Raw genomic sequence first — 144,179 nt, 5'->3', positions numbered from 1 at the left:
CTGGCACTTCTGGGGATGCAGTGCAGTGAGTGCAGAGAGTGCACTGGCACCACTGAGCTACACTGCAGTGAGTCCAGTAGTTGCACTGGCACCACTGGGGATGCACTGCTGTGAGTCCAGAGACTACACTGGCACCACTGGGGATGCAGTGCAGTAAGTGCAGAGAGTGCATTGGCACCACTGTTGATGCAGTGCAGTGAGTCCAGAGAGTGCACTGGCACCACAGGTGATGCAGTGCAGTGAGTCCAGAGAGTGCACTGGCACCACTGGGGATGCACTGCAGTGAGCTCAGAGAGTGCACTGGCACCACAGGGGATACACTGCAGTGAGTCCAGAGTGTGCACTGTCACCACTGGGGATGCAGCACAGTGACTACAGAGAGTGCACTGGCACCACTGGGGATGCACTGCTGTGAGTCCAGAGAGTGCACTGGCACCAGTGGGGGTGCACTGCAGTGAGTCCAGAGAGTGCACTGGCAGCACTTGGGATGCACTCCAGTGAGTCCAGAGAGTGCACTGGCACCACTGGTGATGCAGTGCAGTGAGTCCAGAGAGTGCACTGGCACCACTGGGGTTGCAGTGCAGTGAGTCCAGAGAGTGCACTGGCAGCACTGGGGATGCACTGCAGTGACTCCAGAGAGTGAACTGGCACCACTGTTGATGCAGTGCTGTGACTCCAGAGAGTGCACTGGCACCACTTGGGATGCAGTGCTGTGAGTCCAGAGAGTGCACTGGCACCACTGGGGATGCACTGTAGTGAGTCCAGAGAGTGCACTGGCAGCACTGGGGATGCACTGCAGTGAGTCCAGAGAGTGCACTGGCACCACTGGGGATGCACTGCAGTGAGTCCAGAGAGTGCACTGGCACCACTGGGGATGAACTGCAGTGACTCGAAAGAGTGCACTGGCACTACTGCGGATGCACTGCAGTGAGTCCGGAGAGTGCCCTGGCACCAATGGTGATACAGTGCAGTGAGTCCAGAGAGTGCAGTGGCACCACTGGGGATGCAGTGCAGTGAGTCCAGAGAGTGCACTGGCACCACTGGGGATGCAATGCAGTGAGTCCAGAGAGTGCAGTGGCACCACTGGGGATGCAGTGCAGTGACTCCAGAGAGTGCACTGGCATCACTGGGGATGCAGTGCAGTGAGTCCAGAGAGTGCACTGGCACTATTGGGGATGCACTGCAGTGAGTCCAGAGAGTGCACTGGCACCACTGGGGATGCACTGCAGTGAGTCCAGAGAGTGCACTGGCACCACTGGGGATGCAGTGCAGTGACTCCAGAGAGTGCGGAGGCACCACTGTTGATGCAGTGCTGTGACTCCAGAGAGTGAACTGGCACCACTGGGGATGCAGTGCAGTGAGTCCAGAGAGTGCACTGGCACCACTGGGGATGCACTGCAGTGACTCGAAAGAGTGCACTGGCACCACTGTGGATGCACTGCCGTGAGTGCAGAGAGTGCCCTGGCACCAATGGTGATGCAGTGCAGTGATTCCAGAGAGTGCACTGGCACCACTGGGGATGCAGTGCAGTGAGTCCAGAGAGTGCACTGGCACCACTGGGGATGCACTGCAGTGACTCGAAAGAGTGCACTGGCACCACTGCGGATGCACTGCCGTGAGTGCAGAGAGTGCCCTGGCACCAATGGTGATGCAGTGCAGTGAGTCCAGAGAGTGCAGTGACACCACTGGGGATGCAGTGCAGTGAGTCCAGAGAGTGCACTGGCACCACTGGGGATGCAATGCAGTGAGTCCAGAGAGTGCACTGGCACCACTGGGGATGAAGTGCAGTGAGTCCAGAGAGTGCACTGGCAGCACTGGGGATGCAGTGCAGTGAGTCCAGAGAGTGCACTGGCACCACTGGGGATGCACTGCAGTGAGTCCAGAGAGTGCACTGGCAGCACTGGGGATGCAGTGCAGTTGAGTCCAGAGAGTGCACTGGCACCTTGGGAATGCAGTGCAGTGAGTCCAGAGAGTGCACTGGCACCACTGGGGATGCAGTGCAGTGAGTCCAGAGAGTGCACTGGCACCAGTGGGGGTGCACTGCAGTGAGTCCAGAGAGTGCACTGGCACCACTGGGGATGCAGTGCAGTGAGTCCAGAGAGTGCACTGGCACCAGTGGGGGTGCACTGCAGTGAGTCCAGAGAGTGCACTGGCACCACTGGGGATGCAGTGCAGTGAGTCCAGAGAGTGCACTGGCACCAGTGGGGGTGCACTGCAGTGAGTCCAGAGAGTGCACTGGCACCACTGGGGATGCAGTGCAGTGAGTCCAGAGAGTGCCCTGGCACCACTGGGGATGCAGTGCAGTGAGTCCAGAGAGTGCACTGGCACCACTGGGGATGAACTGCAGTGACTCGAAAGAGTGCACTGGCACCACTGCGGATGCACTGCAGTGAGTCCGGAGAGTGCCCTGGCACCAATGGTGATGCAGTGCAGTGAGTCCAGAGAGTGCAGTGGCACCACTGGGGATGCAGTGCAGTGAGTCCAGAGAGTGCACTGGCACCACTGGGGATGCACTGCAGTGAGTCCAGAGAGTGCACTGGCACCACTGGGGATGCAGTGCAGTGACTCCAGAGAGTGCAGAGGCACCACTGTTGATGCAGTGCTGTGACTCCAGCGAGTGCACTGGCACCACTGGGGATGCAGTGCTGTGAGTCCAGAGAGTGCACTGGCACCACTGGGGATGCACTGCAGTGAGTCCAGAGAGTGCACTGGCAGCACTGGGGATGCAGTGCAGTGAGTCCAGAGAGTGCACTGGCAACACTGGGGATGCACTGCAGTGAGTCCAGAGAGTGCACTGGCACCACTGGGGATGAACTGCAGTGACTCGAAAGAGTGCACTGGCACCACTGCGGATGCACTGCAGTGAGTCCGGAGAGTGCCCTGGCACCAATGGTGATGCAGTGCAGTGAGTCCAGAGAGTGCACTGGCACCACTGGGGATGCAGTGCAGTGAGTCCAGAGACTTCACAGGCACCACTGGGGATGCAGTGCAGTGAGTCCAGAGAGTGCACTGGCACCACAGGGGATGCAGTGCAGTGAGTGCAGAGAGTGCACTGGCGCAAAAGGGGATGCAGTGCAGTGAGTCCAGAGAGTGCACTGGCACTACTGGGGATGCACTGCAGTGAGTCCAGAGAGTGCACTGGCACCACTGGAGATGCACTGCAGTGAGTCCAGAGAGTGCACTGGCACCACTGGGGATGCAGTGCAGTGACTCCAGAGAGTGCGGAGGCACCACTGTTGATGCAGTGCTGTGACTCCAGAGAGTGCACTGGCACCACTGGGGATGCAGTGCAGTGAGTCCAGAGAGTGCACTGGCACCACTGGGGATGCAGTGCCGTGAGTGCAGAGAGTGCACTGGCACCACTGGTGATGCAGTGCAGTGAGTCCAGAGAGTGCACTGGCACCACTGGCGATGCAGTGCAGTGAGTCCAGAGAGTGCACTGGCACCAGTGGGGGTGCACTGCAGTGAGTCCAGAGAGTGCACTGGCAGCACTTGGGATGCACTCCAGTGAGTCCAGAGAGTGCACTGGCACCACTGGTGATGCAGTGCAGTGAGTCCAGAGAGTGCACTGGCACCACTGGGGTTGCAGTGCAGTGAGTCCAGAGAGTGCACTGGCAGCACTGGGGATGCACTGCAGTGACTCCAGAGAGTGAACTGGCACCACTGTTGATGCAGTGCTGTGACTCCAGAGAGTGCACTGGCACCACTTGGGATGCAGTGCTGTGAGTCCAGAGAGTGCACTGGCACCACTGGGGATGCACTGTAGTGAGTCCAGAGAGTGCACTGGCAGCACTGGGGATGCACTGCAGTGAGTCCAGAGAGTGCACTGGCACCACTGGGGATGCACTGCAGTGAGTCCAGAGAGTGCACTGGCACCACTGGGGATGAACTGCAGTGACTCGAAAGAGTGCACTGGCACTACTGCGGATGCACTGCAGTGAGTCCGGAGAGTGCCCTGGCACCAATGGTGATACAGTGCAGTGAGTCCAGAGAGTGCAGTGGCACCACTGGGGATGCAGTGCAGTGAGTCCAGAGAGTGCACTGGCACCACTGGGGATGCAATGCAGTGAGTCCAGAGAGTGCAGTGGCACCACTGGGGATGCAGTGCAGTGACTCCAGAGAGTGCACTGGCATCACTGGGGATGCAGTGCAGTGAGTCCAGAGAGTGCACTGGCACTATTGGGGATGCACTGCAGTGAGTCCAGAGAGTGCACTGGCACCACTGGGGATGCACTGCAGTGAGTCCAGAGAGTGCACTGGCACCACTGGGGATGCAGTGCAGTGACTCCAGAGAGTGCGGAGGCACCACTGTTGATGCAGTGCTGTGACTCCAGAGAGTGAACTGGCACCACTGGGGATGCAGTGCAGTGAGTCCAGAGAGTGCACTGGCACCACTGGGGATGCACTGCAGTGACTCGAAAGAGTGCACTGGCACCACTGTGGATGCACTGCCGTGAGTGCAGAGAGTGCCCTGGCACCAATGGTGATGCAGTGCAGTGATTCCAGAGAGTGCACTGGCACCACTGGGGATGCAGTGCAGTGAGTCCAGAGAGTGCACTGGCACCACTGGGGATGCACTGCAGTGACTCGAAAGAGTGCACTGGCACCACTGCGGATGCACTGCCGTGAGTGCAGAGAGTGCCCTGGCACCAATGGTGATGCAGTGCAGTGAGTCCAGAGAGTGCAGTGACACCACTGGGGATGCAGTGCAGTGAGTCCAGAGAGTGCACTGGCACCACTGGGGATGCAATGCAGTGAGTCCAGAGAGTGCACTGGCACCACTGGGGATGAAGTGCAGTGAGTCCAGAGAGTGCACTGGCAGCACTGGGGATGCAGTGCAGTGAGTCCAGAGAGTGCACTGGCACCACTGGGGATGCACTGCAGTGAGTCCAGAGAGTGCACTGGCAGCACTGGGGATGCAGTGCAGTTGAGTCCAGAGAGTGCACTGGCACCTTGGGAATGCAGTGCAGTGAGTCCAGAGAGTGCACTGGCACCACTGGGGATGCAGTGCAGTGAGTCCAGAGAGTGCACTGGCACCAGTGGGGGTGCACTGCAGTGAGTCCAGAGAGTGCACTGGCACCACTGGGGATGCAGTGCAGTGAGTCCAGAGAGTGCACTGGCACCAGTGGGGGTGCACTGCAGTGAGTCCAGAGAGTGCACTGGCACCACTGGGGATGCAGTGCAGTGAGTCCAGAGAGTGCACTGGCACCAGTGGGGGTGCACTGCAGTGAGTCCAGAGAGTGCACTGGCACCACTGGGGATGCAGTGCAGTGAGTCCAGAGAGTGCCCTGGCACCACTGGGGATGCAGTGCAGTGAGTCCAGAGAGTGCACTGGCACCACTGGGGATGAACTGCAGTGACTCGAAAGAGTGCACTGGCACCACTGCGGATGCACTGCAGTGAGTCCGGAGAGTGCCCTGGCACCAATGGTGATGCAGTGCAGTGAGTCCAGAGAGTGCAGTGGCACCACTGGGGATGCAGTGCAGTGAGTCCAGAGAGTGCACTGGCACCACTGGGGATGCACTGCAGTGAGTCCAGAGAGTGCACTGGCACCACTGGGGATGCAGTGCAGTGACTCCAGAGAGTGCAGAGGCACCACTGTTGATGCAGTGCTGTGACTCCAGCGAGTGCACTGGCACCACTGGGGATGCAGTGCTGTGAGTCCAGAGAGTGCACTGGCACCACTGGGGATGCACTGCAGTGAGTCCAGAGAGTGCACTGGCAGCACTGGGGATGCAGTGCAGTGAGTCCAGAGAGTGCACTGGCAACACTGGGGATGCACTGCAGTGAGTCCAGAGAGTGCACTGGCACCACTGGGGATGAACTGCAGTGACTCGAAAGAGTGCACTGGCACCACTGCGGATGCACTGCAGTGAGTCCGGAGAGTGCCCTGGCACCAATGGTGATGCAGTGCAGTGAGTCCAGAGAGTGCACTGGCACCACTGGGGATGCAGTGCAGTGAGTCCAGAGACTTCACAGGCACCACTGGGGATGCAGTGCAGTGAGTCCAGAGAGTGCACTGGCACCACAGGGGATGCAGTGCAGTGAGTGCAGAGAGTGCACTGGCGCAAAAGGGGATGCAGTGCAGTGAGTCCAGAGAGTGCACTGGCACTACTGGGGATGCACTGCAGTGAGTCCAGAGAGTGCACTGGCACCACTGGGGATGCACTGCAGTGAGTCCAGAGAGTGCACTGGCACCACTGGGGATGCAGTGCAGTGACTCCAGAGAGTGCGGAGGCACCACTGTTGATGCAGTGCTGTGACTCCAGAGAGTGCACTGGCACCACTGGGGATGCAGTGCAGTGAGTCCAGAGAGTGCACTGGCACCACTGGGGATGCAGTGCCGTGAGTGCAGAGAGTGCACTGGCACCACTGGTGATGCAGTGCAGTGAGTCCAGAGAGTGCACTGGCACCACTGGCGATGCAGTGCAGTGAGTCCAGAGAGTGCACTGGCAGCACTGGGAATGCACTGCAGTGAGTCCAGAGAGTGCTCTGGCACCACTGGGGATGCAGTTCAGTGACTCCAGAGAGTGCACTGGCGCCACTGGGGATACACTGCAGTGACTCCAGAGAGTGCACAGGCACCACTGGGGATGCACTGCAGTGAGTCCAGAGAGTGCACTGGCACCACTGGGGATGCAGTGCAGTGAGTCCAGAGACTGCACTGGCACCAACTGGAGCTGCACTGCAGTGAGCCCAGAGATTGCACTGGCACCACTGGGGATGCACTACAGTGAGTCCAGAGACTACACTGGCACCACTGGGCATGCAGTGCAGTGAGTCCAGAGAGTGCACTGGCTCCACTGTTCATGCAGTGCAGTGAGTCTAAAGAGTGCACTGGCACCACTGGGTATGCAGTGCATGAGTGCGGAATGTGCACTGGCACCACTGGGGATGCAGTGCAGTGAGTCCAGAGAGTGGACTGGCACCAGTGGGGATGGAGTGCAGTGAGTCCAGAGAGTGCACTGGCTCCACTGGGGATGAACTGTAGTGAGTCCAGAGACTGCACAGGCACCACTGGGAATGCAGTGCAGTGACTCCAGAGAGTGCACTGGCACCACTGCAGATGCACTGCAGTGAGTGCAGAGAGTGCACTGGCACCACTGGGGATGCAATGCAGTGAGTCCAGAGAGTGCACTGGCACCACTGGGGATGCACTGCAGTGAGTCCAGAGAGTGCACGGGCACCACTGGGGATGCACTGCAGTGAGTCCAGAGAGTGCACTGACACCACTGGGGATGCAGTGCAGTGATTCCGGAGAGTGCACTGGCACCACTGGGGATGCAGTGCAGTGACTCCAGAGAGTGCACTGGCACCACTGGGGATGCACTGCAGTGAGTCCAGAGAGTGCACTGGCAGCAATGGGGATGCACTGCAGTGAGTCCAGAGAGTGCACTGGCACCACTGGGGATGCACTGCAGTGACTTGAAGGAGTGCACTGGCACCACTGCGGATGCACTGCAGTGAGTCCGGAGAGTGCACTGGCACCACTGGGGATGAAGTGCAGTGACTCCAGAGAGTGCACTGCCACCACTGGGGATGCACTGCAGTGATTCCAGAGAGTGCACTGGCACCACTGGGGATGCAGTGCAGTGAGTCCAGAGAATGCACTGGCACTACTGGGGATGCAGTGCAGTGAGTCCAGAGAGTGTACTGGTACCACTGGGGATGCACTACAGTGAGTCCAGAGAGTGCACTGGCACCACTGGGGATGCAGTGCAGTGACTCCAGAGAGTGCAGAGGCACCACAGTTGATGCAGTGCTGTGACTCCTTAGAGTGCACTGGCACCACTGGGGATGCAGTGCAGTGAGTCCAGAGAGTGCACTGGCACCACTGGGGATGCAGTGCACTGAGTGCAGAGAGTGCACTGGCACCACTGGAGATGCAGTGCAGTGAGTCCAGAGAGTGCACTGGCACCACTGGGGATGCAGTGCAGTGAGTCCAGAGAGTGCACTGGCAGCACTGGGGATGCACTGCAGTGAGTCCAGAGAGTGCTTTGGCACCACTGGGGATGCAGTTCCGTGAGTCCAGAGAGTGCACTGGCACCACTGGGGATACACTGCAGTGACTCCAGAGAGTGCACTGGCACCACTGGGGATGCACTGCAGTGAGTCCAGAGAGTGCACTGGCACCAGTAGGGATGCAGTGCAGTGAGTCCAGAGACTGCACTGGCACCAACTGGAGCTGCACTGCAGTGAGTCCTGAGATTGCACTGGCACCACTGGGGATGCACTACAGTGAGTCCAGAGACTACACTGGCACCAGTGGGGATGCAGTGCAGTGAGTCCAGAGAGTGAACTGGCACCACTGGGGATGCAGTACAGTGAGTCCAAAGAGTGCACTGGCACCACTGGGTATGCAGTGCATGAGTGCAGAGAGTCCAATGGCACCACTGGGGATGCTGTGCAGTGAGTCCAGAGAGTGGACTGGCACCAGTGGGGATGGAGTGCAGTGAGTCCAGAGAGTGCACTGGCACCAGTGGGGATGGAGAGCAGTGAGTCCAGAGAGTGCACTGGCACCACTGGGGATGCAGTGCGGTGAGTCCAGAGAGTGCACTGGCACCACTGGGGTTGCAGTGCAGTGAGTCCAGAGAGTGCACTGGCACCACTTGGGATGCACTGCAGTGAGTCCAGAGAGTGCACTGGCACAACTGGGAATGCAGTGCAGTGACTCAGAGAGTGAACTGGCACCACTGGGGATGCACTGCAATGAGTCCAGATAGTGCACTGGCACCACTGGGGATGCACTGCAGTGAGTGCAGAGAGTGCACTGGCACCAGTGGGGATGCAGTGCAGTGAGTCCAGAGAGTGCACTGGCACCACTGGGGATGCAGCGCAGTGAGTCCACAGAGTGCACTGGCACTACTGGGGATGCAGTGCAGTGAGTCCAGAGAGTGCACTGGCACCACTGCGGATGCACTGCAGTGAGTCCAGAGAGTGCACTGGCACCACTGGGGATGCCGTGCAGTGAGTCCAGAGAGTGCCCTGGCACCACTGTTGATGCAGTGCAGTGAGTGCAGAGAGTGCACTGGCACCACTGGGGATGCACTGCAGTGAGTCCAGAGAGTGCACTGGCACCACAGGTGATGCAGTGCAGTGAGTCCAGAGAGTGCACTGGCAGCACTTGGGATGCACTCCAGTGAGTCCAGAGAGTGCACTGGCACCACTGGGGATGCAGTGCAGTGAGTCCAGAGAGTGCACTGGCAACACTGGGGTTCCAGTGCAGTGAGTCCAGAGAGTGCACTGGCAGCACTGGGGATGCACTGCAGTGACTCCAGAGAGTGCACTGGCACCACTGTTGATGCAGTGCTGTGACTCCAGAGAGTGCACTGGCACCACTTGGGATGCAGTGCTGTGAGTCCAGAGAGTGCACTGGCACCACTGGGGATGCACTGTAGTGAGTCCAGAGAGTGCACTGGCAGCACTGGGGATGCACTGCAGTGAGTCCAGAGAGTGCACTGGCACCACTGGGGATGCACTGCAGTGAGTCCAGAGAGTGCACTGGCACCACTGGGGATGAACTGCAGTGACTCGAAAGAGTGCACTGGCACCACTGCGGATGCACTGCAGTGAGTCCGGAGAGTGCCCTGGCACCAATGGTGATGCAGTGCAGTGAGTCCAGAGAGTGCAGTGGCACCACTGGGGATGCAGTGCAGTGAGTCCAGAGAGTGCACTGGCACCACTGGGGATGCAATGCAGTGAGTCCAGAGAGTGCAGTGGCACCACTGGGGATGCAGTGCAGTGACTCCAGAGAGTGCACTGGCATCACTGGGGATGCAGTGCAGTGAGTCCAGAGAGTGCACTGGCACTATTGGGGATGCACTGCAGTGAGTCCAGAGAGTGCGCTGGCACCACTGGGGATGCACTGCAGTGAGTCCAGAGAGTGCACTGGCACCACTGGGGATGCAGTGCAGTGACTCCAGAGAGTGCGGAGGCACCACTGTTGATGCAGTGCTGTGACTCCAGAGAGTGAACTGGCACCACTGGGGATGCAGTGCAGTGAGTCCAGAGAGTGCACTGGCACCACTGGGGATGCACTGCAGTGACTCGAAAGAGTGCACTGGCACCACTGCGGATGCACTGCCGTGAGTGCAGAGAGTGCCCTGGCACCAATGGTGATGCAGTGCAGTGATTCCAGAGAGTGCACTGGCACCACTGGGGATGCAGTGCAGTGAGTCCAGAGAGTGCACTGGCACCACTGGGGATGCACTGCAGTGACTCGAAAGAGTGCACTGGCACCACTTCGGATGCACTGCCGTGAGTGCAGAGAGTGCCCTGGCACCAATGGTGATGCAGTGCAGTGAGTCCAGAGAGTGCAGTGACACCACTGGGGATGCAGTGCAGTGAGTCCAGAGAGTGCACTGGCACCACTGGGGATGCAATGCAGTGAGTCCAGAGAGTGCACTGGCACCACTGGGGATGCAGTGCAGTGAGTCCAGAGAGTGCACTGGCACCACTGGGGATGCACTGCAGTGAGTCCAGAGAGTGCACTGGCACCACTGGGGATGCAGTGCAGTTGAGTCCAGAGAGTGAACTGGCACCTTGGGGATGCAGTGCAGTGAGTCCAGAGAGTGCACTGGCACCACTGGGGATGCAGTGCAGTGAGTCCAGAGAGTGCACTGGCACCAGTGGGGGTGCACTGCAGTGAGTCCAGAGAGTGCACTGGCACCACTGGGGTTGCAGTGCAGTGAGTCCAGAGAGTGCACTGGCACCACTGGGGATGCAGTGCAGTGAGTGCAGAGAGTGCCCTGGCACCACTGGGGATGCAGTGCAGTGAGTCCAGAGAGTGCACTGGCACCACTGGGGATGCAGTGCAGTGAGTCCAGAGAGTGCACTGGCACCACTGGGGATGCACCCCGGTGAGCCCAGAGATTGCACTGGCACCACTGGGGATGCACTGCAGTGAGGGCAGAGAGTGCACTGGCACCACTGGGGATGCACTGCAGTGAGTCCAGAGAGTGCCCTGGCACCACTGGGGATGCAGTGCAGTGACTCCAGAGAGTGCACTGGCACCACTGGGGATGAACTGCAGTGACTCGAAAGAGTGCACTGGCACCACTGCGGATGCACTGCAGTGAGTCCGGAGAGTGCCCTGGCACCAATGGTGATGCAGTGCAGTGAGTCCAGAGAGTGCAGTGGCACCACTGGGGATGCAGTGCAGTGAGTCCAGAGAGTGCACTGGCACCAGTGGGGATGCACTGCAGTGGGTCCAGAGAGTGCACTGGCACCACTGGGGATGCACTGCAGTGAGTCCATAGAGTGCACTGACACCACTGGGGATCCAATGCAGTGAGTCCAGAGAGTGCAATGGAACCACTGGGGATGCAGTGCAGTGAGTCCAGTGAGTGCACTGGCACTTCTGGGGATGCAGTGCAGTGAGTGCAGAGAGTGCACTGGCACCACTGAGCTACACTGCAGTGAGTCCAGTAGTTGCACTGGCACCACTGGGGATGCACTGCTGTGAGTCCAGAGACTACACTGGCACCACTGGGGATGCAGTGCAGTGACTCCAGAGAGTGCACTGGCACCACTGGGGATGCACTGCAGTGAGTCCAGAGAGTGCACTGGCACCACAGGGGATACACTGCAGTGAGTCCAGAGTGTGCACTGTCACCACTGGGGATGCAGCACAGTGACTACAGAGAGTGCACTGGCACCACTGGGGATGCACTGCTGTGAGTCCAGAGAGTGCACTGGCACCAGTGGGGGTGCACTGCAGTGAGTCCAGAGAGTGCACTGGCAGCACTTGGGATGCACTCCAGTGAGTCCAGAGAGTGCACTGGCACCACTGGTGATGCAGTGCAGTGAGTCCAGAGAGTGCACTGGCACCACTGGGGTTGCAGTGCAGTGAGTCCAGAGAGTGCACTGGCAGCACTGGGGATGCACTGCAGTGACTCCAGAGAGTGAACTGGCACCACTGTTGATGCAGTGCTGTGACTCCAGAGAGTGCACTGGCACCACTTGGGATGCAGTGCTGTGAGTCCAGAGAGTGCACTGGCACCACTGGGGATGCACTGTAGTGAGTCCAGAGAGTGCACTGGCAGCACTGGGGATGCACTGCAGTGAGTCCAGAGAGTGCACTGGCACCACTGGGGATGCACTGCAGTGAGTCCAGAGAGTGCACTGGCACCACTGGGGATGAACTGCAGTGACTCGAAAGAGTGCACTGGCACCACTGGGGATGCACTGCAGTGAGTCCGGAGAGTGCCCTGGCACCAATGGTGATGCAGTGCAGTGAGTCCAGAGAGTGCAGTGGCACCACTGGGGATGCAGTGCAGTGAGTCCAGAGAGTGCACTGGCACCACTGGGGATGCAATGCAGTGAGTCCAGAGAGTGCAGTGGCACCACTGGGGATGCAGGGCAGTGACTCCAGAGAGTGCACTGGCATCACTGGGGATGCAGTGCAGTGAGTCCAGAGAGTGCACTGGCACTATTGGGGATGCACTGCAGTGAGTCCAGAGAGTGCACTGGCACCACTGGGGATGCACTGCAGTGAGTCCAGAGAGTGCACTGGCACCACTGGGGATGCAGTGCAGTGACTCCAGAGAGTGCGGAGGCACCACTGTTGATGCAGTGCTGTGACTCCAGAGAGTGAACTGGCACCACTGGGGATGCAGTGCAGTGAGTCCAGAGAGTGCACTGGCACCACTGGGGATGCACTGCAGTGACTCGAAAGAGTGCACTGGCACCACTGCGGATGCACTGCCGTGAGTGCAGAGAGTGCCCTGGCACCAATGGTGATGCAGTGCAGTGAGTCCAGAGAAAGCAGTGACACCACTGGGGATGCAGTGCAGTGAGTCCAGAGAGTGCACTGGCACCACTGGGGATGCAATGCAGTGAGTCCAGAGAGTGCACTGGCACCACTGGGGATGAAGTGCAGTGAGTCCAGAGAGTGCACTGGCACCACTAGGGATGCAGTGCAGTGAGTCCAGAGAGTGCACTGGCACCACTGGGGATGCACTGCAGTGAGTCCAGAGAGTGCACTGGCACCACTGGGGATGCAGTGCAGTTGAGTCCAGAGAGTGCACTGTCAGCACAGGGGATGCAGTGCAGTGAGTCCAGAGAGTGCACTGGCACCACTGGGGTTGCAGTGCAGTGAGTCCAGAGAGTGCACTGGCACCACTGGGGATGCAGTGCAGTGAGTGCAGAGAGTGCCCTGGCACCACTGGGGATGCAGTGCAGTGAGTCCAGAGAGTGCACTGGCACCACTGGGGATGCACTGCAGTGAGTCCAGAGAGTGCACTGGCACCACTGGGGATGCACCCCGGTGAGCCCAGAGATTGCACTGGCACCACTGGGGATGCACTGCAGTGAGGGCAGAGAGTGCACTGGCACCACTGGGGATGCACTGCAGTGAGTCCAGAGAGTGCCCTGGCACCACTGGGGATGCAGTGCAGTGAGTCCAGACAGTGCACTGGCACCACTGGGGATGCAATGCAGTGAGTCCAGAGAGTGCACTGGCACCACTGGGGATGCAGTGCAGTGAGTCCAGAGAGTGCACTGGCACCACTGGGGATGCACTGCAGTGATTCCGGAGAGTGCACTGGCACCAGTGGGGGTGCACTGCAGTGAGTCCAGAGAGTGCACTGGCAGCACTTGGGATGCACTGCAGTGAGTCCAGAGAGTGCACTGGCACCACTGGGGATGCACTGCAGTGAGTCCAGAGAGTGCACTGGCACCACTGGGGATGCACTGCAGTGAGTCCAGAGAGTGCACTGGCACCACTGGGGATGCAGTGCAGTGACTCCAGAGAGTGCAGAGGCACCACTGTTGATGCAGCGCTGTGACTCCAGCGAGTGCACTGGCACCACAGGGGATGCAGTGCTGTGAGTCCAGAGAGTGCACTGGCACCACTGGGGATGCACTGCAGTGAGTCCAGAGAGTGCACTGGCAGCACTGGGGATGCACTGCAGTGAGTCCAGAGAGTGCACTGGCAACACTGGGGATGCACTGCAGTGAGTCCAGAGAGTGCACTGGCACCACTGGGGATGAACTGCAGTGACTCGAAAGAGTGCACTGGCACCACTGCGGATGCACTGCAGTGAGTCCGGAGAGTGCCCTGGCACCAATGGTGATGCAGTGCAGTGAGTCCAGAGAGTGCACTGGCACCACTGGGGATGCAGTGCAGTGAGTCCAGAGACTTCACAGGCACCACTGGGGATGCAGTGCAGTGAGTCCAGAGAGTGCACTGGCACCACTGGGGATGCAGTGCAGTGAGTCCAGAGAGTGCACTGGCACTACTGGGGATGCACTGCAGTGAGTCCAGAGAGTGCACTGGCACCACTGGGGATGCACTGCAGTGAGTCCAGAGAGTGCACTGGCACCACTGGGGATGCAGTGCAGTGACTCCAGAGAGTGCGGAGGCACCACTGTTGATGCAGTGCTGTGACTCCAGAGAGTGCACTGGCACCACTGGGGATGCAGTGCAGTGAGTCCAGAGAGTGCACTGGCACCACTGGGGATGCAGTGCCGTGAGTGCAGAGAGTGCACTGGCACCACTGGTGATGCAGTGCAGTGAGTCCAGAGAGTGCACTGGCACCACTGGCGATGCAGTGCAGTGAGTCCAGAGAGTGCACTGGCAGCACTGGGAATGCACTGCAGTGAGTCCAGAGAGTGCTCTGGCACCACTGGGGATGCAGTTCAGTGACTCCAGAGAGTGCACTGGCGCCACTGGGGATACACTGCAGTGACTCCAGAGAGTGCACAGGCACCACTGGGGATGCACTGCAGTGAGTCCAGAGAGTGCACTGGCACCACTGGGGATGCAGTGCAGTGAGTCCAGAGACTGCACTGGCACCAACGTGAGCTGCACTGCAGTGAGCCCAGAGATTGCACTGGCACCATTGGGGATGCACTACAGTGAGTCCAGAGACTACACTGGCACCACTGGGGATGCAGTGCAGTGAGTCCAGAGAGTGCACTGGCTCCACTGTTCATGCAGTGCAGTGAGTCTAAAGAGTGCACTGGCACCACTGGGTATGCAGTGCATGAGTGCGGAATGTGCACTGGCACCACTGGGGATGCAGTGCAGTGAGTCCAGAGAGTGGACTGGCACCAGTGGGGATGGAGTGCAGTGAGTCCAGAGAGTGCACTGGCTCCACTGGGGATGAACTGTAGTGAGTCCAGAGACTGCACAGGCACCACTGGGAATGCAGTGCAGTGACTCCAGAGAGTGCACTGGCACCACTGCAGATGCACTGCAGTGAGTGCAGAGAGTGCACTGGCACCACTGGGGATGCAATGCAGTGAGTCCAGAGAGTGCACTGGCACCACTGGGGATGCACTGCAGTGAGTCCAGAGAGTGCACGGGCACCACTGGGGATGCACTGCAGTGAGTCCAGAGAGTGCACTGACACCACTGGGGATGCAGTGCAGTGATTCCGGAGCGTGCACTGGCACCACTGGGGATGCAGTGCAGTGACTCCAGAGAGTGCACTGGCACCACTGGGGATGCACTGCAGTGAGTCCAGAGAGTGCACTGGCAGCACTGGGGATGCACTGCAGTGAGTCCAGAGAGTGCACTGGCACCACTGGGGATGCACTGCAGTGACTTGAAGGAATGCACTGGCACCACTGCGGATGCACTGCAGTGAGTCCGGAGAGTGCACTGGCACCACTGGGGATGAAGTGCAGTGACTCCAGAGAGTGCACAGCCACCACTGGGGATGCACTGCAGTGATTCCAGAGAGTGCACTGGCACCACTGGGGATGCAGTGCAGTGAGTCCAGAGAATGCACTGGCACTACTGGGGATGCAGTGCAGTGAGTCCAGAGAGTGTACTGGTACCACTGGGGATGCACTACAGTGAGTCCAGAGAGTGCACTGGCACCACTGGGGATGCAGTGCAGTGACTCCAGAGAGTGCAGAGGCACCACAGTTGATGCAGTGCTGTGACTCCATAGAGTGCACTGGCACCACTGGGGATGCAGTGCAGTGAGTCCAGAGAGTGCACTGGCACCACTGGGGATGCAGTGCACTGAGTGCAGAGAGTGCACTGGCACCACTGGAGATGCAGTGCAGTGAGTCCAGAGAGTGCACTGGCACCACTGGGGATGCAGTGCAGTGAGTCCAGAGAGTGCACTGGCAGCACTGGGGATGCACTGCAGTGAGTCCAGAGAGTGCTCTGGCACCACTGGGGATGCAGTTCCGTGAGTCCAGAGAGTGCACTGGCACCACTGGGGATACACTGCAGTGACTCCAGAGAGTGCACTGGCACCAATGGGGATGCAGTGCAGTGAGTCCAGAGAGTGCACTGGCACCAGTGGGGATGCAGTGCAGTGAGTCCAGAGACTGCACTGGCACCAACTGGAGCTGCACTGCAGTGAGTCCTGAGATTGCACTGGCACCACTGGGGATGCACTACAGTGAGTCCAGAGACTACACTGGCACCACTGGGGATGCAGTGCAGTGAGTCCAGAGAGTGAACTGGCACCACTGGGGATGCAGTACAGTGAGTCCAAAGAGTGCACTGGCACCACTGGGTATGCAGTGCATGAGTGCAGAGAGTCCAATGGCACCACTGGGGATGCTGTGCAGTGAGTCCAGAGAGTGGACTGGCACCAGTGGGGATGGAGTGCAGTGAGTCCAGAGAGTGCACTGGCACCAGTGGGGATGGAGAGCAGTGAGTCCAGAGAGTGCACTGGCACCACTGGGGATGCAGTGCGGTGAGTCCAGAGAGTGCACTGGCACCACTGGGGTTGCAGTGCAGTGAGTCCAGAGAGTGCACTGGCACCACTGGGGATGCACTGCAGTGAGTCCAGAGAGTGCACTGGCACAACTGGGAATGCAGTGCAGTGACTCAGAGAGTGCACTGGCACCACTGGGGATGCACTGCAATGAGTCCAGATAGTGCACTGGCACCACTGGGGATGCACTGCAGTGAGTGCAGAGAGTGCACTGGCACCACTGGGGATGCAGTGCAGTGAGTCCAGAGAGTGCACTCGCACCACTGGGGATGCAGCGCAGTGAGTCCACAGAGTGCACTGGCACTACTGGGGATGCAGTGCAGTGAGTCCAGAGAGTGCACTGGCACCACTGCGGATGCACTGCAGTGAGTCCAGAGAGTGCACTGGCACCACTGGGGATGCCGTGCAGTGAGTCCAGAGAGTGCCCTGGCACCACTGGGGATGCAGTGCAGTGAGTGCAGAGAGTGCACTGGCACCACTGGGGATGCACTGCAGTGAGTCCAGAGAGTGCACTGGCACCACAGGTGATGCAGTGCAGTGAGTCCAGAGAGTGCACTGGCACCACTGGGGATGCACCCCGGTGAGCCCAGAGATTGCACTGGCACCACTGGGGATGCACTGCAGTGAGTGCAGAGAGTGCACTGGTACCACTGGGGATGCGGTGCAGTGAGTCCAGAGAGTGCACTGGGACCACTGGGGATGCAGTGCAGTGAGTCCAGAGAGTGCCCTGGCACACCTGGGGATGCAGTGCAGTGAGTCCAGAGAGTGCACTGGCACCACTGGGGATGCACTGCAGTGACTCCAGAGAGTGCACTGGCACCACTGGGGATGCAGTGCAGTGAGTCCAGAGAGTGCACTGGCACCACTGGGGATGCACTGCAGTGAGGGCAGAGAGTGCACTGGCACCACTGGGGATGCAGTGCAGTGAGTGCAGAGAGTGCACTGGCACCACTGGGGATGCACTGCAGTGAGGGCAGAGAGTGCACTGGCACCACTGGGGATGCAGTGCAGTGAGTCCAGAGAGTGCACTGGCACCACTGGGGATGCAATGCGATGAGTCCACAGAGTGCACTGGCACCACAGGGGATGCAGTGCAGTGAGTCCAGAGAGTGCACTGACACCACTGGGGATGCAGTGCGGTGAGTTCAGAGAGTGCACTGGCACCACTGCGGATGCACTGCAGTGAGTCCAGAGAGTGCACTGGCACCACAGGTGATGCAGTGCAGTGAGTACAGAGAGTGCACTGGCACCACTGGGGATGCACTGCAGTGATTCCAGAGAGTGCACTGGCACCACTGGGGATGCAGTGCAGTGAGTCCAGAGAGTGCACTGGCACCACTGGGGATGCACTGCAGTGAGTCCAGAGAGTGCACTGGCACCACTGGGGATGCAGTGCAGTGAGTCCAGAGAGTGCACTGGCACCACTGGGGATGCACTGCAGTGACTCGAAAGAGTGCACTGGCACCACTGCGGATGCACTGCAGTGAGTCCGGAGAGTGCCCTGGCACCAATGGTGATGCAGTGCAGTGAGTCCAGAGAGTGCAGTGGCACCACTGGGGATGCAGTGCAGTGAGTCCAGAGAGTGCACTGGCACCACTGGGGATGCAATGCAGTGAGTCCAGAGAGTGCACTGGCACCACTGGGGATGCAGTGCACTGAGTCCAGAGAGTGCACTGGCACCACTGGTGATGCAGTGCAGTGAGTCCAGAGAGTGCACTGGCACCACTGGGGTTGCATTGCAGTGAGTCCAGAGAGTGCACTGGCAGCACTGGGGATGCACTGCAGTGAGTCCAGAGAGTGCTCTGGCACCACTGCGGATGCAGTTCAGTGAGTCCAGAGAGTGCACTGGCACCACTGGGGATACACTGCAGTGACTCCAGAGAGTGCACTGGCACCACTGGGGATGCACTGCAGTGAGTCCAGAGAGTGCACTGGCACCACTGGGGATGAAGTGCAGTGAGTCCAGAGAGTGCACTGGCACCACTGGGGATGCAGTGCAGTGAGTCCAGAGAGTGCACTGGCACCACTGGGGATGCACTGCAGTGAGTCCAGAGAGTGCACTGGCACCACTGGGGATGCACTGCAGTGAGTCCAGAGAGTGCACTGGCAGCACTGGGGATGCAGTGCAGTTGAGTCCAGAGAGTGCACTGGCACCTTGGGGATGCAGTGCAGTGAGTCCAGAGAGTGCACTGGCACCACTGGGGATGCAGTGCAGTGAGTCCAGAGAGTGCACTGGCACCAGTGGGGGTGCACTGCAGTGAGTCCAGAGAGTGCTCTGGCACCACTGGGGATGCAGTGCAGTGAGTGCAGAGAGTGCACTGGCACCACTGGGGATGCAGTGCAGTGAGTCCAGAGAGTGCACTGGCACCTTGGGGATGCAGTGCAGTGAGTCCAGAGAGTGCACTGGCACCACTGGGGATGCAGTGCAGTGACTCCAGAGAGTGCAGAGGCACCACTGTTGATGCAGTGCTGTGACTCCAGAGAGTGCACTGGCACCACTTGGGTTGCAGTGCAGTGAGTGCAGAGAGTGCCCTGGCACCATTGGGGTTGCAGTGCAGTGAGTCCAGAGAGTGCACTGGCAGCACTGGGGATGCACTGCAGTGAGTCCAGAGAGTGCACTGGCACCACTGGGGATGCAGTTCAGTGAGTCCAGAGAGTGCACTGGCACCACTGGGGATGCACTGCAGTGATTCCGGAGAGTGGACTGGCACCAGTGGGGGTGCACTGCAGTGAGTCCAGAGAGTGCACTGGCAGCACTTGGGATGCACTGCAGTGAGTCCAGAGAGTGCACTGGCACCACTGGGGATGCACTGCAGTGAGTCCAGAGAGTGCACTGGCACCACTGGGGATGCAGTGCAGTGAGTCCAGAGAGTGCACTGGCACCACTGGGGATGCAGTGCAGTGACTCCAGAGAGTGCAGAGGCAACACTGTTGATGCAGTGCTGTGACTCCAGAGAGTGCACTGGCACCACTTGGGATGCAGTGCTGTGAGTCCAGAGAGTGCACTGGCACCACTGGGGATGCACTGCAGTGAGTCCAGAGAGTGCACTGGCAGCACTGGGGATGCACTGCAGTGACTCGAAAGAGTGCACTGGCACCACTGCGGATGCACTGCAGTGAGTCCGGAGAGTGCCCTGGCACCAATGGTGATGCAGTGCAGTGAGTCCAGAGAGTGCAGTGGCACCACTGGGGATGCAGTGCAGTGAGTCCAGAGAGTGCACTGGCACCACTGGGGATGCACTGCAGTGATTCCAGAGAGTGCACTGGCACCACTGGGGATGCAGTGCAGTGAGTCCAGAGAGTGCACTGGCACCACTGGGGATGCACTGCAGTGAGTCCAGAGAGTGCACTGGCACCACTGGGGATGCAGTGCAGTGACTCCAGAGAGTGCAGAGGCACCACTGTTGATGCAGTGCTGTGACTCCAGAGAGTGCACTGGCACCACTTGGGATGCAGTGCTGTGAGTCCAGAGAGTGCACTGGCACCACTGGGGATGCACTGCAGTGAGTCCAGAGAGTGCACTGGCAGCACTGGGGATGCACTGCAGTGACTCGAAAGAGTGCACTGGCACCACTGCGGATGCACTGCAGTGAGTCCGGAGAGTGCCCTGGCACCAATGGTGATGCAGTGCAGTGAGTTCAGAGAGTGCAGTGGCACCACTGGGGATGCAGTGCAGTGAGTCCAGAGAGTGCACTGGCACCACTGGGGATGCACTGCAGTGATTCCAGAGAGTGCACTGGCACCACTGGGGATGCAGTGCAGTGAGTCCAGAGAGTGCACTGGCACCACTGGGGATGCACTGCAGTGAGTCCGGAGAGTGCACTGGCACCACTGGGGATGCAGTGCAGTGAGTCCAGAGAGTGCACTGGCACCACTGGGGATGCAATGCAGTGAGTCCAGAGAGTGCACTGGCACCACTGAGGATGCAGTGCAGTGACTCCAGAGAGTGCACTGGCACCACTGGGGATGCAGTGCAGTGAGTCCAGAGAGTGCACTGGCACCACTGGGGATGCAATGCGGTGAGTCCAGAGAGTGCACTGGCACCACTGGGGATGCAGTGCAGTGAGTCCAGAGAGTGCACTGGCACCACTGGGGATGCACTGCAGTGAGGGCAGAGAGTGCACTGGCACCACTGTTGATGCAGTGCAGTGAGTGCAGAGAGTGCACTGGCACCACTGGTGATGCACTGCAGTGAGTCCAGAGAGTGCACTGGCACCACTGGGGATGCAGTGCAGTGACTCCAGAGAGTGCAGAGGCACCACTGTTGATGCAGTGCTGTGACTCCAGAGAGTGCACTGGCACCACTTGGGATGCAGTGCTGTGAGTCCAGAGAGTGCACTGGCACCACTGGGGATGCACTGCAGTGAGTCCAGAGAGTGCACTGGCACCACTGGGGATGCACTGCAGTGACTCGAAAGAGTGCACTGGCACCACTGCGGATGCACTGCAGTGAGTCCGGAGAGTGCCCTGGCACCAATGGTGATGCAGTGCAGTGAGTCCAGAGAGTGCAGTGGCACCACTGGGGATGCAGTGCAGTGAGTCCAGAGAGTGCACTGGCACCACTGGGGATGCACTGCAGTGATTCCAGAGAGTGCACTGGCACCACTGGGGATGCAGTGCAGTGAGTCCAGAGAGTGCACTGGCACCACTGGGGATGCACTGCAGTGAGTCCGGAGAGTGCACTGGCACCACTGGGGATGCAGTGCAGTGAGTCCAGAGAGTGCCCTGGCACCACTGGGGATGCAGTGCAGTGAGTCCAGAGAGTGCACTGGCACCACTGAGGATGCAGTGCAGTGACTCCAGAGAGTGCACTGGCACCACTGGGGATGCAGTGCAGTGAGTCCAGAGAGTGCACTGGCACCACTGGGGATGCAATGCGGTGAGTCCAGAGAGTGCACTGGCACCACTGGGGATGCAGTGCAGTGAGTCCAGAGAGTGCACTGGCACCACTGGGGATGCACTGCAGTGAGGGCAGAGAGTGCACTGGCACCACTGGGGATGCAGTGCAGTGAGTGCAGAGAGTGCACTGGCACCACTGGGGATGCACTGCAGTGAGGGCAGAGAGTGCACTGGCACCACTGGGGATGCAGTGCAGTGAGTCCAGAGAGTGCACTGGCACCACTGGGGATGCAATGCGATGAGTCCACAGAGTGCACTGTCACCACTGGGGATGCAGTGCAGTGAGTCCAGAGAGTGCACTGACACCACTGGGGATGCAGTGCGGTGAGTTCAGAGAGTGCACTGGCACCACTGGGGATGCACTGCAGTGAGTCCAGAGAGTGCACTGGCACCACAGGTGATGCAGTGCAGTGAGTACAGAGAGTGCACTGGCACCACTGGGGATGCACTGCAGTGATTCCAGAGAGTGCACTGGCACCACTGGGGATGCAGTGCAGTGAGTCCAGAGAGTGCCCTGGCACCACTGGGGATGCACTGCAGTGAGTCCAGAGAGTGCACTGGCACCACTGGGGATGCAGTGCAGTGAGTCCAGAGAGTGCACTGGCACCACTGGGGATGCACTGCAGTGACTCGAAAGAGTGCACTGGCACCACTGCGGATGCACTGCAGTGAGTCCGGAGACTGCCCTGGCACCAATGGTGATGCAGTGCAGTGAGTCCAGAGAGTGCAGTGGCACCACTGGGGATGCAGTGCAGTGAGTCCAGAGAGTGCACTGGCACCACTGGGGATGCAATGCAGTGAGTCCAGAGAGTGCACTGGCACCACTGGAGATGCAGTGCACTGAGTCCAGAGAGTGCACTGGCACCACTGGTGATGCAGTGCAGTGAGTCCAGAGAGTGCACTGGCACCACTGGGGTTGCAGTGCAGTGAGTCCAGAGAGTGCACTGGCAGCACTGGGGATGCAGTGCAGTGACTCCAGAGAGTGCACTGGCACCACTGGGGATGCACTGCAGTGAGTCCAGAGAGTGCACGGGCACCACTGGGGATGCACTGCAGTGAGTCCAGAGAGTGCACTGACACCACTGGGGATGCAGTGCAGTGATTCCGGAGAGTGCACTGGCACCACTGGGGATGCAGTGCAGTGAGTCCAGAGAGTGCACTGGCAGCACTGGGGATGCACTGCAGTGAGTCCAGAGAGTGCACTGGCACCACTGGGGATGCACTGCAGTGACTCGAAAGAGTGCACTGGCACCACTGCGGATGCACTGCAGTGAGTCCGGAGAGTGCCCTGGCACCACTGGGGATGCAGTGCAGTGAGTGCAGAGAGTGCACTGGCACCACTGGGGATGCACTGCAGTGAGTCCAGAGAGTGCACTGGCACCACTGGGGATGCAGCGCAGTGAGTCCAGAGAGTGCACTGGCACCAGTGGGGATGCACTGCGGTAAGTCCAGAGAGTGCACTGGCACCACTGCGGATGCACTGCAGTGAGTCCAGAGAGTGCACTGGCACCACTGGGGATGCAGTGCAGTGAGTCCAGAGAGTGCACTGGCACCACTGGGGATGCACTGCAGTGAGTCCAGAGAGTGCACTGGCACCACTGGGGATGCAGCGCAGTGAGTCCAGAGAGTGCACTGGCACCAGTGGGGATGCACTGCGGTAAGTCCAGAGAGTGCACTGGCACCACTGGGGATGCACCCCGGTGAGCCCAGAGATTGCACTGGCACCACTGGGGATGCACTGCAGTGAGTGCAGAGAGTGCACTGGGACCACAGGGGATGCAGTGCAGTGAGTCCAGAGAGTGCCCTGGCACCACTGGGGATGCAGTGCAGTGAGTCCAGAGAGTGCACTGGCACCACTGAGGATGCAGTGCAGTGACTCCAGAGAGTGCACTGGCACCACTGGGGATGCAGTGCAGTGAGTCCAGAGAGTGCACTGGCACCACTGGGGATGCAATGCGGTGAGTCCAGAGAGTGCACTGGCACCACTGGGGATGCAGTGCAGTGAGACCAGAGAGTGCACTGTCACCAGTGGGGATGCACTGCAGTGACTCTAGAGAGTGCACTGGCACCACTGGGGATGCACTGCAGTGAGTCCAGAGAGTGCACTGGCACCACAGGTGATGCAGTGCAGTGAGTACAGAGAGTGCACTGGCACCACAGGGGATGCACTGCAGTGATTCCAGAGAGTGCACTGGCACCACTGGGGATGCAGTGCAGTGAGTCCAGAGAGTGCACTGGCACCTTGGGGATGCACTGCAGTGAGTCCAGAGAGTACACTGGCACCAGTGGGGATGCACTGCAGTGAGTCCAGAGAGTGCACTGGCACCACTGGGGATGCAGTGCAGTGAGTCCAGAGAGTGCACTGGCACCTTGGGGATGCACTGCAGTGAGTCCAGAGAGTACACTGGCACCAGTGGGGATGCAGTGCAGTGAGTCCAGAGAGTGCACTGGCACCACTGGGGTTGCAGTGCAGTGACTCCAGAGAGTGCACTGGCACTTCTGGGGATGCAGTGCAGTGAGTCCAGAGAGTGCAGTGGCACCACTGGGGATGAAGTGCAGTGAGTCCAGAGAGTGCACTGGCACCACTGGGGATGCAATGCAGTGAGTCCAGAGAGTGCACTGGCACCACTGGGGATGCAGTGCAGTGAGTCCAGAGAGTGCACTGGCACCACTGGGGATGCACTGCAGTGATTCCAGAGAGTGCACTGGCACCACTGGGGATGCAGTGCAGGGAGTCCAGAGAGTGCACTGGCACCACTGGGGATGCAGTGCAGTGACTCGAAAGAGTGCACTGGCACCACTGCGGATGCACTGCCGTGAGTGCAGAGAGTGCCCTGGCACCACTGGGGATGCAGTGCAGTGAGTCCAGAGAGTGCAGTGACACCACTGAGCATGCAGTGCAGTGAGTCCAGAGAGTGCACTGGCACCACTGGGGATGCAATGCAGTGAGTCCAGAGAGTACACTGGCACCACTGGGGATGAAGTGCAGTGAGTCCAGAGAGTGCACTGGCACCACTGGGGATGCAGTGCAGTGAGTCCAGAGAGTGCACTGGCACCACTGGGGATGCAGTGCAGTGAGTCCAGAGAGTGCACTGGCACCACTGGGGATGCACTGCAGTGAGTCCAGAGAGTGCACTGGCAGCACTGGGGATGCAGTGCAGTTGAGTCCAGAGAGTGCACTGGCACCACTGGGGTTGCAGTGCAGTGAGTCCAGAGAGTGCACTGGCACCACTGGGGATGCAGTGCAGTGAGTCCAGAGAGTGCACTGGCACCACTGGGGATGCACTGCAGTGAGTCCAGAGAGTGCACTGGCACCACTGGGGATGCACTGCAGTGAGTCCAGAGAGTGCACTGGCACCACTGGGGATGCACCCCGGTGAGCCCAGAGATTGCACTGGCACCACTGGGGATGCACTGCAGTGAGGGCAGAGAGTGCACTGGCACCACTGGGGATGCACTGCAGTGAGTCCAGAGAGTGCCCTGGCACCACTGGGGATGCAGTGCAGTGAGTCCAGAGAGTGCACTGGCACCACTGGGGATGCACTGCAGTGAGTCCAGAGAGTGCACTGGCACCACTGGGGATGCAGTGCAGTGAGTCCAGAGAGTGCACTGGCACCACTGGGGATGCACTGCAGTGATTCCGGAGAGTGCACTGGCACCAGTGGGGGTGCACTGCAGTGAGTCCAGAGAGTGCACTGGCACCACTTGGGAGGCACTCCAGTGAGTCCAGAGAGTGCACTGGCACCACTGGTGATGCAGTGCAGTGAGTCCAGAGAGTGCACTGGCACCACTGGGGATGCAGTGCAGTGAGTCCAGAGAGTGCACTGGCAGCACTGGGGATGCACTGCAGTGACTCCAGAGAGTGCACTGGCACCACTGTTGATGCAGTGCTGTGACTCCAGAGAGTGCACTGGCACCACTTGGGATGCAGTGCTGTGAGTCCAGAGAGTGCACTGGCACCACTGGGGATGCACTGTAGTGAGTCCAGAGAGTGCACTGGCAGCACTGGGGATGCACTGCAGTGAGTGCAGAGAGTGCACTGGCACCACTGGGGATGCACTGCAGTGAGTCCAGAGAGTGCACTGGCACCACTGGGGATGCACTGCAGTGAGTCCGGAGAGTGCCCTGGCACCAATGGTGATGCAGTGCAGTGAGTCCAGAGAGTGCAGTGGCACCACTGGGGATGCAGTGCAGTGAGTCCAGAGAGTGTACTGGCACCAGTGGGGATGCACTGCAGTGGGTCCAGAGAGTGCACTGGCACCACTGGGGATGCACTGCAGTGAGTCCATAGAGTGCACTGACACCACTGGGGATCCAATGCAGTGAGTCCAGAGAGTGCAATGGAACCACTGGGGATGCAGTGCAGTGAGTCCAGTGAGTGCACTGGCACTTCTGGGGATGCAGTGCAGTGAGTGCAGAGAGTGCACTGGCACAACAGGGGATGCACTGCAGTGACTCCAGAAAGTGCACTGGCACCACTGGGGATGCACTACAGTGAGTCCAGAGAGTGCACTGGCACCGCTGGTGATGCAGTGCAGTGAGTCCAGAGAGTGCACTGTCACCACTGGGGATGCACTGCAGTGAGTCCAGAGAGTGTACTGGCACCACAGGGGATGCAGTGCAGTGAGTCCAGAGAGTGCACTGGCACCACTGGGGATGCAGTGCAGTGAGTCCAGAGAGTGCACTGGCACCACTGGGGATGCAGTGCAGTGAGTCCAGAGAGTGCACTGGCACCACTGAGCTACACTGCAGTGAGTCCAGTAGTTGCACTGGCACCACTGGAGATGCACTGCTGTGAGTCCAGAGACTACACTGGCACCACTGGGGATGCAGTGCAGTGAGTGCAGAGAGTGCATTGGCACCACTGTTGATGCAGTGCAGTGAGTCCAGAGAGTGCACTGGCACCACTGGGGATGCAGTGCAGTGAGTCCAGAGAGTGCACTGGCACCACTGGGGATGCACTGCAGTGAGCTCAGAGAGTGCACTGGCACCACAGGGGATACACTGCAGTGAGTCCAGAGTGTGCACTGTCACCACTGGGGATGCAGCACAGTGACTACAGAGAGTGCACTGGCACCACTGGGGATGCACTGCTGTGAGTCCAGAGAGTGCACTGGCACCAGTGGGGGTGCACTGCAGTGTGTCCAGAGAGTGCACTGGCAGCACTTGGGATGCACTCCAGTGAGTCCAGAGAGTGCACTGGCACCACTGGTGATGCAGTGCAGTGAGTCCAGAGAGTGCACTGGCACCACTGGGGTTGCAGTGCAGTGAGTCCAGAGAGTGCACTGGCAGCACTGGGGATGTACTGCAGTGACTCCAGAGAGTGCACTGGCACCACTGTTGATGCAGTGCTGTGACTCCAGAGAGTGCACTGGCACCACTTGGGATGCAGTGCTGTGAGTCCAGAGAGTGCACTGGCACCACTGGGGATGCACTGTAGTGAGTCCAGAGAGTGCACTGGCAGCACTGGGGATGCACTGCAGTGAGTCCAGAGAGTGCACTGGCACCACTGGGGATGCACTGCAGTGAGTCCAGAGAGTGCACTGGCACCACTGGGGATGAACTGCAGTGACTCGAAAGAGTGCACTGGCACCACTGCGGATGCACTGCAGTGAGTCCGGAGAGTGCCCTGGCACCAATGGTGATGCAGTGCAGTGAGTCCAGAGAGTGCAGTGGCACCACTGGGGATGCAGTGCAGTGAGTCCAGAGAGTGCACTGGCACCACTGGGGATGCAATGCAGTGAGTCCAGAGAGTGCAGTGGCACCACTGGGGATGCAGTGCAGTGACTCCAGAGAGTGCACTGGCATCACTGGGGATGCAGTGCAGTGAGTCCAGAGAGTGCACTGGCACTATTGGGGATGCACTGCAGTTAGTCCAGAGAGTGCACTGGCACCACTGGGGATGCACTGCAGTGAGTCCAGAGAGTGCACTGGCACCACTGGGGATGCAGTGCAGTGACTCCAGAGAGTGCGGAGGCACCACTGTTGATGCAGTGCTGTGACTCCAGAGAGTGAACTGGCACCACTGGGGATGCAGTGCAGTGAGTCCAGAGAGTGCACTGGCACCACTGGGGATGCACTGCAGTGACTCGAAAGAGTGCACTGGCACCACTGCGGATGCACTGCCGTGAGTGCAGAGAGTGCCCTGGCACCAATGGTGATGCAGTGCAGTGAGTCCAGAGAGTGCAGTGACACCACTGGGGATGCAGTGCAGTGAGTCCAGAGAGTGCACTGGCACCACTGGGGATGCACTGCAGTGAGTCCAGAGAGTGCACTGGCACCACTGGGGATGCACCCCGGTGAGCCCAGAGATTGCACTGGCACCACTGGGGATGCACTGCAGTGAGGGCAGAGAGTGCACTGGCACCACTGGGGATGCACTGCAGTGAGTCCAGAGAGTGCCCTGGCACCACTGGGGATGCAGTGCAGTGAGTCCAGAGAGTGCACTGGCACCACTGGGGATGCAATGCAGTGAGTCCAGAGAGTGCACTGGCACCACTGGGGATGCAGTGCAGTGAGTCCAGAGAGTGCACTGGCACCACTGGGGATGCACTGCAGTGATTCCGGAGAGTGCACTGGCACCAGTGGGGGTGCACTGCAGTGAGTCCAGAGAGTGCACTGGCAGCACTTGGGATGCACTGCAGTGAGTCCAGAGAGTGCACTGGCACCACTGGGGATGCACTGCAGTGAGTCCAGAGAGTGCACTGGCACCACTGGGGATGCACTGCAGTGAGTCCAGAGAGTGCACTGGCACCACTGGGGATGCAGTGCAGTGACTCCAGAGAGTGCAGAGGCACCACTGTTGATGCAGTGCTGTGATTCCAGCGAGTGCACTGGCACCACTGGGGATGCAGTGCTGTGAGTCCAGAGAGTGCACTGGCACCACTGGGGATGCACTGCAGTGAGTCCAGAGAGTGCACTGGCAGCACTGGGGATGCACTGCAGTGAGTCCAGAGAGTGCACTGGCACCACTGGGGATGCACTGCAGTGAGTCCAGAGAGTGCACTGGCACCACTGGGGATGAACTGCAGTGACTCGAAAGAGTGCACTGGCACCACTGCGGATGCACTGCAGTGAGTCCGGAGAGTGCCCTGGCACCAATGGTGATGCAGTGCAGTGAGTCCAGAGAGTGCACTGGCACCACTGGGGATGCAGTGCAGTGAGTCCAGAGACTTCACAGGCACCACTGGGGATGCAGTGCAGTGAGTCCAGAGAGTGCACTGGCACAAAAGGGTATGCAGTGCAGTGGGTCCAGAGAGTGCACTGGCACTACTGGGGATGCACTGCAGTGAGTCCAGAGAGTGCACTGGCACCACTGGGGATGCACTGCAGTGAGTCCAGAGAGTGCACTGGCACCACTGGGGATGCAGTGCAGTGACTCCAGAGAGTGCGGAGGCACAACTGTTGATGCAGTGCTGTGACTCCAGAGAGTGCACTGGCACCACTGGGGATGCAGTGCAGTGAGTCCAGAGAGTGCACTGGCACCACTGGGGATGCAGTGCCGTGAGTGCAGAGAGTGCACTGGCACCACTGGTGATGCAGTGCAGTGAGTCCAGAGAGTGCACTGGCACCACTGGCGATGCAGTGCAGTGAGTCCAGAGAGTGCACTGGCAGCACTGGGAATGCACTGCAGTGAGTCCAGAGAGTGCTCTGGCACCACTGGGGATGCAGTTCAGTGACTCCAGAGAGTGCACTGGCGCCACTGGGGATACACTGCAGTGACTCCAGAGAGTGCACAGGCACCACTGGGGATGCACTGCAGTGAGTCCAGAGAGTGCACTGGCACCACTGGGGATGCAGTGCAGTGAGTCCAGAGACTGCACTGGCACCAACTGGAGCTGCACTGCAGTGAGCCCAGAGATTGCACTGGCACCACTGGGGATGCACTACAGTGAGTCCAGAGACTACACTGGCACCACTGGGGATGCAGTGCAGTGAGTCCAGAGAGTGCACTGGCTCCACTGTTCATGCAGTGCAGTGAGTCTAAAGAGTGCACTGGCACCACTGGGTATGCAGTGCATGAGTGCGGAATGTGCACTGGCACCACTGGGGATGCAGTGCAGTGAGTCCAGAGAGTGGACTGGCACCAGTGGGGATGGAGTGCAGTGAGTCCAGAGAGTGCACTGGCTCCACTGGGGATGAACTGTAGTGAGTCCAGAGACTGCACAGGCACCACTGGGAATGCAGTGAAGTGAGTCCAGAGAGTGCACTGGCACCACTGGGGATGCACTGCAGTGACTTTAAGGAGTGCACTGGCACCACTGCGGATGCACTGCAGTGAGTCCGGAGAGTGCACTGGCACCACTGGGGATGAAGTGCAGTGACTCCAGAGAGTGCACTGGCACCACTGTGGATGCACTGCAGTGATTCCAGAGAGTGCACTGGCACCACTGGGGATGCAGTGCAGTGAGTCCAGAGAATGCACTGGCACTACTGGGGATGCAGTGCAGTGAGTCCAGAGAGTGTACTGGTACCACTGGGGATGCACTACAGTGAGTCCAGAGAGTGCACTGGCACCACTGGGGATGCAGTGCAGTGACTCGAAAGAGTGCAGAGGCATCACAGTTGATGCAGTGCAGTGAGTCCAGAGAGTGCACTGGCACCACTGGGGATGCAGTGCAGTGAGTCCAGAGAGTGCACTGGCACCACTGGGGATGCAGTGCACTGAGTGCAGAGAGTGCACTGGCACCACTGGAGATGCAGTGCAGTGAGTCCAGAGAGTGCACTGGCACCACTGGGGATGCAGTGCAGTGAGTCCAGAGAGTGCACTGGCACCACTGGGGATGCACTGCAGTGAGTCCAGAGAGTGCTCTGGCACCACTGGGGATGCAGTTCCGTGAGTCCAGAGAGTGCACTGGCACCACTGGGGATACACTGCAGTGACTCCAGAGAGTGCACTGGCACCACTGGGGATGCACTGCAGTGAGTCCAGAGAGTGCACTGGCACCAGTGGGGATGCAGTGCAGTGAGTCCAGAGACTGCACTGGCACCAACTGGAGCTGCACTGCAGTGAGTCCTGAGATTGCACTGGCACCACTGTTGATGCAGTGCTGTGACTCCAGAGAGTGCACTGGCACCACTGGGGATGCAGTGCAGTGAGTCCAGAGAGTGAACTGGCACCACTGGGGATGCAGTACAGTGAGTCCAAAGAGTGCACTGGCACCACTGGGGATGCAGTGCATGAGTGCAGAGAGTCCAATGGCACCACTGGGGATGCTGTGCAGTGAGTCCAGAGAGTGGACTGGCACCAGTGGGGATGGAGTGCAGTGAGTCCAGAGAGTGCACTGGCACCAGTGGGGATGGAGTGCAGTGAGTCCAGAGAGTGCACTGGCACCACTGGGGATGCAGTGCGGTGAGTCCAGAGAGTGCACTGGCACCACTGGGGTTGCAGTGCAGTGAGTCCAGAGAGTGCACTGGCACCACTTGGGATGCACTGCAGTGAGTCCAGAGAGTGCACTGGCACAACTGGGAATGCAGTGCAGTGACTCAGAGAGTGCACTGGCACCACTGGGGATGCACTGCAATGAGTCCAGATAGTGCACTGGCACCACTGGGGATGCACTGCAGTGAGTGCAGAGAGTGCACTGGCACCACTGGGGATGCAGTTCAGTGAGTCCAGAGAGTGCACTGGCACCACTGGGGATGCAGCGCAGTGAGTCCACAGAGTGCACTGGCACTACTGGGGATGCAGTGCTGCGACTCCAGAGAGTGCACTGGCACCACTGCGGATGCACTGCAGTGAGTCCAGAGAGTGCACTGGCACCACTCGGGATGCCGTGCAGTGAGTCCAGAGAGTGCACTGGCACCACTGGGGATGCAGTGCAGTGAGTGCAGAGAGTGCACTGGCACCACTGGGGATGCACTGCAGTGAGTCCAGAGAGTGCACTGGCACCACAGGTGATGCAGTGCAGTGAGTCCAGAGAGTGCACTGGCACCACTGGGGATGCACCCCGGTGAGCCCAGAGATTGCACTGGCACCACTGGGGATGCACTGCAGTGAGTGCAGAAAGTGCACTGGTACCACTGGGGATGCGGTGCAGTGATTCCAGAGAGTGCACTGGGACCACTGGGGATGCAGTGCAGTGAGTCCAGAGAGTGCCCTGGCACCACTGGGGATGCAGTGCAGTGAGTCCAGAGAGTGCACTGGCACCACTGAGGATGCAGTGCAGTGACTCCAGAGAGTGCACTGGCACCACTGGGGATGCAGTGCAGTGAGTCCAGAGAGTGCACTGGCACCACTGGGGATGCAATGCGGTGAGTCCAGAGAGTGCACTGGCACCACTGGGGATGCAGTGCAGTGAGTCCAGAGAGTGCACTGGCACCACTGGGGATGCAGTGCAGTGAGTGCAGAGAGTGCACTGGCACCACTGGGGATGCAGTGCAGTGAGTGCAGAGAGTGCACTGGCACCACTGGGGATGCACTGCAGTGAGGGCAGAGAGTGCACTGGCACCACTGGGGATGCAGTGCAGTGAGTCCAGAGAGTGCACTGGCACCACTGGGGATGCAATGCGATGAGTCCACAGAGTGCACTGGCACCACAGGGGATGCAGTGCAGTGAGTCCAGAGAGTGCACTGACACCACTGGGGATGCAGTGCGGTGAGTTCAGAGAGTGCACTGGCACCACTGCGGATGCAGTGCAGTGAGTCCAGAGAGTGCACTGGCACCACAGGTGATGCAGTGCAGTGAGTACAGAGAGTGCACTGGCACCACTGGGGATGCACTGCAGTGATTCCAGAGAGTGCACTGGCACCACTGGGGATGCAGTGCAGTGAGTCCAGAGAGTGCACTGGCACCACTGGGGATGCACTGCAGTGAGTCCAGAGAGTGCACTGGCACCACTGGGGATGCAGTGCAGTGAGTCCAGAGAGTGCACTGGCACCACTGGGGATGCACTGCAGTGACTCGAAAGAGTGCACTGGCACCACTGCGGATGCACTGCAGTGAGTCCGGAGAGTGCCCTGGCACCAATGGTGATGCAGTGCAGTGAGTCCAGAGAGTGCAGTGGCACCACTGGGGATGCAGTGCAGTGAGTCCAGAGAGTGCACTGGCACCAATGGGGATGCAATGCAGTGAGTCCAGAGAGTGCACTGGCACCACTGGGGATGCAGTTCACTGAGTCCAGAGAGTGCACTGGCACCACTGGTGATGCAGTGCAGTGAGTCCAGAGAGTGCACTGGCACCACTGGGGTTGCAGTGCAGTGAGTCCAGAGAGTGCACTGGCAGCACTGGGGATGCACTGCAGTGAGTCCAGAGAGTGCTCTGGCACCACTGCGGATGCAGTTCAGTGAGTCCAGAGAGTGCACTGGCACCACTGGGGATACACTGCAGTGACTCCAGAGAGTGCACTGGCACCACTGGGGATGCACTGCAGTGAGTCCAGAGAGTGCACTGGCACCACTGGGGATGAAGTGCAGTGAGTCCAGAGAGTGCACTGGCACCACTGGGGATGCAGTGCAGTGAGTCCAGAGAGTGCACTGGCACCACTGGGGATGCACTGCAGTGAGTCCAGAGAGTGCACTGGCACCACTGGGGATGCAGTGCAGTGAGTCCAGAGAGTGCACTGGCAGCACTGGGGATGCAGTGCAGTTGAGTCCAGAGAGTGCACTGGCACCTTGGGGATGCAGTGCAGTGAGTCCAGAGAGTGCACTGGCACCACTGGGGATGCAGTGCAGTGAGTCCAGAGAGTGCACTGGCACCAGTGGGGGTGCACTGCAGTGAGTCCAGAGAGTGCTCTGGCACCACTGGGGTTGCAGTGCAGTGAGTCCAGAGAGTGCACTGGCACCACTGGGGATGCAGTGCAGTGAGTGCAGAGAGTGCCCTGGCACCACTGGGGATGCAGTGCAGTGAGTCCAGAGAGTGCACTGGCACCTTGGGGATGCAGTGCAGTGAGTCCAGAGAGTGCACTGGCACCACTGGGGATGCAGTGCAGTGACTCCAGAGAGTGTAGAGGCACCACTGTTGATGCAGTGCTGTGACTCCAGAGAGTGCACTGGCACCACTTGGGATGCAGTGCAGTGAGTGCAGAGAGTGCCCTGGCACCACTGGGGTTGCAGTGCAGTGAGTCCAGAGAGTGCACTGGCAGCACTGGGGATGCACTGCAGTGAGTCCAGAGAGTGCACTGGCACCACTGGGGATGCAGTTCAGTGAGTCCAGAGAGTGCACTGGCACCACTGGGGATGCACTGCAGTGATTCCGGAGAGTGGACTGGCACCAGTGGGGGTGCACTGCAGTGAGTCCAGAGAGTGCACTGGCAGCACTTGGGATGCACTGCAGTGAGTCCAGAGAGTGCACTGGCACCACTGGGGATGCACTGCAGTGAGTCCAGAGAGTGCACTGGCACCACTGGGGATGCACTGCAGTGAGTCCAGAGAGTGCACTGGCACCACTGGGGATGCAGTGCAGTGACTCCAGAGAGTGCAGAGGCACCACTGTTGATGCAGTGCTGTGACTCCAGAGAGTGCACTGGCACCACTTGGGATGCAGTGCTGTGAGTCCAGAGAGTGCACTGGCACCACTGGGGATGCACTGCAGTGAGTCCAGAGAGTGCACTGGCAGCACTGGGGATGCACTGCAGTGACTCGAAAGAGTGCACTGGCACCACTGGGGATGCACTGCAGTGAGTCCGGAGAGTGCCCTGGCACCAATGGTGATGCAGTGCAGTGAGTCCAGAGAGTGCAGTGGCACCACTGGGGATGCAGTGCAGTGAGTCCAGAGAGTGCACTGGCACCACTGGGGATGCACTGCAGTGATTCCAGAGAGTGCACTGGCACCACTGGGGATGCAGTGCAGTGAGTCCAGAGAGTGCACTGGCACCACTGGGGATGCACTGCAGTGAGTCCAGAGAGTGCACTGGCACCACTGGGGATGCAGTGCAGTGACTCCAGAGAGTGCAGAGGCACCACTGTTGATGCAGTGCTGTGACTCCAGAGAGTGCACTGGCACCACTTGGGATGCAGTGCAGTGAGTCCAGAGAGTGCACTGGCACCACTGGGGATGCACTGCAGTGAGTCCAGAGAGTGCACTGGCAGCACTGGGGATGCACTGCAGTGACTCGAAAGAGTGCACTGGCACCACTGCGGATGCACTGCAGTGAGTCCGGAGAGTGCCCTGGCACCAATGGTGATGCAGTGCAGTGAGTCCAGAGAGTGCAGTGGCACCACTGGGGATGCAGTGCAGTGAGTCCAGAGAGTGCACTGGCACCACTGGGGATGCACTGCAGTGATTCCAGAGAGTGCACTGGCACCACTGGGGATGCAGTGCAGTGAGTCCAGAGAGTGCACTGGCAGCACTGGGGATGCACTGCAGTGAGTCCAGAGAGTGCACTGGCACCACTGGGGATGCAGTGCAGTGAGTCCAGAGAGTGCCCTGGCACCACTGGGGATGCAGTGCAGTGAGTCCAGAGAGTGCACTGGCACCACTGAGGATGCACTGCAGTGACTCCAGAGAGTGCACTGGCACCACTGGGGATGAAGTGCAGTGAGTCCAGAGAGTGCACTGGCACCACTGGGGATGCAATGCGGTGAGTCCAGAGAGTGCACTGGCACCACTGGGGATGCAGTGCAGTGAGTCCAGAGAGTGCACTGGCACCACTGGGGATGCACTACAGTGAGTCCAGAGAGTGCACTGGCACCACTGGGGATGCAGTGCAGTGAGTGCAGAGAGTGCACTGGCACAACAGGGGATGCACTGCAGTGAGGGCAGAGAGTGCACTGGCACCACTGGGGATGCAGTGCAGTGAGTCCAGAGAGTGCACTGGCACCACTGGGGATGCAATGCGATGAGTCCACAGAGTGCACTGGCACCACAGGGGATGCAGTGCAGTGAGTCCAGAGAGTGCACTGACACCACTGGGGATGCAGTGCGGTGAGTTCAGAGAGTGCACTGGCACCACTGGGGATGCACTGCAGTGAGTCCAGAGAGTGCACTGGCACCACAGGTGATGCAGTGCAGTGAGTACAGAGAGTGCACTGGCACCACTGGGGATGCACTGCAGTGATTCCAGAGAGTGCACTGGCACCACGGGGGATGCAGTGCAGTGAGTCCAGAGAGTGCACTGGCACCACTGGGGATGCACTGCAGTGAGTCCAGAGAGTGCACTGGCACCACTGGGGATGCAGTGCAGTGAGTGCAGAGAGTGCACTGGCACCACTGGGGATGCACTGCAGTGACTCGAAAGAGTGCACTGGCACCACTGCGGATGCACTGCAGTGAGTCCGGAGACTGCCCTGGCACCAATGGTGATGCAGTGCAGTGAGTCCAGAGAGTGCAGTGGCACCACTGGGGATGCAGTGCAGTGAGTCCAGAGAGTGCACTGGCACCAATGGGGATGCAATGCAGTGAGTCCAGAGAGTGCACTGGCACCACTGGGGATGCAGTGCACTGAGTCCAGAGAGTGCACTGGCACCACTGGTGATGCAGTGCAGTGAGTCCAGAGAGTGCACTGGCACCACTGGGGATGCAGTTCAGTGAGTCCAGAGAGTGCACTGGCACCACTGGGGATGCACTGCAGTGATTCCGGAGAGTGGACTGGCACCAGTGGGGGTGCACTGCAGTGAGTCCAGAGAGTGCACTGGCAGCACTTGGGATGCACTGCAGTGAGTCCAGAGAGTGCACTGGCACCACTGGGGATGCACTGCAGTGAGTCCAGACAGTGCACTGGCACCACTGGGGATGCACTGCAGTGAGTCCAGAGAGTGCACTGGCACCACTGGGGATGCAGTGCAGTGACTCCAGAGAGTGCAGAGGCACCACTGTTGATGCAGTGCTGTGACTCCAGAGAGTGCACTGGCACCACTTGGGATGCAGTGCTGTGAGTCCAGAGAGTGCACTGGCACCACTGGGGATGCACTGCAGTGAGTCCAGAGAGTGCACTGGCAGCACTGGGGATGCACTGCAGTGACTCGAAAGAGTGCACTGGCACCACTGGGGATGCACTGCAGTGAGTCCGGAGAGTGCCCTGGCACCAATGGTGATGCAGTGCAGTGAGTCCAGAGAGTGCAGTGGCACCACTGGGGATGCAGTGCAGTGAGTCCAGAGAGTGCACTGGCACCACTGGGGATGCACTGCAGTGATTCCAGAGAGTGCACTGGCACCACTGGGGATGCAGTGCAGTGAGTCCAGAGAGTGCACTGGCACCACTGGGGATGCACTGCAGTGAGTCCAGAGAGTGCACTGGCACCACTGGGGATGCAGTGCAGTGACTCCAGAGAGTGCAGAGGCACCACTGTTGATGCAGTGCTGTGACTCCAGAGAGTGCACTGGCACCACTTGGGATGCAGTGCAGTGAGTCCAGAGAGTGCACTGGCACCACTGGGGATGCACTGCAGTGAGTCCAGAGAGTGCACTGGCAGCACTGGGGATGCACTGCAGTGACTCGAAAGAGTGCACTGGCACCACTGCGGATGCACTGCAGTGAGTCCGGAGAGTGCCCTGGCACCAATGGTGATGCAGTGCAGTGAGTCCAGAGAGTGCAGTGGCACCACTGGGGATGCAGTGCAGTGAGTCCAGAGAGTGCACTGGCACCACTGGGGATGCACTGCAGTGATTCCAGAGAGTGCACTGGCACCACTGGGGATGCAGTGCAGTGAGTCCAGAGAGTGCACTGGCAGCACTGGGGATGCACTGCAGTGAGTCCAGAGAGTGCACTGGCACCACTGGGGATGCAGTGCAGTGAGTCCAGAGAGTGCCCTGGCACCACTGGGGATGCAGTGCAGTGAGTCCAGAGAGTGCACTGGCACCACTGAGGATGCACTGCAGTGACTCCAGAGAGTGCACTGGCACCACTGGGGATGAAGTGCAGTGAGTCCAGAGAGTGCACTGGCACCACTGGGGATGCAATGAGGTGAGTCCAGAGAGTGCACTGGCACCACTGGGGATGCAGTGCAGTGAGTCCAGAGAGTGCACTGGCACCACTGGGGATGCACTGCAGTGAGGGCAGAGAGTGCACTGGCACCACTGGGGATGCAGTGCAGTGAGTGCAGAGAGTGCACTGGCACCACTGGGGATGCACTGCAGTGGGGGCAGAGAGTGCACTGGCACCACTGGGGATGCAGTGCAGTGAGTCCAGAGAGTGCACTGGCACCACTGGGGATGCAATGCGATGAGTCCACAGAGTGCACTGGCACCACAGGGGATGCAGTGCAGTGAGTCCAGAGAGTGCACTGACACCACTGGGGATGCAGTGCGGTGAGTTCAGAGAGTGCACTGGCACCACTGGGGATGCACTGCAGTGAGTCCAGAGAGTGCACTGGCACCACAGGTGATGCAGTGCAGTGAGTACAGAGAGTGCACTGGCACCACTGGGGATGCACTGCAGTGATTCCAGAGAGTGCACTGGCACCACGGGGGATGCAGTGCAGTGAGTCCAGAGAGTGCACTGGCACCACTGGGGATGCACTGCAGTGAGTCCAGAGAGTGCACTGGCACCACTGGGGATGCAGTGCAGTGAGTGCAGAGAGTGCACTGGCACCACTGGGGATGCACTGCAGTGACTCGAAAGAGTGCACTGGCACCACTGCGGATGCACTGCAGTGAGTCCGGAGACTGCCCTGGCACCAATGGTGATGCAGTGCAGTGAGTCCAGAGAGTGCAGTGGCACCACTGGGGATGCAGTGCAGTGAGTCCAGAGAGTGCACTGGCACCAATGGGGATGCAATGCAGTGAGTCCAGAGAGTGCACTGGCACCACTGGGGATGCAGTGCAGTGAGTCCAGAGAGTGCACTGGCACCACTGGGGTTGCAGTGCAGTGAGTCCAGAGAGTGCACTGGCAGCACTGGGGATGCACTGCAGTGAGTCCAGAGAGTGCTCTGGCACCACTGCGGATGCAGTTCAGTGAGTCCAGAGAGTGCACTGGCACCACTGGGGATACACTGCAGTGACTCCAGAGAGTGCACTGGCACCACTGGGGATGCACTGCAGTGAGTCCAGAGAGTGCACTGGCACCACTGGGGATGAAGTGCAGTGAGTCCAGAGAGTGCACTGGCACCACTGGGGATGCAGTGCAGTGAGTCCAGAGAGTGCACTGGCACCACTGGGGATGCACTGCAGTGAGTCCAGAGAGTGCACTGGCACCACTGGGGATGCACTGCAGTGAGTCCAGAGAGTGCACTGGCAGCACTGGGGATGCAGTGCAGTTGAGTCCAGAGAGTGCACTGGCACCTTGGGGATGCAGTGCAGTGAGTCCAGAGAGTGCACTGGCACCACTGGGGATGCAGTGCAGTGAGTCCAGAGAGTGCACTGGCACCAGTGGGGGTGCACTGCAGTGAGTGCAGAGAGTGCCCTGGCACCACTGGGGATGCAGTGCAGTGAGTCCAGAGAGTGCACTGGCACCACTGGGGATGCACTGCAGTGAGTCCAGAGAGTGCACTGGCACCACTGGGGATGCAGTGCAGTGACTCCAGAGAGTGCACTGGCACCACTGGGGATGCACTGCAGTGAGTCCGGAGAGTGCCCTGGCACCAATGGTGATGCAGTGCAGTGAGTCCAGAGAGTGCAGTGGCACCACTGGGGATGCAGTGCAGTGAGTCCAGAGAGTGCACTGGCACCACTGGGGATGCACTGCAGTGATTCCAGAGAGTGCACTGGCACCACTGGGGATGCAGTGCAGTGAGTCCAGAGAGTGCACTGGCACCACTGGGGATGCACTGCAGTGAGTCCAGAGAGTGCACTGGCACCACTGGGGATGCACTGCAGTGACTCGAAAGAGTGCACTGGCACCACTGCGGATGCACTGCAGTGAGTCCGGAGAGTGCCCTGGCACCAATGGTGATGCAGTGCAGTGAGTCCAGAGAGTGCAGTGGCACCACTGGGGATGCAGTGCAGTGAGTCCAGAGAGTGCACTGGCACCACTGGGGATGCAATGCAGTGAGTCCAGAGAGTGCACTGGCACCACTGGGGATGCAGTGCAGTGACTCCAGAGAGTGCACTGGCACCACTCGTGATGCAGTGCAGTGAGTCCAGAGAGTGCACTGGCACCACTGGGGTTGCAGTGCAGTGAGTCCAGAGAGTGCACTGGCAGCACTGGGGATGCACTGCAGTGAGTCCAGAGAGTGCTCTGGCACCACTGGGGATGCAGTTCAGTGAGTCCAGAGAGTGCACGGGCACCACTGGGGATACACTGCAGTGACTCCAGAGAGTGCACTGGCACCACTGGGGATGCACTGCAGTGAGTCCAGAGAGTGCACTGGCACCACTGGGGATGAAGTGCAGTGAGTCCAGAGAGTGCACTGGCACCACTGGGGATGCAGTGCAGTGAGTCCAGAGAGTGCACTGGCACCACTGGGGATGCACTGCAGTGAGTCCAGAGAGTGCACTGGCACCACTGGGGATGCACTGCAGTGAGTCCAGAGAGTGCACTGGCACCACTGGGGATGCAGTGCAGTTGACTCCACAGAGTGCACTGGCACCTTGGGGATGCAGTGCAGTGAGTCCAGAGAGTGCACTGGCACCACTGGGGATGCAGTGCAGTGAGTCCAGAGAGTGCACTGGCACCAGTGGGGGTGCACTGCAGTGAGTCCAGAGAGTGCACTGGCACCACTGGGGTTGCAGTGCAGTGAGTCCAGAGAGTGCACTGGCACCACTGGGGATGCAGTGCAGTGAGTGCAGAGAGTGCCCTGGTACCACTGGGGATGCAGTGCAGTGAGGCCAGAGAGTGCACTGGAACCACTGGGGATGCACTGCAGTGAGTCCAGAGAGTGCACTGGCACCACTGGGGATGCACCCCGGTGAGCCCAGAGATTGCACTGGCACCACTGGGGATGCACTGCAGTGAGGGCAGAGAGTGCACTGGCACCACTGGGGATGCACTGCAGTGAGTCCAGAGAGTGCCCTGGCACCACTGGGGATGCAGTGCAGTGAGTCCAGAGAGTGCACTGGCACCACTGGGGATGCAATGCAGTGAGTCCAGAGAGTGCACTGGCACCACTGGGGATGCACTGCAGTGAGTCCAGAGAGTGCACTGGCACCACTGGGGATGCAGTGCAGTGAGTCCAGAGAGTGCACTGGCACCACTGGGGATGCACTGCAGTGACTCGAAAGAGTGCACTGGCACCACTGCGGATGCACTGCAGTGAGTCCGGAGAGTGCCCTGGCACCAATGGTGATGCAGTGCAGTGAGTCCAGAGAGTGCAGTGGCACCACTGGGGATGCAGTGCAGTGAGTCCAGAGAGTGCACTGGCACCACTGGGGATGCAATGCAGTGAGTCCAGAGAGTGCACTGGCACCACTGGGAATGCAGTGCAGTGACTCCAGAGAGTGCACTGGCACCACTCGTGATGCAGTGCAGTGAGTCCAGAGAGTGCACTGGCACCACTGGGGTTGCAGTGCAGTGAGTCCAGAGAGTGCACTGGCAGCACTGGGGATGCACTGCAGTGAGTCCAGAGAGTGCTCTGGCACCACTGGTGATGCAGTGCGGTGAGTCCAGAGAGTGCACGGGCACCACTGGGGATACACTGCAGTGACTCCAGAGAGTGCACTGGCACCACTGGGGATGCACTGCAGTGAGTCCAGAGAGTGCACTGGCACCACTGGGGATGAAGTGCAGTGAGTCCAGAGAGTGCACTGGCACCACTGGGGATGCAGTGCAGTGAGTCCAGAGAGTGCACTGGCACCACTGGGGATGCACTGCAGTGAGTCCAGAGAGTGCACTGGCACCACTGGGGATGCACTGCAGTGAGTCCAGAGAGTGCACTGGCAGCACTGGGGATGCAGTGCAGTTGAGTCCACAGAGTGCACTGGCACCTTGGGGATGCAGTGCAGTGAGTCCAGAGAGTGCACTGGCACCACTGGGGATGCAGTGCAGTGAGTCCAGAGAGTTCACTGGCACCAGTGGGGGTGCACTGCAGTGAGTCCAGAGAGTGCACTGGCACCACTGGGGTTGCAGTGCAGTGAGTCCAGAGAGTGCACTGGCACCACTGGGTATGCAGTGCAGTGAGTGCAGAGAGTGCCCTGGTACCACTGGGGATGCAGTGCAGTGAGGCCAGAGAGTGCACTGGAACCACTGGGGATGCACTGCAGTGAGTCCAGAGAGTGCACTGACACCACTGGGGATGCACCCCGGTGAGCCCAGAGATTGCACTGGCACCACTGGGGATGCACTGCAGTGAGTCCAGAGAGTGCACTGGCACCACTGGGGATGCACTGCAGTGAGTCCAGAGAGTGCCCTGGCACCACTGGGGATGCAGTGCAGTGAGTCCAGAGAGTGCACTGGCACCACTGGGGATGCAATGCAGTGAGTCCAGAGAGTGCACTGGCACCACTGGGGATGCAATGCAGTGAGTCCAGAGAGTGCACTGGCACCACTGGGGATGCACTGCAGTGATTCCGGAGAGTGCACTGGCACCAGTGGGGGTGCACTGCAGTGAGTCCAGAGAGTGCACTGGCAGCACTTGGGATGCACTGCAGTGAGTCCAGAGAGTGCACTGGCACCACTGGGGATGCACTGCAGTGAGTCCAGAGAGTGCACTGGCACCACTGGGGATGCACTGCAGTGAGTCCAGAGAGTGCACTGGCACCACTGGGGTTGCAGTGCAGTGACTCCAGAGAGTGCAGAGGCACCACTGTTGATGCAGTGCTGTGACTCCAGAGAGTGCACTGGCACCACTTGGGATGCAGTGCAGTGAGTCCAGAGAGTGCACTGGCACCACTGGGGATGCAGTGCAGTGAGTCCAGAGAGTGCACTGGCAGCACTGGGGATGCAGTGCAGTGACTCCAGAGAGTGCACTGGCACCACTGGGGATGCACTGCAGTGAGTCCGGAGAGTGCCCTGGCACCAATGGTGATGCAGTGCAGTGAGAGCAGAGAGTGCAGTGGCACCACTGGGGATGCAGTGCAGTGAGTCCAGAGAGTGCACTGGCACCACTGGGGATGCACTGCAGTGATTCCAGAGAGTGCACTGGCACCACTGGGGATGCAGTGCAGTGAGTCCAGAGAGTGCACTGGCACCACTGGGGATGCACTGCAGTGAGTCCAGAGAGTGCACTGGCACCACTGGGGATGCAGTGCAGTGAGTCCAGAGAGTGCACTGGCACCACTGGGGATGCACTGCAGTGACTCGAAAGAGTGCACTGGCACCACTGCGGATGCACTGCAGTGAGTCCGGAGAGTGCCCTGGCACCACTGGGGATGCAGTGCAGTGAGTCCAGAGAGTGCACTGGCACCACTGGGGATGCAATGCAGTGAGTCCAGAGAGTGCACTGGCACCACTGGGGATGCAGTGCACTGAGTCCAGAGAGTGCACTGGCACCACTGGGGATGCAGTGCAGTGACTCCAGAGAGTGCAGAGGCACCACTGTTGATGCAGTGCTGTGACTCCAGAGAGTGCACTGGCACCACTTGGGATGCAGTGCTGTGAGTCCAGAGAGTGCACTGGCACCACTGTTGATGCAGTGCTGTGACTCCAGAGAGTGCCCTGGCACCACTGGGGATGCAGTGCAGTGAGTCCAGAGAGTGCACTGGCACCACTGGGGATGCAATGCAGTGAGTCCAGAGAGTGCACTGGCACCACTGGGGATGCACTGCAGTGAGTCCAGAGAGTGCACTGGCACCACTGGGGATGCAGTGCAGTGAGTCCAGAGAGTGCACTGGCACCACTGGGGATGCACTGCAGTGACTCGAAAGAGTGCACTGGCACCACTGCGGATGCACTGCAGTGAGTCCGGAGAGTGCCCTGGCACCAATGGTGATGCAGTGCAGTGAGTCCAGAGAGTGCAGTGGCACCACTGGGGATGCAGTGCAGTGAGTCCAGAGAGTGCACTGGCACCACTGGGGATGCAGTGCAGTGACTCCAGAGAGTGCACTGGCACCACTCGTGATGCAGTGCAGTGAGTCCAGAGAGTGCACTGGCACCACTGGGGTTGCAGTGCAGTGAGTCCAGAGAGTGCACTGGCAGCACTGGGGATGCACTGCAGTGAGTCCAGAGAGTGCTCTGGCACCACTGGGGATGCAGTTCAGTGAGTCCAGAGAGTGCACGGGCACCACTGGGGATACACTGCAGTGACTCCAGAGAGTGCACTGGCACCACTGGGGATGCACTGCAGTGAGTCCAGAGAGTGCACTGGCACCACTGGGGATGAAGTGCAGTGAGTCCAGAGAGTGCACTGGCACCACTGGGGATGCAGTGCAGTGAGTCCAGAGAGTGCACTGGCACCACTGGGGATGCACTGCAGTGAGTCCAGAGAGTGCACTGGCACCACTGGGGATGCACTGCAGTGAGTCCAGAGAGTGCACTGGCAGCACTGGGGATTCAGTGCAGTTGAGTCCACAGAGTGCACTGGCACCTTGGGGATGCAGTGCAGTGAGTCCAGAGAGTGCACTGGCACCACTGGGGATGCAGTGCAGTGAGTCCAGAGAGTGCACTGGCACCAGTGGGGGTGCACTGCAGTGAGTCCAGAGAGTGCACTGGCACCACTGGGGTTGCAGTGCAGTGAGTCCAGAGAGTGCACTGGCACCACTGGGTATGCAGTGCAGTGAGTCCAGAGAGTGCCCTGGTACCACTGGGGATGCAGTGCAGTGAGGCCAGAGAGTGCACTGGAACCACTGGGGATGCACTGCAGTGAGTCCAGAGAGTGCACTGGCACCACTGGGGATGCACCCCGGTGAGCCCAGAGATTGCACTGGCACCACTGGGGATGCACTGCAGTGAGGGCAGAGAGTGCACTGGCACCACTGGGGATGCACTGCAGTGAGTCCAGAGAGTGCCCTGGCACCACTGGGGATGCAGTGCAGTGAGTCCAGAGAGTGCACTGGCACCACTGGGGATGCAATGCAGTGAGTCCAGAGAGTGCACTGGCACCACTGGGGATGCAATGCAGTGAGTCCAGAGAGTGCACTGGCACCACTGGGGATGCACTGCAGTGATTCCGGAGAGTGCACTGGCACCAGTGGGGGTGCACTGCAGTGAGTCCAGAGAGTGCACTGGCAGCACTTGGGATGCACTGCAGTGAGTCCAGAGAGTGCACTGGCACCACTGGGGATGCACTGCAGTGAGTCCAGAGAGTGCACTGGCACCACTGGGGATGCACTGCAGTGAGTCCAGAGAGTGCACTGGCACCACTGGGGTTGCAGTGCACTGACTCCAGAGAGTGCAGAGGCACCACTGTTGATGCAGTGCTGTGACTCCAGAGAGTGCACTGGCACCACTTGGGATGCAGTGCAGTGAGTCCAGAGAGTGCACTGGCACCACTGGGGATGCAGTGCAGTGAGTCCAGAGAGTGCACTGGCAGCACTGGGGATGCAGTGCAGTGACTCCAGAGAGTGCACTGGCACCACTGGGGATGCACTGCAGTGAGTCCGGAGAGTGCCCTGGCACCAATGGTGATGCAGTGCAGTGAGAGCAGAGAGTGCAGTGGCACCACTGGGGATGCAGTGCAGTGAGTCCAGAGAGTGCACTGGCACCACTGGGGATGCACTGCAGTGATTCCAGAGAGTGCACTGGCACCACTGGGGATGCACTGCAGTGAGTCCAGAGAGTGCACTGGCACCACTGGGGATGCACTGCAGTGAGTCCAGAGAGTGCACTGGCACCACTGGGGATGCAGTGCAGTGAGTCCAGAGAGTGCACTGGCACCACTGGGGATGCACTGCAGTGACTCGAAAGAGTGCACTGGCACCACTGCGGATGCACTGCAGTGAGTCCGGAGAGTGCCCTGGCACCAATGGTGATGCAGTGCAGTGAGTCCAGAGAGTGCACTGGCACCACTGGGGATGCAATGCAGTGAGTCCAGAGAGTGCACTGGCACCACTGGGGATGCAGTGCACTGAGTCCAGAGAGTGCACTGGCACCACTGGGGATGCAGTGCAGTGACTCCAGAGAGTGCAGAGGCACCACTGTTGATGCAGTGCTGTGACTCCAGAGAGTGCACTGGCACCACTTGGGATGCAGTGCTGTGAGTCCAGAGAGTGCACTGGCACCACTGGGGATGCACTGCAGTGAGTCCAGAGAGTGCACTGGCACCACTGCGGATGCACTGCAGTGAGTCCGGAGAGTGCCCTGGCACCAATGGTGATGCAGTGCAGTGAGTCCAGAGAGTGCAGTGGCACCACTGGGGATGCAGTGCAGTGAGTCCAGAGAGTGCACTGGCACCACTGGGGATGCAATGCAGTGAGTCCAGAGAGTGCACTGGCACCACTGGGGATGCAGTGCAGTGACTCCAGAGAGTGCACTGGCACCACTGGGGATGCAGTGCAGTGAGTCCAGAGAGTGCACTGGCACGACTGGGGATGCACTGCAGTGAGTCCAGAGAGTGCACTGGCACCACTGGGGATGCACTGCAGTGAGTCCAGAGAGTGCACTGGCACCACTGGGGATGCAGTGCAGTGACTCCAGAGAGTGCGGAGGCACCACTGTGATGCAGTGCTGTGACTCCAGAGAGTGCACTGGCACCACTGGGGATGCAGTGCAGTGAGTCCAGAGAGTGCAGTGGCACCACTGGGGATGCACTGCAGTGACTCGAAAGAGTGCACTGGCACCACTGCGGATGCACTGCCGTGAGTGCAGAGAGTGCCCTGGCACCAATGGTGATGCAGTGCAGTGAGTCCAGAGAGTGCAGTGACACCACTGGGGATGCAGTGCAGTGAGTCCAGAGAGTGCACTGGCACCACTGGGGATGCACTGCAGTGAGTCCAGAGAGTGCACTGGCACCTTGGGGATGCACTGCAGTGAGTCCAGAGAGTGCTCTGGCACCACTGGGGATGCAGTTCAGTGAGTCCAGGGAGTGCACTGGCACCACTGGGGATACACTGCAGTGACTCCAGAGAGTGCACTGGCACCACTGGGGATGCACTGCAGTGAGTCCAGAGAGTGCACTGGCACCACTGGGGATGCAGTGCAGTGAGTCCAGAGACTGCACTGGCACCAACTGGAGCTGCACTGCAGTGAGTCCAGAGAGTGCACTGGCACCACTGGGAATGCAGTGCAGTGACTCAGAGAGTGCACTGGTACCACTGGGGATGCACTGCAATGAGTCCAGATAGTGCACTGGCACCACTGGGGATGCACTGCAGTGAGTGCAGAGAGTGCACTGGCACCACTGGGGATTCAGTGCGGTGAGTCCAGAGAGTGCACTGGCACCACTTGGGATGCAGCGCAGTGAGTCCACAGAGTGCACTGGCACTACTGGAGATGCAGTGCAGTGAGTCCAGAGAGTGCACTGGCACCACTGCGGATGCACTGCAGTGAGTCCAGAGAGTGCACTGGCACCACTGGGGATGCAGTGCAGTGAGTCCAGAGAGTGCCCTGGCACCACTGGGGATGCAGTGCAGTGAGTGCAGAGAGTGCACTGGCACCACTGGGGATACACTGCAGTGAGTCCAGAGAGTGCACTGGCACCACAGGTGATGCAGTGCAGTGAGTCCAGAGAGTGCACTGGCACCACTGGGGATGCACCCCGGTGAGCCCAGAGATTTTACTGGCACCACTGGGGATGCACTGCAGTGAGTGCATAGAGTGCACTGGCACCACTGGGGATGCAGTGCAGTGAGTCCAGAGAGTGGACTGGGACCACTGGGGATGCAGTGCAGTGAGTCCAGAGAGTGCCCTGGCACCACTGGGGATGCAGTGCAGTGAGTCCAGAGAGTGCACTGGCACCACTGAGGATGCACTGCAGTGACTCCAGAGAGTGCACTGGCACCACTGGGGATGCAGTACAGTGAGTCCAGAGAGTGCACTGGCACCACTGGGGATGCAATGCGGTGAGTCCAGAGAGTGCACTGGCACCACTGGGGATGCAGTGCAGTGAGTCCAGAGAGTGCACTGTCACCAGTGGGGATGCACTGCAGTGACTCTAGAGAGTGCACTGGCACCACTGGGGATGCAGTGCAGTGAGTGCAGAGACTACACTGGCACCACTGGCGATGCAGTGCAGTGAGTCCAAAGAGTGCACTGGCACCACTGGGTATGCAGTGCATGAGTGCAGAGAGTGCACTGGCACCACTGGGGATGCAGTTCAGTGAGTCCAGAGAGTGGACTGGCACCAGTGGGGATGGAGTGCAGTGAGTCCAGAGAGTGCACTGGCACCACTGGGGATGCAGTGCAGTGAGTCCAGAGAGTGCACTGGCAGCACTGGTGATGCACTGCAGTGAGTCCAGAGAGTGCACTGGCACCACTGGGGTTGCACTGCAGTGATTCCAGAGAGTGCACTGGCACCACTTGGGATGCACTGCAGTGAGTCCAGAGAGTGCACTGGCACCACTGGGAATGCAGTGCAGTGACTCAGAGATTGCACTGGCACCACTGGGGATGCACTGCAATGAGTCCAGATAGTGCACTGGCACCACTGGGGATGCACTGCAGTGAGTGCAGAGAGTGCACTGGCACCACTGGGGATTCAGTGCGGTGAGTCCAGAGAGTGCACTGGCACCACTGGGGATGCAGCGCAGTGAGTCCACAGAGTGCACTGGCACTACTGGGGATGCAGTGCAGTGAGTCCAGAGAGTGCACTGGCACCACTGCGGATGCACTGCAGTGAGTCCAGAGAGTGCACTGGCACCACTGGGGATGCAGTGCAGTGAGTCCAGAGAGTGCACTGGCACCACTGGGGATGCAGTGCAGTGAGTGCAGAGAGTGCACTGGCACCACTGGGGATGCACTGCAGTGAGTCCAGAGAGTGCACTGGCACCACAGGTGATGCAGTGCAGTGAGTCCAGAGAGTGCACTGGCACCACTGGGGATGCACCCCGGTGAGCCCAGAGATTTTACTGGCACCACTGGGGATGCACTGCAGTGAGTGCATAGAGTGCACTGGCACCACTGGGGATGCAGTGCAGTGAGTCCAGAGAGTGCACTGGCACCACTGGGGATGCACTGCAGTGACTCGAAAGAGTGCACTGGCACCACTGCGGATGCACTGCAGTGAGTCCGGAGAGTGCCCTGGCACCAATGGTGATGCAGTGCAGTGAGTCCAGAGAGTGCACTGGCACCACTGGGGATGCAATGCAGTGAGTCCAGAGAGTGCACTGGCACCACTGGGGATGCAGTGCACTGAGTCCAGAGAGTGCACTGGCACCACTGGGGATGCAGTGCAGTGACTCCAGAGAGTGCAGAGGCACCACTGTTGATGCAGTGCTGTGACTCCAGAGAGTGCACTGGCACCACTTGGGATGCAGTGCTGTGAGTCCAGAGAGTGCACTGGCACCACTGGGGATGCACTGCAGTGAGTCCAGAGAGTGCACTGGCACCACTGCGGATGCACTGCAGTGAGTCCGGAGAGTGCCCTGGCACCAATGGTGATGCAGTGCAGTGAGTCCAGAGAGTGCAGTGGCACCACTGGGGATGCAGTGCAGTGAGTCCAGAGAGTGCACTGGCACCACTGGGGATGCAATGCAGTGAGTCCAGAGAGTGCACTGGCACCACTGGGGATGCAGTGCAGTGACTCCAGAGAGTGCACTGGCACCACTGGGGATGCAGTGCAGTGAGTCCAGAGAGTGCACTGGCACGACTGGGGATGCACTGCAGTGAGTCCAGAGAGTGCACTGGCACCACTGGGGATGCACTGCAGTGAGTCCAGAGAGTGCACTGGCACCACTGGGGATGCAGTGCAGTGACTCCAGAGAGTGCGGAGGCACCACTGTGATGCAGTGCTGTGACTCCAGAGAGTGCACTGGCACCACTGGGGATGCAGTGCAGTGAGTCCAGAGAGTGCAGTGGCACCACTGGGGATGCACTGCAGTGACTCGAAAGAGTGCACTGGCACCACTGCGGATGCACTGCCGTGAGTGCAGAGAGTGCCCTGGCACCAATGGTGATGCAGTGCAGTGAGTCCAGAGAGTGCAGTGACACCACTGGGGATGCAGTGCAGTGAGTCCAGAGAGTGCACTGGCACCACTGGGGATGCACTGCAGTGAGTCCAGAGAGTGCACTGGCACCTTGGGGATGCACTGCAGTGAGTCCAGAGAGTGCTCTGGCACCACTGGGGATGCAGTTCAGTGAGTCCAGGGAGTGCACTGGCACCACTGGGGATACACTGCAGTGACTCCAGAGAGTGCACTGGCACCACTGGGGATGCACTGCAGTGAGTCCAGAGAGTGCACTGGCACCACTGGGGATGCAGTGCAGTGAGTCCAGAGACTGCACTGGCACCAACTGGAGCTGCACTGCAGTGAGTCCAGAGAGTGCACTGGCACCACTGGGAATGCAGTGCAGTGACTCAGAGAGTGCACTGGTACCACTGGGGATGCACTGCAATGAGTCCAGATAGTGCACTGGCACCACTGGGGATGCACTGCAGTGAGTGCAGAGAGTGCACTGGCACCACTGGGGATTCAGTGCGGTGAGTCCAGAGAGTGCACTGGCACCACTTGGGATGCAGCGCAGTGAGTCCACAGAGTGCACTGGCACTACTGGAGATGCAGTGCAGTGAGTCCAGAGAGTGCACTGGCACCACTGCGGATGCACTGCAGTGAGTCCAGAGAGTGCACTGGCACCACTGGGGATGCAGTGCAGTGAGTCCAGAGAGTGCCCTGGCACCACTGGGGATGCAGTGCAGTGAGTGCAGAGAGTGCACTGGCACCACTGGGGATGCACTGCAGTGAGTCCAGAGAGTGCACTGGCACCACAGGTGATGCAGTGCAGTGAGTCCAGAGAGTGCACTGGCACCACTGGGGATGCACCCCGGTGAGCCCAGAGATTTTACTGGCACCACTGGGGATGCACTGCAGTGAGTGCATAGAGTGCACTGGCACCACTGGGGATGCAGTGCAGTGAGTCCAGAGAGTGGACTGGGACCACTGGGGATGCAGTGCAGTGAGTCCAGAGAGTGCCCTGGCACCACTGGGGATGCAGTGCAGTGAGTCCAGAGAGTGCACTGGCACCACTGAGGATGCACTGCAGTGACTCCAGAGAGTGCACTGGCACCACTGGGGATGCAGTACAGTGAGTCCAGAGAGTGCACTGGCACCACTGGGGATGCAATGCGGTGAGTCCAGAGAGTGCACTGGCACCACTGGGGATGCAGTGCAGTGAGTCCAGAGAGTGCACTGTCACCAGTGGGGATGCACTGCAGTGACTCTAGAGAGTGCACTGGCACCACTGGGGATGCAGTGCAGTGAGTGCAGAGACTACACTGGCACCACTGGCGATGCAGTGCAGTGAGTCCAAAGAGTGCACTGGCACCACTGGGTATGCAGTGCATGAGTGCAGAGAGTGCACTGGCACCACTGGGGATGCAGTTCAGTGAGTCCAGAGAGTGGACTGGCACCAGTGGGGATGGAGTGCAGTGAGTCCAGAGAGTGCACTGGCACCACTGGGGATGCAGTGCAGTGAGTCCAGAGAGTGCACTGGCAGCACTGGTGATGCACTGCAGTGAGTCCAGAGAGTGCACTGGCACCACTGGGGTTGCACTGCAGTGAGTCCAGAGAGTGCACTGGCACCACTTGGGATGCACTGCAGTGAGTCCAGAGAGTGCACTGGCACCACTGGGAATGCAGTGCAGTGACTCAGAGATTGCACTGGCACCACTGGGGATGCACTGCAATGAGTCCAGATAGTGCACTGGCACCACTGGGGATGCACTGCAGTGAGTGCAGAGAGTGCACTGGCACCACTGGGGATTCAGTGCGGTGAGTCCAGAGAGTGCACTGGCACCACTGGGGATGCAGCGCAGTGAGTCCACAGAGTGCACTGGCACTACTGGGGATGCAGTGCAGTGAGTCCAGAGAGTGCACTGGCACCACTGCGGATGCACTGCAGTGAGTCCAGAGAGTGCACTGGCACCACTGGGGATGCAGTGCAGTGAGTCCAGAGAGTGCACTGGCACCACTGGGGATGCAGTGCAGTGAGTGCAGAGAGTGCACTGGCACCACTGGGGATGCACTGCAGTGAGTCCAGAGAGTGCACTGGCACCACAGGTGATGCAGTGCAGTGAGTCCAGAGAGTGCACTGGCACCACTGGGGATGCACCCCGGTGAGCCCAGAGATTTTACTGGCACCACTGGGGATGCACTGCAGTGAGTGCATAGAGTGCACTGGCACCACTGGGGATGCACTGCAGTGAGTCCAGAGAGTGCACTGGCACCACTGGGGATGCAGTGCAGTGAGTCCAGAGAGTGCACTGGCACCACCGGGGATGAACTGTAGTGAGTCCAGAGAGTGCACTGGCACCACTGGGGATGCAGTGCAGTGACTCCAGAGAGTGCACTGGCACCACTGGGGATGCAGTGCAGTGAGTGCAGAGAGTGCACTGGCACCACTGGGGATGCAATGCAGTGAGTCCAGAGAGTGCACTGGCACCACTGGGGATGCACTGCAGTGAGTCCAGAGAGTGCACGGGCACCACTGGGGATGCAGTGCAGTGTGTCCAGAGAGTGCACTGACACCACTGGGGATGCAGTGCAGTGATTCCGGAGAGTGCACTGGCACCACTGGGGATGCAGTGCAGTGAGTCCAGAGAGTGCACTGGCACCACTGGGGATGCAATGCGGTGAGTCCAGAGAGTGCACTGGCACCTCTGGGGATGCAGTGCAGTGAGTCCAGAGAGTGCACTGGCACCACTGGGGATGCACTGCAGTGAGGGCAGAGAGTGCACTGGCACCACTGGGGATGCAGTGCAGTGAGTGCAGAGAGTGCACTGGCACCACTGGGGATGCACTGCAGTGAGGGCAGAGAGTGCACTGGCACCACTGGGGATGCAGTGCAGTGAGTCCAGAGAGTGCACTGGCACCACTGGGGATGCAATGCGATGAGTCCACAGAGTGCACTGGCACCACAGGGGATGCAGTGCAGTGAGTCCAGAGAGTGCACTGACACCACTGGGGATGCAGTGCGGTGAGTTCAGAGAGTGCACTGGCACCACTGGGGATGCACTGCAGTGAGTCCAGAGAGTGCACTGGCACCACAGGTGATGCAGTGCAGTGAGTACAGAGAGTGCACTGGCACCACTGGGGATGCACTGCAGTGATTCAAGAGAGTGCAATGGCACCACTGGGGATGCAGTGCAGTGAGTCCAGAGAGTGCACTGGCACCACTGGGGATGCACTGCAGTGAGTCCAGAGAGTGCACTGGCACCACTGGGGATGCAGTGCAGTGAGTCCAGAGAGTGCACTGGCAGCACTGGGGATGCACTGCAGTGACTCGAAAGAGTGCACTGGCACCACTGCGGATGCACTGCAGTGAGTCCGGAGAGTGCCCTGGCACCAATGGTGATGCAGTGCAGTGAGTCCAGAGAGTGCAGTGGCACCACTGGGGATGCAGTGCAGTGAGTCCAGAGAGTGCACTGGCACCACTGGGGATGCAATGCAGTGAGTCCAGAGAGTGCACTGGCACCACTGGGGATGCAGTGCACTGAGTCCAGAGAGTGCACTGGCACCACTGGTGATGCAGTGCAGTGAGTCCAGAGAGTGCACTGGCACCACTGGGGTTGCAGTGCAGTGAGTCCAGAGAGTGCACTGGCAGCACTGGGGATGCACTGCAGTGAGTCCAGAGAGTGCACTGGCACCACTGGGGATGCAGTTCAGTGAGTCCAGAGAGTGCACTGGCACCACTGGGGATACACTGCAGTGAGTCCAGAGAGTGCACTGGCACCACTGGGGATGCAGTGCAGTGAGTCCAGAGACTGCACTGGCACCAACTGGAGCTGCACTGCAGTGAGTCCTGAGATTGCACTGGCACCACTGGGGATGCACTACAGTGAGTCCAGAGACTACACTGGCACCACTGGGGATGCAGTGCAGTGAGTCCAGAGAGTGCACTGTCACCACTGTTCATGCAGTGCAGTGAGTCCAAAGAGTGCACTGGCACCACTGGGTATGCAGTGCATGAGTCCAGAGAGTGGACTGGCACCACTGTGGATGGAGTGCAGTGAGTCCAGAGAGTGCCCTGGCACCACTGGGGATGCAGTGCAGTGAGTCCAGAGAGTGCACTGGCTCCACCGGGGATGAACTGTAGTGACTCCAGAGAGTGCACTGGCACCACTGGGGATGCAGTGCAGTGACTCCAGGGAGTGCACTGGCACCACTGGGGATGCAGTGCAGTGAGTGCAGAGAGTGCACTGGCACCACTGGGGATGCAATGCAGTGAGTCCAGAGAGTGCACTGGCACCACTGGGGATGCACTGCAGTGAGTCCAGAGAGTGCACGGGCACCACTGGGGATGCACTGCAGTGAGTCCAGAGAGTGCACTGGCACCACTGGGGATGCAGTGCAGTGATTCCGGAGAGTGCACTGGCACCACTGGGGATGCAGTGCAGTGAGTCCAGAGAGTGCACTGGCACCACTGGGGATGCACTGCAGTGAGTCCAGAGAGTGCACTGGCACCACTGGGGATGCACTGCAGTGACTCGAAAGAGTGCACTGGCACCACTGCGGATGCACTGCAGTGAGTCCGGAGAGTGCCCTGGCACCACTGGGGATGCAGTGCAGTGAGTGCAGAGAGTGCACTGGCACCACTGGGGATGCACTGCAGTGAGTCCAGAGAGTGCACTGGCACCACTGGGGATGCAGCGCAGTGAGTCCAGAGAGTGCACTGGCACTACTGGGGATGCACTGCAGTGAGTCCAGAGAGTGCACTGGCAGCACTGGGGATGCAGTGCAGTGAGTACAGAGAGTGCACTGGCACCACTGGGGATGCACTGCAGTGATTCCAGAGAGTGCACTGGCACCACGGGGGATGCAGTGCAGTGAGTCCAGAGAGTGCACTGGCACCACTGGGGATGCACTGCAGTGAGTCCAGAGAGTGCACTGGCACCACTGGGGATGCAGTGCAGTGAGTGCAGAGAGTGCACTGGCACCACTGGGGATGCACTGCAGTGACTCGAAAGAGTGCACTGGCACCACTGCGGATGCACTGCAGTGAGTCCGGAGACTGCCCTGGCACCAATGGTGATGCAGTGCAGTGAGTCCAGAGAGTGCAGTGGCACCACTGGGGATGCAGTGCAGTGAGTCCAGAGAGTGCACTGGCACCAATGGGGATGCAATGCAGTGAGTCCAGAGAGTGCACTGGCACCACTGGGGATGCAGTGCAGTGAGTCCAGAGAGTGCACTGGCACCACTGGGGTTGCAGTGCAGTGAGTCCAGAGAGTGCACTGGCAGCACTGGGGATGCACTGCAGTGAGTCCAGAGAGTGCTCTGGCACCACTGCGGATGCAGTTCAGTGAGTCCAGAGAGTGCACTGGCACCACTGGGGATACACTGCAGTGACTCCAGAGAGTGCACTGGCACCACTGGGGATGCACTGCAGTGAGTCCAGAGAGTGCACTGGCACCACTGGGGATGAAGTGCAGTGAGTCCAGAGAGTGCACTGGCACCACTGGGGATGCAGTGCAGTGAGTCCAGAGAGTGCACTGGCACCACTGGGGATGCACTGCAGTGAGTCCAGAGAGTGCACTGGCACCACTGGGGATGCACTGCAGTGAGTCCAGAGAGTGCACTGGCAGCACTGGGGATGCAGTGCAGTTGAGTCCAGAGAGTGCACTGGCACCTTGGGGATGCAGTGCAGTGAGTCCAGAGAGTGCACTGGCACCACTGGGGATGCAGTGCAGTGAGTCCAGAGAGTGCACTGGCACCAGTGGGGGTGCACTGCAGTGAGTGCAGAGAGTGCCCTGGCACCACTGGGGATGCAGTGCAGTGAGTCCAGAGAGTGCACTGGCACCACTGGGGATGCACTGCAGTGAGTCCAGAGAGTGCACTGGCACCACTGGGGATGCAGTGCAGTGACTCCAGAGAGTGCACTGGCACCACTGGGGATGCACTGCAGTGAGTCCGGAGAGTGCCCTGGCACCAATGGTGATGCAGTGCAGTGAGTCCAGAGAGTGCAGTGGCACCACTGGGGATGCAGTGCAGTGAGTCCAGAGAGTGCACTGGCACCACTGGGGATGCACTGCAGTGATTCCAGAGAGTGCACTGGCACCACTGGGGATGCAGTGCAGTGAGTCCAGAGAGTGCACTGGCACCACTGGGGATGCACTGCAGTGAGTCCAGAGAGTGCACTGGCACCACTGGGGATGCACTGCAGTGACTCGAAAGAGTGCACTGGCACCACTGCGGATGCACTGCAGTGAGTCCGGAGAGTGCCCTGGCACCAATGGTGATGCAGTGCAGTGAGTCCAGAGAGTGCAGTGGCACCACTGGGGATGCAGTGCAGTGAGTCCAGAGAGTGCACTGGCACCACTGGGGATGCAATGCAGTGAGTCCAGAGAGTGCACTGGCACCACTGGGGATGCAGTGCAGTGACTCCAGAGAGTGCACTGGCACCACTCGTGATGCAGTGCAGTGAGTCCAGAGAGTGCACTGGCACCACTGGGGTTGCAGTGCAGTGAGTCCAGAGAGTGCACTGGCAGCACTGGGGATGCACTGCAGTGAGTCCAGAGAGTGCTCTGGCACCACTGGGGATGCAGTGCAGTGAGTCCAGAGAGTGCACGGGCACCACTGGGGATACACTGCAGTGACTCCAGAGAGTGCACTGGCACCACTGGGGATGCACTGCAGTGAGTCCAGAGAGTGCACTGGCACCACTGGGGATGAAGTGCAGTGAGTCCAGAGAGTGCACTGGCACCACTGGGGATGCAGTGCAGTGAGTCCAGAGAGTGCACTGGCACCACTGGGGATGCACTGCAGTGAGTCCAGAGAGTGCACTGGCACCACTGGGGATGCACTGCAGTGAGTCCAGAGAGTGCACTGGCACCACTGGGGATGCAGTGCAGTTGACTCCACAGAGTGCACTGGCACCTTGGGGATGCAGTGCAGTGAGTCCAGAGAGTGCACTGGCACCACTGGGGATGCAGTGCAGTGAGTCCAGAGAGTGCACTGGCACCAGTGGGGGTGCACTGCAGTGAGTCCAGAGAGTGCACTGGCACCACTGGGGTTGCAGTGCAGTGAGTCCAGAGAGTGCACTGGCACCACTGGGGATGCAGTGCAGTGAGTGCAGAGAGTGCCCTGGTACCACTGGGGATGCAGTGCAGTGAGGCCAGAGAGTGCACTGGAACCACTGGGGATGCACTGCAGTGAGTCCAGAGAGTGCACTGGCACCACTGGGGATGCACCCCGGTGAGCCCAGAGATTGCACTGGCACCACTGGGGATGCACTGCAGTGAGGGCAGAGAGTGCACTGGCACCACTGGGGATGCACTGCAGTGAGTCCAGAGAGTGCCCTGGCACCACTGGGGATGCAGTGCAGTGAGTCCAGAGAGTGCACTGGCACCACTGGGGATGCAATGCAGTGAGTCCAGAGAGTGCACTGGCACCACTGGGGATGCACTGCAGTGAGTCCAGAGAGTGCACTGGCACCACTGGGGATGCAGTGCAGTGAGTCCAGAGAGTGCACTGGCACCACTGGGGATGCACTGCAGTGACTCGAAAGAGTGCACTGGCACCACTGCGGATGCACTGCAGTGAGTCCGGAGAGTGCCCTGGCACCAATGGTGATGCAGTGCAGTGAGTCCAGAGAGTGCAGTGGCACCACTGGGGATGCAGTGCAGTGAGTCCAGAGAGTGCACTGGCACCACTGGGGATGCAATGCAGTGAGTCCAGAGAGTGCACTGGCACCACTGGGAATGCAGTGCAGTGACTCCAGAGAGTGCACTGGCACCACTCGTGATGCAGTGCAGTGAGTCCAGAGAGTGCACTGGCACCACTGGGGTTGCAGTGCAGTGAGTCCAGAGAGTGCACTGGCAGCACTGGGGATGCACTGCAGTGAGTCCAGAGAGTGCTCTGGCACCACTGGTGATGCAGTGCGGTGAGTCCAGAGAGTGCACGGGCACCACTGGGGATACACTGCAGTGACTCCAGAGAGTGCACTGGCACCACTGGGGATGCACTGCAGTGAGTCCAGAGAGTGCACTGGCACCACTGGGGATGAAGTGCAGTGACTCCAGAGAGTGCACTGGCACCACTGGGGATGCAGTGCAGTGAGTCCAGAGAGTGCACTGGCACCACTGGGGATGCACTGCAGTGAGTCCAGAGAGTGCACTGGCACCACTGGGGATGCACTGCAGTGAGTCCAGAGAGTGCACTGGCAGCACTGGGGATGCAGTGCAGTTGAGTCCACAGAGTGCACTGGCACCTTGGGGATGCAGTGCAGTGAGTCCAGAGAGTGCACTGGCACCACTGGGGATGCAGTGCAGTGAGTCCAGAGAGTTCACTGGCACCAGTGGGGGTGCACTGCAGTGAGTCCAGAGAGTGCACTGGCACCACTGGGGTTGCAGTGCAGTGAGTCCAGAGAGTGCACTGGCACCACTGGGTATGCAGTGCAGTGAGTGCAGAGAGTGCCCTGGTACCACTGGGGATGCAGTGCAGTGAGGCCAGAGAGTGCACTGGAACCACTGGGGATGCACTGCAGTGAGTCCAGAGAGTGCACTGACACCACTGGGGATGCACCCCGGTGAGCCCAGAGATTGCACTGTCACCACTGGGGATGCACTGCAGTGAGTCCAGAGAGTGCACTGGCACCACTGGGGATGCACTGCAGTGAGTCCAGAGAGTGCCCTGGCACCACTGGGGATGCAGTGCAGTGAGTCCAGAGAGTGCACTGGCACCACTGGGGATGCAATGCAGTGAGTCCAGAGAGTGCACTGGCACCACTGGGGATGCAATGCAGTGAGTCCAGAGAGTGCACTGGCACCACTGGGGATGCACTGCAGTGATTCCGGAGAGTGCACTGGCACCAGTGGGGGTGCACTGCAGTGAGTCCAGAGAGTGCACTGGCAGCACTTGGGATGCACTGCAGTGAGTCCAGAGAGTGCACTGGCACCACTGGGGATGCACTGCAGTGAGTCCAGAGAGTGCACTGGCACCACTGGGGATGCACTGCAGTGAGTCCAGAGAGTGCACTGGCACCACTGGGGTTGCAGTGCAGTGACTCCAGAGAGTGCAGAGGCACCACTGTTGATGCAGTGCTGTGACTCCAGAGAGTGCACTGGCACCACTTGGGATGCAGTGCAGTGAGTCCAGAGAGTGCACTGGCACCACTGGGGATGCAGTGCAGTGAGTCCAGAGAGTGCACTGGCAGCACTGGGGATGCAGTGCAGTGACTCCAGAGAGTGCACTGGCACCACTGGGGATGCACTGCAGTGAGTCCGGAGAGTGCCCTGGCACCAATGGTGATGCAGTGCAGTGAGAGCAGAGAGTGCAGTGGCACCACTGGGGATGCAGTGCAGTGAGTCCAGAGAGTGCACTGGCACCACTGGGGATGCACTGCAGTGATTCCAGAGAGTGCACTGGCACCACTGGGGATGCAGTGCAGTGAGTCCAGAGAGTGCACTGGCACCACTGGGGATGCACTGCAGTGAGTCCAGAGAGTGCACTGGCACCACTGGGGATGCAGTGCAGTGAGTCCAGAGAGTGCACTGGCACCACTGGGGATGCACTGCAGTGACTCGAAAGAGTGCACTGGCACCACTGCGGATGCACTGCAGTGAGTCCGGAGAGTGCCCTGGCACCACTGGGGATGCAGTGCAGTGAGTCCAGAGAGTGCACTGGCACCACTGGGGATGCAATGCAGTGAGTCCAGAGAGTGCACTGGCACCACTGGGGATGCAGTGCACTGAGTCCAGAGAGTGCACTGGCACCACTGGGGATGCAGTGCAGTGACTCCAGAGAGTGCAGAGGCACCACTGTTGATGCAGTGCTGTGACTCCAGAGAGTGCACTGGCACCACTTGGGATGCAGTGCTGTGAGTCCAGAGAGTGCACTGGCACCACTGTTGATGCAGTGCTGTGACTCCAGAGAGTGCCCTGGCACCACTGGGGATGCAGTGCAGTGAGTCCAGAGAGTGCACTGGCACCACTGGGGATGCAATGCAGTGAGTCCAGAGAGTGCACTGGCACCACTGGGGATGCACTGCAGTGAGTCCAGAGAGTGCACTGGCACCACTGGGGATGCAGTGCAGTGAGTCCAGAGAGTGCACTGGCACCACTGGGGATGCACTGCAGTGACTCGAAAGAGTGCACTGGCACCACTGCGGATGCACTGCAGTGAGTCCGGAGAGTGCCCTGGCACCAATGGTGATGCAGTGCAGTGAGTCCAGAGAGTGCAGTGGCACCACTGGGGATGCAGTGCAGTGAGTCCAGAGAGTGCACTGGCACCACTGGGGATGCAGTGCAGTGACTCCAGAGAGTGCACTGGCACCACTCGTGATGCAGTGCAGTGAGTCCAGAGAGTGCACTGGCACCACTGGGGTTGCAGTGCAGTGAGTCCAGAGAGTGCACTGGCAGCACTGGGGATGCACTGCAGTGAGTCCAGAGAGTGCTCTGGCACCACTGGGGATGCAGTTCAGTGAGTCCAGAGAGTGCACGGGCACCACTGGGGATACACTGCAGTGACTCCAGAGAGTGCACTGGCACCACTGGGGATGCACTGCAGTGAGTCCAGAGAGTGCACTGGCACCACTGGGGATGAAGTGCAGTGAGTCCAGAGAGTGCACTGGCACCACTGGGGATGCAGTGCAGTGAGTCCAGAGAGTGCACTGGCACCACTGGGGATGCACTGCAGTGAGTCCAGAGAGTGCACTGGCACCACTGGGGATGCACTGCAGTGAGTCCAGAGAGTGCACTGGCAGCACTGGGGATTCAGTGCAGTTGAGTCCACAGAGTGCACTGGCACCTTGGGGATGCAGTGCAGTGAGTCCAGAGAGTGCACTGGCACCACTGGGGATGCAGTGCAGTGAGTCCAGAGAGTGCACTGGCACCAGTGGGGGTGCACTGCAGTGAGTCCAGAGAGTGCACTGGCACCACTGGGGTTGCAGTGCAGTGAGTCCAGAGAGTGCACTGGCACCACTGGGTATGCAGTGCAGTGAGTCCAGAGAGTGCCCTGGTACCACTGGGGATGCAGTGCAGTGAGGCCAGAGAGTGCACTGGAACCACTGGGGATGCACTGCAGTGAGTCCAGAGAGTGCACTGGCACCACTGGGGATGCACCCCGGTGAGCCCAGAGATTGCACTGGCACCACTGGGGATGCACTGCAGTGAGGGCAGAGAGTGCACTGGCACCACTGGGGATGCACTGCAGTGAGTCCAGAGAGTGCCCTGGCACCACTGGGGATGCAGTGCAGTGAGTCCAGAGAGTGCACTGGCACCACTGGGGATGCAATGCAGTGAGTCCAGAGAGTGCACTGGCACCACTGGGGATGCAATGCAGTGAGTCCAGAGAGTGCACTGGCACCACTGGGGATGCACTGCAGTGATTCCGGAGAGTGCACTGGCACCAGTGGGGGTGCACTGCAGTGAGTCCAGAGAGTGCACTGGCAGCACTTGGGATGCACTGCAGTGAGTCCAGAGAGTGCACTGGCACCACTGGGGATGCACTGCAGTGAGTCCAGAGAGTGCACTGGCACCACTGGGGATGCACTGCAGTGAGTCCAGAGAGTGCACTGGCACCACTGGGGTTGCAGTGCACTGACTCCAGAGAGTGCAGAGGCACCACTGTTGATGCAGTGCTGTGACTCCAGAGAGTGCACTGGCACCACTTGGGATGCAGTGCAGTGAGTCCAGAGAGTGCACTGGCACCACTGGGGATGCAGTGCAGTGAGTCCAGAGAGTGCACTGGCAGCACTGGGGATGCAGTGCAGTGACTCCAGAGAGTGCACTGGCACCACTGGGGATGCACTGCAGTGAGTCCGGAGAGTGCCCTGGCACCAATGGTGATGCAGTGCAGTGAGAGCAGAGAGTGCAGTGGCACCACTGGGGATGCAGTGCAGTGAGTCCAGAGAGTGCACTGGCACCACTGGGGATGCACTGCAGTGATTCCAGAGAGTGCACTGGCACCACTGGGGATGCACTGCAGTGAGTCCAGAGAGTGCACTGGCACCACTGGGGATGCACTGCAGTGAGTCCAGAGAGTGCACTGGCACCACTGGGGATGCAGTGCAGTGAGTCCAGAGAGTGCACTGGCACCACTGGGGATGCACTGCAGTGACTCGAAAGAGTGCACTGGCACCACTGCGGATGCACTGCAGTGAGTCCGGAGAGTGCCCTGGCACCAATGGTGATGCAGTGCAGTGAGTCCAGAGAGTGCACTGGCACCACTGGGGATGCAATGCAGTGAGTCCAGAGAGTGCACTGGCACCACTGGGGATGCAGTGCACTGAGTCCAGAGAGTGCACTGGCACCACTGGGGATGCAGTGCAGTGACTCCAGAGAGTGCAGAGGCACCACTGTTGATGCAGTGCTGTGACTCCAGAGAGTGCACTGGCACCACTTGGGATGCAGTGCTGTGAGTCCAGAGAGTGCACTGGCACCACTGGGGATGCACTGCAGTGAGTCCAGAGAGTGCACTGGCACCACTGCGGATGCACTGCAGTGAGTCCGGAGAGTGCCCTGGCACCAATGGTGATGCAGTGCAGTGAGTCCAGAGAGTGCAGTGGCACCACTGGGGATGCAGTGCAGTGAGTCCAGAGAGTGCACTGGCACCACTGGGGATGCAATGCAGTGAGTCCAGAGAGTGCACTGGCACCACTGGGGATGCAGTGCAGTGACTCCAGAGAGTGCACTGGCACCACTGGGGATGCAGTGCAGTGAGTCCAGAGAGTGCACTGGCACGACTGGGGATGCACTGCAGTGAGTCCAGAGAGTGCACTGGCACCACTGGGGATGCACTGCAGTGAGTCCAGAGAGTGCACTGGCACCACTGGGGATGCAGTGCAGTGACTCCAGAGAGTGCGGAGGCACCACTGTGATGCAGTGCTGTGACTCCAGAGAGTGCACTGGCACCACTGGGGATGCAGTGCAGTGAGTCCAGAGAGTGCAGTGGCACCACTGGGGATGCACTGCAGTGACTCGAAAGAGTGCACTGGCACCACTGCGGATGCACTGCCGTGAGTGCAGAGAGTGCCCTGGCACCAATGGTGATGCAGTGCAGTGAGTCCAGAGAGTGCAGTGACACCACTGGGGATGCAGTGCAGTGAGTCCAGAGAGTGCACTGGCACCACTGGGGATGCACTGCAGTGAGTCCAGAGAGTGCACTGGCACCTTGGGGATGCACTGCAGTGAGTCCAGAGAGTGCTCTGGCACCACTGGGGATGCAGTTCAGTGAGTCCAGGGAGTGCACTGGCACCACTGGGGATACACTGCAGTGACTCCAGAGAGTGCACTGGCACCACTGGGGATGCACTGCAGTGAGTCCAGAGAGTGCACTGGCACCACTGGGGATGCAGTGCAGTGAGTCCAGAGACTGCACTGGCACCAACTGGAGCTGCACTGCAGTGAGTCCAGAGAGTGCACTGGCACCACTGGGAATGCAGTGCAGTGACTCAGAGAGTGCACTGGTACCACTGGGGATGCACTGCAATGAGTCCAGATAGTGCACTGGCACCACTGGGGATGCACTGCAGTGAGTGCAGAGAGTGCACTGGCACCACTGGGGATTCAGTGCGGTGAGTCCAGAGAGTGCACTGGCACCACTTGGGATGCAGCGCAGTGAGTCCACAGAGTGCACTGGCACTACTGGAGATGCAGTGCAGTGAGTCCAGAGAGTGCACTGGCACCACTGCGGATGCACTGCAGTGAGTCCAGAGAGTGCACTGGCACCACTGGGGATGCAGTGCAGTGAGTCCAGAGAGTGCCCTGGCACCACTGGGGATGCAGTGCAGTGAGTGCAGAGAGTGCACTGGCACCACTGGGGATACACTGCAGTGAGTCCAGAGAGTGCACTGGCACCACAGGTGATGCAGTGCAGTGAGTCCAGAGAGTGCACTGGCACCACTGGGGATGCACCCCGGTGAGCCCAGAGATTTTACTGGCACCACTGGGGATGCACTGCAGTGAGTGCATAGAGTGCACTGGCACCACTGGGGATGCAGTGCAGTGAGTCCAGAGAGTGGACTGGGACCACTGGGGATGCAGTGCAGTGAGTCCAGAGAGTGCCCTGGCACCACTGGGGATGCAGTGCAGTGAGTCCAGAGAGTGCACTGGCACCACTGAGGATGCACTGCAGTGACTCCAGAGAGTGCACTGGCACCACTGGGGATGCAGTACAGTGAGTCCAGAGAGTGCACTGGCACCACTGGGGATGCAATGCGGTGAGTCCAGAGAGTGCACTGGCACCACTGGGGATGCAGTGCAGTGAGTCCAGAGAGTGCACTGTCACCAGTGGGGATGCACTGCAGTGACTCTAGAGAGTGCACTGGCACCACTGGGGATGCAGTGCAGTGAGTGCAGAGACTACACTGGCACCACTGGCGATGCAGTGCAGTGAGTCCAAAGAGTGCACTGGCACCACTGGGTATGCAGTGCATGAGTGCAGAGAGTGCACTGGCACCACTGGGGATGCAGTTCAGTGAGTCCAGAGAGTGGACTGGCACCAGTGGGGATGGAGTGCAGTGAGTCCAGAGAGTGCACTGGCACCACTGGGGATGCAGTGCAGTGAGTCCAGAGAGTGCACTGGCAGCACTGGTGATGCACTGCAGTGAGTCCAGAGAGTGCACTGGCACCACTGGGGTTGCACTGCAGTGATTCCAGAGAGTGCACTGGCACCACTTGGGATGCACTGCAGTGAGTCCAGAGAGTGCACTGGCACCACTGGGAATGCAGTGCAGTGACTCAGAGATTGCACTGGCACCACTGGGGATGCACTGCAATGAGTCCAGATAGTGCACTGGCACCACTGGGGATGCACTGCAGTGAGTGCAGAGAGTGCACTGGCACCACTGGGGATTCAGTGCGGTGAGTCCAGAGAGTGCACTGGCACCACTGGGGATGCAGCGCAGTGAGTCCACAGAGTGCACTGGCACTACTGGGGATGCAGTGCAGTGAGTCCAGAGAGTGCACTGGCACCACTGCGGATGCACTGCAGTGAGTCCAGAGAGTGCACTGGCACCACTGGGGATGCAGTGCAGTGAGTCCAGAGAGTGCACTGGCACCACTGGGGATGCAGTGCAGTGAGTGCAGAGAGTGCACTGGCACCACTGGGGATGCACTGCAGTGAGTCCAGAGAGTGCACTGGCACCACAGGTGATGCAGTGCAGTGAGTCCAGAGAGTGCACTGGCACCACTGGGGATGCACCCCGGTGAGCCCAGAGATTTTACTGGCACCACTGGGGATGCACTGCAGTGAGTGCATAGAGTGCACTGGCACCACTGGGGATGCAGTGCAGTGAGTCCAGAGAGTGCACTGGCACCACTGGGGATGCACTGCAGTGACTCGAAAGAGTGCACTGGCACCACTGCGGATGCACTGCAGTGAGTCCGGAGAGTGCCCTGGCACCAATGGTGATGCAGTGCAGTGAGTCCAGAGAGTGCACTGGCACCACTGGGGATGCAATGCAGTGAGTCCAGAGAGTGCACTGGCACCACTGGGGATGCAGTGCACTGAGTCCAGAGAGTGCACTGGCACCACTGGGGATGCAGTGCAGTGACTCCAGAGAGTGCAGAGGCACCACTGTTGATGCAGTGCTGTGACTCCAGAGAGTGCACTGGCACCACTTGGGATGCAGTGCTGTGAGTCCAGAGAGTGCACTGGCACCACTGGGGATGCACTGCAGTGAGTCCAGAGAGTGCACTGGCACCACTGCGGATGCACTGCAGTGAGTCCGGAGAGTGCCCTGGCACCAATGGTGATGCAGTGCAGTGAGTCCAGAGAGTGCAGTGGCACCACTGGGGATGCAGTGCAGTGAGTCCAGAGAGTGCACTGGCACCACTGGGGATGCAATGCAGTGAGTCCAGAGAGTGCACTGGCACCACTGGGGATGCAGTGCAGTGACTCCAGAGAGTGCACTGGCACCACTGGGGATGCAGTGCAGTGAGTCCAGAGAGTGCACTGGCACGACTGGGGATGCACTGCAGTGAGTCCAGAGAGTGCACTGGCACCACTGGGGATGCACTGCAGTGAGTCCAGAGAGTGCACTGGCACCACTGGGGATGCAGTGCAGTGACTCCAGAGAGTGCGGAGGCACCACTGTGATGCAGTGCTGTGACTCCAGAGAGTGCACTGGCACCACTGGGGATGCAGTGCAGTGAGTCCAGAGAGTGCAGTGGCACCACTGGGGATGCACTGCAGTGACTCGAAAGAGTGCACTGGCACCACTGCGGATGCACTGCCGTGAGTGCAGAGAGTGCCCTGGCACCAATGGTGATGCAGTGCAGTGAGTCCAGAGAGTGCAGTGACACCACTGGGGATGCAGTGCAGTGAGTCCAGAGAGTGCACTGGCACCACTGGGGATGCACTGCAGTGAGTCCAGAGAGTGCACTGGCACCTTGGGGATGCACTGCAGTGAGTCCAGAGAGTGCTCTGGCACCACTGGGGATGCAGTTCAGTGAGTCCAGGGAGTGCACTGGCACCACTGGGGATACACTGCAGTGACTCCAGAGAGTGCACTGGCACCACTGGGGATGCACTGCAGTGAGTCCAGAGAGTGCACTGGCACCACTGGGGATGCAGTGCAGTGAGTCCAGAGACTGCACTGGCACCAACTGGAGCTGCACTGCAGTGAGTCCAGAGAGTGCACTGGCACCACTGGGAATGCAGTGCAGTGACTCAGAGAGTGCACTGGTACCACTGGGGATGCACTGCAATGAGTCCAGATAGTGCACTGGCACCACTGGGGATGCACTGCAGTGAGTGCAGAGAGTGCACTGGCACCACTGGGGATTCAGTGCGGTGAGTCCAGAGAGTGCACTGGCACCACTTGGGATGCAGCGCAGTGAGTCCACAGAGTGCACTGGCACTACTGGAGATGCAGTGCAGTGAGTCCAGAGAGTGCACTGGCACCACTGCGGATGCACTGCAGTGAGTCCAGAGAGTGCACTGGCACCACTGGGGATGCAGTGCAGTGAGTCCAGAGAGTGCCCTGGCACCACTGGGGATGCAGTGCAGTGAGTGCAGAGAGTGCACTGGCACCACTGGGGATGCACTGCAGTGAGTCCAGAGAGTGCACTGGCACCACAGGTGATGCAGTGCAGTGAGTCCAGAGAGTGCACTGGCACCACTGGGGATGCACCCCGGTGAGCCCAGAGATTTTACTGGCACCACTGGGGATGCACTGCAGTGAGTGCATAGAGTGCACTGGCACCACTGGGGATGCAGTGCAGTGAGTCCAGAGAGTGGACTGGGACCACTGGGGATGCAGTGCAGTGAGTCCAGAGAGTGCCCTGGCACCACTGGGGATGCAGTGCAGTGAGTCCAGAGAGTGCACTGGCACCACTGAGGATGCACTGCAGTGACTCCAGAGAGTGCACTGGCACCACTGGGGATGCAGTACAGTGAGTCCAGAGAGTGCACTGGCACCACTGGGGATGCAATGCGGTGAGTCCAGAGAGTGCACTGGCACCACTGGGGATGCAGTGCAGTGAGTCCAGAGAGTGCACTGTCACCAGTGGGGATGCACTGCAGTGACTCTAGAGAGTGCACTGGCACCACTGGGGATGCAGTGCAGTGAGTGCAGAGACTACACTGGCACCACTGGCGATGCAGTGCAGTGAGTCCAAAGAGTGCACTGGCACCACTGGGTATGCAGTGCATGAGTGCAGAGAGTGCACTGGCACCACTGGGGATGCAGTTCAGTGAGTCCAGAGAGTGGACTGGCACCAGTGGGGATGGAGTGCAGTGAGTCCAGAGAGTGCACTGGCACCACTGGGGATGCAGTGCAGTGAGTCCAGAGAGTGCACTGGCAGCACTGGTGATGCACTGCAGTGAGTCCAGAGAGTGCACTGGCACCACTGGGGTTGCACTGCAGTGAGTCCAGAGAGTGCACTGGCACCACTTGGGATGCACTGCAGTGAGTCCAGAGAGTGCACTGGCACCACTGGGAATGCAGTGCAGTGACTCAGAGATTGCACTGGCACCACTGGGGATGCACTGCAATGAGTCCAGATAGTGCACTGGCACCACTGGGGATGCACTGCAGTGAGTGCAGAGAGTGCACTGGCACCACTGGGGATTCAGTGCGGTGAGTCCAGAGAGTGCACTGGCACCACTGGGGATGCAGCGCAGTGAGTCCACAGAGTGCACTGGCACTACTGGGGATGCAGTGCAGTGAGTCCAGAGAGTGCACTGGCACCACTGCGGATGCACTGCAGTGAGTCCAGAGAGTGCACTGGCACCACTGGGGATGCAGTGCAGTGAGTCCAGAGAGTGCACTGGCACCACTGGGGATGCAGTGCAGTGAGTGCAGAGAGTGCACTGGCACCACTGGGGATGCACTGCAGTGAGTCCAGAGAGTGCACTGGCACCACAGGTGATGCAGTGCAGTGAGTCCAGAGAGTGCACTGGCACCACTGGGGATGCACCCCGGTGAGCCCAGAGATTTTACTGGCACCACTGGGGATGCACTGCAGTGAGTGCATAGAGTGCACTGGCACCACTGGGGATGCACTGCAGTGAGTCCAGAGAGTGCACTGGCACCACTGGGGATGCAGTGCAGTGAGTCCAGAGAGTGCACTGGCACCACCGGGGATGAACTGTAGTGAGTCCAGAGAGTGCACTGGCACCACTGGGGATGCAGTGCAGTGACTCCAGAGAGTGCACTGGCACCACTGGGGATGCAGTGCAGTGAGTGCAGAGAGTGCACTGGCACCACTGGGTATGCAATGCAGTGAGTCCAGAGAGTGCACTGGCACCACTGGGGATGCACTGCAGTGAGTCCAGAGAGTGCACGGGCACCACTGGGGATGCAGTGCAGTGTGTCCAGAGAGTGCACTGACACCACTGGGGATGCAGTGCAGTGATTCCGGAGAGTGCACTGGCACCACTGGGGATGCAGTGCAGTGAGTCCAGAGAGTGCACTGGCACCACTGGGGATGCAATGCGGTGAGTCCAGAGAGTGCACTGGCACCTCTGGGGATGCAGTGCAGTGAGTCCAGAGAGTGCACTGGCACCACTGGGGATGCACTGCAGTGAGGGCAGAGAGTGCACTGGCACCACTGGGGATGCAGTGCAGTGAGTGCAGAGAGTGCACTGGCACCACTGGGGATGCACTGCAGTGAGGGCAGAGAGTGCACTGGCACCACTGGGGATGCAGTGCAGTGAGTCCAGAGAGTGCACTGGCACCACTGGGGATGCAATGCGATGAGTCCACAGAGTGCACTGGCACCACAGGGGATGCAGTGCAGTGAGTCCAGAGAGTGCACTGACACCACTGGGGATGCAGTGCGGTGAGTTCAGAGAGTGCACTGGCACCACTGGGGATGCACTGCAGTGAGTCCAGAGAGTGCACTGGCACCACAGGTGATGCAGTGCAGTGAGTACAGAGAGTGCACTGGCACCACTGGGGATGCACTGCAGTGATTCAAGAGAGTGCAATGGCACCACTGGGGATGCAGTGCAGTGAGTCCAGAGAGTGCACTGGCACCACTGGGGATGCACTGCAGTGAGTCCAGAGAGTGCACTGGCACCACTGGGGATGCAGTGCAGTGAGTCCAGAGAGTGCACTGGCAGCACTGGGGATGCACTGCAGTGACTCGAAAGAGTGCACTGGCACCACTGCGGATGCACTGCAGTGAGTCCGGAGAGTGCCCTGGCACCAATGGTGATGCAGTGCAGTGAGTCCAGAGAGTGCAGTGGCACCACTGGGGATGCAGTGCAGTGAGTCCAGAGAGTGCACTGGCACCACTGGGGATGCAATGCAGTGAGTCCAGAGAGTGCACTGGCACCACTGGGGATGCAGTGCACTGAGTCCAGAGAGTGCACTGGCACCACTGGTGATGCAGTGCAGTGAGTCCAGAGAGTGCACTGGCACCACTGGGGTTGCAGTGCAGTGAGTCCAGAGAGTGCACTGGCAGCACTGGGGATGCACTGCAGTGAGTCCAGAGAGTGCACTGGCACCACTGGGGATGCAGTTCAGTGAGTCCAGAGAGTGCACTGGCACCACTGGGGATACACTGCAGTGAGTCCAGAGAGTGCACTGGCACCACTGGGGATGCAGTGCAGTGAGTCCAGAGACTGCACTGGCACCAACTGGAGCTGCACTGCAGTGAGTCCTGAGATTGCACTGGCACCACTGGGGATGCACTACAGTGAGTCCAGAGACTACACTGGCACCACTGGGGATGCAGTGCAGTGAGTCCAGAGAGTGCACTGTCACCACTGTTCATGCAGTGCAGTGAGTCCAAAGAGTGCACTGGCACCACTGGGTATGCAGTGCATGAGTCCAGAGAGTGGACTGGCACCACTGTGGATGGAGTGCAGTGAGTCCAGAGAGTGCCCTGGCACCACTGGGGATGCAGTGCAGTGAGTCCAGAGAGTGCACTGGCTCCACCGGGGATGAACTGTAGTGACTCCAGAGAGTGCACTGGCACCACTGGGGATGCAGTGCAGTGACTCCAGGGAGTGCACTGGCACCACTGGGGATGCAGTGCAGTGAGTCCAGAGAGTGCACTGGCACCACTGGGGATGCAGTGCAGTGATTCCGGAGAGTGCACTGGCACCACTGGGGATGCAGTGCAGTGAGTCCAGAGAGTGCACTGGCACCACTGGGGATGCACTGCAGTGAGTCCAGAGAGTGCACTGGCACCACTGGGGATGCACTGCAGTGACTCGAAAGAGTGCACTGGCACCACTGCGGATGCACTGCAGTGAGTCCGGAGAGTGCCCTGGCACCACTGGGGATGCAGTGCAGTGAGTGCAGAGAGTGCACTGGCACCACTGGGGATGCACTGCAGTGAGTCCAGAGAGTGCACTGGCACCACTGGGGATGCAGCGCAGTGAGTCCAGAGAGTGCACTGGCACTACTGGGGATGCACTGCAGTGAGTCCAGAGAGTGCACTGGCAGCACTGGGGATGCAGTGCAGTGAGTCCAGAGAGTGCACTGGCACCACTGGGGATGCAGTGCAGTGAGTGCAGAGAGTGCACTGGCACCACTGGAGATGCAGTGCAGTGAGTCCAGAGAGTGCACTGTCACCACTGGGGATGCAGTGCAGTGAGTCCAGAGAGTGCACTGGCACCACTGGGGATGCACCCCGGTGAGCCCAGAGATTGCACTGGCACCACTGGGGATGCACTGCAGTGAGTGCAGAGAGTGCACTGGCACCACTGGGGATGCACTGCAGTGAGGGCAGAGAGTGCACTGGGACCACAGGGGATGCAGTGCAGTGAGTCCAGAGAGTGCCCTGGCACCACTGGCGATGCACTGCAGTGAGTCCAGAGAGTGCACTGGCACCAGTGGGGATGCAGTGCAGTGAGTCCAGAGAGTGCACTGGCACCACTGGGGATGCAGTGCAGTGAGTCCAGAGAGTGCACTGGCACCACTGGGGATGCACTGCAGTGAGTCCAGAGAGTGCACTGGCACCACTGGGGATGCACTGCAGTGAGTCCAGAGAGTGCACTGGCACCACTGGGGATGCACTGCAGTGACTCGAAAGAGTGCACTGGCACCACTGCGGATGCACTGCAGTGAGTCCGGAGAGTGCCCTGGCACCAATGGTGATGCAGTGCAGTGAGTCCAGAGAGTGCAGTGGCACCACTGGGGATGCAGTGCAGTGAGTCCAGAGAGTGCACTGGCACCACTGGGGATGCAATGCAGTGAGTCCAGAGAGTGCACTGGCACCACTGGGGATGCAGTGCACTGAGTCCAGAGAGTGCACTGGCACCACTGGTGATGCAGTGCAGTGAGTCCAGAGAGTGCACTGGCACCACTGGGGTTGCAGTGCAGTGAGTCCAGAGAGTGCACTGGCAGCACCGGGGATGCACTGCAGTGAGTCCAGAGAGTGCACTGGCACCACTGGGGATGCAGTTCAATGAGTCCAGAGAGTGCACTGGCACCACTGGGAATGCACTGCACTGAGTCCAGAGAGTGCACTGGCACCACTGGGGATGCAGTGCAGTGAGTCCAGAGAGTGCCTTGGCACCACTGGCGATGCAGTGCAGTGAGTCCAGAGAGTGCACTGGCACCACTGGGGATGCAGTACAGTGAGTCCAGAGAGTGCACTGGCACCACTGGGGATGCAGTGCAGTGAGTCCAGAGAGTGCACTGGCACCACTGGGATGCAGTGCAGTGAGTCCAGAGAGTGCACTGGCACCACTGGGGATGCAGTGCAGTGAGTCCAGAGAGTGCACTGGCACCACTGGGGATGCACTGCAGTGAGTCCAGAGAGTGCACTGGCACCACTGGGGATGCACTGCAGTGAGTCCAGAGAGTGCACTGACACCACTGGGGATGCAGTGCAGTGAGTGCAGAGAGTGCACTGGCACCACTGGGGATGCAGTGCAGTGAGTCCAGAGAGTGCACTGGCACCACTGGGGATGCAATGCGATGAGTCCACAGAGTGCACTGGCACCACAGGGGATGCAGTGCAGTGAGTCCAGAGAGTGCACTGGCACCACTGGGGATGCACTGCAGTGAGGGCAGAGAGTGCACTGGCACCACTGGGGATGCAGTGCAGTGAGTGCAGAGAGTGCACTGGCACCACTGGGGATGCACTGCAGTGAGGGCAGAGAGTGCACTGGCACCACTGGGGATGCAGTGCAGTGAGTCCAGAGAGTGCACTGGCACCACTGGGGATGCAATGCGATGAGTCCACAGAGTGCACTGGCACCACAGGGGATGCAGTGCAGTGAGTCCAGAGAGTGCACTGGCACCACTGGGGATGCAGTGCGGTGAGTTCAGAGAGTGCACTGGCACCACTGGGGATGCACTGCAGTGAGTCCAGAGAGTGCACTGGCACCAGTGGGGATGCAGTGCAGTGAGTCCAGAGAGTGCACTGGCAACACTGGGGATGCAGTGCAGTGAGTCCAGAGAGTGCACTGGCACCACTGGGGATGCACTGCAGTGAGTCCAGAGAGTGCACTGGCACCACTGGGGATGCACTGCAGTGAGTCCAGAGAGTGCACTGGCACCACTGGGGATGCACTGCAGTGACTCGAAAGAGTGCACTGGCACCACTGCGGATGCACTGCAGTGAGTCCGGAGAGTGCCCTGGCACCAATGGTGATGCAGTGCAGTGAGTCCAGAGAGTGCAGTGGCACCACTGGGGATGCAGTGCAGTGAGTCCAGAGAGTGCACTGGCACCACTGGGGATGCAATGCAGTGAGTCCAGAGAGTGCACTGGCACCACTGGGGATGCAGTGCACTGAGTCCAGAGAGTGCACTGGCACCACTGGTGATGCAGTGCAGTGAGTCCAGAGAGTGCACTGGCACCACTGGGGTTGCAGTGCAGTGAGTCCAGAGAGTGCACTGGCAGCACCGGGGATGCACTACAGTGAGTCCAGAGAGTGCACTGGCACCACTGGGGATGCAGTTCAATGAGTCCAGAGAGTGCACTGGCACCACTGGGGATACACTGCAGTGAGTCCAGAGAGTGCACTGGCACCACTGGGGATGCAGTGCAGTGAGTGCAGAGACTACACTGGCACCACTGGCGATGCAGTGCAGTGAGTCCAAAGAGTGCACTGGCACCACTGGGTATGCAGTGCATGAGTGCAGAGAGTGCACTGGCACCACTGGGGATGCAGTTCAGTGAGTCCAGAGAGTGGACTGGCACCAGTGGGGATGGAGTGCAGTGAGTCCAGAGAGTGCACTGGCACCACTGGGGATGCAGTGCAGTGAGTCCAGAGAGTGCACTGGCAGCACTGGTGATGCACTGCAGTGAGTCCAGAGAGTGCACTGGCACCACTGGGGTTGCACTGCAGTGAGTCCAGAGAGTGCACTGGCACCACTTGGGATGCACTGCAGTGAGTCCAGAGAGTGCACTGGCACCACTGGGAATGCAGTGCAGTGACTCAGAGATTGCACTGGCACCACTGGGGATGCACTGCAATGAGTCCAGATAGTGCACTGGCACCACTGGGGATGCACTGCAGTGAGTGCAGAGAGTGCACTGGCACCACTGGGGATTCAGTGCGGTGAGTCCAGAGAGTGCACTGGCACCACTGGGGATGCACTGCAGTGGGTCCAGAGAGTGCACTGGCACTACTGGGGATGCAGTGCAGTGAGTCCAGAGAGTGCACTGGCACCACTGCGGATGCACTGCAGTGAGTCCAGAGAGTGCACTGGCACCACTGGGGATGCAGTGCAGTGAGTCCAGAGAGTGCACTGGCACCACTGGGGATGCAGTGCAGTGAGTGCAGAGAGTGCACTGGCACCACTGGGGATGCACTGCAGTGAGTCCAGAGAGTGCACTGGCACCACAGGTGATGCAGTGCAGTGAGTCCAGAGAGTGCACTGGCACCACTGGGGATGCACCCCGGTGAGCCCAGAGATTTTACTGGCACCACTGGGGATGCACTGCAGTGAGTGCATAGAGTGCACTGGCACCACTGGGGATGCACTGCAGTGAGTCCAGAGAGTGCACTGGCACCACTGGGGATGCAGTGCAGTGAGTCCAGAGAGTGCACTGGCACCACCGGGGATGAACTGTAGTGAGTCCAGAGAGTGCACTGGCACCACTGGGGATGCAGTGCAGTGACTCCAGAGAGTGCACTGGCACCACTGGGGATGCAGTGCAGTGAGTGCAGAGAGTGCACTGGCACCACTGGGGATGCAATGCAGTGAGTCCAGAGAGTGCACTGGCACCACTGGGGATGCACTGCAGTGAGTCCAGAGAGTGCACGGGCACCACTGGGGATGCAGTGCAGTGAGTCCAGAGAGTGCACTGACACCACTGGGGATGCAGTGCAGTGATTCCGGAGAGTGCACTGGCACCACTGGGGATGCAGTGCAGTGAGTCCAGAGAGTGCACTGGCACCACTGGGGATGCAATGCGGTGAGTCCAGAGAGTGCACTGGCACCTCTGGGGATGCAGTGCAGTGAGTCCAGAGAGTGCACTGGCACCACTGGGGATGCACTGCAGTGAGGGCAGAGAGTGCACTGGCACCACTGGGGATGCAGTGCAGTGAGTGCAGAGAGTGCACTGGCACCACTGGGGATGCACTGCAGTGAGGGCAGAGAGTGCACTGGCACCACTGGGGATGCAGTGCAGTGAGTCCAGAGAGTGCACTGGCACCACTGGGGATGCAATGCGATGAGTCCACAGAGTGCACTGGCACCACAGGGGATGCAGTGCAGTGAGTCCAGAGAGTGCACTGACACCACTGGGGATGCAGTGCGGTGAGTTCAGAGAGTGCACTGGCACCACTGGGGATGCACTGCAGTGAGTCCAGAGAGTGCACTGGCACCACAGGTGATGCAGTGCAGTGAGTACAGAGAGTGCACTGGCACCACTGGGGATGCACTGCAGTGATTCAAGAGAGTGCAATGGCACCACTGGGGATGCAGTGCAGTGAGTCCAGAGAGTGCACTGGCACCACTGGGGATGCACTGCAGTGAGTCCAGAGAGTGCACTGGCACCACTGGGGATGCAGTGCAGTGAGTCCAGAGAGTGCACTGGCAGCACTGGGGATGCACTGCAGTGACTCGAAAGAGTGCACTGGCACCACTGCGGATGCACTGCAGTGAGTCCGGAGAGTGCCCTGGCACCAATGGTGATGCAGTGCAGTGAGTCCAGAGAGTGCAGTGGCACCACTGGGGATGCAGTGCAGTGAGTCCAGAGAGTGCACTGGCACCACTGGGGATGCAATGCAGTGAGTCCAGAGAGTGCACTGGCACCACTGGGGATGCAGTGCACTGAGTCCAGAGAGTGCACTGGCACCACTGGTGATGCAGTGCAGTGAGTCCAGAGAGTGCACTGGCACCACTGGGGTTGCAGTGCAGTGAGTCCAGAGAGTGCACTGGCAGCACTGGGGATGCACTGCAGTGAGTCCAGAGAGTGCACTGGCACCACTGGGGATGCAGTTCAGTGAGTCCAGAGAGTGCACTGGCACCACTGGGGATACACTGCAGTGAGTCCAGAGAGTGCACTGGCACCACTGGGGATGCAGTGCAGTGAGTCCAGAGACTGCACTGGCACCAACTGGAGCTGCACTGCAGTGAGTCCTGAGATTGCACTGGCACCACTGGGGATGCACTACAGTGAGTCCAGAGACTACACTGGCACCACTGGGGATGCAGTGCAGTGAGTCCAGAGAGTGCACTGTCACCACTGTTCATGCAGTGCAGTGAGTCCAAAGAGTGCACTGGCACCACTGGGTATGCAGTGCATGAGTCCAGAGAGTGGACTGGCACCACTGTGGATGGAGTGCAGTGAGTCCAGAGAGTGCCCTGGCACCACTGGGGATGCAGTGCAGTGAGTCCAGAGAGTGCACTGGCTCCACCGGGGATGAACTGTAGTGACTCCAGAGAGTGCACTGGCACCACTGGGGATGCAGTGCAGTGACTCCAGGGAGTGCACTGGCACCACTGGGGATGCAGTGCAGTGAGTGCAGAGAGTGCACTGGCACCACTGGGGATGCAATGCAGTGAGTCCAGAGAGTGCACTGGCACCACTGGGGATGCACTGCAGTGAGTCCAGAGAGTGCACGGGCACCACTGGGGATGCACTGCAGTGAGTCCAGAGAGTGCACTGGCACCACTGGGGATGCAGTGCAGTGATTCCGGAGAGTGCACTGGCACCACTGGGGATGCAGTGCAGTGAGTCCAGAGAGTGCACTGGCACCACTGGGGATGCACTGCAGTGAGTCCAGAGAGTGCACTGGCACCACTGGGGATGCACTGCAGTGACTCGAAAGAGTGCACTGGCACCACTGCGGATGCACTGCAGTGAGTCCGGAGAGTGCCCTGGCACCACTGGGGATGCAGTGCAGTGAGTGCAGAGAGTGCACTGGCACCACTGGGGATGCACTGCAGTGAGTCCAGAGAGTGCACTGGCACCACTGGGGATGCAGCGCAGTGAGTCCAGAGAGTGCACTGGCACTACTGGGGATGCACTGCAGTGAGTCCAGAGAGTGCACTGGCAGCACTGGGGATGCAGTGCAGTGAGTCCAGAGAGTGCACTGGCACCACTGGGGATGCAGTGCAGTGAGTGCAGAGAGTGCACTGGCACCACTGGAGATGCAGTGCAGTGAGTCCAGAGAGTGCACTGTCACCACTGGGGATGCAGTGCAGTGAGTCCAGAGAGTGCACTGGCACCACTGGGGATGCACCCCGGTGAGCCCAGAGATTGCACTGGCACCACTGGGGATGCACTGCAGTGAGTGCAGAGAGTGCACTGGCACCACTGGGGATGCACTGCAGTGAGGGCAGAGAGTGCACTGGGACCACAGGGGATGCAGTGCAGTGAGTCCAGAGAGTGCCCTGGCACCACTGGCGATGCACTGCAGTGAGTCCAGAGAGTGCACTGGCACCAGTGGGGATGCAGTGCAGTGAGTCCAGAGAGTGCACTGGCACCACTGGGGATGCAGTGCAGTGAGTCCAGAGAGTGCACTGGCACCACTGGGGATGCACTGCAGTGAGTCCAGAGAGTGCACTGGCACCACTGGGGATGCACTGCAGTGAGTCCAGAGAGTGCACTGGCACCACTGGGGATGCACTGCAGTGACTCGAAAGAGTGCACTGGCACCACTGCGGATGCACTGCAGTGAGTCCGGAGAGTGCCCTGGCACCAATGGTGATGCAGTGCAGTGAGTCCAGAGAGTGCAGTGGCACCACTGGGGATGCAGTGCAGTGAGTCCAGAGAGTGCACTGGCACCACTGGGGATGCAATGCAGTGAGTCCAGAGAGTGCACTGGCACCACTGGGGATGCAGTGCACTGAGTCCAGAGAGTGCACTGGCACCACTGGTGATGCAGTGCAGTGAGTCCAGAGAGTGCACTGGCACCACTGGGGTTGCAGTGCAGTGAGTCCAGAGAGTGCACTGGCAGCACCGGGGATGCACTGCAGTGAGTCCAGAGAGTGCACTGGCACCACTGGGGATGCAGTTCAATGAGTCCAGAGAGTGCACTGGCACCACTGGGAATGCACTGCACTGAGTCCAGAGAGTGCACTGGCACCACTGGGGATGCAGTGCAGTGAGTCCAGAGAGTGCCTTGGCACCACTGGCGATGCAGTGCAGTGAGTCCAGAGAGTGCACTGGCACCACTGGGGATGCAGTACAGTGAGTCCAGAGAGTGCACTGGCACCACTGGGGATGCAGTGCAGTGAGTCCAGAGAGTGCACTGGCACCACTGGGATGCAGTGCAGTGAGTCCAGAGAGTGCACTGGCACCACTGGGGATGCAGTGCAGTGAGTCCAGAGAGTGCACTGGCACCACTGGGGATGCACTGCAGTGAGTCCAGAGAGTGCACTGGCACCACTGGGGATGCACTGCAGTGAGTCCAGAGAGTGCACTGACACCACTGGGGATGCAGTGCAGTGAGTGCAGAGAGTGCACTGGCACCACTGGGGATGCAGTGCAGTGAGTCCAGAGAGTGCACTGGCACCACTGGGGATGCAATGCGATGAGTCCACAGAGTGCACTGGCACCACAGGGGATGCAGTGCAGTGAGTCCAGAGAGTGCACTGGCACCACTGGGGATGCACTGCAGTGAGGGCAGAGAGTGCACTGGCACCACTGGGGATGCAGTGCAGTGAGTGCAGAGAGTGCACTGGCACCACTGGGGATGCACTGCAGTGAGGGCAGAGAGTGCACTGGCACCACTGGGGATGCAGTGCAGTGAGTCCAGAGAGTGCACTGGCACCAGTGGGGATGCAATGCGATGAGTCCACAGAGTGCACTGGCACCACAGGGGATGCAGTGCAGTGAGTCCAGAGAGTGCACTGGCACCACTGGGGATGCAGTGCGGTGAGTTCAGAGAGTGCACTGGCACCACTGGGGATGCACTGCAGTGAGTCCAGAGAGTGCACTGGCACCAGTGGGGATGCAGTGCAGTGAGTCCAGAGAGTGCACTGGCACCACTGGGGATGCACTGCAGTGAGTCCAGAGAGTGCACTGGCACCACTGGGGATGCACTGCAGTGAGTCCAGAGAGTGCACTGGCACCACTGGGGATGCACTGCAGTGACTCGAAAGAGTGCACTGGCACCACTGCGGATGCACTGCAGTGAGTCCGGAGAGTGCCCTGGCACCAATGGTGATGCAGTGCAGTGAGTCCAGAGAGTGCAGTGGCACCACTGGGGATGCAGTGCAGTGAGTCCAGAGAGTGCACTGGCACCACTGGGGATGCAATGCAGTGAGTCCAGAGAGTGCACTGGCACCACTGGGGATGCAGTGCACTGAGTCCAGAGAGTGCACTGGCACCACTGGTGATGCAGTGCAGTGAGTCCAGAGAGTGCACTGGCACCACTGGGGTTGCAGTGCAGTGAGTCCAGAGAGTGCACTGGCAGCACCGGGGATGCACTGCAGTGAGTCCAGAGAGTGCACTGGCACCACTGGGGATGCAGTTCAATGAGTCCAGAGAGTGCACTGGCACCACTGGGGATACACTGCAGTGAGTCCAGAGAGTGCACTGGCACCACTGGGGATGCAGTGCAGTGAGTCCAGAGACTGCACTGGCACCAACTGGAGCTGCACTGCAGTGAGTCCTGAGATTACACTGGCACCACTGGGGATGCACTACAGTGAGTCCAGAGACTATACTGGCACCACTGGGGATGCACTGCAGTGAGTCCAGAGAGTGCACTGGCACCACTGTTCATGCAGTGCAGTGAGTCCAAAGAGTGCACTGGCACCACTGGGTATGCAGTGCATGAGTCCAGAGAGTGGACTGGCACCACTGGGGATAGAGTGCAGTGAGTCCAGAGAGTGCCCTGGCACCACTGGGGATGCAGTGCAGTGAGTCCAGAGAGTGCACTGGCTCCACCGGGGATGAACTGTAGTAAGTCCAGAGAGTGCACTGGCACCACTGGGGATGCAGTGCAGTGACTCCAGAGAGTGCACTGGCACCACTGGGGATGCAGTGCAGTGAGTGCAGAGAGTGCACTGGCACCACAGGGGATGCAATGCAGTGAGTCCAGAGAGTGCACTGGCACCACTGGGGATGCACTGCAGTGAGTCCAAAGAGTGCACGGGCACCACTGGGGATGCACTGCAGTGAGTCCAGAGAGTGCACTGACACCACTGGGGATGCAGTGCAGTGATTCCGGAGAGTGCACTGGCACCACTGGGGATGCAGTGCAGTGAGTCCAGAGAGTGCACTGGCACCACCGGGGATGCACTGCAGTGAGTCCAGAGAGTGCACTGGCAGCACTGGGGATGCACTGCAGTGAGTCCAGAGAGTGCACTGGCACCACTGGGGATGCAGTGCAGTGACTCGAAAGAGTGCACTGGCACCACTGCGGATGCACTGCAGTGAGTTCGGAGAGTGCCCTGTCACCACTGGGGATGCAGTGCAGTGAGTGCAGAGAGTGCACTGGCACCACTGGGGATGCACTGCAGTGAGTCCAGAGAGTGCACTGGCACCACTGGGGATGCAGCGCAGTGAGTCCAGAGAGTGCACTGGCACTACTGGGGATGCACTGCAGTGAGTCCAGAGAGTGCACTGGCACCACTGGGGATGCAGTGCAGTGAGTCCAGAGAGTGCACTGGCACCACTGGGGATGCAGTGCAGTGAGTGCAGAGAGTGCACTGGCACCACTGGGGATGCAGTGCAGTGAGTCCAGAGAGTGCACTGGCACCACTGGGGATGCACCCCGGTGAGCCCAGAGATTGCACTGGCACCACTGGGGATGCACTGCAGTGAGTGCAGAGAGTGCACTGGCACCACTGGGGATGCACTGCAGTGAGGGCAGAGAGTGCACTGGGACCACAGGGGATGCAGTGCAGTGAGTCCAGAGAGTGCCCTGGCACCACTGGGGATGCAGTGCAGTGAGTCCAGAGAGTGCACTGGCACCACTGAGGATGCAGTGCAGTGAGTCCAGAGAGTGCACTGGCACCACTGGGGATGCACTGCAGTGAGTCCAGAGAGTGCACTGGCACCACTGGGGATGCACTGCAGTGAGTCCAGAGAGTGCACTGACACCACTGGGGATGCAGTGCAGTGATTCCGGAGAGTGCACTGGCACCACTGGGGATGCACTGCAGTGAGTCCAGAGAGTGCACTGGCACCACTGGGGATGCAATGCGGTGAGTCCAGAGAGTGCACTGGCACCACTGGGGATGCAGTGCAGTGAGTCCAGAGAGTGCACTGGCACCACTGGGGATGCACTGCAGTGAGGGCAGAGAGTGCACTGGCACCACTGGGGATGCAGTGCAGTGAGTGCAGAGAGTGCACTGGCACCACTGGGGATGCACTGCAGTGAGGGCAGAGAGTGCACTGGCACCACTGGGGATGCAGTGCAGTGAGTCCAGAGAGTGCACTGGCACCACTGGGGATGCAATGCGATGAGTCCACAGAGTGCACTGGCACCACAGGGGATGCAGTGCAGTGAGTCCAGAGAGTGCACTGGCACCACTGGGGATGCAGTGCGGTGAGTTCAGAGAGTGCACTGGCACCACTGGGGATGCACTGCAGTGAGTCCAGAGAGTGCACTGGCACCAGTGGGGATGCAGTGCAGTGAGTCCAGAGAGTGCACTGGCACCACTGGGGATGCAGTGCAGTGAGTCCAGAGAGTGCACTGGCACCACTGGGGATGCACTGCAGTGAGTCCAGAGAGTGCACTGGCACCACTGGGGATGCACTGCAGTGAGTCCAGAGAGTGCACTGGCACCACTGGGGATGCACTGCAGTGACTCGAAAGAGTGCACTGGCACCACTGCGGATGCACTGCAGTGAGTCCGGAGAGTGCCCTGGCACCAATGGTGATGCAGTGCAGTGAGTCCAGAGAGTGCAGTGGCACCACTGGGGATGCAGTGCAGTGAGTCCAGAGAGTGCACTGGCACCACTGGGGATGCAATGCAGTGAGTCCAGAGAGTGCACTGGCACCACTGGGGATGCAGTGCACTGAGTCCAGAGAGTGCACTGGCACCACTGGTGATGCAGTGCAGTGAGTCCAGAGAGTGCACTGGCACCACTGGGGTTGCAGTGCAGTGAGTCCAGAGAGTGCACTGGCAGCACCGGGGATGCACTGCAGTGAGTCCAGAGAGTGCACTGGCACCACTGGGGATGCAGTTCAATGAGTCCAGAGAGTGCACTGGCACCACTGGGGATACACTGCAGTGAGTCCAGAGAGTGCACTGGCACCACTGGGGATGCAGTGCAGTGAGTCCAGAGACTGCACTGGCACCAACTGGAGCTGCACTGCAGTGAGTCCTGAGATTACACTGGCACCACTGGGGATGCACTACAGTGAGTCCAGAGACTATACTGGCACCACTGGGGATGCACTGCAGTGAGTCCAGAGAGTGCACTGGCACCACTGTTCATGCAGTGCAGTGAGTCCAAAGAGTGCACTGGCACCACTGGGTATGCAGTGCATGAGTCCAGAGAGTGGACTGGCACCACTGGGGATAGAGTGCAGTGAGTCCAGAGAGTGCCCTGGCACCACTGGGGATGCAGTGCAGTGAGTCCAGAGAGTGCACTGGCTCCACCGGGGATGAACTGTAGTAAGTCCAGAGAGTGCACTGGCACCACTGGGGATGCAGTGCAGTGACTCCAGAGAGTGCACTGGCACCACTGGGGATGCAGTGCAGTGAGTGCAGAGAGTGCACTGGCACCACTGGGGATGCAATGCAGTGAGTCCAGAGAGTGCACTGGCACCACTGGGGATGCACTGCAGTGAGTCCAAAGAGTGCACGGGCACCACTGGGGATGCACTGCAGTGAGTCCAGAGAGTGCACTGACACCACTGGGGATGCAGTGCAGTGATTCCGGAGAGTGCACTGGCACCACTGGGGATGCAGTGCAGTGAGTCCAGAGAGTGCACTGGCACCACCGGGGATGCACTGCAGTGAGTCCAGAGAGTGCACTGGCAGCACTGGGGATGCACTGCAGTGAGTCCAGAGAGTGCACTGGCACCACTGGGGATGCACTGCAGTGACTCGAAAGAGTGCACTGGCACCACTGCGGATGCACTGCAGTGAGTTCGGAGAGTGCCCTGTCACCACTGGGGATGCAGTGCAGTGAGTGCAGAGAGTGCACTGGCACCACTGGGGATGCACTGCAGTGAGTCCAGAGAGTGCACTGGCACCACTGGGGATGCAGCGCAGTGAGTCCAGAGAGTGCACTGGCACTACTGGGGATGCACTGCAGTGAGTCCAGAGAGTGCACTGGCAGCACTGGGGATGCAGTGCAGTGAGTCCAGAGAGTGCACTGGCACCACTGGGGATGCAGTGCAGTGAGTGCAGAGAGTGCACTGGCACCACTGGGGATGCAGTGCAGTGAGTCCAGAGAGTGCACTGGCACCACTGGGGATGCACCCCGGTGAGCCCAGAGATTGCACTGGCACCACTGGGGATGCACTGCAGTGAGTGCAGAGAGTGCACTGGCACCACTGGGGATGCACTGCAGTGAGGGCAGAGAGTGCACTGGGACCACAGGGGATGCAGTGCAGTGAGTCCAGAGAGTGCCCTGGCACCACTGGGGATGCAGTGCAGTGAGTCCAGAGAGTGCACTGGCACCACTGAGGATGCAGTGCAGTGACTCCAGAGAGTGCACTGGCACCACTGGGGATGCAGTGCAGTGAGTCCAGAGAGTGCACTGGCACCACTGGGGATGCAATGCGGTGATTCCAGAGAGTGCACTGGCACCACTGGGGATGCAGTGCAGTAAGACCAGAGAGTGCACTGTCACCAGTGGGAATGCACTGCAGTGACTCTAGAGAGTGCACTGGCACCACTGGGGATGCACTGCAGTGAGGGCAGAGAGTGCACTGGCACCACAGGTGATGCAGTGCAGTGAGTACAGAGAGTGCACTGGCACCACAGGGGATGCACTGCAGTGATTCCAGAGAGTGCACTGGCACCACTGGGGATGCAGTGCAGTGAGTCCAGAGAGTGCACTGGCACCACTGGGGATGCACTGCAGTGAGTCCAGAGAGTGCACTGGCACCACTGGGGATGCAGTGCAGTGAGTCCAGAGAGTGCACTGGCACCTTGGGGATGCACTGCAGTGAGTCCAGAGAGTACACTGGCACCAGTGGGGATGCAGTGCAGTGAGTCCAGAGAGTGCACTGGCACCACTGGGGATGCATTGCAGTGACTCCAGAGAGTGCACTGGCACTTCTGGGGATGCAGTGCAGTGACTCGAGAGAGTGCACTGGCACCACTGGGGATGCACTGCAGTGAGTCCAGAGAGTGCACTGGCACCAGTGGGGATGCACTGCAGTGGGTCCAGAGAGTGCACTGGCACCACTGGGAATGCACTGCACTGAGTCCAGAGAGTGCACTGGCACCACTGGGGATGCAGTGCAGTGAGTCCAGAGACTGCACAGGCACCACTGGTGATGCAGTGCAGTGACTCCAGAGACTGCACTGGCACCACTGCGGATGCACTGCAGTGAGTGCAGAGAGTGCACTGGCACCACTGGGGATGCAATGCAGTGAGTCCAGAGAGTGCACTGGCACCACTGGGGATGCACTGCAGTGAGTCCAGAGAGTGCACGGGCACCACTGGGGATGCACTGCAGTGAGTCCAGAGAGTGCACTGGCACCACTGGGGATGCACTGCAGTGAGTCCAGAGAGTGCACTGGCACCACTGGGTATGCAGTGCAGTGACTCCAGAGAGTGCACTGGCACCACTGGGGATGCACTGCAGTGAGTCCAGAGAGTGCACTGGCAGCACTGGGGATGCACTGCAGTGAGTCCAGAGAGTGCACTGGCACCACTGGGGATGCACTGCAGTGACTTGAAGGAGTGCACTGGCACCACTGCGGATGCACTGCAGTGAGTCCAGAGAGTGCCCTGGCACCACTGGTGATGCAGTGCAGTGAGTCCAGAGAGTGCAGTGGCACCACTGGTGATGCAGTGCAGTGAGTCCAGAGAGTGCACTGGCACCACTGGGGATGCAATGCAGTGAATCCAGAGAGTGCACTGGCACCACTGGGGATGCAGTGCAGTGACTCCAGAGAGTGCACTGGCACCACTGGGGATGCACTGCAGTGATTCCAGAGAGTGCACTGGCACCACTGGGGATGCAGTGCAGTGAGTCCAGAGAATGCACTGGCACTACTGGGGATGCAGTGCAGTGAGTCCAGAGAGTGTACTGGTACCACTGGGGATGCACTACAGTGAGTCCAGAGAGTGCACTGGCACCACTGGGGATGCAGTGCAGTGACTCCAGAGAGTGCAGAGGCACCACTGTTGATGCAGTGCTGTGACTCCAGAGAGTGCACTGGCACCACTGGGGATGCAGTGCAGTGAGTCCAGAGAGTGCACTGGCACCACTGGGGATGCAGTGCAGTGAGTCCAGAGAGTGCACTGGCACCACTGGGGATGCACTGCAGTGAGTCCAGAGAGTGCACTGGCAGCACTGGGGATGCACTGCAGTGAGTCCAGAGAGTGCTCTGGCACCACTGGGGATGCAGTTCAGTGAGTCCAGAGAGTGCACTGGCACCACTGGGGATACACTGCAGTGAGTCCAGAGAGTGCACTGGCACCACTGGGGATGCACTGCAGTGAGTCCAGAGAGTGCACTGGCACCACTGGGGATGCAGTGCAGTGAGTCCAGAGACTGCACTGGCACCAACTGGAGCTGCACTGCAGTGAGTCCTGAGATTGCACTGGCACCACTGGGGATGCACTACAGTGAGTCCAGAGACTACACTGGCACCACTGGGGATGCAGTGCAGTGAGTCCAAAGAGTGCACTGGCACCACTGGGTATGCAGTGCAGTGACTCAGAGAGTGCACTGGCACCACTGGGGATGCACCCCGGTGAGCCCAGAGATTTTACTGGCACCACTGGGGATGCACTGCAGTGAGTGCATAGAGTGCACTGGCACCACAGGGGATGCACTGCAGTGAGTCCAGAGAGTGCCCTGGCACCACTGGGGATGCAGTGCAGTGAGTCCAGAGAGTGCACTGGCTCCACCGGGGATGAACTGTAGTGAGTCCAGAGAGTGCACTGGCACCACTGGGGATGCAGTGCAGTGACTCCAGAGAGTGCACTGGCACCACTGGGGATGCAGTGCAGTGAGTGCAGAGAGTGCACTGGCACCACTGGGGATGCAATGCAGTGAGTCCAGAGAGTGCACTGGCACCACTGGGGATGCACTGCAGTGAGTCCAGAGAGTGCACTGGCACCACTGGGGATGCAGTGCAGTGAGTCCAGAGAGTGCACTGACACCACTGGGGATGCAGTGCAGTGATTCCGGAGAGTGCACTGGCACCACTGGGGATGCAGTGCAGTGAGTCCAGAGAGCGCACTGGCACCACTGGGGATGCAATGCGGTGAGTCCAGAGAGTGCACTGGCACCACTGGGGATGCAGTGCAGTGAGTCCAGAGAGTGCACTGGCACCACTGGGGATGCACTGCAGTGAGGGCAGAGAGTGCACTGGCACCACTGGGGATGCAGTGCAGTGAGTGCAGAGAGTGCACTGGCACCACTGGGGATGCACTGCAGTGAGGGCAGAGAGTGCACTGGCACCACTGGGGATGCAGTGCAGTGAGTCCAGAGAGTGCACTGGCACCACTGGGGATGCAATGAGATGAGTCCACAGAGTGCACTGGCACCACAGGGGATGCAGTGCAGTGAGTCCAGAGAGTGCACTGGCACCACTGGGGATGCAGTGCGGTGAGTTCAGAGAGTGCACTGGCACCACTGGGGATGCACTGCAGTGAGTCCAGAGAGTGCACTGGCACCAGTGGGGATGCAGTGCAGTGAGTCCAGAGAGTGCACTGGCACCACTGGGGATGCACTGCAGTGAGTCCAGAGAGTGCACTGGCACCACTGGGGATGCAGTGCAGTGAGTCCAGAGAGTGCACTGGCACCACTGGGGATGCACTGCAGTGAGTCCAGAGAGTGCACTGGCACCACTGGGGATGCAGTGCAGTGAGTCCAGAGAGTGCACTGGCACCACTGGGGATGCACTGCAGTGACTCGAAAGAGTGCACTGGCACCACTGCGGATGCACTGCAGTGAGTCCGGAGAGTGCCCTGGCACCAATGGTGATGCAGTGCAGTGAGTCCAGAGAGTGCAGTGGCACCACTGGGGATGCAGTGCAGTGAGTCCAGAGAGTGCACTGGCACCACTGGGGATGCAATGCAGTGAGTCCAGAGAGTGCACTGGCACCACTGGGGATGCAGTGCACTGAGTCCAGAGAGTGCACTGGCACCACTGGTGATGCAGTGCAGTGAGTCCAGAGAGTGCACTGGCACCACTGGGGTTGCAGTGCAGTGAGTCCAGAGAGTGCACTGGCAGCACTGGGGATGCACTGCAGTGAGTCCAGAGAGTGCACTGGCACCACTGGGGATGCAGTTCAATGAGTACAGAGAGTGCACTGGCACCACTGGGGATACACTGCAGTGAGTCCAGAGAGTGCACTGGCACCACTGGGGATGCAGTGCAGTGAGTCCAGAGACTGCACTGGCACCAACTGGAGCTGCACTGCAGTGAGTCCTGAGATTGCACTGGCACCACTGGGGATGCACTACAGTGAGTCCAGAGACTACACTGGCACCACTGGGGATGCAGTGCAGTGAGTCCAGAGAGTGCACTGGCACCACTGGGGATGCAGTGCAGTGAGTCCAAAGAGTGCACTGGCACCACTGGGTATGCAGTGCATGAGTCCAGAGAGTGGACTGGCACCACTGGGGATAGAGTGCAGTGAGTCCAGAGAGTGCCCTGGCACCACTGGGGATGCAGTGCAGTGAGTCCAGAGAGTGCACTGGCTCCACCGGGGATGAACTGTAGTGAGTCCAGAGAGTGCACTGGCACCACTGGGGATGCAGTGCAGTGACCCCAGAGAGTGCACTGGCACCACTGGGGATGCAGTGCAGTGAGTGCAGAGAGTGCACTGGCACCACTGGGGATGCAATGCAGTGAGTCCAGAGAGTGCACTGGCACCACTGGGGATGCACTGCAGTGATTCCGGAGAGTGCACGGACACCACTGGGGATGCACTGCAGTGAGTCCAGAGAGTGCACTGACACCACTGGGGATGCAGTGCAGTGATTCCGGAGAGTGCACTGGCACCACTGGGGATGCAGTGCAGTGAGTCCAGAGAGTGCACTGGCACCACTGGGGATGCACTGCAGTGAGTCCAGAGAGTGCACTGGCAGCACTGGGGATGCACTGCAGTGAGTCCAGAGAGTGCACTGGCACCACTGGGGATGCACTGCAGTGACTCGAAAGAGTGCACTGGCACCACTGCGGATGCACTGCAGTGAGTTCGGAGAGTGCCCTGGCACCACTGGGGATGCAGTGCAGTGAGTGCAGAGAGTGCACTGGCACCACTGGGGATGCACTGCAGTGAGTCCAGAGAGTGCACTGGCACCACTGGGGATGCAGCGCAGTGAGTCCAGAGAGTGCACTGGCACTACTGGGGATGCACTGCAGTGAGTCCAGAGAGTGCACTGGCAGCACTGGCGATGCAGTGCAGTGAGTCCAGAGAGTGCACTGGCACCACTGGGGATGCACTGCAGTGAGTGCAGAGAGTGCACTGGCACCACTGGGGATGCAGTGCAGTGAGTCCAGAGAGTGCACTGTCACCACTGGGGATGCAGTGCAGTGAGTCCAGAGAGTGCACTGGCACCACTGGGGATGCACCCCGGTGAGCCCAGAGATTGCACTGGCACCACTGGGGATGCACTGCAGTGAGTGCAGAGAGTGCACTGGCACCACTGGGGATGCACTGCAGTGAGGGCAGAGAGTGCACTGGGACCACAGGGGATGCAGTGCAGTGAGTCCAGAGAGTGCCCTGGCACCACTGGGGATGCAGTGCAGTGAGTCCAGAGAGTGCACTGGCACCACTGAGGATGCAGTGCAGTGACTCCAGAGAGTGCACTGGCACCACTGGGGATGCAGTGCAGTGAGTCCAGAGAGTGCACTGGCACCACTGGGGATGCAATGCAGTAAGACCAGAGAGTGCACTGTCACCAGTGGGGATGCACTGCAGTGACTCTAGAGAGTGCACTGGCACCACTGGGGATGCAGTGCAGTGAGTCCAGAGAGTGCACTGGCACCACAGGTGATGCAGTGCAGTGAGTACAGAGAGTGCACTGGCACCACAGGGGATGCACTGCAGTGATTCCAGAGAGTGCACTGGCACCACTGGGGATGCAGTGCAGTGAGTCCAGAGAGTGCACTGGCACCACTGGGGATGCACTGCAGTGAGTCCAGAGAGTGCACTGGCACTACTGGGGATGCAGTGCAGTGAGTCCAGAGAGTGCACTGGCACCTTGGGGATGCACTGCAGTGAGTCCAGAGAGTACACTGGCACCAGTGGGGATGCAGTGCAGTGAGTCCAGAGAGTGCACTGGCACCACTGGGGATGCAGTGCAGTGAGTCCAGAGACTGCACAGGCACCACTGGTGATGCAGTGCAGTGACTCCAGAGAGTGCACTGGCACCACTGCGGATGCACTGCAGTGAGTGCAGAGAGTGTACTGGCACCACTGGGGATGCAATGCAGTGAGTCCAGAGAGTGCACTGGCACCACTGGGGATGCACTGCAGTGAGTCCAGAGAGTGCACGGGCACCACTGGGGATGCAGTGCAGTGAGTCCAGAGAGTGCACTGGCACCACTGGGGATGCACTGCAGTGAGTCCAGAGAGTGCACTGGCACCACTGGGTATGCAGTGCAGTGACTCCAGAGAGTGCACTGGCACCACTGGGGATGCACTGCAGTGAGTCCAGAGAGTGCACTGGCAGCACTGGGGATGCACTGCAGTGAGTCCAGAGAGTGCACTGGCACCACTGGGGATGCACTGCAGTGACTTGAAGGAGTGCACTGGCACCACTGCGGATGCACTGCAGTGAGTCCAGAGAGTGCCCTGGCACCACTGGTGATGCAGTGCAGTGAGTCCAGAGAGTGCAGTGGCACCACTGGTGATGCAGTGCAGTGAGTCCAGAGAGTGCACTGGCACCACTGGGGATGCAATGCAGTGAATCCAGAGAGTGCACTGGCAGCACTGGGGATGCACTGCAGTGAGTCCAGAGAGTGCACTGGCACCACTGGGGATGCACTGCAGTGACTCGAAAGAGTGCACTGGCACCACTGCGGATGCACTGCAGTGAGTTCGGAGAGTGCCCTGGCACCACTGGGGATGCAGTGCAGTGAGTGCAGAGAGTGCACTGGCACCACTGGGGATGCACTGCAGTGAGTCCAGAGAGTGCACTGGCACCACTGGGGATGCAGCGCAGTGAGTCCAGAGAGTGCACTGGCACTACTGGGGATGCACTGCAGTGAGTCCAGAGAGTGCACTGGCAGCACTGGCGATGCAGTGCAGTGAGTCCAGAGAGTGCACTGGCACCACTGGGGATGCACTGCAGTGAGTGCAGAGAGTGCACTGGCACCACTGGGGATGCAGTGCAGTGAGTCCAGAGAGTGCACTGTCACCACTGGGGATGCAGTGCAGTGAGTCCAGAGAGTGCACTGGCACCACTGGGGATGCAACCCGGTGAGCCCAGAGATTGCACTGGCACCACTGGGGATGCACCCCGGTGAGCCCAGAGATTGCACTGGCACCACTGGGGATGCACTGCAGTGAGGGCAGAGAGTGCACTGGGACCACAGGGGATGCAGTGCAGTGAGTCCAGAGAGTGCCCTGGCACCACTGGGGATGCAGTGCAGTGAGTCCAGAGAGTGCACTGGCACCACTGAGGATGCAGTGCAGTGACTCCAGAGAGTGCACTGGCACCACTGGGGATGCAGTGCAGTGAGTCCAGAGAGTGCACTGGCACCACTGGGGATGCAATGCAGTAAGACCAGAGAGTGCACTGTCACCAGTGGGGATGCACTGCAGTGACTCTAGAGAGTGCACTGGCACCACTGGGGATGCAGTGCAGTGAGTCCAGAGAGTGCACTGGCACCACAGGTGATGCAGTGCAGTGAGTACAGAGAGTGCACTGGCACCACAGGGGATGCACTGCAGTGATTCCAGAGAGTGCACTGGCACCACTGGGGATGCAGTGCAGTGAGTCCAGAGAGTGCACTGGCACCACTGGGGATGCACTGCAGTGAGTCCAGAGAGTGCACTGGCACTACTGGGGATGCAGTGCAGTGAGTCCAGAGAGTGCACTGGCACCTTGGGGATGCACTGCAGTGAGTCCAGAGAGTACACTGGCACCAGTGGGGATGCAGTGCAGTGAGTCCAGAGAGTGCACTGGCACCACTGGGGATGCAGTGCAGTGAGTCCAGAGACTGCACAGGCACCACTGGTGATGCAGTGCAGTGACTCCAGAGAGTGCACTGGCACCACTGCGGATGCACTGCAGTGAGTGCAGAGAGTGTACTGGCACCACTGGGGATGCAATGCAGTGAGTCCAGAGAGTGCACTGGCACCACTGGGGATGCACTGCAGTGAGTCCAGAGAGTGCACGGGCACCACTGGGGATGCAGTGCAGTGAGTCCAGAGAGTGCACTGGCACCACTGGGGATGCACTGCAGTGAGTCCAGAGAGTGCACTGGCACCACTGGGTATGCAGTGCAGTGACTCCAGAGAGTGCACTGGCACCACTGGGGATGCACTGCAGTGAGTCCAGAGAGTGCACTGGCAGCACTGGGGATGCACTGCAGTGAGTCCAGAGAGTGCACTGGCACCACTGGGGATGCACTGCAGTGACTTGAAGGAGTGCACTGGCACCACTGCGGATGCACTGCAGTGAGTCCAGAGAGTGCCCTGGCACCACTGGTGATGCAGTGCAGTGAGTCCAGAGAGTGCAGTGGCACCACTGGTGATGCAGTGCAGTGAGTCCAGAGAGTGCACTGGCACCACTGGGGATGCAATGCAGTGAATCCAGAGAGTGCACTGGCACCACTGGTGATGCAGTGCAGTGACTCCAGAGAGTGCACTGGCACCACTGGGGATGCACTGCAGTGATTCCAGAGAGTGCACTGGCACCACGGGGGATGCAGTGCAGTGAGTCCAGAGAATGCACTGGCACTACTGGGGATGCAGTGCAGTGAGTCCAGAGAGTGTACTGGTACCACTGGGGATGCACTAGAGTGAGTCCAGAGAGTGCACTGGCACCACTGGGGATGCAGTGCAGTGACTCCAGAGAGTGCAGAGGCACCACTGTTGATGCAGTGCTGTGACTCCAGAGAGTGCACTGGCACCACTGTGGATGCACTGCAGTGAGTCCAGAGAGTGCACTGGCACCACTGGGGATGCAGTGCAGTGAGTCCAGAGAGTGCACTGGCACAAAAAGGGGATGCAGTGCAGTGAGTCCAGAGAGTGCACTGGCACCACTGGGGATGCAGTGCAGTGAGTCCAGAGAGTGCACTGGCACCACTGGGGATGCACTGCAGTGAGTCCAGAGAGTGCAGTGGCACCACTGGTGATGCAGTGCACTGAGTCCAGAGAGTACACTGGCACCACTGGGGATGCAGTGCAGTGAGTCCAGAGAGTGCACTATCAGCACTGGGGATGCAGTGCAGTGAGTCCAGAGACTGCACTGGCACCAACTGGAGCTGCACTGCAGTGAGTCCTGAGATTGCACTGGCACCACTGGGGATGCACTACAGTGAGTCCAGAGACTACACTGGCACCACTGGCGATGCAGTGCAGTGAGTCCAAAGAGTGCACTGGCACCACTGGGTATGCAGTGCAGGAGTGCAGAGAGTGCACTGGCACCACTGGGGATGCAGTTCAGTGAGTCCAGAGAGTGGACTGGCACCAGTGGGGATGGAGTGCAGTGAGTCCAGAGAGTGCACTGGCACCACTGGGGATGCAGTGCAGTGAGTCCAGAGAGTGCACTGGCAGCACTGGTGATGCACTGCAGTGAGTCCAGAGAGTGCACTGGCACCACTGGGGTCGCAGTGCAGTGAGTCCAGAGAGTGCACTGTCACCACTTGGGATGCACTGCAGTGAGTCCAGAGAGTGCACTGGCACCACTGGGAATGCAGTGCAGTGACTCAGAGAGTGCACTGGCACCACTGGGGATGAACTGCAATGAGTCCAGATAGTGCACTGGCACCACTGCGGATGCACTGCAGTGAGTGCAGAGAGTGCACTGGCACCACTGGGGATTCAGTGCGGTGAGTCCAGAGAGTGCACTGGCACCACTGGGGATGCAGCGCAGTGAGTCCACAGAGTGCACTGGCACTACTGGGGATGCAGTGCAGTGAGTCCAGAGAGTGCACGGGCACCACTGCGGATGCACTGCAGTGAGTCCAGAGAGTGCACTGGCACCACTGGGGATGCAGTGCAGTGAGTCCAGAGAGTGCACTGGCACCACTGGGGATGCAGTGCAGTGAGTGCAGAGAGTGCACTGGCACCACTGGGGATGCACTGCAGTGAGTCCAGAGAGTGCACTGGCACCACAGGTGATGCAGTGCAGTGAGTCCAGAGAGTGCACTGGCACCACTGGGGATGCACCCCGGTGAGCCCAGAGATTTTACTGGCACCACTGGGGATGCACTGCAGTGAGTGCATAGAGTGCACTGGCACCACTGGGGATGCACTGCAGTGAGTCCAGAGAGTGCACTGGCACCACTGGGGATGCAGTGCAGTGAGTCCAGAGAGTGCACTGGCAGCACTGGGGATGCAGTGCAGTGACTCCAGAGAGTGCAGAGGCACCACTGTTGATGCAGTGCTGTGACTCCAGAGAGTGCACTGGCACCACTGGGGATGCAGTGCAGTGAGTCCAGAGAGTGCACTGGCACCACTGGGGATGCACTGCAGTGAGTCCAGAGAGTGCACTGGCACCACTGGGGATGCACTGCAGTGAGTCCAGAGAGTGCACTGGCAGCACTGGGGATGCACTGCAGTGAGTCCAGAGAGTGCTCTGGCACCACTGGGGATGCAGTTCAGTGAGTCCAGAGAGTGCACTGGCACCACTGGGGATGCAGTGCAGTGAGTCCAGAGAGTGCACTGGCACCACTGGGGATGCACTGCAGTGAGTCCAGAGAGTGCACTGGCACCACTGGGGATGCAGTGCAGTGAGTCCAGAGACTGCACTGGCACCAACTGGAGCTGCACTGCAGTGAGTCCTGAGATTGCACTGGCACCACTGGGGATGCACTACAGTGAGTCCAGAGACTACACTGGCACCACTGGGGATGCAGTGCAGTGAGTCCAAAGAGTGCACTGGCACCACTGGGTATGCAGTGCAGTGACTCAGAGAGTGCACTGGCACCACTGGGGATGCACCCCGGTGAGCCCAGAGATTTTACTGGCACCACTGGGGATGCACTGCAGTGAGTGCATAGAGTGCACTGGCACCACAGGGGATGCACTGCAGTGAGTCCAGAGAGTGCACTGGCACCACTGGGGATGCAGTGCAGTGAGTCCAGAGAGTGCACTGGCTCCACCGGGGATGAACTGTAGTGAGTCCAGAGAGTGCACTGGCACCACTGGGGATGCAGTGCAGTGACTCCAGAGAGTGCACTGGCACCACTGGGGATGCAGTGCAGTGAGTGCAGAGAGTGCACTGGCACCACTGGGGATGCAATGCAGTGAGTCCAGAGAGTGCACTGGCACCACTGGGGATGCACTGCAGTGAGTCCAGAGAGTGCACTGGCACCACTGGGGATGCAGTGCAGTGAGTCCAGAGAGTGCACTGACACCACTGGGGATGCAGTGCAGTGATTCCGGAGAGTGCACTGGCACCACTGGGGATGCAGTGCAGTGAGTCCAGAGAGCGCACTGGCACCACTGGGGATGCAATGCGGTGAGTCCAGAGAGTGCACTGGCACCACTGGGGATGCAGTGCAGTGAGTCCAGAGAGTGCACTGGCACCACTGGGGATGCACTGCAGTGAGGGCAGAGAGTGCACTGGCACCACTGGGGATGCAGTGCAGTGAGTGCAGAGAGTGCACTGGCACCACTGGGGATGCACTGCAGTGAGGGCAGAGAGTGCACTGGCACCACTGGGGATGCAGTGCAGTGAGTCCAGAGAGTGCACTGGCACCACTGGGGATGCAATGAGATGAGTCCACAGAGTGCACTGGCACCACAGGGGATGCAGTGCAGTGAGTCCAGAGAGTGCACTGGCACCACTGGGGATGCAGTGCGGTGAGTTCAGAGAGTGCACTGGCACCACTGGGGATGCACTGCAGTGAGTCCAGAGAGTGCACTGGCACCAGTGGGGATGCAGTGCAGTGAGTCCAGAGAGTGCACTGGCACCACTGGGGATGCACTGCAGTGATTCCAGAGAGTGCACTGGCACCACTGGGGATGCAGTGCAGTGAGTCCAGAGAGTGCACTGGCACCACTGGGGATGCACTGCAGTGAGTCCAGAGAGTGCACTGGCACCACTGGGGATGCAGTGCAGTGAGTCCAGAGAGTGCACTGGCACCACTGGGGATGCACTGCAGTGACTCGAAAGAGTGCACTGGCACCACTGCGGATGCACTGCAGTGAGTCCGGAGAGTGCCCTGGCACCAATGGTGATGCAGTGCAGTGAGTCCAGAGAGTGCAGTGGCACCACTGGGGATGCAGTGCAGTGAGTCCAGAGAGTGCACTGGCACCACTGGGGATGCAATGCAGTGAGTCCAGAGAGTGCACTGGCACCACTGGGGATGCAGTGCACTGAGTCCAGAGAGTGCACTGGCAGCACTGGGGATGCACTGCAGTGAGTCCAGAGAGTGCACTGGCACCACTGGGGATGCAGTTCAATGAGTCCAGAGAGTGCACTGGCACCACTGGGGATACACTGCAGTGAGTCCAGAGAGTGCACTGGCACCACTGGGGATGCAGTGCAGTGAGTCCAGAGACTGCACTGGCACCAACTGGAGCTGCACTGCAGTGAGTCCTGAGATTGCACTGGCACCACTGGGGATGCACTACAGTGAGTCCAGAGACTACACTGGCACCACTGGGGATGCAGTGCAGTGAGTCCAGAGAGTGCACTGGCACCACTGTTCATGCAGTGCAGTGAGTCCAAAGAGTGCACTGGCACCACTGGGTATGCAGTGCATGAGTCCAGAGAGTGGACTGGCACCACTGGGGATAGAGTGCAGTGAGTCCAGAGAGTGCCCTGGCACCACTGGGGATGCAGTGCAGTGAGTCCAGAGAGTGCACTGGCTCCACCGGGGATGAACTGTAGTGAGTCCAGAGAGTGCACTGGCACCACTGGGGATGCAGTGCAGTGACTCCAGAGAGTGCACTGGCACCACTGGGGATGCAGTGCAGTGAGTGCAGAGAGTGCACTGGCACCACTGGGGATGCAATGCAGTGAGTCCAGAGAGTGCACTGGCACCACTGGGGATGCACTGCAGTGAGTCCAAAGAGTGCACGGGCACCACTGGGGATGCACTGCAGTGAGTCCAGAGAGTGCACTGACACCACTGGGGATGCAGTGCAGTGATTCCGGAGAGTGCACTGGCACCACTGGGGATGCAGTGCAGTGAGTCCAGAGAGTGCACTGGCACCACTGGGGATGCACTGCAGTGAGTCCAGAGAGTGCACTGGCAGCACTGGGGATGCACTGCAGTGAGTCCAGAGAGTGCACTGGCACCACTGGGGATGCACTGCAGTGACTCGAAAGAGTGCACTGGCACCACTGCGGATGCACTGCAGTGAGTTCGGAGAGTGCCCTGGCACCACTGGGGATGCAGTGCAGTGAGTGCAGAGAGTGCACTGGCACCACTGGGGATGCACTGCAGTGAGTCCAGAGAGTGCACTGACACCACTGGGGATGCAGTGCAGTGATTCCGGAGAGTGCACTGGCACCACTGGGGATGCAGTGCAGTGAGTCCAGAGAGTGCACTGGCACCACTGGGGATGCACTGCAGTGAGTCCAGAGAGTGCACTGGCAGCACTGGGGATGCACTGCAGTGAGTCCAGAGAGTGCACTGGCACCACTGGGGATGCACTGCAGTGACTCGAAAGAGTGCACTGGCACCACTGCGGATGCACTGCAGTGAGTTCGGAGAGTGCCCTGGCACCACTGGGGATGCAGTGCAGTGAGTGCAGAGAGTGCACTGGCACCACTGGGGATGCACTGCAGTGAGTCCAGAGAGTGCACTGGCACCACTGGGGATGCAGCGCAGTGAGTCCAGAGAGTGCACTGGCACTACTGGGGATGCACTGCAGTGAGTCCAGAGAGTGCACTGGCAGCACTGGCGATGCAGTGCAGTGAGTCCAGAGAGTGCACTGGCACCACTGGGGATGCACTGCAGTGAGTGCAGAGAGTGCACTGGCACCACTGGGGATGCAGTGCAGTGAGTCCAGAGAGTGCACTGTCACCACTGGGGATGCAGTGCAGTGAGTCCAGAGAGTGCACTGGCACCACTGGGGATGCACCCCGGTGAGCCCAGAGATTGCACTGGCACCACTGGGGATGCACTGCAGTGAGTGCAGAGAGTGCACTGGCACCACTGGGGATGCACTGCAGTGAGGGCAGAGAGTGCACTGGGACCACAGGGGATGCAGTGCAGTGAGTCCAGAGAGTGCCCTGGCACCACTGGGGATGCAGTGCAGTGAGTCCAGAGAGTGCACTGGCACCACTGAGGATGCAGTGCAGTGACTCCAGAGAGTGCACTGGCACCACTGGGGATGCAGTGCAGTGAGTCCAGAGAGTGCACTGGCACCACTGGGGATGCAATGCAGTAAGACCAGAGAGTGCACTGTCACCAGTGGGGATGCACTGCAGTGACTCTAGAGAGTGCACTGGCACCACTGGGGATGCAGTGCAGTGAGTCCAGAGAGTGCACTGGCACCACAGGTGATGCAGTGCAGTGAGTACAGAGAGTGCACTGGCACCACAGGGGATGCACTGCAGTGATTCCAGAGAGTGCACTGGCACCACTGGGGATGCAGTGCAGTGAGTCCAGAGAGTGCACTGGAACCACTGGGGATGCACTGCAGTGAGTCCAGAGAGTGCACTGGCACTACTGGGGATGCAGTGCAGTGAGTCCAGAGAGTGCACTGGCACCTTGGGGATGCACTGCAGTGAGTCCAGAGAGTACACTGGCACCAGTGGGGATGCCGTGCAGTGAGTCCAGAGAGTGCACTGGCACCACTGGGGATGCAGTGCAGTGACTCCAGAGAGTGCACTGGCACTTCTGGGGATGCAGTGCAGTGACTCGAGAGAGTGCACTGGCACCACTGGGGATGCACTGCAGTGAGTCCAGAGAGTGCACTGGCACCAGTGGGGATGCACTGCAGTGGGTCCAGAGAGTGCACTGGCACCACTGGGAATGCACTGCACTGAGTCCAGAGAGTGCACTGGCACCACTGGGGATGCAGTGCAGTGAGTCCAGAGACTGCACAGGCACCACTGGTGATGCAGTGCAGTGACTCCAGAGAGTGCACTGGCACCACTGCGGATGCACTGCAGTGAGTGCAGAGAGTGTACTGGCACCACTGGGGATGCAATGCAGTGAGTCCAGAGAGTGCACTGGCACCACTGGGGATGCACTGCAGTGAGTCCAGAGAGTGCACGGGCACCACTGGGGATGCAGTGCAGTGAGTCCAGAGAGTGCACTGGCACACTGGGGATGCACTGCAGTGAGTCCAGAGAGTGCACTGGCACCACTGGGTATGCAGTGCAGTGACTCCAGAGAGTGCACTGGCACTACTGGGGATGCACTGCAGTGAGTCCAGAGAGTGCACTGGCACCACTGGGGATGCAGTGCAGTGAGTCCAGAGAGTGCCCTGGCACCACTGGGGATGCACTGCAGTGACTTGAAGGAGTGCACTGGCACCACTGCGGATGCACTGCAGTGAGTCCAGAGAGTGCCCTGGCACCACTGGTGATGCAGTGCAGTGAGTCCAGAGAGTGCAGTGGCACCACTGGTGATGCAGTGCAGTGAGTCCAGAGAGTGCACTGGCACCACTGGGGATGCAATGCAGTGAATCCAGAGAGTGCACTGGCACCACTGGGGATGCAGTGCAGTGACTCCAGAGAGTGCACTGGCACCACTGGGGATGCACTGCAGTGATTCCAGAGAGTGCACTGGCACCACTGGGGATGCAGTGCAGTGAGTCCAGAGAATGCACTGGCACTACTGGGGATGCAGTGCAGTGAGTCCAGAGAGTGTACTGGTACCACTGGGGATGCACTAGAGTGAGTCCAGAGAGTGCACTGGCACCACTGGGGATGCAGTGCAGTGACTCCAGAGAGTGCAGAGGCACCACTGTTGATGCAGTGCTGTGACTCCAGAGAGTGCACTGGCACCACTGTGGATGCACTGCAGTGAGTCCAGAGAGTGCACTGGCACCACTGGGGATGCAGTGCAGTGAGTCCAGAGAGTGCACTGGCACAAAAAGGGGATGCAGTGCAGTGAGTCCAGAGAGTGCACTGGCACCACTGGGGATGCAGTGCAGTGAGTCCAGAGAGTGCACTGGCACCACTGGGGATGCACTGCAGTGAGTCCAGAGAGTGCAGTGGCACCACTGGTGATGCAGTGCACTGAGTCCAGAGAGTACACTGGCACCACTGGGGATGCAGTGCAGTGAGTCCAGAGAGTGCACTATCAGCACTGGGGATGCAGTGCAGTGAGTCCAGAGACTGCACTGGCACCAACTGGAGCTGCACTGCAGTGAGTCCTGAGATTGCACTGGCACCACTGGGGATGCACTACAGTGAGTCCAGAGACTACACTGGCACCACTGGCGATGCAGTGCAGTGAGTCCAAAGAGTGCACTGGCACCACTGGGTATGCAGTGCAGGAGTGCAGAGAGTGCACTGGCACCACTGGGGATGCAGTTCAGTGAGTCCAGAGAGTGGACTGGCACCAGTGGGGATGGAGTGCAGTGAGTCCAGAGAGTGCACTGGCACCACTGGGGATGCAGTGCAGTGAGTCCAGAGAGTGCACTGGCAGCACTGGTGATGCACTGCAGTGAGTCCAGAGAGTGCACTGGCACCACTGGGGTTGCAGTGCAGTGAGTCCAGAGAGTGCACTGTCACCACTTGGGATGCACTGCAGTGAGTCCAGAGAGTGCACTGGAACCACTGGGAATGCAGTGCAGTGACTCATAGAGTGCACTGGCACCACTGGGGATGCACTGCAATGAGTCCAGATAGTGCACTGGCACCACTGCGGATGCACTGCAGTGAGTGCAGAGAGTGCACTGGCACCACTGGGGATTCAGTGCGGTGAGTCCAGAGAGTGCACTGGCACCACTGGGGATGCAGTGCAGTGAGTGCAGAGAGTGCACTGGCACCACTGGGGATGCACTGCAGTGAGTCCACAGAGTGCACTGGCACTACTGGGGATGCAGTGCAGTGAGTCCAGAGAGTGCACGGGCACCACTGCGGATGCACTGCAGTGAGTCCAGAGAGTGCACTGGCACCACTGGGGATGCAGTGCAGTGAGTCCAGAGAGTGCACTGGCACCACTGGGGATGCAGTGCAGTGAGTGCAGAGAGTGCACTGGCACCACTGGGGATGCACTGCAGTGAGTCCAGAGAGTGCACTGGCACCACAGGTGATGCAGTGCAGTGAGTCCAGAGAGTGCACTGGCACCACTGGGGATGCACCCCGGTGAGCCCAGAGATTTTACTGGCACCACTGGGGATGCACTGCAGTGAGTCCAGAGAGTGCACTGGCACCACTGGGGATGCACTGCAGTGAGTCCAGAGAGTGCACTGGCACCACTGGGGATGCAGTGCAGTGAGTCCAGAGAGTGCACTGGCACCACCGGGGATGAACTGTAGTGAGTCCAGAGAGTGCACTGGCACCACTGGGGATGCAGTGCAGTGACTCCAGAGAGTGCACTGGCACCACTGGGGATGCAGTGCAGTGAGTGCAGAGAGTGCACTGGCACCACTGGGGATGCAATGCAGTGAGTCCAGAGAGTGCACTGGCACCACTGGGGATGCACTGCAGTGAGTCCAGAGAGTGCACGGGCACCACTGGGGATGCACTGCAGTGTGTCCAGAGAGTGCACTGACACCACTGGGGATGCAGTGCAGTGATTCCGGAGAGTGCACTGGCACCACTGGGGATGCAGTGCAGTGAGTCCAGAGAGTGCACTGGCACCACTGGGGATGCAATGCGGTGAGTCCAGAGAGTGCACTGGCACCACTGGGGATGCAGTGCAGTGAGTCCAGAGAGTGCACTGGCACCACTGGGGATGCACTGCAGTGGGGGCAGAGAGTGCACTGGCACCACTGGGGATGCAGTGCAGTGAGTGCAGAGAGTGCACTGGCACCACTGGGGATGCACTGCAGTGAGGGCAGAGAGTGCACTGGCACCACTGGGGATGCAGTGCAGTGAGTCCAGAGAGTGCACTGGCACCACTGGGGATGCAATGCGATGAGTCCACAGAGTGCACTGGCACCACAGGGGATGCAGTGCAGTGAGTCCAGAGAGTGCACTGACACCACTGGGGATGCAGTGCGGTGAGTTCAGAGAGTGCACTGGCACCACTGGGGATGCACTGCAGTGAGTCCAGAGAGTGCACTGGCACCACAGGTGATGCAGTGCAGTGAGTACAGAGAGTGCACTGGCACCACTGGGGATGCACTGCAGTGATTCAAGAGAGTGCCCTGGCACCACTGTTGATGCAGTGCAGTGAGTGCAGAGAGTGCACTGGCACCACTGGGGATGCACTGCAGTGAGTCCAGAGAGTGCACTGGCACCACTGGGGATGCAGTGCAGTGAGTCCAGAGAGTGCACTGGCACCACTGGGGATGCACTGCAGTGACTCGAAAGAGTGCACTGGCACCACTGCGGATGCACTGCAGTGAGTCCGGAGAGTGCCCTGGCACCAATGGTGATGCAGTGCAGTGAGTCCAGAGAGTGCAGTGGCACCACTGGGGATGCAGTGCAGTGAGTCCAGAGAGTGCACTGGCACCACTGGGGATGCAATGCAGTGAGTCCAGAGAGTGCACTGGCACCACTGGGGATGCAGTGCACTGAGTCCAGAGAGTGCACTGGCACCACTGGTGATGCAGTGCAGTGAGTCCAGAGAGTGCACTGGCACCACTGGGGTTGCAGTGCAGTGAGTCCAGAGAGTGCACTGGCAGCACTGGGGATGCACTGCAGTGAGTCCAGAGAGTGCACTGGCACCACTGGGGATGCAGTTCAGTGAGTCCAGAGAGTGCACTGGCACCACTGGGGATACACTGCAGTGAGTCCAGAGAGTGCACTGGCACCACTGGGGATGCAGTGCAGTGAGTCCAGAGACTGCACTGGCACCAACTGGAGCTGCACTGCAGTGAGTCCTGAGATTGCACTGGCACCACTGGGGATGCACTACAGTGAGTCCAGAGACTACACTGGCACCACTGGGGATGCACTGCAGTGAGTCCAGAGAGTGCACTGGCACCACTGTTCATGCAGTGCAGTGAGTCCAAAGAGTGCACTGGCACCACTGGGTATGCAGTGCATGAGTCCAGAGAGTGGACTGGCACCACTGGGGATGGAGTGCAGTGAGTCCAGAGAGTGCCCTGGCACCACTGCGGATGCACTGCAGTGAGTTCGGAGAGTGCCCTGGCACCACTGGGGATGCAGTGCAGTGAGTCCAGAGAGTGCACTGGCACCACTGGGGATGCACTGCAGTGAGTCCAGAGAGTGCACTGGCAGCACTGGGGATGCACTGCAGTGAGTCCAGAGAGTGCACTGGCACCACTGGGGATGCACTGCAGTGACTCGAAAGAGTGCACTGGCACCACTGCGGATGCACTGCAGTGAGTTCGGAGAGTGCCCTGGCACCACTGGGGATGCAGTGCAGTGAGTGCAGAGAGTGCACTGGCACCACTGGGGATGCACTGCAGTGAGTCCAGAGAGTGCACTGGCACCACTGGGGATGCAGCGCAGTGAGTCCAGAGAGTGCACTGGCACTACTGGGGATGCACTGCAGTGAGTCCAGAGAGTGCACTGGCAGCACTGGCGATGCAGTGCAGTGAGTCCAGAGAGTGCACTGGCACCACTGGGGATGCACTGCAGTGAGTGCAGAGAGTGCACTGGCACCACTGGGGATGCAGTGCAGTGAGTCCAGAGAGTGCACTGGCACCACTGGGGATGCAGTGCAGTGAGTCCAGAGAGTGCACTGGCTCCACCGGGGATGAACTGTAGTGAGTCCAGAGAGTGCACTGGCACCACTGGGGATGCAGTGCAGTGACTCCAGAGAGTGCACTGGCACCACTGGGGATGCAGTGCAGTGAGTGCAGAGAGTGCACTGGCACCACTGGGGATGCAATGCAGTGAGTCCAGAGAGTGCACTGGCACCACTGGGGATGCACTGCAGTGAGTCCAGAGAGTGCACTGGCACCACTGGGGATGCAGTGCAGTGAGTCCAGAGAGTGCACTGACACCACTGGGGATGCAGTGCAGTGATTCCGGAGAGTGCACTGGCACCACTGGGGATGCAGTGCAGTGAGTCCAGAGAGCGCACTGGCACCACTGGGGATGCAATGCGGTGAGTCCAGAGAGTGCACTGGCACCACTGGGGATGCAGTGCAGTGAGTCCAGAGAGTGCACTGGCACCACTGGGGATGCACTGCAGTGAGGGCAGAGAGTGCACTGGCACCACTGGGGATGCAGTGCAGTGAGTGCAGAGAGTGCACTGGCACCACTGGGGATGCACTGCAGTGAGGGCAGAGAGTGCACTGGCACCACTGGGGATGCAGTGCAGTGAGTCCAGAGAGTGCACTGGCACCACTGGGGATGCAATGAGATGAGTCCACAGAGTGCACTGGCACCACAGGGGATGCAGTGCAGTGAGTCCAGAGAGTGCACTGGCACCACTGGGGATGCAGTGCGGTGAGTTCAGAGAGTGCACTGGCACCACTGGGGATGCACTGCAGTGAGTCCAGAGAGTGCACTGGCACCAGTGGGGATGCAGTGCAGTGAGTCCAGAGAGTGCACTGGCACCACTGGGGATGCACTGCAGTGATTCCAGAGAGTGCACTGGCACCACTGGGGATGCAGTGCAGTGAGTCCAGAGAGTGCACTGGCACCACTGGGGATGCACTGCAGTGAGTCCAGAGAGTGCACTGGCACCACTGGGGATGCAGTGCAGTGAGTCCAGAGAGTGCACTGGCACCACTGGGGATGCACTGCAGTGACTCGAAAGAGTGCACTGGCACCACTGCGGATGCACTGCAGTGAGTCCGGAGAGTGCCCTGGCACCAATGGTGATGCAGTGCAGTGAGTCCAGAGAGTGCAGTGGCACCACTGGGGATGCAGTGCAGTGAGTCCAGAGAGTGCACTGGCACCACTGGGGATGCAATGCAGTGAGTCCAGAGAGTGCACTGGCACCACTGGGGATGCAGTGCACTGAGTCCAGAGAGTGCACTGGCACCACTGGTGATGCAGTGCAGTGAGTCCAGAGAGTGCACTGGCACCACTGGGGTTGCAGTGCAGTGAGTCCAGAGAGTGCACTGGCAGCACTGGGGATGCACTGCAGTGAGTCCAGAGAGTGCACTGGCACCACTGGGGATGCAGTTCAATGAGTCCAGAGAGTGCACTGGCACCACTGGGGATACACTGCAGTGAGTCCAGAGAGTGCACTGGCACCACTGGGGATGCAGTGCAGTGAGTCCAGAGACTGCACTGGCACCAACTGGAGCTGCACTGCAGTGAGTCCTGAGATTGCACTGGCACCACTGGGGATGCACTACAGTGAGTCCAGAGACTACACTGGCACCACTGGGGATGCAGTGCAGTGAGTCCAGAGAGTGCACTGGCACCACTGTTCATGCAGTGCAGTGAGTCCAAAGAGTGCACTGGCACCACTGGGTATGCAGTGCATGAGTCCAGAGAGTGGACTGGCACCACTGGGGATAGAGTGCAGTGAGTCCAGAGAGTGCCCTGGCACCACTGGGGATGCAGTGCAGTGAGTCCAGAGAGTGCACTGGCTCCACCGGGGATGAACTGTAGTGAGTCCAGAGAGTGCACTGGCACCACTGGGGATGCAGTGCAGTGACTCCAGAGAGTGCACTGGCACCACTGGGGATGCAGTGCAGTGAGTGCAGAGAGTGCACTGGCACCACTGGGGATGCAATGCAGTGAGTCCAGAGAGTGCACTGGCACCACTGGGGATGCACTGCAGTGAGTCCAAAGAGTGCACGGGCACCACTGGGGATGCACTGCAGTGAGTCCAGAGAGTGCACTGACACCACTGGGGATGCAGTGCAGTGATTCCGGAGAGTGCACTGGCACCACTGGGGATGCAGTGCAGTGAGTCCAGAGAGTGCACTGGCACCACTGGGGATGCACTGCAGTGAGTCCAGAGAGTGCACTGGCAGCACTGGGGATGCACTGCAGTGAGTCCAGAGAGTGCACTGGCACCACTGGGGATGCACTGCAGTGACTCGAAAGAGTGCACTGGCACCACTGCGGATGCACTGCAGTGAGTTCGGAGAGTGCCCTGGCACCACTGGGGATGCAGTGCAGTGAGTGCAGAGAGTGCACTGGCACCACTGGGGATGCACTGCAGTGAGTCCAGAGAGTGCACTGACACCACTGGGGATGCAGTGCAGTGATTCCGGAGAGTGCACTGGCACCACTGGGGATGCAGTGCAGTGAGTCCAGAGAGTGCACTGGCACCACTGGGGATGCACTGCAGTGAGTCCAGAGAGTGCACTGGCAGCACTGGGGATGCACTGCAGTGAGTCCAGAGAGTGCACTGGCACCACTGGGGATGCACTGCAGTGACTCGAAAGAGTGCACTGGCACCACTGCGGATGCACTGCAGTGAGTTCGGAGAGTGCCCTGGCACCACTGGGGATGCAGTGCAGTGAGTGCAGAGAGTGCACTGGCACCACTGGGGATGCACTGCAGTGAGTCCAGAGAGTGCACTGGCACCACTGGGGATGCAGCGCAGTGAGTCCAGAGAGTGCACTGGCACTACTGGGGATGCACTGCAGTGAGTCCAGAGAGTGCACTGGCAGCACTGGCGATGCAGTGCAGTGAGTCCAGAGAGTGCACTGGCACCACTGGGGATGCACTGCAGTGAGTGCAGAGAGTGCACTGGCACCACTGGGGATGCAGTGCAGTGAGTCCAGAGAGTGCACTGTCACCACTGGGGATGCAGTGCAGTGAGTCCAGAGAGTGCACTGGCACCACTGGGGATGCACCCCGGTGAGCCCAGAGATTGCACTGGCACCACTGGGGATGCACTGCAGTGAGTGCAGAGAGTGCACTGGCACCACTGGGGATGCACTGCAGTGAGGGCAGAGAGTGCACTGGGACCACAGGGGATGCAGTGCAGTGAGTCCAGAGAGTGCCCTGGCACCACTGGGGATGCAGTGCAGTGAGTCCAGAGAGTGCACTGGCACCACTGAGGATGCAGTGCAGTGACTCCAGAGAGTGCACTGGCACCACTGGGGATGCAGTGCAGTGAGTCCAGAGAGTGCACTGGCACCACTGGGGATGCAATGCAGTAAGACCAGAGAGTGCACTGTCACCAGTGGGGATGCACTGCAGTGACTCTAGAGAGTGCACTGGCACCACTGGGGATGCAGTGCAGTGAGTCCAGAGAGTGCACTGGCACCACAGGTGATGCAGTGCAGTGAGTACAGAGAGTGCACTGGCACCACAGGGGATGCACTGCAGTGATTCCAGAGAGTGCACTGGCACCACTGGGGATGCAGTGCAGTGAGTCCAGAGAGTGCACTGGAACCACTGGGGATGCACTGCAGTGAGTCCAGAGAGTGCACTGGCACTACTGGGGATGCAGTGCAGTGAGTCCAGAGAGTGCACAGGCACCTTGGGGATGCACTGCAGTGAGTCCAGAGAGTACACTGGCACCAGTGGGGATGCCGTGCAGTGAGTCCAGAGAGTGCACTGGCACCACTGGGGATGCAGTGCAGTGACTCCAGAGAGTGCACTGGCACTTCTGGGGATGCAGTGCAGTGACTCGAGAGAGTGCACTGGCACCACTGGGGATGCACTGCAGTGAGTCCAGAGAGTGCACTGGCACCAGTGGGGATGCACTGCAGTGGGTCCAGAGAGTGCACTGGCACCACTGGGAATGCACTGCACTGAGTCCAGAGAGTGCACTGGCACCACTGGGGATGCAGTGCAGTGAGTCCAGAGACTGCACAGGCACCACTGGTGATGCAGTGCAGTGACTCCAGAGAGTGCACTGGCACCACTGCGGATGCACTGCAGTGAGTGCAGAGAGTGTACTGGCACCACTGGGGATGCAATGCAGTGAGTCCAGAGAGTGCACTGGCACCACTGGGGATGCACTGCAGTGAGTCCAGAGAGTGCACGGGCACCACTGGGGATGCAGTGCAGTGAGTCCAGAGAGTGCACTGGCACACTGGGGATGCACTGCAGTGAGTCCAGAGAGTGCACTGGCACCACTGGGTATGCAGTGCAGTGACTCCAGAGAGTGCACTGGCACTACTGGGGATGCACTGCAGTGAGTCCAGAGAGTGCACTGGCACCACTGGGGATGCAGTGCAGTGAGTCCAGAGAGTGCCCTGGCACCACTGGGGATGCACTGCAGTGACTTGAAGGAGTGCACTGGCACCACTGCGGATGCACTGCAGTGAGTCCAGAGAGTGCCCTGGCACCACTGGTGATGCAGTGCAGTGAGTCCAGAGAGTGCAGTGGCACCACTGGTGATGCAGTGCAGTGAGTCCAGAGAGTGCACTGGCACCACTGGGGATGCAATGCAGTGAATCCAGAGAGTGCACTGGCACCACTGGGGATGCAGTGCAGTGACTCCAGAGAGTGCACTGGCACCACTGGGGATGCACTGCAGTGATTCCAGAGAGTGCACTGGCACCACTGGGGATGCAGTGCAGTGAGTCCAGAGAATGCACTGGCACTACTGGGGATGCAGTGCAGTGAGTCCAGAGAGTGTACTGGTACCACTGGGGATGCACTAGAGTGAGTCCAGAGAGTGCACTGGCACCACTGGGGATGCAGTGCAGTGACTCCAGAGAGTGCAGAGGCACCACTGTTGATGCAGTGCTGTGACTCCAGAGAGTGCACTGGCACCACTGTGGATGCACTGCAGTGAGTCCAGAGAGTGCACTGGCACCACTGGGGATGCAGTGCAGTGAGTCCAGAGAGTGCACTGGCACAAAAAGGGGATGCAGTGCAGTGAGTCCAGAGAGTGCACTGGCACCACTGGGGATGCAGTGCAGTGAGTCCAGAGAGTGCACTGGCACCACTGGGGATGCACTGCAGTGAGTCCAGAGAGTGCAGTGGCACCACTGGTGATGCAGTGCACTGAGTCCAGAGAGTACACTGGCACCACTGGGGATGCAGTGCAGTGAGTCCAGAGAGTGCACTATCAGCACTGGGGATGCAGTGCAGTGAGTCCAGAGACTGCACTGGCACCAACTGGAGCTGCACTGCAGTGAGTCCTGAGATTGCACTGGCACCACTGGGGATGCACTACAGTGAGTCCAGAGACTACACTGGCACCACTGGCGATGCAGTGCAGTGAGTCCAAAGAGTGCACTGGCACCACTGGGTATGCAGTGCAGGAGTGCAGAGAGTGCACTGGCACCACTGGGGATGCAGTTCAGTGAGTCCAGAGAGTGGACTGGCACCAGTGGGGATGGAGTGCAGTGAGTCCAGAGAGTGCACTGGCACCACTGGGGATGCAGTGCAGTGAGTCCAGAGAGTGCACTGGCAGCACTGGTGATGCACTGCAGTGAGTCCAGAGAGTGCACTGGCACCACTGGGGTTGCAGTGCAGTGAGTCCAGAGAGTGCACTGTCACCACTTGGGATGCACTGCAGTGAGTCCAGAGAGTGCACTGGCACCACTGGGAATGCAGTGCAGTGACTCATAGAGTGCACTGGCACCACTGGGGATGCACTGCAATGAGTCCAGATAGTGCACTGGCACCACTGCGGATGCACTGCAGTGAGTGCAGAGAGTGCACTGGCACCACTGGGGATTCAGTGCGGTGAGTCCAGAGAGTGCACTGGCACCACTGGGGATGCAGTGCAGTGAGTGCAGAGAGTGCACTGGCACCACTGGGGATGCACTGCAGTGAGTCCACAGAGTGCACTGGCACTACTGGGGATGCAGTGCAGTGAGTCCAGAGAGTGCACGGGCACCACTGCGGATGCACTGCAGTGAGTCCAGAGAGTGCACTGGCACCACTGGGGATGCAGTGCAGTGAGTCCAGAGAGTGCACTGGCACCACTGGGGATGCAGTGCAGTGAGTGCAGAGAGTGCACTGGCACCACAGGGGATGCACTGCAGTGAGTCCAGAGAGTGCACTGGCACCACAGGTGATGCAGTGCAGTGAGTCCAGAGAGTGCACTGGCACCACTGGGGATGCACCCCGGTGAGCCCAGAGATTTTACTGGCACCACTGGGGATGCACTGCAGTGAGTCCAGAGAGTGCACTGGCACCACTGGGGATGCACTGCAGTGAGTCCAGAGAGTGCACTGGCACCACTGGGGATGCAGTGCAGTGAGTCCAGAGAGTGCACTGGCACCACCGGGGATGAACTGTAGTGAGTCCAGAGAGTGCACTGGCACCACTGGGGATGCAGTGCAGTGACTCCAGAGAGTGCACTGGCACCACTGGGGATGCAGTGCAGTGAGTGCAGAGAGTGCACTGGCACCACTGGGGATGCAATGCAGTGAGTCCAGAGAGTGCACTGGCACCACTGGGGATGCACTGCAGTGAGTCCAGAGAGTGCACGGGCACCACTGGGGATGCACTGCAGTGTGTCCAGAGAGTGCACTGACACCACTGGGGATGCAGTGCAGTGATTCCGGAGAGTGCACTGGCACCACTGGGGATGCAGTGCAGTGAGTCCAGAGAGTGCACTGGCACCACTGGGGATGCAATGCGGTGAGTCCAGAGAGTGCACTGGCACCACTGGGGATGCAGTGCAGTGAGTCCAGAGAGTGCACTGGCACCACTGGGGATGCACTGCAGTGGGGGCAGAGAGTGCACTGGCACCACTGGGGATGCAGTGCAGTGAGTGCAGAGAGTGCACTGGCACCACTGGGGATGCACTGCAGTGAGGGCAGAGAGTGCACTGGCACCACTGGGGATGCAGTGCAGTGAGTCCAGAGAGTGCACTGGCACCACTGGGGATGCAATGCGATGAGTCCACAGAGTGCACTGGCACCACAGGGGATGCAGTGCAGTGAGTCCAGAGAGTGCACTGACACCACTGGGGATGCAGTGCGGTGAGTTCAGAGAGTGCACTGGCACCACTGGGGATGCACTGCAGTGAGTCCAGAGAGTGCACTGGCACCACAGGTGATGCAGTGCAGTGAGTACAGAGAGTGCACTGGCACCACTGGGGATGCACTGCAGTGATTCAAGAGAGTGCCCTGGCACCACTGTTGATGCAGTGCAGTGAGTGCAGAGAGTGCACTGGCACCACTGGGGATGCACTGCAGTGAGTCCAGAGAGTGCACTGGCACCACTGGGGATGCAGTGCAGTGAGTCCAGAGAGTGCACTGGCACCACTGGGGATGCACTGCAGTGACTCGAAAGAGTGCACTGGCACCACTGCGGATGCACTGCAGTGAGTCCGGAGAGTGCCCTGGCACCAATGGTGATGCAGTGCAGTGAGTCCAGAGAGTGCAGTGGCACCACTGGGGATGCAGTGCAGTGAGTCCAGAGAGTGCACTGGCACCACTGGGGATGCAATGCAGTGAGTCCAGAGAGTGCACTGGCACCACTGGGGATGCAGTGCACTGAGTCCAGAGAGTGCACTGGCACCACTGGTGATGCAGTGCAGTGAGTCCAGAGAGTGCACTGGCACCACTGGGGTTGCAGTGCAGTGAGTCCAGAGAGTGCACTGGCAGCACTGGGGATGCACTGCAGTGAGTCCAGAGAGTGCACTGGCACCACTGGGGATGCAGTTCAGTGAGTCCAGAGAGTGCACTGGCACCACTGGGGATACACTGCAGTGAGTCCAGAGAGTGCACTGGCACCACTGGGGATGCAGTGCAGTGAGTCCAGAGACTGCACTGGCACCAACTGGAGCTGCACTGCAGTGAGTCCTGAGATTGCACTGGCACCACTGGGGATGCACTACAGTGAGTCCAGAGACTACACTGGCACCACTGGGGATGCACTGCAGTGAGTCCAGAGAGTGCACTGGCACCACTGTTCATGCAGTGCAGTGAGTCCAAAGAGTGCACTGGCACCACTGGGTATGCAGTGCATGAGTCCAGAGAGTGGACTGGCACCACTGGGGATGGAGTGCAGTGAGTCCAGAGAGTGCCCTGGCACCACTGCGGATGCACTGCAGTGAGTTCGGAGAGTGCCCTGGCACCACTGGGGATGCAGTGCAGTGAGTGCAGAGAGTGCACTGGCACCACTGGGGATGCACTGCAGTGAGTCCAGAGAGTGCACTGACACCACTGGGGATGCAGTGCAGTGATTCCGGAGAGTGCACTGGCACCACTGGGGATGCAGTGCAGTGAGTCCAGAGAGTGCACTGGCACCACTGGGGATGCACTGCAGTGAGTCCAGAGAGTGCACTGGCAGCACTGGGGATGCACTGCAGTGAGTCCAGAGAGTGCACTGGCACCACTGGGGATGCACTGCAGTGACTCGAAAGAGTGCACTGGCACCACTGCGGATGCACTGCAGTGAGTTCGGAGAGTGCCCTGGCACCACTGGGGATGCAGTGCAGTGAGTGCAGAGAGTGCACTGGCACCACTGGGGATGCACTGCAGTGAGTCCAGAGAGTGCACTGGCACCACTGGGGATGCAGCGCAGTGAGTCCAGAGAGTGCACTGGCACTACTGGGGATGCACTGCAGTGAGTCCAGAGAGTGCACTGGCAGCACTGGCGATGCAGTGCAGTGAGTCCAGAGAGTGCACTGGCACCACTGGGGATGCACTGCAGTGAGTGCAGAGAGTGCACTGGCACCACTGGGGATGCAGTGCAGTGAGTCCAGAGAGTGCACTGGCACCACTGGGGATGCAGTGCAGTGAGTCCAGAGAGTGCACTGGCTCCACCGGGGATGAACTGTAGTGAGTCCAGAGAGTGCACTGGCACCACTGGGGATGCAGTGCAGTGACTCCAGAGAGTGCACTGGCACCACTGGGGATGCAGTGCAGTGAGTGCAGAGAGTGCACTGGCACCACTGGGGATGCAATGCAGTGAGTCCAGAGAGTGCACTGGCACCACTGGGGATGCACTGCAGTGAGTCCAGAGAGTGCACTGGCACCACTGGGGATGCAGTGCAGTGAGTCCAGAGAGTGCACTGACACCACTGGGGATGCAGTGCAGTGATTCCGGAGAGTGCACTGGCACCACTGGGGATGCAGTGCAGTGAGTCCAGAGAGCGCACTGGCACCACTGGGGATGCAATGCGGTGAGTCCAGAGAGTGCACTGGCACCACTGGGGATGCAGTGCAGTGAGTGCAGAGAGTGCACTGGCACCACTGGGGATGCACTGCAGTGAGGGCAGAGAGTGCACTGGCACCACTGGGGATGCAGTGCAGTGAGTGCAGAGAGTGCACTGGCACCACTGGGGATGCACTGCAGTGAGGGCAGAGAGTGCACTGGCACCACTGGGGATGCAGTGCAGTGAGTCCAGAGAGTGCACTGGCACCACTGGGGATGCAATGAGATGAGTCCACAGAGTGCACTGGCACCACAGGGGATGCAGTGCAGTGAGTCCAGAGAGTGCACTGGCACCACTGGGGATGCAGTGCGGTGAGTTCAGAGAGTGCACTGGCACCACTGGGGATGCACTGCAGTGAGTCCAGAGAGTGCACTGGCACCAGTGGGGATGCAGTGCAGTGAGTCCAGAGAGTGCACTGGCACCACTGGGGATGCACTGCAGTGATTCCAGAGAGTGCACTGGCACCACTGGGGATGCAGTGCAGTGAGTCCAGAGAGTGCACTGGCACCACTGGGGATGCACTGCAGTGAGTCCAGAGAGTGCACTGGCACCACTGGGGATGCAGTGCAGTGAGTCCAGAGAGTGCACTGGCACCACTGGGGATGCACTGCAGTGACTCGAAAGAGTGCACTGGCACCACTGCGGATGCACTGCAGTGAGTCCGGAGAGTGCCCTGGCACCAATGGTGATGCAGTGCAGTGAGTCCAGAGAGTGCAGTGGCACCACTGGGGATGCAGTGCAGTGAGTCCAGAGAGTGCACTGGCACCACTGGGGATGCAATGCAGTGAGTCCAGAGAGTGCACTGGCACCACTGGGGATGCAGTGCACTGAGTCCAGAGAGTGCACTGGCACCACTGGTGATGCAGTGCAGTGAGTCCAGAGAGTGCACTGGCACCACTGGGGTTGCAGTGCAGTGAGTCCAGAGAGTGCACTGGCAGCACTGGGGATGCACTGCAGTGAGTCCAGAGAGTGCACTGGCACCACTGGGGATGCAGTTCAATGAGTCCAGAGAGTGCACTGGCACCACTGGGGATACACTGCAGTGAGTCCAGAGAGTGCACTGGCACCACTGGGGATGCAGTGCAGTGAGTCCAGAGACTGCACTGGCACCAACTGGAGCTGCACTGCAGTGAGTCCTGAGATTGCACTGGCACCACTGGGGATGCACTACAGTGAGTCCAGAGACTACACTGGCACCACTGGGGATGCAGTGCAGTGAGTCCAGAGAGTGCACTGGCACCACTGTTCATGCAGTGCAGTGAGTCCAAAGAGTGCACTGGCACCACTGGGTATGCAGTGCATGAGTCCAGAGAGTGGACTGGCACCACTGGGGATAGAGTGCAGTGAGTCCAGAGAGTGCCCTGGCACCACTGGGGATGCAGTGCAGTGAGTCCAGAGAGTGCACTGGCTCCACCGGGGATGAACTGTAGTGAGTCCAGAGAGTGCACTGGCACCACTGGGGATGCAGTGCAGTGACTCCAGAGAGTGCACTGGCACCACTGGGGATGCAGTGCAGTGAGTGCAGAGAGTGCACTGGCACCACTGGGGATGCAATGCAGTGAGTCCAGAGAGTGCACTGGCACCACTGGGGATGCACTGCAGTGAGTCCAAAGAGTGCACGGGCACCACTGGGGATGCACTGCAGTGAGTCCAGAGAGTGCACTGACACCACTGGGGATGCAGTGCAGTGATTCCGGAGAGTGCACTGGCACCACTGGGGATGCAGTGCAGTGAGTCCAGAGAGTGCACTGGCACCACTGGGGATGCACTGCAGTGAGTCCAGAGAGTGCACTGGCAGCACTGGGGATGCACTGCAGTGAGTCCAGAGAGTGCACTGGCACCACTGGGGATGCACTGCAGTGACTCGAAAGAGTGCACTGGCACCACTGCGGATGCACTGCAGTGAGTTCGGAGAGTGCCCTGGCACCACTGGGGATGCAGTGCAGTGAGTGCAGAGAGTGCACTGGCACCACTGGGGATGCACTGCAGTGAGTCCAGAGAGTGCACTGACACCACTGGGGATGCAGTGCAGTGATTCCGGAGAGTGCACTGGCACCACTGGGGATGCAGTGCAGTGAGTCCAGAGAGTGCACTGGCACCACTGGGGATGCACTGCAGTGAGTCCAGAGAGTGCACTGGCAGCACTGGGGATGCACTGCAGTGAGTCCAGAGAGTGCACTGGCACCACTGGGGATGCACTGCAGTGACTCGAAAGAGTGCACTGGCACCACTGCGGATGCACTGCAGTGAGTTCGGAGAGTGCCCTGGCACCACTGGGGATGCAGTGCAGTGAGTGCAGAGAGTGCACTGGCACCACTGGGGATGCACTGCAGTGAGTCCAGAGAGTGCACTGGCACCACTGGGGATGCAGCGCAGTGAGTCCAGAGAGTGCACTGGCACTACTGGGGATGCACTGCAGTGAGTCCAGAGAGTGCACTGGCAGCACTGGCGATGCAGTGCAGTGAGTCCAGAGAGTGCACTGGCACCACTGGGGATGCACTGCAGTGAGTGCAGAGAGTGCACTGGCACCACTGGGGATGCAGTGCAGTGAGTCCAGAGAGTGCACTGTCACCACTGGGGATGCAGTGCAGTGAGTCCAGAGAGTGCACTGGCACCACTGGGGATGCACCCCGGTGAGCCCAGAGATTGCACTGGCACCACTGGGGATGCACTGCAGTGAGTGCAGAGAGTGCACTGGCACCACTGGGGATGCACTGCAGTGAGGGCAGAGAGTGCACTGGGACCACAGGGGATGCAGTACAGTGAGTCCAGAGAGTGCCCTGGCACCACTGGGGATGCAGTGCAGTGAGTCCAGAGAGTGCACTGGCACCACTGAGGATGCAGTGCAGTGACTCCAGAGAGTGCACTGGCACCACTGGGGATGCAGTGCAGTGAGTCCAGAGAGTGCACTGGCACCACTGGGGATGCAATGCAGTAAGACCAGAGAGTGCACTGTCACCAGTGGGGATGCACTGCAGTGACTCTAGAGAGTGCACTGGCACCACTGGGGATGCAGTGCAGTGAGTCCAGAGAGTGCACTGGCACCACAGGTGATGCAGTGCAGTGAGTACAGAGAGTGCACTGGCACCACAGGGGATGCACTGCAGTGATTCCAGAGAGTGCACTGGCACCACTGGGGATGCAGTGCAGTGAGTCCAGAGAGTGCACTGGAACCACTGGGGATGCACTGCAGTGAGTCCAGAGAGTGCACTGGCACTACTGGGGATGCAGTGCAGTGAGTCCAGAGAGTGCACTGGCACCTTGGGGATGCACTGCAGTGAGTCCAGAGAGTACACTGGCACCAGTGGGGATGCCGTGCAGTGAGTCCAGAGAGTGCACTGGCACCACTGGGGATGCAGTGCAGTGACTCCAGAGAGTGCACTGGCACTTCTGGGGATGCAGTGCAGTGACTCGAGAGAGTGCACTGGCACCACTGGGGATGCACTGCAGTGAGTCCAGAGAGTGCACTGGCACCAGTGGGGATGCACTGCAGTGGGTCCAGAGAGTGCACTGGCACCACTGGGAATGCACTGCACTGAGTCCAGAGAGTGCACTGGCACCACTGGGGATGCAGTGCAGTGAGTCCAGAGACTGCACAGGCACCACTGGTGATGCAGTGCAGTGACTCCAGAGAGTGCACTGGCACCACTGCGGATGCACTGCAGTGAGTGCAGAGAGTGTACTGGCACCACTGGGGATGCAATGCAGTGAGTCCAGAGAGTGCACTGGCACCACTGGGGATGCACTGCAGTGAGTCCAGAGAGTGCACGGGCACCACTGGGGATGCAGTGCAGTGAGTCCAGAGAGTGCACTGGCACACTGGGGATGCACTGCAGTGAGTCCAGAGAGTGCACTGGCACCACTGGGTATGCAGTGCAGTGACTCCAGAGAGTGCACTGGCACTACTGGGGATGCACTGCAGTGAGTCCAGAGAGTGCACTGGCACCACTGGGGATGCAGTGCAGTGAGTCCAGAGAGTGCCCTGGCACCACTGGGGATGCACTGCAGTGACTTGAAGGAGTGCACTGGCACCACTGCGGATGCACTGCAGTGAGTCCAGAGAGTGCCCTGGCACCACTGGTGATGCAGTGCAGTGAGTCCAGAGAGTGCAGTGGCACCACTGGTGATGCAGTGCAGTGAGTCCAGAGAGTGCACTGGCACCACTGGGGATGCAATGCAGTGAATCCAGAGAGTGCACTGGCACCACTGGGGATGCAGTGCAGTGACTCCAGAGAGTGCACTGGCACCACTGGGGATGCACTGCAGTGATTCCAGAGAGTGCACTGGCACCACTGGGGATGCAGTGCAGTGAGTCCAGAGAATGCACTGGCACTACTGGGGATGCAGTGCAGTGAGTCCAGAGAGTGTACTGGTACCACTGGGGATGCACTAGAGTGAGTCCAGAGAGTGCACTGGCACCACTGGGGATGCAGTGCAGTGACTCCAGAGAGTGCAGAGGCACCACTGTTGATGCAGTGCTGTGACTCCAGAGAGTGCACTGGCACCACTGTGGATGCACTGCAGTGAGTCCAGAGAGTGCACTGGCACCACTGGGGATGCAGTGCAGTGAGTCCAGAGAGTGCACTGGCACAAAAAGGGGATGCAGTGCAGTGAGTCCAGAGAGTGCACTGGCACCACTGGGGATGCAGTGCAGTGAGTCCAGAGAGTGCACTGGCACCACTGGGGATGCACTGCAGTGAGTCCAGAGAGTGCAGTGGCACCACTGGTGATGCAGTGCACTGAGTCCAGAGAGTACACTGGCACCACTGGGGATGCAGTGCAGTGAGTCCAGAGAGTGCACTATCAGCACTGGGGATGCAGTGCAGTGAGTCCAGAGACTGCACTGGCACCAACTGGAGCTGCACTGCAGTGAGTCCTGAGATTGCACTGGCACCACTGGGGATGCACTACAGTGAGTCCAGAGACTACACTGGCACCACTGGCGATGCAGTGCAGTGAGTCCAAAGAGTGCACTGGCACCACTGGGTATGCAGTGCAGGAGTGCAGAGAGTGCACTGGCACCACTGGGGATGCAGTTCAGTGAGTCCAGAGAGTGGACTGGCACCAGTGGGGATGGAGTGCAGTGAGTCCAGAGAGTGCACTGGCACCACTGGGGATGCAGTGCAGTGAGTCCAGAGAGTGCACTGGCAGCACTGGTGATGCACTGCAGTGAGTCCAGAGAGTGCACTGGCACCACTGGGGTTGCAGTGCAGTGAGTCCAGAGAGTGCACTGTCACCACTTGGGATGCACTGCAGTGAGTCCAGAGAGTGCACTGGCACCACTGGGAATGCAGTGCAGTGACTCATAGAGTGCACTGGCACCACTGGGGATGCACTGCAATGAGTCCAGATAGTGCACTGGCACCACTGCGGATGCACTGCAGTGAGTGCAGAGAGTGCACTGGCACCACTGGGGATTCAGTGCGGTGAGTCCAGAGAGTGCACTGGCACCACTGGGGATGCAGTGCAGTGAGTGCAGAGAGTGCACTGGCACCACTGGGGATGCACTGCAGTGAGTCCACAGAGTGCACTGGCACTACTGGGGATGCAGTGCAGTGAGTCCAGAGAGTGCACGGGCACCACTGCGGATGCACTGCAGTGAGTCCAGAGAGTGCACTGGCACCACTGGGGATGCAGTGCAGTGAGTCCAGAGAGTGCACTGGCACCACTGGGGATGCAGTGCAGTGAGTGCAGAGAGTGCACTGGCACCACAGGGGATGCACTGCAGTGAGTCCAGAGAGTGCACTGGCACCACAGGTGATGCAGTGCAGTGAGTCCAGAGAGTGCACTGGCACCACTGGGGATGCACCCCGGTGAGCCCAGAGATTTTACTGGCACCACTGGGGATGCACTGCAGTGAGTCCAGAGAGTGCACTGGCACCACTGGGGATGCACTGCAGTGAGTCCAGAGAGTGCACTGGCACCACTGGGGATGCAGTGCAGTGAGTCCAGAGAGTGCACTGGCACCACCGGGGATGAACTGTAGTGAGTCCAGAGAGTGCACTGGCACCACTGGGGATGCAGTGCAGTGACTCCAGAGAGTGCACTGGCACCACTGGGGATGCAGTGCAGTGAGTGCAGAGAGTGCACTGGCACCACTGGGGATGCAATGCAGTGAGTCCAGAGAGTGCACTGGCACCACTGGGGATGCACTGCAGTGAGTCCAGAGAGTGCACGGGCACCACTGGGGATGCACTGCAGTGTGTCCAGAGAGTGCACTGACACCACTGGGGATGCAGTGCAGTGATTCCGGAGAGTGCACTGGCACCACTGGGGATGCAGTGCAGTGAGTCCAGAGAGTGCACTGGCACCACTGGGGATGCAATGCGGTGAGTCCAGAGAGTGCACTGGCACCACTGGGGATGCAGTGCAGTGAGTCCAGAGAGTGCACTGGCACCACTGGGGATGCACTGCAGTGGGGGCAGAGAGTGCACTGGCACCACTGGGGATGCAGTGCAGTGAGTGCAGAGAGTGCACTGGCACCACTGGGGATGCACTGCAGTGAGGGCAGAGAGTGCACTGGCACCACTGGGGATGCAGTGCAGTGAGTCCAGAGAGTGCACTGGCACCACTGGGGATGCAATGCGATGAGTCCACAGAGTGCACTGGCACCACAGGGGATGCAGTGCAGTGAGTCCAGAGAGTGCACTGACACCACTGGGGATGCAGTGCGGTGAGTTCAGAGAGTGCACTGGCACCACTGGGGATGCACTGCAGTGAGTCCAGAGAGTGCACTGGCACCACAGGTGATGCAGTGCAGTGAGTACAGAGAGTGCACTGGCACCACTGGGGATGCACTGCAGTGATTCAAGAGAGTGCCCTGGCACCACTGTTGATGCAGTGCAGTGAGTGCAGAGAGTGCACTGGCACCACTGGGGATGCACTGCAATGAGTCCAGAGAGTGCACTGGCACCACTGGGGATGCAGTGCAGTGAGTCCAGAGAGTGCACTGGCACCACTGGGGATGCACTGCAGTGACTCGAAAGAGTGCACTGGCACCACTGCGGATGCACTGCAGTGAGTCCGGAGAGTGCCCTGGCACCAATGGTGATGCAGTGCAGTGAGTCCAGAGAGTGCAGTGGCACCACTGGGGATGCAGTGCAGTGAGTCCAGAGAGTGCACTGGCACCACTGGGGATGCAATGCAGTGAGTCCAGAGAGTGCACTGGCACCACTGGGGATGCAGTGCACTGAGTCCAGAGAGTGCACTGGCACCACTGGTGATGCAGTGCAGTGAGTCCAGAGAGTGCACTGGCACCACTGGGGTTGCAGTGCAGTGAGTCCAGAGAGTGCACTGGCAGCACTGGGGATGCACTGCAGTGAGTCCAGAGAGTGCACTGGCACCACTGGGGATGCAGTTCAGTGAGTCCAGAGAGTGCACTGGCACCACTGGGGATACACTGCAGTTAGTCCAGAGAGTGCACTGGCACCACTGGGGATGCAGTGCAGTGAGTCCAGAGACTGCACTGGCACCAACTGGAGCTGCACTGCAGTGAGTCCTGAGATTGCACTGGCACCACTGGGGATGCACTACAGTGAGTCCAGAGACTACACTGGCACCACTGGGGATGCACTGCAGTGAGTCCAGAGAGTGCACTGGCACCACTGTTCATGCAGTGCAGTGAGTCCAAAGAGTGCACTGGCACCACTGGGTATGCAGTGCATGAGTCCAGAGAGTGGACTGGCACCACTGGGGATGGAGTGCAGTGAGTCCAGAGAGTGCCCTGGCACCACTGCGGATGCACTGCAGTGAGTTCGGAGAGTGCCCTGGCACCACTGGGGATGCAGTGCAGTGAGTGCAGAGAGTGCACTGGCACCACTGGGGATGCACTGCAGTGAGTCCAGAGAGTGCACTGACACCACTGGGGATGCAGTGCAGTGATTCCGGAGAGTGCACTGGCACCACTGGGGATGCAGTGCAGTGAGTCCAGAGAGTGCACTGGCACCACTGGGGATGCACTGCAGTGAGTCCAGAGAGTGCACTGGCAGCACTGGGGATGCACTGCAGTGAGTCCAGAGAGTGCACTGGCACCACTGGGGATGCACTGCAGTGACTCGAAAGAGTGCACTGGCACCACTGCGGATGCACTGCAGTGAGTTCGGAGAGTGCCCTGGCACCACTGGGGATGCAGTGCAGTGAGTGCAGAGAGTGCACTGGCACCACTGGGGATGCACTGCAGTGAGTCCAGAGAGTGCACTGGCACCACTGGGGATGCAGCGCAGTGAGTCCAGAGAGTGCACTGGCACTACTGGGGATGCACTGCAGTGAGTCCAGAGAGTGCACTGGCACCACTGGGGATGCAGTGCAGTGAGTCCAGAGAGTGCACTGGCACCACTGGGGATGCACTGCAGTGAGTGCAGAGAGTGCACTGGCACCACTGGGGATGCAGTGCAGTGAGTCCAGAGAGTGCACTGTCACCACTGGGGATGCAGTGCAGTGAGTCCAGAGAGTGCACTGGCACCACTGGGGATGCACCCCGGTGAGCCCAGAGATTGCACTGGCACCACTGGGGATGCACTGCAGTGAGTGCAGAGAGTGCACTGGCACCACTGGGGATGCACTGCAGTGAGGGCAGAGAGTGCACTGGGACCACAGGGGATGCAGTGCAGTGAGTCCAGAGAGTGCCCTGGCACCACTGGGGATGCAGTGCAGTGAGTCCAGAGAGTGCACTGGCACCACTGAGGATGCAGTGCAGTGACTCCAGAGAGTGCACTGGCACCACTGGGGATGCAGTGCAGTGAGTCCAGAGAGTGCACTGGCACCACTGGGGATGCAATGCAGTAAGACCAGAGAGTGCACTGTCACCAGTGGGGATGCACTGCAGTGACTCTAGAGAGTGCACTGGCACCACTGGGGATGCAGTGCAGTGAGTCCAGAGAGTGCACTGGCACCACAGGTGATGCAGTGCAGTGAGTACAGAGAGTGCACTGGCACCACAGGGGATGCACTGCAGTGATTCCAGAGAGTGCACTGGCACCACTGGGGATGCAGTGCAGTGAGTCCAGAGAGTGCACTGGCACCACTGGGGATGCACTGCAGTGAGTCCAGAGAGTGCACTGGCACTACTGGGGATGCAGTGCAGTGAGTCCAGAGAGTGCACTGGCACCTTGGGGATGCACTGCAGTGAGTCCAGAGAGTACACTGGCACCAGTGGGGATGCAGTGCAGTGAGTCCAGAGAGTGCACTGGCACCACTGGGGATGCAGTGCAGTGACTCCAGAGAGTGCACTGGCACTTCTGGGGATGCAGTGCAGTGACTCGAGAGAGTGCACTGGCACCACTGGGGATGCACTGCAGTGAGTCCAGAGAGTGCACTGGCACCAGTGGGGATGCACTGCAGTGGGTCCAGAGAGTGCACTGGCACCACTGGGAATGCACTGCACTGAGTCCAGAGAGTGCACTGGCACCACTGGGGATGCAGTGCAGTGAGTCCAGAGACTGCACAGGCACCACTGGTGATGCAGTGCAGTGACTCCAGAGAGTGCACTGGCACCACTGCGGATGCACTGCAGTGAGTGCAGAGAGTGTACTGGCACCACTGGGGATGCAATGCAGTGAGTCCAGAGAGTGCACTGGCACCACTGGGGATGCACTGCAGTGAGTCCAGAGAGTGCACGGGCACCACTGGGGATGCAGTGCAGTGAGTCCAGAGAGTGCACTGGCACCACTGGGGATGCACTGCAGTGAGTCCAGAGAGTGCACTGGCACCACTGGGTATGCAGTGCAGTGACTCCAGAGAGTGCACTGGCACTACTGGGGATGCACTGCAGTGAGTCCAGAGAGTGCACTGGCACCACTGGGGATGCAGTGCAGTGAGTCCAGAGAGTGCCCTGGCACCACTGGGGATGCACTGCAGTGACTTGAAGGAGTGCACTGGCACCACTGCGGATGCACTGCAGTGAGTCCAGAGAGTGCCCTGGCACCACTGGTGATGCAGTGCAGTGAGTCCAGAGAGTGCAGTGGCACCACTGGTGATGCAGTGCAGTGAGTCCAGAGAGTGCACTGGCACCACTGGGGATGCAATGCAGTGAATCCAGAGAGTGCACTGGCACCACTGGGGATGCAGTGCAGTGACTCCAGAGAGTGCACTGGCACCACTGGGGATGCACTGCAGTGATTCCAGAGAGTGCACTGGCACCACTGGGGATGCAGTGCAGTGAGTCCAGAGAATGCACTGGCACTACTGGGGATGCAGTGCAGTGAGTCCAGAGAGTGTACTGGTACCACTGGGGATGCACTAGAGTGAGTCCAGAGAGTGCACTGGCACCACTGGGGATGCAGTGCAGTGACTCCAGAGAGTGCAGAGGCACCACTGTTGATGCAGTGCTGTGACTCCAGAGAGTGCACTGGCACCACTGGGGATGCACTGCAGTGAGTCCAGAGAGTGCACTGGCACCACTGGGGATGCAGTGCAGTGAGTCCAGAGAGTGCACTGGCACAAAAAGGGGATGCAGTGCAGTGAGTCCAGAGAGTGCACTGGCACCACTGGGGATGCAGTGCAGTGAGTCCAGAGAGTGCACTGGCACCACTGGGGATGCACTGCAGTGAGTCCAGAGAGTGCAGTGGCACCACTGGTGATGCAGTGCACTGAGTCCAGAGAGTACACTGGCACCACTGGGGATGCAGTGCAGTGAGTCCAGAGAGTGCACTATCAGCACTGGGGATGCAGTGCAGTGAGTCCAGAGACTGCACTGGCACCAACTGGAGCTGCACTGCAGTGAGTCCTGAGATTGCACTGGCACCACTGGGGATGCACTACAGTGAGTCCAGAGACTACACTGGCACCACTGGCGATGCAGTGCAGTGAGTCCAAAGAGTGCACTGGCACCACTGGGTATGCAGTGCAGGAGTGCAGAGAGTGCACTGGCACCACTGGGGATGCAGTTCAGTGAGTCCAGAGAGTGGACTGGCACCAGTGGGGATGGAGTGCAGTGAGTCCAGAGAGTGCACTGGCACCACTGGGGATGCAGTGCAGTGAGTCCAGAGAGTGCACTGGCAGCACTGGTGATGCACTGCAGTGAGTCCAGAGAGTGCACTGGCACCACTGGGGTTGCAGTGCAGTGAGTCCAGAGAGTGCACTGTCACCACTTGGGATGCACTGCAGTGAGTCCAGAGAGTGCACTGGCACCACTGGGAATGCAGTGCAGTGACTCAGAGAGTGCACTGGCACCACTGGGGATGCACTGCAATGAGTCCAGATAGTGCACTGGCACCACTGCGGATGCACTGCAGTGAGTGCAGAGAGTGCACTGGCACCACTGGGGATTCAGTGCGGTGAATCCAGAGAGTGCACTGGCACCACTGGGGATGCAGTGCAGTGAGTGCAGAGAGTGCACTGGCACCACTGGGGATGCACTGCAGTGAGTCCACAGAGTGCACTGGCACTACTGGGGATGCAGTGCAGTGAGTCCAGAGAGTGCACGGGCACCACTGCGGATGCACTGCAGTGAGTCCAGAGAGTGCACTGGCACCACTGGGGATGCAGTGCAGTGAGTCCAGAGAGTGCACTGGCACCACTGGGGATGCAGTGCAGTGAGTGCAGAGAGTGCACTGGCACCACTGGGGATGCACTGCAGTGAGTCCAGAGAGTGCACTGGCACCACAGGTGATGCAGTGCAGTGAGTCCAGAGAGTGCACTGGCACCACTGGGGATGCACCCCGGTGAGCCCAGAGATTTTACTGGCACCACTGGGGATGCACTGCAGTGAGTGCATAGAGTGCACTGGCACCACTGGGGATGCACTGCAGTGAGTCCAGAGAGTGCACTGGCACCACTGGGGATGCAGTGCAGTGAGTCCAGAGAGTGCACTGGCACCACCGGGGATGAACTGTAGTGAGTCCAGAGAGTGCACTGGCACCACTGGGGATGCAGTGCAGTGACTCCAGAGAGTGCACTGGCACCACTGGGGATGCAGTGCAGTGAGTGCAGAGAGTGCACTGGCACCACTGGGGATGCAATGCAGTGAGTTCAGAGAGTGCACTGGCACCACTGGGGATGCACTGCAGTGAGTCCAGAGAGTGCACGGGCACCACTGGGGATGCACTGCAGTGTGTCCAGAGAGTGCACTGACACCACTGGGGATGCAGTGCAGTGATTCCGGAGAGTGCACTGGCACCACTGGGGATGCAGTGCAGTGAGTCCAGAGAGTGCACTGGCACCACTGGGGATGCAATGCGGTGAGTCCAGAGAGTGCACTGGCACCACTGGGGATGCAGTGCAGTGAGTCCAGAGAGTGCACTGGCACCACTGGGGATGCACTGCAGTGGGGGCAGAGAGTGCACTGGCACCACTGGGGATGCAGTGCAGTGAGTGCAGAGAGTGCACTGGCACCACTGGGGATGCACTGCAGTGAGGGCAGAGAGTGCACTGGCACCACTGGGGATGCAGTGCAGTGAGTCCAGAGAGTGCACTGGCACCACTGGGGATGCAATGCGATGAGTCCACAGAGTGCACTGGCACCACAGGGGATGCAGTGCAGTGAGTCCAGAGAGTGCACTGACACCAATGGGGATGCAGTGCGGTGAGTTCAGAGAGTGCACTGGCACCACTGGGGATGCACTGCAGTGAGTCCAGAGAGTGCACTGGCACCACAGGTGATGCAGTGCAGTGAGTACAGAGAGTGCACTGGCACCACTGGGGATGCACTGCAGTGATTCAAGAGAGTGCCCTGGCACCACTGTTGATGCAGTGCAGTGAGTGCAGAGAGTGCACTGGCACCACTGGGGATGCACTGCAGTGAGTCCAGAGAGTGCACTGGCACCACTGGGGATGCAGTGCAGTGAGTCCAGAGAGTGCACTGGCACCACTGGGGATGCACTGCAGTGACTCGAAAGAGTGCACTGGCACCACTGCGGATGCACTGCAGTGAGTCCGGAGAGTGCCCTGGCACCAATGGTGATGCAGTGCAGTGAGTCCAGAGAGTGCAGTGGCACCACTGGGGATGCAGTGCAGTGAGTCCAGAGAGTGCACTGGCACCACTGGGGATGCAATGCAGTGAGTCCAGAGAGTGCACTGGCACCACTGGGGATGCAGTGCACTGAGTCCAGAGAGTGCACTGGCACCACTGGTGATGCAGTGCAGTGAGTCCAGAGAGTGCACTGGCACCACTGGGGTTGCAGTGCAGTGAGTCCAGAGAGTGCACTGGCAGCACTGGGGATGCACTGCAGTGAGTCCAGAGAGTGCACTGGCACCACTGGGGATGCAGTTCAGTGAGTCCAGAGAGTGCACTGGCACCACTGGGGATACACTGCAGTGAGTCCAGAGAGTGCACTGGCACCACTGGGGATGCAGTGCAGTGAGTCCAGAGACTGCACTGGCACCAACTGGAGCTGCACTGCAGTGAGTCCTGAGATTGCACTGGCACCACTGGGGATGCACTACAGTGAGTCCAGAGACTACACTGGCACCACTGGGGATGCACTGCAGTGAGTCCAGAGAGTGCACTGGCACCACTGTTCATGCAGTGCAGTGAGTCCAAAGAGTGCACTGGCACCACTGGGGATGCAGTGCATGAGTCCAGAGAGTGGACTGGCACCACTGGGGATGGAGTGCAGTGAGTCCAGAGAGTGCCCTGGCACCACTGGGGATGCAGTGCAGTGAGTCCAGAGAGTGCACTGGCTCCACCGGGGATGAACTGTAGTGAGTCCAGAGAGTGCACTGGCACCACTGGGGATGCAGTGCAGTGACTCCAGGGAGTGCACTGGCACCACTGGGGATGCAGTGCAGTGAGTGCAGAGAGTGCACTGGCACCACTGGGGATGCAATGCAGTGAGTCCAGAGAGTGCACTGGCACCACTGGGGATGCACTGCAGTGAGTCCAGAGAGTGCACGGGCACCACTGGGGATGCACTGCAGTGAGTCCAGAGAGTGCACTGGCACCGCTGGTGATGCAGTGCAGTGATTCCGGAGAGTGCACTGGCACCACTGGGGATGCAGTGCAGTGAGTCCAGAGAGTGCACTGGCACCACTGGGGATGCACTGCAGTGAGTCCAGAGAGTGCACTGGCAGCACTGGGGATGCACTGCAGTGAGTGCAGAGAGTGCACTGGCACCACTGGGGATGCACTGCAGTGACTCGAAAGAGTGCACTGGCACCACTGCGGATGCACTGCAGTGAGTCCGGAGAGTGCCCTGGCACCACTGGGGATGCAGTGCAGTGAGTGCAGAGAGTGCACTGGCACCACTGGGGATGCACTGCAGTGAGTCCAGAGAGTGCACTGGCACCACTGGGGATGCAGCGCAGTGAGTCCAGAGAGTGCACTGGCACTACTGGGGATGCACTGCAGTGAGTCCAGAGAGTGCACTGGCAGCACTGGGGATGCAGTGCAGTGAGTCCAGAGAGTGCACTGGCACCACTGGGGATGCAGTGCAGTGAGTGCAGAGAGTGCACTGGCACCACTGGGGATGCAGTGCAGTGAGTCCAGAGAGTGCACTGTCACCACTGGGGATGCAGTGCAGTGAGTCCAGAGAGTGCACTGGCACCACTGGGGATGCACTGCAGTGAGTCCAGAGAGTGCACTGGCACCACTGGGGATGCACTGCAGTGACTCGAAAGAGTGCACTGGCACCACTGCGGATGCACTGCAGTGAGTTCGGAGAGTGCCCTGGCACCACTGGGGATGCAGTGCAGTGAGTGCAGAGAGTGCACTGGCACCACTGGGGATGCACTGCAGTGAGTCCAGAGAGTGCACTGGCACCACTGGGGATGCAGCGCAGTGAGTCCAGAGAGTGCACTGGCACTACTGGGGATGCACTGCAGTGAGTCCAGAGAGTGCACTGGCAGCACTGGCGATGCAGTGCAGTGAGTCCAGAGAGTGCACTGGCACCACTGGGGATGCACTGCAGTGAGTGCAGAGAGTGCACTGGCACCACTGGGGATGCAGTGCAGTGAGTCCAGAGAGTGCACTGTCACCACTGGGGATGCAGTGCAGTGAGTCCAGAGAGTGCACTGGCACCACTGGGGATGCACCCCGGTGAACCCAGAGATTGCACTGGCACCACTGGGGATGCACTGCAGTGAGTGCAGAGAGTGCACTGGCACCACTGGGGATGCACTGCAGTGAGGGCAGAGAGTGCACTGGGACCACAGGGGATGCAGTGCAGTGAGTCCAGAGAGTGCCCTGGCACCACTGGGGATGCAGTGCAGTGAGTCCAGAGAGTGCACTGGCACCACTGAGGATGCAGTGCAGTGACTCCAGAGAGTGCACTGGCACCACTGGGGATGCAGTGCAGTGAGTCCAGAGAGTGCACTGGCACCACTGGGGATGCAATGCAGTAAGACCAGAGAGTGCACTGTCACCAGTGGGGATGCACTGCAGTGACTCTAGAGAGTGCACTGGCACCACTGGGGATGCAGTGCAGTGAGTCCAGAGAGTGCACTGGCACCACAGGTGATGCAGTGCAGTGAGTACAGAGAGTGCACTGGCACCACTGGGGTTGCACTGCAGTGATTCCAGAGAGTGCACTGGCACCACTGGGGATGCAGTGCAGTGAGTCCAGAGAGTGCACTGGCACCACTGGGGATGCACTGCAGTGAGTCCAGAGAGTGCACTGGCACTACTGGGGATGCAGTGCAGTGAGTCCAGAGAGTGCACTGGCACCTTGGGGATGCACTGCAGTGAGTCCAGAGAGTACACTGGCACCAGTGGGGATGCAGTGCAGTGAGTCCAGAGAGTGCACTGGCACCACTGGGGATGCAGTGCAGTGAGTCCAGAGAGTGCACTGGCACTTCTGGGGATGCAGTGCAGTGACTCGAGAGAGTGCACTGGCACCACTGGGGATGCACTGCAGTGAGTCCAGAGAGTGCACTGGCACCAGTGGGGATGCACTGCAGTGGGTCCAGAGAGTGCACTGGCACCACTGGGAATGCACTGCACTGAGTCCAGAGAGTGCACTGGCACCACTGGGGATGCAGTGCAGTGAGTCCAGAGACTGCACAGGCACCACTGGTGATGCAGTGCAGTGACTCCAGAGAGTGCACTGGCACCACTGCGGATGCACTGCAGTGAGTGCAGAGAGTGCACTGGCACCACTGGGGATGCAATGCAGTGAGTCCAGAGAGTGCACTGGCACCACTGGGGATGCACTGCAGTGAGTCCAGAGAGTGCACGGGCACCACTGGGGATGCACTGCAGTGAGTCCAGAGAGTGCACTGGCACCACTGGGGATGCACTGCAGTGAGTCCAGAGAGTGCACTGGCACCACTCGGTATGCAGTGCAGTGACTCCAGAGAGTGCACTGGCACCACTGGGGATGCACTGCAGTGAGTCCAGAGAGTGCACTGGCAGCACTGGGGATGCACTGCAGTGAGTCCAGAGAGTGCCCTGGCACCACTGGGGATGCACTGCAGTGACTTGAAGGAGTGCACTGGCACCACTGCGGATGCACTGCAGTGAGTCCAGAGAGTGCCCTGGCACCACTGGTGATGCAGTGCAGTGAGTCCAGAGAGTGCAGTGGCACCACTGGTGATGCAGTGCAGTGAGTCCAGAGAGTGCACTGGCACCACTGGGGATGCAATGCAGTGAATCCAGAGAGTGCACTGGCACCACTGGGGATGCAGTGCAGTGACTCCAGAGAGTGCACTGGCACCACTGGGGATGCACTGCAGTGATTCCAGAGAGTGCACTGGCACCACTGGGGATGCAGTGCAGTGAGTCCAGAGAATGCACTGGCACTACTGGGGATGCAGTGCAGTGAGTCCAGAGAGTGTACTGGTACCACTGGGGATGCACTAGAGTGAGTCCAGAGAGTGCACTGGCACCACTGGGGATGCAGTGCAGTGACTCCAGAGAGTGCAGAGGCACCACTGTTGATGCAGTGCTGTGACTCCAGAGAGTGCACTGGCACCACTGGGGATGCAGTGCAGTGAGTCCAGAGAGTGCACTGGCACCACTGGGGATGCAGTGCAGTGAGTCCAGAGAGTGCACTGGCACCACTGGGGATGCACTGCAGTGAGTCCAGAGAGTGCACTGGCAGCACTGGGGATGCACTGCAGTGAGTCCAGAGAGTGCTCTGGCACCACTGGGGATGCAGTTCAGTGAGTCCAGAGAGTGCACTGGCACCACTGGGGATACACTGCAGTGACTCCAGAGAGTGCACTGGCACCACTGGGGATGCAGTGCAGTGAGTCCAGAGAGTGCACTGGCACCACTGGGGATGCAGTGCAGTGAGTCCAGAGACTGCACTGGCACCAACTGGAGCTGCACTGCAGTGAGTCCTGAGATTGCACTGGCACCACTGGGGATGCACTACAGTGAGTCCAGAGACTACACTGGCACCACTGGCGATGCAGTGCAGTGAGTCCAAAGAGTGCACTGGCACCACTGGGTATGCAGTGCATGAGTGCAGAGAGTGCACTGGCACCACTGGGGATGCAGTTCAGTGAGTCCAGAGAGTGGACTGGCACCAGTGGGGATGGAGTGCAGTGAGTCCAGAGAGTGCACTGGCACCACTGGGGATGCAGTGCAGTGAGTCCAGAGAGTGCACTGGCAGCACTGGTGATGCACTGCAGTGAGTCCAGAGAGTGCACTGGCACCACTGGGGTTGCAGTGCAGTGAGTCCAGAGAGTGCACTGGCACCACTTGGGATGCACTGCAGTGAGTCCAGAGAGTGCACTGGCACCACTGGGAATGCAGTGCAGTGACTCAGAGAGTGCACTGGCACCACTGGGGATGCACTGCAATGAGTCCAGATAGTGCACTGGCACCACTGGGGATGCACTGCAGTGAGTGCAGAGAGTGCACTGGCACCACTGGGGATTCAGTGCGGTGAGTCCAGAGAGTGCACTGGCACCACTGGGGATGCAGCGCAGTGAGTCCACAGAGTGCACTGGCACTACTGGGGATGCAGTGCAGTGAGTCCAGAGAGTGCACTGGCACCACTGCGGATGCACTGCAGTGAGTCCAGAGAGTGCACTGGCACCACTGGGGATGCAGTGCAGTGAGTCCAGAGAGTGCACTGGCACCACTGGGGATGCAGTGCAGTGAGTGCAGAGAGTGCACTGGCACCACTGGGGATGCACTGCAGTGAGTCCAGAGAGTGCACTGGCACCACAGGTGATGCAGTGCAGTGAGTCCAGAGAGTGCACTGGCACCACTGGGGATGCACCCCGGTGAGCCCAGAGATTTTACTGGCACCACTGGGGATGCACTGCAGTGAGTGCATAGAGTGCACTGGCACCACTGGGGATGCACTGCAGTGAGTCCAGAGAGTACACTGGCACCACTGGGGATGCAGTGCACTGAGTCCAGAGAGTGCACTGGCACCACCGGGGATGAACTGTAGTGAGTCCAGAGAGTGCACTGGCACCACTGGGGATGCAGTGCAGTGACTCCAGAGAGTGCACTGGCACCACTGGGGATGCAGTGCAGTGAGTGCAGAGAGTGCACTGGCACCACTGGGGATGCAATGCAGTGAGTCCAGAGAGTGCACTGGCACCACTGGGGATGCACTGCAGTGAGTCCAGAGAGTGCACGGGCACCACTGGGGATGCACTGCAGTGTGTCCAGAGAGTGCACTGACACCACTGGGGATGCAGTGCAGTGATTCCGGAGAGTGCACTGGCACCACTGGGGATGCAGTGCAGTGAGTCCAGAGAGTGCACTGGCACCACTGGGGATGCAATGCGGTCAGTCCAGAGAGTGCACTGGCACCACTGGGGATGCAGTGCAGTGAGTCCAGAGAGTGCACTGGCACCACTGGGGATGCACTGCAGTGAGGGCAGAGAGTGCACTGGCACCACTGGGGATGCAGTGCAGTGAGTGCAGAGAGTGCACTGGCACCACTGGGGATGCACTGCAGTGAGGGCAGAGAGTGCACTGGCACCACTGGGGATGCAGTGCATTGAGTCCAGAGAGTGCACTGGCACCACTGGGGATGCAATGCGATGAGTCCACAGAGTGCACTGGCACCACAGGGGATGCAGTGCAGTGAGTCCAGAGAGTGCACTGACACCACTGGGGATGCAGTGCGGTGAGTTCAGAGAGTGCACTGGCACCACTGGGGATGCACTGCAGTGAGTCCAGAGAGTGCACTGGCACCACAGGTGATGCAGTGCAGTGAGTACAGAGAGTGCACTGGCACCACTGGGGATGCACTGCAGTGATTCAAGAGAGTGCACTGGCACCACTGGGGATGCAGTGCAGTGAGTCCAGAGAGTGCACTGGCACCACTGGGGATGCACTGCAGTGAGTCCAGAGAGTGCACTGGCACCACTGGGGATGCAGTGCAGTGAGTCCAGAGAGTGCACTGGCACCACTGGGGATGCACTGCAGTGACTCGAAAGAGTGCACTGGCACCACTGCGGATGCACTGTTGTGAGTCCGGAGAGTGCCCTGGCACCAATGGTGATGCAGTGCAGTGAGTCCAGAGAGTGCAGTGGCACCACTGGGGATGCAGTGCAGTGAGTCCAGAGAGTGCACTGGCACCACTGGGGATGCAATGCAGTGAGTCCAGAGAGTGCACTGGCACCACTGGGGATGCAGTGCACTGAGTGCAGAGAGTGCACTGGCTCCACCGGGGATGAACTGTAGTGAGTCCAGAGAGTGCACTGGCACCACTGGGGATGCAGTGCAGTGACTCCAGGGAGTGCACTGGCACCACTGGGGATGCAGTGCAGTGAGTGCAGAGAGTGCACTGGCACCACTGGGGATGCAATGCAGTGAGTCCAGAGAGTGCACTGGCACCACTGGGGATGCACTGCAGTGAGTCCAGAGAGTGCACGGGCACCACTGGGGATGCACTGCAGTGAGTCCAGAGAGTGCACTGACACCACTGGGGATGCACTGCAGTGAGTCCAGAGAGTGCACTGGCACCACTGGGGATGCACTGCAGTGACTCGAAAGAGTGCACTGGCACCACTGCGGATGCACTGCAGTGAGTCCGGAGAGTGCCCTGGCACCACTGGGGATGCAGTGCAGTGAGTGCAGAGAGTGCACTGGCACCACTGGGGATGCACTGCAGTGAGTCCAGAGAGTGCACTGGCACCACTGGGGATGCAGCGCAGTGAGTCCAGAGAGTGCACTGGCACTACTGGGGATGCACTGCAGTGAGTCCAGAGAGTGCACTGGCACCACTGGGGATGCAGTGCAGTGAGTCCAGAGAGTGCACTGGCACCACTGGGGATGCAGTGCAGTGAGTGCAGAGAGTGCACTGGCACCACTGGGGATGCAGTGCAGTGAGTCCAGAGAGTGCACTGTCACCACTGGGGATGCAGTGCAGTGAGTCCAGAGAGTGCACTGGCACCACTGGGGATGCACCCCGGTGAGCCCAGAGATTGCACTGGCACCACTGGGGATGCACTGCAGTGAGTGCAGAGAGTGCACTGGCACCACTGGGGATGCACTGCAGTGAGTCCAGAGAGTGCACTGGCACCACTGGGGATGCACTGCAGTGAGTCCAGAGAGTGCACTGGCACCACTGGGGATGCAATGCGGTGAGTCCAGAGAGTGCACTGGCACCACTGGGGATGCAGTGCAGTAAGACCAGAGAGTGCACTGTCACCAGTGGGGATGCACTGCAGTGACTCTAGAGAGTGCACTGGCACCACAGGTGATGCAGTGCAGTGAGTACAGAGAGTGCACTGGCACCACAGGGGATGCACTGCAGTGATTCCAGAGAGTGCACTGGCACCACTGGGGATGCAGTGCAGTGAGTCCAGAGAGTGCACTGGCACCACTGGGGATGCACTGCAGTGAGTCCAGAGAGTGCACTGGCACCACTGGGGATGCAGTGCAGTGAGTCCAGAGAGTGCACTGGCACCTTGGGGATGCACTGCAGTGAGTCCAGAGAGTACACTGGCACCAGTGGGGATGCAGTGCAGTGAGTCCAGAGAGTGCACTGGCACCACTGGGGATGCAGTGCAGTGACTCCAGAGAGTGCACTGGCACTTCTGGGGATGCAGTGCAGTGACTCGAGAGAGTGCACTGGCACCACTGGGGATGCACTGCAGTGAGTCCAGAGAGTGCACTGGCACCAGTGGGGATGCACTGCAGTGGGTCCAGAGAGTGCACTGGCACCACTGGGAATGCACTGCACTGAGTCCAGAGAGTGCACTGGCACCACTGGGGATGCAGTGCAGTGAGTCCAGAGAGTGCCTTGGCACCACTGGCGATGCAGTGCAGTGAGTCCAGAGAGTGCACTGGCACCACTGGGGATGCAGTACAGTGAGTCCAGAGAGTGCACTGGCACCACTGGGGATGCAGTGCAGTGAGTCCAGAGAGTGCACTGGCACCACTGGGATGCACTGCAGTGAGTCCAGAGAGTGCACTGGCACCACTGGGGATGCAGTGCAGTGAGTCCAGAGAGTGCACTGGCACCACTGGGGATGCACTGCAGTGAGTCCAGAGAGTGCACTGGCACCACTGGGGATGCACTGCAGTGAGTCCAGAGAGTGCACTGACACCACTGGGGATGCAGTGCAGTGATTCCGGAGAGTGCACTGGCACCACTGGGGATGCACTGCAGTGAGTCCAGAGAGTGCACTGGCACCACTGGGGATGCAATGCGGTGAGTCCAGAGAGTGCACTGGCACCACTGGGGATGCAGTGCAGTGAGTTCAGAGAGTGCACTGGCACCACTGGGGATGCACTGCAGTGAGGGCAGAGAGTGCACTGGCACCACTGGGGATGCAGTGCAGTGAGTCCAGAGAGTGCACTGGCACCACTGGGGATGCAATGCGATGAGTCCACAGAGTGCACTGGCACCACAGGGGATGCAGTGCAGTGAGTCCAGAGAGTGCACTGGCACCACTGGGGATGCAGTGCGGTGAGTTCAGAGAGTGCACTGGCACCACTGGGGATGCACTGCAGTGAGTCCAGAGAGTGCACTGGCACCAGTGGGGATGCAGTGCAGTGAGTCCAGAGAGTGCACTGGCACCACTGGGGATGCACTGCAGTGATTCCAGAGAGTGCACTGGCACCACTGGGGATGCAGTGCAGTGAGTCCAGAGAGTGCACTGGCACCACTGGGGATGCACTGCAGTGAGTCCAGAGAGTGCACTGGCACCACTGGGGATGCAGTGCAGTGAGTCCAGAGAGTGCACTGGCACCACTGGGGATGCACTGCAGTGACTCGAAAGAGTGCACTGGCACCACTGCGGATGCACTGCAGTGAGTCCGGAGAGTGCCCTGGCACCAATGGTGATGCAGTGCAGTGAGTCCAGAGAGTGCAGTGGCACCACTGGGGATGCAGTGCAGTGAGTCCAGAGAGTGCACTGGCACCACTGGGGATGCAATGCAGTGAGTCCAGAGAGTGCACTGGCACCACTGGGGATGCAATGCGGTGAGTCCAGAGAGTGCACTGGCACCACTGGGGATGCAGTGCAGTGAGTCCAGAGAGTGCACTGGCACCACTGGGGATGCAGTGCAGTGAGTCCAGAGAGTGCACTGGCACCACTGGGGATGCAGTGCAGTGAGTGCAGAGAGTGCACTGGCACCACTGGGGATGCACTGCAGTGAGGGCAGAGAGTGCACTGGCACCACTGGGGATGCAGTGCAGTGAGTCCAGAGAGTGCACTGGCACCACTGGGGATGCAATGCGATGAGTCCACAGAGTGCACTGGCACCACAGGGGATGCAGTGCAGTGAGTCCAGAGAGTGCACTGGCACCACTGGGGATGCAGTGCGGTGAGTTCAGAGAGTGCACTGGCACCACTGGGGATGCACTGCAGTGAGTCCAGAGAGTGCACTGGCACCAGTGGGGATGCAGTGCAATGAGTACAGAGAGTGCACTGGCACCACTGGGGATGCACTGCAGTGATTCCAGAGAGTGCACTGGCACCACTGGGGATGCAGTGCAGTGAGTCCAGAGAGTGCACTGGCACCACTGGGGATGCACTGCAGTGAGTCCAGAGAGTGCACTGGCACCACTGGGGATGCAGTGCTGTGAGTCCAGAGAGTGCACTGACACCACTGGGGATGCACTGCAGTGACTCGAAAGAGTGCACTGGCACCACTGCGGATGCACTGCAGTGAGTCCGGAGAGTGCCCTGGCACCAATGGTGATGCAGTGCAGTGAGTCCAGAGAGTGCAGTGGCACCACTGGGGATGCAGTGCAGTGAGTCCAGAGAGTGCACTGGCACCACTGGGGATGCAATGCAGTGAGTCCAGAGAGTGCACTGGCACCACTGGGGATGCAGTGCACTGAGTCCAGAGAGTGCACTGGCACCACTGGTGATGCAGTGCAGTGAGTCCAGAGAGTGCACTGGCACCACTGGGGTTGCAGTGCAGTGAGTCCAGAGAGTGCACTGGCAGCACTGGGGATGCACTGCAGTGAGTCCAGAGAGTGCACTGGCACCACTGGGGATGCAGTTCAATGAGTCCAGAGAGTGCACTGGCACCACTGGGGATACACTGCAGTGAGTCCAGAGAGTGCACTGGCACCACTGGGGATGCAGTGCAGTGAGTCCAGAGACTGCACTGGCGCCAACTGGAGCTGCACTGCAGTGAGTCCTGAGATTACACTGGCACCACTGGGGATGCACTACAGTGAGTCCAGAGACTACACTGGCACCACTGGGGATGCAGTGCAGTGAGTCCAGAGAGTGCACTGGCACCACTGTTCATGCAGTGCAGTGAGTCCAAAGAGTGCACTGGCACCACTGGGTATGCAGTGCATGAGTCCAGAGAGTGGACTGGCACCACTGGGGATAGAGTGCAGTGAGTCCAGAGAGTGCCCTGGCACCACTGGGGATGCAGTGCAGTGAGTCCAGAGAGTGCACTGGCTCCACCGGGGATGAACTGTAGTAAGTCCAGAGAGTGCACTGGCACCACTGGGGATGCAGTGCAGTGACTCCAGAGAGTGCACTGGCACCACTGGGGATGCAGTGCAGTGAGTGCAGAGAGTGCACGGGCACCACTGGGGATGCACTGCAGTGAGTCCAGAGAGTGCACTGACACCACTGGGGATGCAGTGCAGTGATTCCGGAGAGTGCACTGGCACCACTGGGGATGCAGTGCAGTGAGTCCAGAGAGGGCACTGGCACCACCGGGGATGCACTGCAGTGAGTCCAGAGAGTGCACTGGCAGCACTGGGGATGCACTGCAGTGAGTCCAGAGAGTGCACTGGCACCACTGGGGATGCACTGCAGTGACTCGAAAGAGTGCACTGGCACCACTGCGGATGCACTGCAGTGAGTTCGGAGAGTGCCCTGGCACCACTGGGGATGCAGTGCAGTGAGTGCAGAGAGTGCACTGGCACCACTGGGGATGCACTGCAGTGAGTCCAGAGAGTGCACTGGCACCACTGGGGATGCAGCGCAGTGAGTCCAGAGAGTGCACTGGCACTACTGGGGATGCACTGCAGTGAGTCCAGAGAGTGCACTGGCAGCACTGGGGATGCAGTGCAGTGAGTCCAGAGAGTGCACTGGCACCACTGGGGATGCAGTGCAGTGAGTGCAGAGAGTGCACTGGCACCACTGGGGATGCAGTGCAGTGAGTCCAGAGAGTGCACTGTCACCACTGGGGATGCAGTGCAGTGAGTCCAGAGAGTGCACTGGCACCACTGGGGATGCACCCCGGTGAGCCCAGAGATTGCACTGGCACCACTGGGGATGCACTGCAGTGAGTGCAGAGAGTGCACTGGCACCACTGGGGATGCACTGCAGTGAGGGCAGAGAGTGCACTGGGACCACAGGGGATGCAGTGCAGTGAGTCCAGAGAGTGCACTGACACCACTGGGGATGCAGTGCGGTGAGTTCAGAGAGTGCACTGGCACCACTGGGGATGCACTGCAGTGAGTCCAGAGAGTGCACTGGCACCACAGGTGATGCAGTGCAGTGAGTACAGAGAGTGCACTGGCACCACTGGGGATGCACTGCAGTGATTCCAGAGAGTGCACTGGCACCACTGGGGATGCAGTGCAGTGAGTCCAGAGAGTGCCCTGGCACCACTGGGGATGCACTGCAGTGAGTCCAGAGAGTGCACTGGCACCACTGGGGATGCAGTGCAGTGAGTGCAGAGAGTGCACTGGCACCACTGGGGATGCACTGCAGTGACTCGAAAGAGTGCACTGGCACCACTGCGGATGCACTGCAGTGAGTCCGGAGACTGCCCTGGCACCAATGGTGATGCAGTGCAGTGAGACCAGAGAGTGCAGTGGCACCACTGGGGATGCAGTGCAGTGAGTCCAGAGAGTGCACTGGCACCAATGGGGATGCAATGCAGTGAGTCCAGAGAGTGCACTGGCACCACTGGCGATGCAGTGCACTGAGTCCAGAGAGTGCACTGGCACCACTGGTGATGCAGTGCAGTGAGTCCAGAGAGTGCACTGGCACCACTGGGGTTGCAGTGCAGTGAGTCCAGAGAGTGCACTGGCAGCACTGGGGATGCAGTGCAGTGACTCCAGAGAGTGCACTGGCACCACTGGGGATGCACTGCAGTGAGTCCAGAGAGTGCACGGGCACCACTGGGGATGCACCTCAGTGAGTCCAGAGAGTGCACTGACACCACTGGGGATGCAGTGCAGTGATTCCGGAGAGTGCACTGGCACCACTGGGGATGCAGTGCAGTGAGTCCAGAGAGTGCACTGGCACCACTGGGGATGCAGTGCAGTGAGTCCAGAGAGTGCACTGGCAGCACTGGGGATGCACTGCAGTGAGTCCAGAGAGTGCACTGGCACCACTGGGGATGCACTGCAGTGACTCGAAAGAGTGCACTGGCACCACTGCGGATGCACTGCAGTGAGTCCGGAGAGTGCCCTGGCACCACTGGGGATGCAGTGCAGTGAGTGCAGAGAGTGCACTGGCACCACTGGGGATGCAGTGCAGTGAGTCCAGAGAGTGCACTGGCACCACTGGGGATGCAGCGCAGTGAGTCCAGAGAGTGCACTGGCACTACTGGGGATGCACTGCGGTAAGTCCAGAGAGTGCACTGGCACCACTGCGGATGCACTGCAGTGAGTCCAGAGAGTGCACTGGCACCACTGGGGATGCACTGCAGTGAGTCCAGAGAGTGCACTGGCACCACTGGGGATGCAGTGCAGTGAGTCCAGAGAGTGCACTGTCACCACTGGGGATGCAGTGCAGTGAGTCCAGAGAGTGCACTGGCACCACTGGGGATGCACCCCGGTGAGCCCAGAGATTGCACTGGCACCACTGGGGATGCACTGCAGTGAGTGCAGAGAGTGCACTGGCACCACTGGGGATGCACTGCAGTGAGGGCAGAGAGTGCACTGGGACCACAGGGGATGCAGTGCAGTGAGTCCAGAGAGTGCCCTGGCACCACTGGGGATGCAGTGCAGTGAGTCCAGAGAGTGCACTGGCACCACTGAGGATGCAGTGCAGTGACTCCAGAGAGTGCACTGGCACCACTGGGGATGCAGTGCAGTGAGTCCAGAGAGTGCACTGGCACCACTGGGGATGCAATGCGGTGAGTCCAGAGAGTGCACTGGCACCACTGGGGATGCAGTGCAGTGAGACCAGAGAGTGCACTGTCACCAGTGGGGATGCACTGCAGTGACTCTAGAGAGTGCACTGGCACCACTGGGGATGCACTGCAGTGAGTCCAGAGAGTGCACTGGCAGCACTGGGGATGCAGTGCAGTTGAGTCCAGAGAGTGAACTGGCACCTTGGGGATGCAGTGCAGTGAGTCCAGAGAGTGCACTGGCACCACTGGGGATGCAGTGCAGTGAGTCCAGAGAGTGCACTGGCACCAGTGGGGGTGCACTGCAGTGAGTCCAGAGAGTGCACTGGCACCACTGGGGTTGCAGTGCAGTGAGTCCAGAGAGTGCACTGGCACCACTGGGGATGCAGTGCAGTGAGTGCAGAGAGTGCCCTGGCACCACTGGGGATGCAGTGCAGTGAGTCCAGAGAGTGCACTGGCACCACTGGGGATGCACTGCAGTGAGTCCAGAGAGTGCACTGGCACCACTGGGGATGCACCCCGGTGAGCCCAGAGATTGCACTGGCACCACTGGGGATGCACTGCAGTGAGGGCAGAGAGTGCACTGGCACCACTGGGGATGCACTGCAGTGAGTCCAGAGAGTGCCCTGGCACCACTGGGGATGCAGTGCAGTGAGTCCAGAGAGTGCACTGGCACCACTGGGTATGCAATGCAGTGAGTCCAGAGAGTGCACTGGCACCACTGGGGATGCAGTGCAGTGAGTCCAGAGAGTGCACTGGCACCACTGGGGATGCACTGCAGTGATTCCGGAGAGTGCACTGGCACCAGTTGGGGTGCACTGCAGTGAGTCCAGAGAGTGCACTGGCAGCACTTGGGATGCACTCCAGTGAGTCCAGAGAGTGCACTGGCACCACTGGTGATGCAGTGCAGTGAGTCCAGAGAGTGCACTGGCACCACTGGGGATGCAGTGCAGTGAGTCCACAGAGTGCACTGGCAGCACTGGGGATGCACTGCAGTGACTCCAGAGAGTGCACTGGCACCACTGTTGATGCAGTGCTGTGACTCCAGAGAGTGCACTGGCACCACTTGGGATGCAGTGTTGTGAGTCCAGAGAGTGCACTGGCACCACTGGGGATGCACTGTAGTGAGTCCAGAGAGTGCACTGGCAGCACTGGGGATGCACTGCAGTGAGTCCAGAGAGTGCACTGGCACCACTGGGGATGCACTGCAGTGAGTCCAGAGAGTGCACTGGCACCACTGGGGATGCACTGCAGTGAGTCCGGAGAGTGCCCTGGCACCAATGGTGATGCAGTGCAGTGAGTCCAGAGAGTGCAGTGGCACCACTGGGGATGCACTGCAGTGAGTCCAGAGAGTGCACTGGCACCAGTGGGGATGCACTGCAGTGGGTCCAGAGAGTGCACTGGCACCACTGGGGATGCACTGCAGTGAGTCCATAGAGTGCACTGACACCACTGGGGATCCAATGCAGTGAGTCCAGAGAGTGCAATGGAACCACTGGGGATGCAGTGCAGTGAGTCCAGTGAGTGCACTGGCACTTCTGGGGATGCAGTGCAGTGAGTGCAGAGAGTGCACTGGCACAACAGGGGATGCACTGCAGTGACTCCAGAAAGTGCACTGGCACCACTGGGGATGCACTACAGTGACTCCAGAGAGTGCACTGGGACCACTGAGCTACACTGCAATGAGTCCAGTAGTTGCACTGGCACCACTGGAGATGCACTGCTGTGAGTCCAGAGACTACACTGGCACCACTGGGGATGCAGTGCAGTGAGTGCAGAGAGTGCATTGGCACCACTGTTGATGCAGTGCAGTGAGTCCAGAGAGTGCACTGGCACCACTGGGGATGCAGTGCAGTGAGTCCAGAGAGTGCACTGGCACCACTGGGGATGCACTGCAGTGAGCTCAGAGAGTGCCCTGGCACCACAGGGGATACACTGCAGTGAGTCCAGAGTGTGCACTGTCACCACTGGGGATGCAGCACAGTGACTACAGAGAGTGCACTGGCACCACTGGGGATGCACTGCTGTGAGTCCAGAGAGTGCACTGGCACTACTGGGGATCTCACTGCCGTGAGAATGTATCTGAATCCCCGGTAGTGCCAGTGCTCTCTCTGGACTCACTGCAGTGCATCCCCATTGGTTCCAGTGCACTCTCTGGAGTAACTGCAGTGCATCCCCTGTGGTGCCAGTGCACTCTCTGGACTCACTGCACTGCATCCCCAGTGGTGCCAGTTGACTCTCTGGACTCACTGCACTGCTCCAGCCGCGGCATCCGCTCCAGCCGCCTCAGCCGCTCCAGCCGCGGTAGCCCCTCCAGCCGCAGCAGACGCTCTAGACGCTCCAGCCGCCGCAGTCGCTCCAGCCGCGGCAGCCGCTCCAGCTTCGGCAGCCGCGACAGGCGCTCCAGCCGCGGCAGTCGCTAAAGCCGCTACCGAGTGGAGCGGCTGCCACGGCTGGAGCGGCTGCCGCGGCTGGAGCGGCTGCCGCGGCTGGAGCGCCTGCCGCGGTTGGAGCGGCTGCCGCGGCTGGAGCGGCTGGAGCGGCTGCCGCGTATGCCGCGGATGGAGCGGCTGCCGCGGCTGGACCGGCTGCCGTGGCTGCCGCGGCTGGAGCGGCTGGAGCGGCTGCCGAGGCTGGAGTGGCTACCGCGGCTGGAGCGGTTGCCGCGGCTCGAGCAGTACAGTGAGTCCAGAGAGTGCACTGGCACCACAGGTGATCCAGTGCAATGAGTCCAGAGAGCCACTGGCACTTCTGGGGATGCACTGCAGTGAGTCCAGAGAGTGAACTGGCACCACTGGGGATGCAGTGCAGTTACTCCAGAGAGTGCACTGGAACCAATGGGGATGCACTGCAGTGAGTCCAGAGAGTGCAGTGGCACCACTGGGGATGCAGTGCAGTGAGTCCAGACACTGCACTGGAACCACTGGGGATGCAATGCAGTGAGTCCAGAGAGTGCACTGGCACCACTGGGGATGCAGTGCAGTGAGTCCAGAGAGTGCACTGGCACCACCGGGGATGCACTGCAGTGATTCCAGAGAGTGCACTGGCACCACTGGGGATGCAGTGCAGTGAGTCCAGAGAGTGCACTGGCACCACTGGGGATGCACTGCAGTGACTCGAAAGAGTGCACTGGCACCACTGCGGATGCACTGCCGTGAGTGCAGAGAGTGCCCTGACACCAATGGTGATGCAGTGCAGTGAGTCCAGAGAGTGCAGTGACACCACTGGGGATGCAGTGCAGTGAGTCCAGAGAGTGCACTGGCACCACTGGGGATGCAATGCAGTGAGTCCAGAGAGTGCACTGGCACCACTGGGGATGAAGTGCAGTGAGTCCAGAGAGTGCACTGGCACCACTGGGGATGCACTGCAGTGAGTCCAGAGAGTGCACTGGCAGCACTGGGGATGCAGTGCAGTTGAGTCCAGAGAGTGAACTGGCACCTTGGGGATGCAGTGCAGTGAGTCCAGAGAGTGCACTGGCACCACTGGGGATGCAGTGCAGTGAGTCCAGAGAGTGCACTGGCACCAGTGGGGGTGCACTGCAGTGAGTCCAGAGAGTGCACTGGCACCACTGGGGTTGCAGTGCAGTGAGTCCAGAGAGTGCACTGGCACCACTGGGGATGCAGTGCAGTGAGTGCAGAGAGTGCCCTGGCACCACTGGGGATGCAGTGCAGTGAGTCCGGAGAGTGCACTGGCACCACTGGGGATGCAGTGCAGTGAGTCCAGAGAGTGCACTGGCACCACTGGGGATGCACCCCGGTGAGCCCAGAGATTGCACTGGCACCACTGGGGATGCACTGCAGTGAGGGCAGAGAGTGCACTGGCACCACTGGGGATGCACTGCAGTGAGTCCAGAGAGTGCCCTGGCACCACTGGGGATGCAGTGCAGTGAGTCCAGAGAGTGCACTGGCACCACTGGGGATGAACTGCAGTGACTCGAAAGAGTGCACTGGCACCACTGCGGATGCACTGCAGTGAGTCCGGAGAGTGCCCTGGCACCAATGGTGATGCAGTGCAGTGAGTCCAGAGAGTGCAGTGGCACCACTGGGGATGCAGTGCAGTGAGTCCAGAGAGTGCACTGGCACCAGTGGGGATGCACTGCAGTGGGTCCAGAGAGTGCACTGGCACCACTGGGGATGCACTGCAGTGAGTCCATAGAGTGCACTGACACCACTGGGGATCCAATGCAGTGAGTCCAGAGAGTGCAATGGAACCACTGGGGATGCAGTGCAGTGAGTCCAGTGAGTGCACTGGCACTTCTGGGGATGCAGTGCAGTGAGTGCAGAGAGTGCACTGGCACCACTGAGCTACACTGCAGTGAGTCCAGTAGTTGCACTGGCACCACTGGGGATGCACTGCTGTGAGTCCAGAGATTACACTGGCACCACTGGGGATGCAGTGCAGTAAGTGCAGAGAGTGCATTGGCACCACTGTTGATGCAGTGCAGTGAGTCCAGAGAGTGCACTGGCACCACTGGGGATGCAGTGCAGTGAGTCCAGAGAGTGCACTGGCACCACTGGGGATGCACTGCAGTGAGCTCAGAGAGTGCACTAGCACCACAGGGGATACACTGCAGTGAGTCCAGAGTGTGCACTGTCACCACTGGGGATGCAGCACAGTGACTACAGAGAGTGCACTGGCACCACTGGGGATGCACTGCTGTGAGTCCAGAGAGTGCACTGGCACCAGTGGGGGTGCACTGCAGTGAGTCCAGAGAGTGCACTGGCAGCACTTGGGATGCACTCCAGTGACTCCAGAGAGTGCACTGGCACCACTGGGGATGCAGTGCAGTGAGTCCAGAGAGTGCACTGGCACCACTGTGGTTGCAGTGCAGTGAGTCCAGAGAGTGCACTGGCAGCACTGGGGATGCACTGCAGTGACTCCAGAGAGTGCACTGGCACCACTGTTGATGCAGTGCTGTGACTCCAGAGAGTGCACTGGCACCACTTGGGATGCAGTGCTGTGAGTCCAGAGAGTGCACTGGCACCACTGGGGATGCACTGTAGTGAGTGCAGAGAGTGCACTGGCAGCACTGGGGATGCACTGCAGTGAGTCCAGAGAGTGCACTGGCACCACTGGGGATGCACTGCAGTGAGTCCAGAGAGTGCACTGGCACCACTGGGGATGAACTGCAGTGACTCGAAAGAGTGCACTGGCACCACTGCGGATGCACTGCAGTGAGTCCAGAGAGTGCCCTGGCACCAATGGTGATGCAGTGCAGTGAGTCCAGAGAGTGCAGTGGCACCACTGGGGATGCAGTGCAGTGAGTCCAGAGAGTGCAGTGGCACCACTGGGGATGCACTGCAGTGAGTCCAGAGAGTGCAGTGGCACCACTGGGGATGCAGTGCAGTGACTCCAGAGAGTGCACTGGCATCACTGGGGATGCAGTGCAGTGAGTCCAGAGAGTGCACTGGCACTATTGGGGATGCACTGCAGTGAGTCCAGAGAGTGCACTGGCACCACTGGGGATGCACTGCAGTGAGTCCAGAGAGTGCACTGGCACCACTGGGGATGCAGTGCAGTGACTCCAGAGAGTGCGGAGGCACCACTGTTGATGCAGTGCTGTGACTCCAGAGAGTGAACTGGCACCACTGGGGATGCAGTGCAGTGAGTCCAGAGAGTGCACTGGCACCACTGGGGATGCACTGCAGTGACTCGAAAGAGTGCACTGGCACCACTGCGGATGCACTGCCGTGAGTGCAGAGAGTGCCCTGGCACCAATGGTGATGCAGTGCAGTGATTCCAGAGAGTGCACTGGCACCACTGGGGATGCAGTGCAGTGAGTCCAGAGAGTGCACTGGCACCACTGGGGATGCACTGCAGTGACTCGAAAGAGTGCACTGGCACCACTGCGGATGCACTGCCGTGAGTGCAGAGAGTGCCCTGGCACCAATGGTGATGCAGTGCAGTGAGTCCAGAGAGTGCAGTGACACCACTGGGGATGCAGTGCAGTGAGTCCAGAGAGTGCACTGGCACCACTGGGGATGCAATGCAGTGAGTCCAGAGAGTGCACTGGCACCACTGGGGATGAAGTGCAGTGAGTCCAGAGAGTGCACTGGCACCACTGGGGATGCAGTGCAGTGAGTCCAGAGAGTGCACTGGCACCACTGGGGATGCACTGCAGTGAGTCCAGAGAGTGCACTGGCAGCACTGGGGATGCAGTGCAGTTGAGTCCAGAGAGTGAACTGGCACCTTGGGGATGCAGTGCAGTGAGTCCAGAGAGTGCACTGGCACCACTGGGGATGCAGTGCAGTGAGTCCAGAGAGTGCACTGGCACCAGTGGGGGTGCACTGCAGTGAGTCCAGAGAGTGCACTGGCACCACTGGGGTTGCAGTGCAGTGAGTCCAGAGAGTGCACTGGCACCACTGGGGATGCAGTGCAGTGAGTGCA

This window comes from Anser brachyrhynchus (genome assembly GCF_964034855.1).
Source record: "Anser brachyrhynchus genome assembly, chromosome: 6".
NCBI lineage: Eukaryota > Metazoa > Chordata > Aves > Anseriformes > Anatidae > Anser > Anser brachyrhynchus.
The sequence above is the reverse complement of the archived record's forward strand: the minus strand, read 5'-3'. Positions refer to the sequence as shown.